We start from the raw sequence: 133,682 nt of genomic DNA, 5'->3' as shown, positions 1-133,682 counted from the left end.
TGCGAGTGAATCACGTGCTCAAACTTTTGGAAATTTCATGTGGGCCTAGAATGATGATATTGATATAGATATCATTTACCCAGGGAAGCCACTTCAGTTCTGAAAACTATTCTCCCAGCTATTATTATTTTTTTTTTACAAGAATGCTATAGAATGTCCAGTTTTCAGGTTGGAAAATCGGAAAAATTTGGCTCACGTTTCTCGCTCGCATCAAGTATTGTTTATTGAGGAACTCATTCTATTCCTGGTTACAAAAAAGAAGTATGAAATGTCCAGTTTTCAGGTTGGAATATCACAAATTTTAAGCTTGCGGTTCGCGCTCTCATTATATAGTTCGTGAGATATATATTCTATTCATGAGTCACTAAATGCAGTCCTTAAAAGATTACTTTCTGAAGCCTGTTGCATAAAACTTTTTACCTGAGAAAACTCTGGTAAAAACTGAAAACTAAGGTTAGTCTGATTTCCGCCAATTACTTTAGCACAGGGCAAAAACTCCTGTAAAAACAACCTGAGTTTTCTCAGGTAAAAAGTTTCATGCAACGGGCCCCAGGTCAGTATATAAACAAATTACAACTCGCCCTCGCATTAATTCTTTAGAAAGATACACATCTTTCTCTCACGATTACAAAAAATGCTCCGAATGCTCACTTCACGTCTTGTTACATGAAATGTCTACTAGTTTCAGCTTGCGATTCGCGCTTTCAACATCTCACAAGGATCATTTCTCGTATTATTTTTATTTTTATTACCAGCAGAATTAAGCTGTTATTAAAAATGACATCCCCTCCAATACAAATCCTATTATCTAGAGGTTGCTCGCACGCTTCCAACATACTTGATCCCCTGCATCTTTAATTAAACCATTTGCTTATAGGCAGCAATTGCTCAGATGAAATCGAAATTAGCCTATCAGGGCGCCATTCTTAATGAAATACATGCTTTGGCCCCAACACACATCATCGATCGTTATTACTATCATTGCATAATATCGTGTAATCTTGTAATGACAACATCGTTTTTGTTACCAAAATGAATTATTTTCATTTTCGGAAATACGAACCTTATTTAATTTTCGGATTAACGAACCTTATTTCGTTTTCGGATTAACGAACCTTCGGAATTACGAACCTTATTTCGTTTTCGGATTAACGAACCTTCGGAATTACGAACCTTATTTTGTTTTCGGATTAACGAACCTTCGGAATTACGAACCTTATTTTGTTTTCGGATTAACGAACCTTCGGAATTACGAACCTTATTTCGTTTTCGGATTAACGAACCTTCGGAATTACGAACCTTATTTCGTTTTCGGATTGACGAACCTTCGGAATTACGAACCTTCGGAAATACGAACCTTCGGAATAACCGAACCTTCGGAATTACGAAGCTTCGGAATTACGAATGTATGCGATTAGGAATACCCTTTCAAAGAAACAGACAAACAAAAAAAATCAACTTTAAAGCTGCCGATCCGGGAAATTATGGGTGAAAAAAAATCGCCCCCCCCCCCATTGGCGAAATTTTGATCCGCCTGGGGGGGGGGGTAGCCGTGGGCACTTGTACCCCCAAAAAGAAATAACAGGGAAATGCTATTTTTCCAAAATGGGAAATTCCTTTTTTTTCAAAATAAATACTCTATTTAAAGTATACATTTTAGATCAATTTTCAGGAGAAGCTCTTATTAAAAAGGACATCCACTCCAATACAAATCATATTATCTGGAGGTTACTCGCAAACGACCAACACACTTAATCCCCTAGCTGCACCTTTAAACCATTTGCTTGGGCAGCATTTGCTCAGATAAAATCGAAATTAAGCGTATTAAGCCTATTCTTAAATCAATACATGCTTTGGCCACAACACACACATATATCATCGTTCGTTAGTTTATTATCCTGTTATCTTGCAAGAACAGCACCAAAATGAATTAATATCATTTTCGGAAATACGAACCTTATTCAATTTTCGGATTAACGAACCTTATTTCGCTTTCGGACTAACGAACCTTCGGAATTACGAACCTCATTTCGTTTTCGGACAAACGAACCTTCGGAATTACGAACCTCATTTCGTTTACGGATTAACGAACCTTCGTTAATTCGTTTTCGGATTAACGAACCTTCGGAACAACCATACAGAAGCAGGGGCTTGATTTAAATGGATTTTCATCTCGGCTCTATTGACTCAGACAAAAGAATCATGTTTTGTATTGACCCTTCATGACCATTTCTGCTCGTTTTGCAGCGTTCCGATTCAGACCTCACCCAACACTTTTGAATTCTGCTCTTTTCGTGATGGCATGATCCCCAGCATATTATCCTTTTAAATTATATCTTTTGAATGATATAAAATATGCATTGAGTAATCTAGGGAGTTGGGAGAAATTAATGGCTAAACACAGATTTCCAAACTTTATTTGAGGGGTTTATATATATGAATATGTATATAGGCCTATGTATGTGTGTGTGTGTGGGTAAATTTGTTTGTTTTGTGTGATCGAGCGCCTTTGGAATGTTGATTCATAATTTTGCCCCCCCCCATCTGAAAAATGGATCGACGCCCCCGCCCTACACTTAAGTCTTCAAATTTCCATTTAATCAACCCCAATTTGCTTATTGCACAGAGATCCATAAGACACCATGGTCCCGATTTATGGAGCTCTCTACCAGAGTCTATTAAAAAAATGTTCATTTCTGTATCTAGGCTCTCATTAAGGCAAATAGTAAATCCATGTTTTTATCAGAATATCAAGTAATTTTTTTCGTGTCAGTATTTCAGTCAATCATTAAATCACTATTTCTGTGATTTAATCATCACCAAAATACTATCCCGTGACCGTCGTCATCATCGTCATCATCGTCATCATCATCATCATCATCTCTATCTCCATCATGGCCTTCATTTTCACCATTATCACAATCCTCTATCTTCGTCGTTATAACATTATGATCAAAATGACATTTCCATTCTGCTTTATAAATGTATTTATTACTTTAATGAGTTTTATTCCGGGGTTGTCATTTTTTCAAGCAATCTGCTTGTAAGGACAATCCTTTGCCTGCAAACTGTAAATGTTATATTTTTTTGTTGGTAGTAGATCATATTTGTTTAGAATGACTATTTTATCTAGCTTTATTTCCCTCATGATTCATACCAAAATCAATTACCGATATATTGTGTTTGTTATGTAATAAAAATTCAAATTGTATTGTACGAATGTTATGAATGCAGAATCAAACAATAAATCAAATATAGAAAATCAAAATAAGAAAAGGAAAAAGGTGAAAGACTGAAAATTGAGAGAAATATGAAAATTATGGATGCTTAAAGAGCGAGTCCATCCCCTGTTAAAGTAGATTTAGATAAAGAGAGAGGGGGGGCTGGGGAGAGAAACCAAGCATAACCCTGAAAATTTCATAAAAATTTGATATCTTAAAGTTTTGACATAAGATTATTTTCACAAACCCGCACGTGTATCCTCGTCAGTATAATATGCAAATGACAGTATAATATGATACGAAACTAATGACTTCATCCATGCCCGCTGGGCAGGTTTTGAGGGGGGGGGGGGGGGAGGTGGGGGTTACCGTACTCCAAAAAATCACAATTGGGTACATTTTTGTATATACATTTATTGAAAAGGGTTAGGGAAGGCCTTACGTCCTAGTCCCCAAGGTTTCACAACCACTGCTTGAAATGAAATATCTTTTTTGTGAGTGAAGGCCTAATTGTTAATTTTATTCGTACTGTAGCATGGTTGCAAACTTGCAACCTACTGTGATTCAATGAAGATGCTCCCTTAGAGTCAAATCTGCAAAAAATGAAATATTCTTTATAATTATAATACTGTTGTATTATTGATAACAATAAATTGAGGGCAGTATTGCATAAATTTATTTTACAGGCGTTAAAGAATATTACAATGTTTCAACTTACCCCGACGCGTTCCAACTAACCCCGATCTCCCCTATATGTCATTGTGAAGTATGAAATATTATATTTTCTCTTCGTAATGTGAAATAACATTCGATTCATCCCTGAACATGTTGCATTGTGATTTGAATAAGAGTCTTATCATTGCCAAACCTGCCAAAGTGACAAACATGGTATAATTCTTACTATGAAATACTAAAAAGATACGGGAGTGACATCATAATGTGTTACGCATGAATTACTTTATTTTTTTTTACATAAGAGAGATTCAAAAATATCATAATTTTCTTATATTACATCTAATTCAATGACATTTTGAGAATTATGCTTGTTGATTGCTCCTTTTCCAATTTCAATCATTTTTTTTGGGGGGGGGGGTAGGATTTCTCGTATAACGGGAGTTTTTCTTCAATTGTTGGTGACTTTGGAAAAAAAGGCAGAGAACATTGAAATAAATTTATTTTCAAGAAGTAATTGCTTATTTGCCAATTATTAATTGAAAAACCCTTCTTCTTGACCGAATCCCTGACATTTTAATGTGGCAATCTCTTATTTCGTGTAGGCCTACTTCGAGTAAGATGTCTAACAAAGCTCTCATCTAGAAACATTACACACTATCTATTCTAAATTGTACATAAAACAATTGAACATAATCATACTGTCAGTGCTTTAATTCAGACTTTGCTTGAACCATGGACCTACCACGTCAATAGGTAATTTAGTTCCGCGACGTACATATGATTCGAGAACATGGTAAATGTATTGAAAATGATCATTAAAAAGGACAAAGAACAGTTGGGAGGGTGAACCTGAACAGTAGTTTCGTTCTAAGTTTCGGAGCTGACGAAAAATGGCACGTTTGTCAAGAGTCAAGGACTAAAATGCAGTTTTGATATAAAGCTTTTTGGTTGTTGTTTGGTTGTGCCATTTTCTCTGTTGTCTTGTATCGTCCGTGTGCATACAAATACTTCCTATCATCTTTCATTTTAACAACTAACTTTTTACACCATGAACAAAAAAGGTGTTTGGTCATGCATAAATAAGCATTTGCATTTTTCTGTAATCTGATAATAAAATAAAAACTTTTAAGGTTTTATTAATGTCGAAATGCCTCCTTCATTTTCATAAACAATAGTTCGACAGTTAAGCAAGGGAAGTGGGAGTTAGAGAAGCAGTTAACCTAGAAAGGTATTATGACTAAGAGCTCACAATGAAAATTTTCGAAGTCATTGAAGTTGCTTTCGATGGCCAAATTTCCATAACAAAGAATAAAGGTATAAAAACCTGTAGCTGCATTTCAAAGTTAAATTATTATTTTTTTGTTACTCTAGCAAAAGAAGGTGAATAAAGTAATTTCAAACTGTGTATGTGAAAACTGTTGACAACTTGCACTTGTTGAATAAAGTTTCATCGCATATAACACAAACCAGTTTGGGGGGGGGGGTTGTAAGACAATTTGATGTCGACAAATCTATGACGATCGAGTAGAGTTTTCTGAATGCGACTCTTGGTTTTTGTTTTTCGATTCTTCCAATGAGACATGTACTGTTCCCGCTAATGCGGCTCGATCTGGATTGCGATGTTGGAGACAAAGTCGTTTGAGGCAAGGAATTGCTAAGAAAAACGCACGACGGTATCGCTTGTTGGATAAAGTATAAATAAAAGGATTCACAGCGGGGTTGATGTAAGATAAAATACGAAATGCCCACACGAGTTGACGCGTGCGTATTGCGATATTGGAGGTGGTATCGGTGACTAATCCCTCAATCATTCTGTATAAAGAAAATATTTGAAACGGAGACAGGAGGCAGAAAAATACGACGCCATTGATGACAAGCATACGGACAACCTGATTTCGGGTCCGCTGGTTTCGCGCGTTTATGATCCCATGCAGACGCTCATTGGCTGCGATGGAACCAGGGTGTGCGCGCATGCGCTCCGTGAGCGCTCTCACGATGCGCACATTCATGTAAAAATTGACGACCATGACGGTGAAAAAGGGTATTGTTTGAATCCCATTGGCGATGTAATTTGCAGCCATAGAACGTACTGGTTCGCATTTCCCTACATCAAGAGGGAAAACCGAATAAACATCTTCATCTGGCCAAATGATCTGGTAGTCATTGTACACAGCGTGTGATGGGATGAGAAGAAAGGCAAAAAGTAATGCCACTATCCAAACTATTACCAGAGTTCTGACGGTCCTTCTTATCCCGCTGGCCACCCGATGGTGCAAAGGCTTGCAAACTGCATAAAACTTTTCCGCCATGACCGCAGTAATGAGAAACATAGATGCAAGGAAACAAATATTGGTCGTATAGTATAGAAGAGTACATCCCCATGGTCCCAAAACACGTTGGTCGTCAACCATCGGCGATTCAAGATACAAAGCGAGCTTATCCCCCACTGCCAAGCTCAGGAAAGACACATCAGAAATGGCCAGGTTCAGTAAATAATAATTTGTGACGGTGTGCATGTGTCTTAAACGCAGTACCACAAAAATAAATGTCATGTTCGCACATACTCCGATCACAAGAATGATGGGAATGATGATGACGATGAGAATCCGCTCGCTGTCGGTATATCTGAGAAATGTTGCTATGTCGGTATGATTTGTTAGATCGCACTGGGTCGGATCCTTCCCTGAGCAAATGGGCTCTGGATCCCCCATCGTGACGGCAGCTTTAGCGTAATTGTCGCCAGGATGCACTTTCGTCCTCGTTTTATACTCAAAGTCAAAGCGGAATACCAACATCGTGGGGGGGGGGGTGGAAGTGCGTAAAGAGAACATGGGTTCAGAGGGTGTATATACACGACTGCGGAGAATTTTTTTTTATAAGGATCACACCAAGTGTTTCTCCCCAGTGTTGATTCTTAATTCGATACCAAGTAGTGATATTATAACATATTTTAATGCATTAATTTTTTTTAATAGTGATGAGAAACATTAAAAAAAAGTTCTTATAGTCATCGTAGCTGAAAATAAGCTGCTCTATACATTTTATGTTTATCGTTATTCATTATTCTCTCCCCCCTGATGTGCGAAGGGGGTGAGATTACCCAAGTATACTCCCACGAAACAACACTATTATAGTATTATAATGCAGCTAGGTAGTTCAATATTTACCAACACTGATATTCATCCACTATCTCTGAAAATAATTAATCTTATCATAATTTGTCATGCTTACAAAACGTGGAGGCAATATAGACATCTCCCAGCTAAACGACATCCAAAGTACAACGGTTGCCAGGTTAAGAATTTCTCACCCATTGCGCCAGGGAGCCGAATTGCTGATACAAATTCATTTATGGAAAATGAAGGATAATTATTAATCAATATTTAAATGCAAGATTATTCACAGTGGATAAAGACGTATGAAAAGACAACATCTCCTTTGCGCAGATATCTCCATAACCAATTCTTCCCTCTTTTTATACCGTTATACTCAAAAGGATATAAAATAAATGGGGCACACCCACCACCATTAGTTTGGGGAGGTTAAATCTGAATTATTCTTTAAAACAATAAAATAGAATTTTGTATGAAACCACACTGACACAAAAACAAATATTTTGTTTGTTTCCTTGAAACTGTAGTGAAATGAAATTCACTGTCGAACCATATGATTAAAAATAAGTAACCTTTTTTTACTCTGTTTTGTCAATCGGAGACACTAACCCCCCCAAAACATTTTTTAGATGTACTACCTATCAACATATTAACTGATTTAGCAGTATATTCTGCCAAACCAGCCTCCCCCTTCTCCTCTCTATCTCTCTGCCCATTCCTCTGCCTTGCCTCTTGTGTTTAAGTTTACCAAATCTTTTCAGAATATCATTAAGACTTAAAACATTCTTGTTGGTCAAAGATAATACAAGGAAAATCCTAATGGAATAGGAATCAACCTTGTTATCATTCTTTAGAGTTACATGTAGCTATTCTTAAAGTATGAATACTGTTGTCAAAATTGCAGTCAGATCTGTCAGAATTATTCCTGTCATAAAATCACTATAATCTTCATCATTATCATTATTATTGATTTTGCCATTATCATCATTTTTAAACAACATAATTATTACCAATTAATAATGTTATTTTTCATCACTTCTGTTTTCTTTGTTACTTAATTATGTAGTGATAATTCTTGATAATTAAAATTGATGGCACTGCTAAGTCCACTTACTACTGCTGCTGCTACTGCTGACTGGTAGTATTGACCATTAGTGTCATTAGATATACAGAACAATTTAAACATTTGTAACTAATTATATAAAAACAAGTGAAAGTACAAAATATAAAACGCCTTGAAAAAGCCTTGAAAATGCCTTGAAATTTCAAGGCTCAAAATCATCGAGGCCAAGGCTTTGAAAAAGTAGACCTTATAAGGCCAAGGCCGAGCATCAAGGCACTATAACACTGTTTCCAGAACAATAAATCGCCAGGACAGTCTGGCGAATTTGAAAGTGATTGAGTACACTGGAAAGCTATAGTTCGAATTAGTCTATAGGTTGAAAATAATATCTTTCCAGTCTAGTACTCAATCACTTTCAAATTTGCTAGACTACTATCCTGGCGGAACTTGTATTTGATTTGCAAATGATAGTTTATCTAATATCTAATCTTGTAGCAAAACTGTTTTATCTCATCCTGCTAATGTGTGCTTGACATTTTTCGACTTACTGCCCTCAGATATTTCATTCGCGTCAAAAAGCATTTTATGATTATTTCCTGATCCTGGTTTTTAAAAAGCGATATGAATACTGCGTATGCATTTTGTGCGAGGTGTGTATCACTGACGACTACGAGACTATATTCCTGGTCACTACAGCTTGGAACAAATAACGTCGTTTCCAAAGCAATAAGATTGATCATGATTTTACATAGTTAATTCATTGATTATTATGATTATATTGATTTATTTTATTCAACAAGTTTGTACATGTATAACAAATTTTATGGTAACTCAAGAAAGCAGAAACTCATTCAGTAATTAAACAGTATAAACTATAATAGATTATTTATAGGTATACCACATACAATTGTAAAATATATAAAAGACACAAATAATGTATATATATATATATATATATATATATATATATATATATATATATATATATATATATATATATATATATATATATATATATATATAGTTATATGTATGTATGTATATGTATGTATGTACGGATGTATGTATAGGTGTATATATGTATGTATGTATTTCTATTCCAAGATTGACTTATATAAATTTATATATCACCGCTGTCAATGATATTCCTCATTTTTGCATCATTCATGTAATATCCTAAACTAATGTCTGTTCTCTACATTAAGATTTAAATTGTCCGAGAAAAACACTTCTCCAAAACATGTTTTTACTGTCGAAAACGTAGAATTAATATAGGCATATATTAAGACAATATTTACCAAATCTCAGTGGATTTCAGGAGATCGAACTTCTGTTGTTTTGCCATTTTTACATTTAAGAAAAAAAAATGGAAAGTGTACCCTTATTCGAATTATTCTTAACCCCTTACTCGGGACCTGGACATGTCTGCCAATTCAGTTTCAATTTAAATTTAAAATCGGGCGTTTCGTTATTATGAATTTCAATACCATGTGTCCGGAGAAAAGGAAGAAATCCGTTATGTAATAATTACTTTATAATGTTTATGAATAGGGCGGCGCAGGTGCAATAAGGGCAAGACGATCTACGGCAATGTATTTTACTCAGTTAGATAAATCGGTATTTCACGACATTTCCTTTTCTAATTTCATTCTCTCCTTAGTTCTTTCACTACTTGGAAAATCATAAGGGATCGTTGTCTTATCTGCCCGCCATCCGCTTGTGTGTTATGCCTCTAGATGTATAGGTTTTGTACTCCAGCGTCTCTAACATTAAATGGGTCCATGAGAGAGTTTTGTTTTTACTTATTTTAAAGAGAGTTGGTCCACTTCCATATGACCTAAGACTGAGGTTCTGCTTTTGTAGGCACATACGTCGTTCTTAAAGGGGAATGAAACCTTTGGAACAAAAAAAAGGCTTGTGTCGAAACAGAAAAATCAAAGAATAAGAACAAAGAAAGTTTGAGAAACATCGAACAAAATAATGAGAAAGTTATGAGCATTTGAATATTGCAATCATTATAATGCTATGGAGATCCTCCCATTTGGCAATGCGACAAGGATGTGTGATGTCACATGTGAACTACTTTCCCTTAATAGATGGACTCTAAAATACCCCAAAAATGTATCTTTTTGTTTTTTCTTAAGGTGATACAAACTCTTCATCCATTATGTATTTTTTTTATCTGTATTACATGCCCTCCTATAGAAAGAACAAATGATCTACTGATAAATGTGATAAAAGAGGCAGTTTAAGTGAAATATATACTAAAGTAATGGGGATAGTTGTTCACAAGTGACATCACACATCTTTGTTGCATTGCCAATATGAGGATCTTCATAGCATTAGTGATCGATTGCAATATTCAAATGCTCATAACTTTCTCGTTATTTGTCCGATTTTTCTCAAACTTTCGTAATCCGTTTCTTTGATTTTGTTCCAAAAGTTTCATTCTCCTTTAAATAACCATATTATAAGGAGGTGGGCTTCCATTGCTAGCGTTATCGATCCCGTGTCCCTGATCTGACGTCACAGTATACTTCCCGCAATCGATGGACACGCCTTTCGAAGGGGTGTATATCGCCGTGCCGTCAGATTCCATAGCGTATTCTCCAGAATAGTCATCGGGGATAGGTCCGCCTCGACCGGGAGGGAATGGCTTGTATCCGTGGGCGATACGGTCTACATTCAGCGCTGGACCCCAGTCCCATCTCGGTTTTACCAAGAATGAAAGACGCTGGGAAAGTTCAGAGAAAAAAAATGACCAGGTTATTAACATGATAATTAATAGGACTGCGGCGTACAGAGAGCTAACATTTAAGTATAATTTCTCTTCCATTTAACGATATAAGCATGATCAACTTTTTGTGATTTATTTGTGGCAATGATGACATCGATGTTTAAACTGCCCATAACAGCTCTTTTTCCTCTCTTAATTCCCTATAGGCATGATTTTTTGTTACTTCTTTGACCCATACTTTAATGTCATTGAAGTATTGTAAAATCGAAATAAATATGTACCTCGGAAAGTGATCCCTTAGCGTGGAAGATTATGGCGTAGATGGCGTACGCAGGTATGGCAGCGATTGACAGACATGCAAGTAGCCAGCCGACCCCCTGGGCCCAAGGTTCGAAGATGTAGTCTCCAACTGATGCTGGGGTATAGAATATTACTCCTAATACCACAATGAGCTGGTGAGTTAAATGAGAGTATTAGGTAGTTTAATCGTATTTGATTAAGTATAGATAGATATATTATGTAATATTTTAAAACTAGAATAGCGACTCATAAAATAACTGGAGGACTATAGAGCCATAGGTCATACGTCGTATATCCATACGTTGCACGATACAAGAGATCCCAATCAATATACTCGTATTTTTAAAAGCAATTATATTACAAAGATTTGCAATATCAATCTCTAAACATAAATGAGGAAAACAACTCTTTAATATAATAATCCGTATATATTTTAAAGATCTTTAGAACTTTGTTTTTATTGTTTCCATGATGTATTATCTTATGTATATGAAAGAGCCGTGGTGTAGTGGTTCGGATTCTCGCCTTGTAAACAGAGGGTCGTGTGTTCGAATCCCGCCGCGGTCTAGCGTCCTTTGGTAAGGCGTTAATCCACACTTTGCCACTCTCGACCCAGGTGCTAAATGGGCACCCGGTAGGATGCGAAAGATATTGTATGTTTGATTTTGCCAGCACCATAATGAGGCTGCAATGAATGGAAGGAATGCTCCCGAGGGAGTGGAAATTGTGCACTTTTCGTGCAGGATTGAAATGAATCCAATGACCGGGGTAATAATATGCTGTAACGCTCTTTGACTCGCCATTCTGGGAAAAGCGGCTTATAAAAATTGGTTATTATTATTATCATTATTATTATTATATGTATATAGTATATTTATTTTATTACCTTATTTATCTTGCCTTCTTAACTATTTTCTACAGATGTTGCTGCCTTTAATGTTCGAAATATAATGAGTCTAGTAATTATACATACGACAACACAGCCATTTGGCTGCAACTCATGTTTTTGATAAACCTTGATTTGAATCAAATACAGCACGTCGCTTAGATAATAATTTCTTGTTGAAATAAACTAATGAGATTCGAACACGCGATAAAAAGGCAAAGTTAGGGCAATTTTGAGATTTCTGGGAAGTTATAAAATAAAAAGAAAATAATTAGAGTGCTCACTATCATGACAAGAGGTGAAATGACTGCCCAGCAGATCTGCCAATAAATGAAGACGTCGAAACCAATCATAGCCCGGATGTCACCCACATAACGCTTCCGTCCTATGAATAGCAGATTTTGGGAATAATTTTTTTATTTAGTTACATTATAAGAACAAAGTAGTTAAAATGACAATAGATTGGCAGTCAATCTGGCTTCCGTACACAAAGGTTAGCGATTAAACGTACGCTTTATTTTTTAAGCAGTAAATATTTTACGAAAAACTAAGCTTTCTTCGTGATACGGGCCCCAGGACAACCATTATGGCTATATTCAGCCATGTAGGCCCTATATCTTGTATAAGTAATGTACTGCAATAGGCTTACTTCCAATTCGTCTCATGCTAATTCGTCCAATGGCCATCTCGTCTACTATCATTTGGTCTAGCGTCGGTTCGTCCACTATCCACATGGTCTAATTGCCTATTCGTCCACTCACTATTTCATGGTTATGTTGTCAAAATTGATGTTGATGGACGGAATGGCATTAGACTAAATGAAAGTAGAAAATGTGGTGAGTGGACGAGATGCTAGTATATGAATTGGCAATTTACCCTACAATATAGTCTCCTGTTACGGAAATAATAACTCCACTCAACTCTCAATTTTCATCTGATTATTTGTAACTAGGTTGTTTTATATATTATTTCTTTGTTTCATTCATTCATTCGTTAATCATCTATTTCTTTCATCATTAATTTTTCATTTATTTATTTATTCATTCATTCATTTATTTATTTATTCATTAATACATTCATTCATTATCCTCAAAGAGGCTAACTATCACACATTTCACAAGATAACCATGAAAGCTAGAAAAGAGCCATTACAATACTTAAAAGACATTGAAATTTATAAATATGAATACAAATAATCAATTAGATATCAATATTTTACTCCAGACACTAATTTGAAATATTTGGTTTTGCTGGACCTAAAACAGTAATTTAGTTTTGACTTGTATTTTTAATTCACGATTCATGTGTTTTATTAAGTTAGCCAATCATAGTCATGATATTTAGAGACATAATGTACCTGTCATTAATGTTTACGGCCTAATGGCTAATAATGGCATAAATACTTTGAAAAAAATCCAGTATTCAATGATTGAATTGCTGGAAATTTTCTTCACAGTGGACATATACATTTACATGTCTTTGACAGGCTAATTACAATTACATGATAGGTTAATTAATAGGTGCACCTTTCATTCACAATAAAGAATTTGTATTACTTTCCAACTTAAATTTCAGACCGTTAAAGGTGATTTCATCTATGAAAATTGCATGATTTATGTAATATATTTGTTCCTTTTTGCATAACTTCTATGAAATATTGTTTCGAAGGGTTCACAGTTACCAACAAACACGCACGTTCCATTTTTTTTATCTGTGTAATCAAATTTAAAATGTATAACGGGAATGCTGAATTTTATTATTTTAAATAAAAAAATATTTAAAAAAAAATCCGAGTATGTAAGTGTTGAACTATATACCCAGTCCTTTCCCCCCTTCCATTTTGATTAATATTTAGAGTCAAATTCTCTTCTTGTCTTATATTTCAAAATGGTGTCGAAGGCATTTTATCTATTTATTCATGAAAGTTTGGAGCACTTACCGTAAAGAAAGCAAATGACCAGTAAGTAGCAAGTAGCCATGATGAAAACGGAAATATAAGCCGCGTACCAGTCAATCAACGTCAATACGTATAACCCTCCCTGAAAATCATATCAATAAACATTGACAACAATTATTATTACCATTGAAATTATGCCATGAATCAAATCTGTCGGATGTTTTTTTTCTCTCGCTCAGATGATGGATCTATCTCTTGCTCAAGACATGTAGGCCTGTGTGGCGTGGCATGAAGATATATGGGAGTTTGAGGACATGAAAACACGCACAGATATACAAACACACACATCCGTTACATAGAAATATCATACTTTCTCACAGTCAAACTCTTACACACATGCACACGCACCCATCCTCGTATTGCTCTTTCACACGCACTTCGCACTCTTTATAAACGCAAACGCGCTACTTCATCCTTCATTTTACACACACACCCACACACTCTCTTCCGCACACAAACCCTTAACAAAAAAGGGTAACACATTCACACACTCTCCCACATACACCCGCACTCTACTAGTATCACACCATCATCATTCTGTTACACACACAAACCTACCCCTACACTGACCCACTCACACAAACACACACACTCTCTCTCTCGCACACAAACCCTTTACAAAAAGGGTAACACATTCACACACTCTCCCACATACACCCGCACACTACTAGTATCACACCATCATCATTCTGTTACACACACAAACCTACCCCTACACTGACCCACTCACCCCAACACTCACACTCTCTCTCTCTTTCGCACACAAACCCTTTACAAAAAGGGTTACACATTCACACACTGTCCCACATACACCCGCACACTATTACACCATCATCATTATATGACACACACACACCTCAACACACACTGACTGTCACCCCTTACAAATAGGTACCACCCACACCCTCCCACATGCAAGCATACGAAAATGCTCGCAATTCATCCTATGATACCCACTCACACACACAGACCATGTACATGCAACCTCCCACACCCTCCATACACATCCTCACACACATAGATAAACTATCTACATGGTACATCAAAGAAATTTGATTATATATCTATACACATGTACATAGATACCCATCTGGCAATCAACCACCTGCTAAACAATATTCTCACCTGCATGCATAAGGGTAACCCGAACAGGAATCCAGCAGCACAGACTAACACGGTGACAAGCCACTTCCATTTCTTCCTCATTTCAGGAGTGAATTCATCGCATATTGCCGTGACTAGTGATTCAATTCCAGCAAACTATTTTATATTAAAATGAAAGGTATTAGATGAAACTGTAAATACTCATGATTTATTCATGTGTTTCTGATGAATCCTAAGGGTTGTTATCGTTAAGCATGGTAGTCCCGGTGGATATAAATGAGCTTAAAAAGATCATGATCATTACTACGATTATCATAAAAATGATGATGATTATTATTATTGTTATTATCATTATTATCATCATCACCATCATCATTATTATTGTTATTTTTATTATTCCTACTACAAATATAATTATTGTTCATTATTAGTCAAAACTTGTAGCCAAAACATTCTCCGACCGAAATGTCATCCACTAAATCTCCCGTCGTATACTCTTAGAAATAATGATTCTTAGAGGGTAAATTACATTAAACAGCCACTTTGGAATCATTTTAGTTTTTTTTTTGTAATATAAAAGGTAAAGAACCTTTCTCGGAATCCCTTTTTAAGAGGGTTCTTAATATGGGACAAAAGGGTACCAATACGCACTTTTTTTTATTCTAAAAGTGTGAACAAAAATAAAGATGTGACTTAAATATTGTAGAGGTCAAATGATCAAAGTGATGGGAATGGTACAGGAAAATTTCGGGCATTGGCGGGTCGGTCCAGGGGGGGGGGGAATTAAAATTTGTAATGTAAAAATGCCGTTAAAACAGAAGTATGCCCCTCCCCCTTGAAAGTAAAGACCTTCTTTTTTTTTTGCTTATTTTTTTCGGGAGGCAATATCATTTTTTGGGTTAAAAAAACTATTTTTCTTTGCTTGTCAAATTTTTCCTCGGAAAAATGTGCCCCTCTTTTGGAAAATTCTGGATCCGCCCCTGATTTCGGGCAAAATCATTCAAAGATATTCTTGACGACTTACTGCTTTTCCATTAAAAAAATCATGATATAAATTTTGAACAAAGTATTAATGTATTCCGTGAAAACGATTCCAGTGGAATATCTGAAATATATTATTGTTAAAAGTGTACCTGACTATCCAGACCAAGGGTAATCAACATGAAGAAGAACAATATAGACCAGAGTTGAGGGGCAGGTAGACGGGACAGGGCCTCAGGGTACACCTTGAAGGCTAGTCCAGGACCTGATGATGGAACAGTTGGGGGTGGTGACGAGAGAGTTAGACAGAAATCGATCGAGTGAGAAAAAGCGAGGGAATTATGAAGAAAGGGGAGGGAGGGACAACAAGAGTAAGAAATGTGAAGAGAGATAGAGAGGGGAAGAGAGAGAGAGGGGGGGTGTGGGGTACTTAAATAGACAAAACTGACAATTTGAAGAGCCATATTAACAAAAACCTATAAAATGATAGTAGGCCTATTGGTGACCATGATCTCTTATGGATTTTTGGAAGTGAAGCAATTACCAGAGTACCAAATTGCATGTGTCTCGAGTATTAAAATAAATCTGACACTCCTGTTCCTTTCATACGGGGTATTCTCTTTCTCAAATTTCTTGATATTTCTAAAGATTTACTCCAATCCCTCCAATATGGAACTTATTGTCTCGCTCCCATTCTTTTTATGGAAGTCACATAAACAAACAACTTAATCAGGAATAAGGGAAATTAATTGGGACACTTTGAATGTCTTACCGTCGTCCACGACGTCTTCGACATCTAGCCCGCTGTCGTGAGCCATGAAACCCAAGACGGAGAAGATGACGAAGCCAGCGAATATACTTGTCCCGCAGTTAATGACTGAGACAGTAAGGGCATCCCTTCAAGCGCCATACAATAAAAAAAATGTTGAAAATTAATGTTTGTTATATCTTTCAGATTGAAAAAAGGAAAGTTCAAATGCATCAAATCCGATGGAGAGTTCTAAGGAATGGTAATTGTTCAGTGACACAATGGTCATAGTATAACGTCGAAGCCGGGACGTTCTAGGACAAGACCGTAACAAGTAGCCGATCGTCCTTCTGACATAGCAGTAGAATGCGGTATACAAACTTGACTTCATGAAAGGGACAGTACTAACTTTCCATCAAGTTTTCCTGGGTAATTGATACACCAGGTCCTGCTTTGAATATCACTTGGGTTTTCGTGCCAGCATGGAATATGATGAACAATTTAAACCTTTCTATCTAGCATGAACTAGACTGTTTCATCCAGCTTAAAAAAATACCTTAAGATGATTCTTCTTCTCACTTTAATACCAACCTGTAAACATTGTTCTTGAATTTGTTGTAGCTTGAAAGTGTGATGTTAGTTCCAAAAGACAGTCCTAATGAGTAGAATATCTGGTTTGCGGCATCCTTCCATGGCTGTATAGTGGAAAGTGAAACGTAATTTTACAACATGTATTGATTCTTATTGCGTCCTGCACAAAATTTTGTCATAGATATCATATTTTAAAAGCAAAAGAATTATAAGATGCTCTCTTCCTGGATCATTTGGGATATGTTAGCTATTATTGCAAAACAGTCATTATTTTGCAATATTGACCACCGAAGTGACGTCATTTTCACAATCCAATAATTAGGACATATAGCCTTACGAGCCTAGGCAATTGAATTTTTAACGCATTTTGGAAAATACCGAAGGCAGGCAGTTACCCCTATCCCCTCCCCCTCCGTGAAGCTACATTTTTTTTTTTTTTTACATTGACTTGTGGCATCTTTCATTATAACGTATACTATATTATGTCTTGTGTAATTCATGCTCGGGCGGTCAATAATGAGCGCGCATTTTCTAAGATTCAGTTTCAACAGATCAAACCGCATAATAATTATTTTGGGTTACATAATCCATTACTATTGCTTTTGTTTTCCTCTTATCATGCTTTAATGAGGTATTATTTAAAAGTTTAATTTCAATCACATATTAATATGCAATTTCATTTTAGGGATGCACCAGCCAATGTGGAAAGCCTCTATTTTAGTTGATCCTCTGGCGGTGCTCAATTTCATAAATATTTTTTATCAACCATCTGATGCTTCCAGTCTTCAAATGAAATGATTTGCCAGAACTTTTGAATAGAGAGTGTGACTAACAAACCTCTACTTTCAGAAGCCTTTGGAAATCTGGTCGGATATAGAAGAGGATGCCTTTGCCTGCGCCAGGGAGAGTGACACCACGGAAGAAAAGAATAAGGAGAACCACGTAAGGGAAGGTAGCCGTGAAGTACACCACCTGACGTATGGAAAAAAATATTAAATGAAATGATAGAGGTTGCGATTTTTCGAAGCCAAGATTCTAAGGTTTATGTTTTGAATCGCACCATCCCTAATATCACAAAAGAAGGTGGATGGAACAAAACAGGAGATTACTTCGGCAATCAGCGAAGATACACAGGTGACTAACTAAATGTTGTAGGCGGAGTCCGGTCTGCGGTCCCGTTTCATAACGATTTACAACTATGGTAACTTTTCCATTATACATGCACTGTGAAAGAAACCGTGATTTTTACAGAAATGAAACAAAGGATTTGCAGAAAGCAATTTGCAGAATCATTCGGTAAATTCATAAAACAGAAATATCTGTAATTTAACAGAACAGGGCTGTTTAAAAAGTGGAAAAGGGTGTTTTATTTAAGGAAATTTGTAAGATTCCATACACCAAATACCAATTTCCTGTACGATTACGCAATCTGGTAAGATTACAGGTGTTCTCGAGACTCTACTTAACTGCAGGAACTTCTATTATTTTAAGGATAAATTTTCTAACAGTGTGGTACCCACCCTGTAAACTTGACCTTGATTGTGATTAGCTGTTGAAATATTTGATAATGATGTCCTGGCAAATTATCAGTTGTGACTCTTTAGGAAACGTCACGGAGTCAATAGTCAACAACAGGAGGCTGCACCCTGTATACAAGCTCTGCTTTTTTCAGCAGCCTCCTCCATTCCCAAACCGGCTTATATGATAATTTTGATTATAATTATTGAACATAGAAATTTGCTGTTTTAATTTGTATATCAAAATGTACGAAACATATTGTAAATGTTAGAAATGGATATAAACGAAATGAAATGAAACAAGATGCGATTCATCATTAACTACTTGAATAAAATTTACTCCTAGAATGTGGACGAACAATAATGAGTTCGTTGGTTTCTTTTTTTCCTACACGAGTCGTAAAAATATTACTTGAATTGCTATCAACAAACATGTAGTGTTAGTGTTCTCTTCGTTAAACATGGTCCAATGTTCTACTGTTGGATAAAATCTTTACTTACCTTTCCGACTGATTTGACTCCTTTGAAGATGCAGAAATAGACGATAAGCCACGATCCGACAAAAGCCCCAAACATTTCCCAGTTCATAGATCCCATGACACCAATGTCTCCCGAGAGATGATGAACCCGGTGTCTGATTTTATACAGAAATATTAAAATGAACTTTGTTTATCAATGTGTCATATACATGTAGATCACATGAATTTTTGGACATGCTTACATCATCCTTTTTACCATTGATAACCTACTCGGGTTACTAACCAATCTGCAACTCTTATCGACAATATTTTTAGTAATGTCTCTCCTTTACCCCGAGTCTGGAATAATTTTATCTGATATCTCTGACCATTTCCCGATATTTTCAAGAACTCCGTTTAGGTTAGCAAAAAAAGATACACAGCAACATAATTTCCGACGACTCACACCAAATAATTTACAGAGCTTGAAGGATGGTCTTGAAGACGAAGATTGGTCTGAGGCGTTCAGTTCTCAAGATACAAATGCAGCATATAATATATTTATGAAAATGTTTACTTCACATTTAGATAGACATGTACCATTGGTCAGTAAATGTAATAATTATAAAAAGAGTCCAAGACTTCCTTGGATATCGAAATCAATATTACGATCAATAAATCGCAAAAATAACGATACTATGCCGATAAAATTAGTCGCTCAGAAAAGTCACATCGTAAATATACTACATATAAAAATACCCTCACTAAATTATTGCGGAGTGAAAAACGAAAATATTTCACAAATCAATTTATTCGTTTCAAACACGACATCAATAAAACATGGAAAACAATAAACACTGCCATAAATAAACAAAGCACAAAAGCACGCATGAAAACAATAAAGCACAATAATGTTGAAATTCACGATTCTTTTCGTATAGCTGATATATTCAATCAATACTTCACACAAATTGGAAAAAGTCTTGCAGATAGTATACCATTAACACAAAAGAAATATCCGGATTTCATTCACCAACCAAATCCAAATTCTTTATTTTTAGTACCTGTACATAGAAATGAAATAATAGATATCAACTTAAAAAACAAGCTGTGGTCACGATGGTATTGACAATATTTTATAAAAAAAAATGTTATAGAATATATTGTTGACCCATTAGTATACAAATTCAACCTTTCTTTAAGTAATGGCGTCGTGCCCGACAATATGAAAATATCAAAGATAATACCAGTGCACAAAAAAGGAGAAAAGATTATTGTTCGTAACTATAGACCTATTTCAGAGGAGTTCTGGATGTCATTTATATAAATAAAAGAGGGCCCAGGCTAACAAATTGTCAATTAATGTTCAAAAAACGAATGCATGCTTTTTAGCAATTCTTTAAAACAATTGCCATTTAATATTAAATTAGACAATATAGACATTGAAGTTGTTACTACAACAATTTTTTTAGGCCTCATAATAGACAACAAATTATCTTGGAAATCGCATATTGACTCTATATGTCGTACAATTTCACGCAATATTGGTGTTATCAACAAAGTTAAGTTTTTTCTTCCAACTTCCTCCCTAAAAATGCTTTATTCAACATTAATTTTACCATATTTAAATTATGGAGCAATTGTTTGGGGAAACACACACTCAACCTACCTAGTAGATAGAATATTGCTTTTACAAAAGAAGGCATTGCGTGTTATTTTCAACTTGTCCTGGAGATCTCACACAGATGAGTTGTTTTTAAACAATAACATTCTAAAAATAAAAACACTACCAATATAATTTAGGTCAATTCATGTATCAGTTAAACAATAATATGTTACCACCCATATTTAATTCTTCATTTAACAAAAACAAAACCCTTCACAAATATCCCACACGTCAATCCGATGAATTCCATTTACCACTACCCCGGACCATCCTTGCAAAATTAATTTTTACTTTTGAAGGCCCTAGACTCTGGGGAACTATTAATAGTAACATCAAAGAATCTCCAAGCCTTAATTCTTTCAAATATAAGTTCAAAAAAAATTTCCAAGATAACCATTGAATTTAACTCTTCATCACTCAAACTCTTGTATTTTCTCGAACTCTTGTATTTTTTTAATCAAACATGTTTATCATGTCACGTACACTTTTACATCTCTTTCGTTTCCCTGTTGATCGGCGAGGTCCGTCTGTGAGTGCTTGGGCTGGATTCTGGAGACCTTTAATCTCTTTTTTTCTTATTTCTTTTTTTATTTTAATTTCCCCTTTTTCCTTTTCATTTAACTGGTTCATGCTCAAGTTTTTATTTTAATTTTTATATGCTAAACAACTGCAAGAATATTTATTAGGAGGCTGCACTCTACAAGCTCCGCTTTTTAGCAGCCTCCTCCATTTCCAACCTGATATGTAATAATCTTGGATATATTTTTTTGTACAGGAATATTTGAAATATGTTTTGTTATTTATATATATATGTCAACATGTACAAAAGAAACTGTAATTGTTGAAAATGGAAATAAAAGAATGAAATGAAACATTTGGGATTGGTTAGCTTATGCATGAAATTCAGATATGCTATTAGTTATTCATAAACTTTAATATTTGGGAGTAAAAAGTCATACTCTAAACTTCAAGGATTTAACATTAATTCAGATAAGCTGTGAATAGTGACCAGCCGAATATTGGATACTATATTAAGCCTAAAACAGCCGGGTTATTTGGACCCATCTCACAGCCTGTTTTTTTAGCCGGGCCTTTTAGGGTTAAGGATCATGAACTTTTCAATCTCAAACGATTTAAATTCAAGTCTTTTAGCTTTACATTAAAATCCAAAGGGTTTATATTTAATTTGAGTATTCTACTGGTCACTATTCACAGCTAATCTTAAGAATTCAATCTGTATTGATATCTCATAACTGCGCTATTAATAAATGATCGCATATAAAATAGTCTAGGAAAATCGTACGTGTGTCACAGTAGCAGGAAATATAGTTCTTTGTTTCTTAAGACATCGTGTATATAGGATATGTTCCTGGATTGAAGAATTTGATAGAGTTTGTGAGACAGAAGCCTCTCCTGCCTAGATAAAAGATAGTGTGTCATTTCCATATTACATCATCTATCGAAGAGACGGGGTATTTTTTTGAAATTAATTTTGTGAAATTATACATGTAGGCCCTACATTCGGGCAATTCCATAAAATGTGTACGTCCGACCCTATAGGTGCATGGGACCTTCATGAAATTTTCTGTCTCTGATTTCATGTTCTGTTGACAGTAATGTTCTCAAAGGACCCAGACTTGGTCAGTTTATGAAATGAAGTAAAACTTGAGAAAAATGAGGGTCGGACGTACAAAAGGTTGAATATTTCATGGAATTGTCCATTCATTAAACTGCACTGCACGAAGTAATACTTCACACTCTTCCCGCCTTGATTCCATGAGAGTTCTTGCCCCGTAACACAAAGGTTAGCGATTAATCGCTAATTTTACTTCCAATTGGTTCCCAGTCAGTCTATACAAAGTAAAACGCGCGTGCACCGATGATCTTGAATTCTTGATAGGCCATTAATTCATTTAGCAATTAATCGCTACACTTTGTGTTACGGAACCCTGAATATTATTGAAAGGAAGTGGGGGCAGGGGCGGGGTTATAAAGGCCTATACTACTCACTGCCAGTATTCTTCGCTAGGTCGAACCGACTGTGTGAGGTTGAATGTATTGTTTAAGCTGGATTCGAAGCAATTTTCTGTGTTCCAGTAGTTGTTACAGTTGGACCAAGGCAATGTGGACTGACAGGAAGCTCCCAAGAAATAGAGCGCCCAAGCTACGAGGACGTTGTAGTAGATGGCGACCACTGCGTTCAAAATCATCATGCCGATCCCCAATCCTATAGATAGATTGAAAACCGAATTTTTTACACAGTAATAAAAACGCTCTTTAAAAATTTCAGCTTGTTGTCAAGTTAAGTCGTCACTCTAACAACAAGTTTTTCAAACTTTTTACAAGTACATGTTTAAAAGTTTTAGCGAATTGTTAAAAATGTTAAACCATAGTTCGACAGGCTTAAAAATCGTGCTTATATTTTTAACATTGCTTTTACATCCAGTGTGTAATATGTAGGTGCATTATTTTGGCCCCCCCCTGGCCCCCCTCAATATCGATCTAACAGTATAAAAGTATATGTCCCGTCACTAGTTTGAATACCTTAGGCAGTAGATGTAGTAATATAATTTCATACTATTATCATTTAGGAAAAAGTATTCAAGTTGGATGTATAACAGGGACAATGGATGAGAGCAGTGGCGTACCCAAGATTTTCCAAAAGGGGGCAAATATTTTGGAGGATATTTCGTCCGGCCAAAAATTTGACAAGCAAAAAATAGAAAATAAAAGGTCTTCAAGTTCAAACAAGTTCAAAAGAGGGGGCCATTTGTGGCTCGTCAGGGGGGGGGGCAGGGGTACGTCCCCTACATGAGTTGTGACTCGTCAGGGGGCAGTCTGCCCCTTCCCCCCTTAGGTACGCTAGTGGGTGGGGGTCGGGGAGGGACTCCCCGCTTTTACGGCAGTGGTAAATATGGATAAATTATATTACAAATCTAATCAGATCATTGCATTCGCATGTTTACCCAATGGTGTCAAAGAAACTCGATGAATTCAACCCAAATAGCTATATAGTCCGGGAGCAAGGATCTGTGAAAAATGAGTTCGTACAACCCACACCACATAAAAGGTTTGAAACCATAGGTAATTAGTATGGACCCTCTAGGTAGGTAGTAGTCTCAATTTGTGGGATCTTTTTACTACCGTTAAATTAAAAAAAGCAATGTAAAATGAAAAAATAATCAATAACTTTTAAGGGGAAGGTGAACATAACTTGCCAGATCTCCGCTTGTATGTGTCATAAATACGTCATTCATGTATCAAAATGTTGAAAGTTCTAACGTTACAGCAACATTCAAAAGTGAAATTGAGATATCGAACCTTCAAAATACACTGATGGCCAGTGTCCATTTCCATCTCAAGTAGATATGAAAAAATTGAGACGATATATTGATTTTTGTATTTAAATATGAGGCACTCTGTAAAACTATACTATGCGTTATTAATAACAAAGTGAAGGTTTTTAAACATTTTCAGATATGTTCTTACTAGCCTGCGGGCTACTATTTACAGTCTTGTAGTGCCGTTAGTTTGGTATCCAACGCTGCATAAATCAATCAGAATTACTTTTCACTGGCGATATAATCTGATCCAAACCAAAGTCATTAACACTGACGTAGAACCCCACCCTCAAAAATCTAAATGATGGAGCCAGACATGTGGAGTATCAGGAAAATGCCTAAGGAACTGTGCGCAACCGAAGCGATTGAGTCAAAATTACGTTTTCAATACACCAATGTTTTTATTACATAATCTAGAAAATATGATATTTCCTTTCCTTTTCTTTCTTCTAACTTCATTTTTTTATCTTGAAAATTTTTTAGGCGTCAACCGCATTGTAAATATTTAAAAGTCGTTTCCCCATCATAGTTTTTTTGCTTATATCAGCCCCCATAATGATGATCTCCGCCACCTAAATAACGAGTATCAATATGATACAGGATGATATATAGGCCCAGTATACGACAAACATTTCGAAGTTAAAATATCTGTATTTCATGACAATTTTCAAACGAAGTTTACATTGCAAATTCTGATGACCAAGTTCAATTCTCAGAGGAACGTTACTATACTCAGTCTTCCCATTCATTTGAAATGAATAAAGTAATTGAAGGAAAGTCACAGGTTTTTGGTGTATTACCTTACTTCATTTCAATTAAATTAAACATCTATTTTATTCCAATTGACATTTAATCAATTTTAACAATGAATGTAAAATACAGTATCGTATATGGAAGAATGCGTTAAAACCCCGAAAGCAGGTGCCTAAGTCGAAAATCGGGATACCTTTAAAACCATGAGTAAAAAACAATTAAAAAAAAAAGCAAAGGGTGAAGAGAAGGGAAATGGAGGGAAGAGAGGAGAAGACAAGAAGCATACAGAGGCGAGCAAGCAAGTAGAATATAAAAAAACGGCTTGAACTTATGATGCAAATGACCTATAGGAGTATCTAACGCATATTTTAGTGAAGCGGCTTTTTATTTTTATTGATCTCCTGCAAATTAATGAGGAGATATTAACTTAAAATATTATTCTGGTATATCAAAGCTTATTTTTACAGGGACCCGTTAAAAGTTACCTCCCACCCTTTTTCGTACTTGACATGTATTTGGAAATATCGTCTTTTGGCATTCTCATTGGAGCAAAATGGCATTTTTTTCTGTATCAGAAACAACATGCAGAAGCAGCATTTTGCCTCAATGGGGGCTCCAAATGGCAGATTTTCCCGTAAATTGGCAAATTACCAAAAGGGGGTGGGTAACTTTGGCTAGCCCTCGAGGAAATAGACCTCGATTTCCTATAGCACTTCTTTATATGTAGCTAATAGAGAAATAACTACTCTTTTATCTCCAAGTAGTCTTAAGCCGATTTAGGTGGTTTTCTTTGTAGCGGAACCAGTTTTTCCCTCAATGGGGGCTCCAAAATGGCAGATTTTTCCATAAATAGGCAAAATTCAGTAAAGGGGTGAGTAATTTCGGAAGCCCCTGAGGAAGTATGCTCCGATTTCCCAGCACTTATTCATATGCAGCTGACAGAAAAAGAAATACTCTTTTGTCTCCAAGAAGTTTTGAGGCTATTTAATTGGCTTGCTTTACAGTGGAAACAGCTTTTTGCCTCAATGGGGCTCCAAAATGGCAGATTTTCCCATAAATAGGCAAAATACGGAAAAGGGGTGTGTAACTTCAACGGCCCCTCTGTGTGGTAGAGGTTTTGATGACACAGCGCATCTTTATATGCAGCTGATAGGAAAAGCCTATTATTCTATCCCAAAGTGATTTCATGACAGTAAAAATGGCTAATACTAGCAGAAATGTTCTTTTTGCATCAATGGGGCCTCAAAATTACAGATTTTTACATGAATAGACAATATACTGAAAATGGCTTGGTGACTTTGGCAGCCCCCCCCCCCCCCCCTGAGTGAGAAGGTTATCAGCACCTCCTTATTCAGAACAGATAGATAAAAGGTTACTCCTTTGTCTTAAAGTGGTTTCAAATGAATAAAAGTGGGTGTACTGCATAGAAGAAATGATATCTGCCTCAATAGGAATGGCAAATTTTCCAAGAAATAGACAAACTTCGGAAGAAGGATGGGATGACTTTGGCAGCCCCCCCCCCCGCGAGGCCTTTCGGCAAATGAATCCCACAAAATAATTTACCATTCAAAGAAATTAGAAAAAAAGAGTTTGAAGAAAGAAAATAGAATACGGTTGGGATCAGATTACATCCCAAGTGAACAAGAAATGCTTATTTGATTGATGCAGCGTTTGATCTCAATCTAACGGCACTGCACGATTGTGAAAAGTACCCCATATATTTAAAACATATCTGAAATGTTTAAAAATATTGCCAAAATCTTCATTTTGTTATGCACTGTAAAAACTGCGGTGTTAAAACTGACATCAATTGGTGTTAATAAAGGACCACACCCTGAGGTGTTAAAATTACACCCGAGAGATTGAACATAACACCAAAGAGTGTAAATGTAACAACAAAAGGTGTTGTAATAACACCTATAGGTGTAAAACTAACACCACCAATTTAACACCGGTGTAAAATAACTGGTGTGGTCCTCTAAACACAGGTTAGCACCACATTTTTTTCTGTGTGGAAAATGCATATTTAGTCCCACTATAGAGCATCTCGTGTTTAATAACACAAAATCACTTTATCGTATCAATATTTCATATCTACTTGAGATGGAAGTGGATATTGGCCATCAGTGTACCTATTTTCCGATGTTACTGTAACGTTAGAATTGTCACCCAGCAACATTTTGATACATGAATGACGTATTCATGGCATATGCAAGCGGAGATATGGCAACTTACATTTCACCTTACCCTTAAAGGTTGTTGATTTTTTTCAATGTTTTGCTATTTTACATCGCTCTTGAAATTCGACTGTAGAATAAAAGTAATACCACAATTTGAGACTACTACCTACCTAGCAGTAATATAGAGGGTCCATACTACCCCTATGTGTCAAACCTTTTCTGTGGTGTGGGTTACTTCTTAAAAGAGATTTTGCTCCCGGACTAATATAACTATAACTGGGATCCGGTATGCCATATAGGAGCAGTCTCTATCATTGTCTATCATGCCTTCTCCCTCCCTGGTTCAAAACTTTCTTTGTAAGCTCTATATGTGGCCTGTTTCCCCATTTCTAGTGTATACGACGTCGGCCATTTAGCAAAAGATACTTTCCTCTCAGAATTTTCTCAAAACATACATATCTAAAACATTTTCAAAAACTATTATGCGTAATAAATGTCCAATATACCATATAATTCTAATAAATTTTTCATAGGGGGCAAAATAGCAGCTTGCTAATTTTCAACGATCGATTCTAGTATTTTTTTGTTGTTGATCTTTTTATATTTATGGTTGTGTTCTCACCTCTAAACATAGGAGCAATATTCCAGCAGCCGATGCAACCAAGACTTGAGAATTGTCCTATGGATAGCTCGATGGTGTAGAGTGGGGCACCAGCAATGGCCAAGAAGATGATGTACGGGATGAGAAACGCACCTGTATTTGATTCCAAAGAATAATTTATGGAGTTAAGTTAAACATACTGGATATACAGGACTGCAAGTCCAAATGGACGGTACACTCTTAAAATGGTGGGCAACATACTGTCCACAAAAAGATTCATTCAACTCTGGGTGGTTTTCAACCAATACTGTGTATTTTTGACGGTATTGGTTTAAAACTACCCAGAATTGGATAAAGTTGTAACCAGTTGTTGTGTGGACAGTATGTTGCCCAACATTTTTAAGAGCGTACCTGTTTGTCTAGTATAACAACTTAGCCTTGAATGATGATGATGAGGAGGAGGAGGAGAAGAAGGAGGATGGTGATGAGGAGAGCAGGATGATGATGATGATGATGGTGGTGGTGGTGGTGATGATGATAATTATGATATGATGATGAGGGTGACGACGATGGCGATAATGATGATATTATGACAATAATGATGACGACAACGATGATGATGATGTTGATAATAATGATATGACAATAATGCCAACGACAATGATGATGATAATAATGATGATGATGATGAGATGATGATGATGGCGACGACGATGAGGATGAAGATAATGATGATGGTGATGAATATGAGGATGAAGAAGAAGATGATGATGATGACGACGATGAGGATGAAGATGACGAGGATGATGATGATCAGTGGCGTAACAACGGGGGGCATGGGGGCACGTGCCCCCCTTCCCAATCGGCTGGCAAAAAACGGGGAAAGGAGAAAAAGAGGGAGAAAGTGAAAGAAACGTAATTGGAAAGTAGAAATTGTTGTTTATTATAATGTTTTATCTTTTTATAATTATGTTATGTTATATCACATACAAATAAAAGAAATATCATAACATTATGAAACACAATTTGCTCGGGGCCGGTGTCTTAATTGTTCCTGGTGCTCGCATTGTCTGTTTAACGAGATATATAACCTTGTTGTACTAAAACCTCCCGTTTTCAGGTCAATATACACCAAATATATTTCCACGCAATTCGAATTATCATTGTTTTAAGTAGTGACATATCATTTTAAGGTCTTAATATCAAACATTTCCTGCCCGTGCTTACGTTCGCATTAGTGGATTAGTGAGATATGTCTGCTCTTCATGAATTCCTAAAATCAGTCCTTATAATGTACCTTTTTCTGATCTGAATATCAAAAATTTTCAGCTTGCGCTCGCATCATTTTGGTCGGTGAAATGCGCATGGCCTATGTGAATTCCTACAAACAAGCCTTAGAATGCCCCTCTTCAGTTCAGAATTTCCTAAATTTTCAGTGAGATGCATATTTCAGTCAAGATTACAATGACTACAAGTGCTTTATGTGTTTAGATGTATATAATTCTAAATTCTAACAAAATCAGCAAGCGCTTGGCACTCGCATTAGATGATTATGGTGAGATATGTATACTCTTAATGATTCCTTAAATACAGTTCTTTAAATTGTCCCTGTTTTGGTCAATATATACAAAAATTTCAGCTCGCGCTTCGCATTGTTTGTTTAGCGAGACAGTTACGTACCATGATTACGAAAATTTGCTTATAATGTCCCTTTTAGGTCTTAATATAAAAAAAATTCAGCTCGCGCTTCGCGCTCGCATTATGTGACCAGTGAGATACATATCCGTTTAATGGCACTGTCCTTAAAGTGTCTTTACAAGGTCAGTATACCTAGCTGGCAACTTCGCGCGCTCACTAAGTGACTCAAAATTTTTGCTGGTGCCCCCCCCCCATGCCGCGGCCCACAGTACGCCACTGACGATGGTGATGATGATATCGGGGGAGTTGCGGTGGTGGTAGTGATGGTAACAATGATATTTATAATGGTGGTGATGATGATGATGCTGATAGCGACTGTGAAAAAGTCAGTCTTCGGCCGGGAAATACAAGTAACAAGTTTTGAGAAAGGCCTACATTATGATCGACAATGATGTAATTGGAGGTTCGTCATCATGGTCATGGGATTGTTTGTTCGTCAGATATTTATTGATGAATTTGGACATTCTTGCCAACTAAATTTACTCATTTGACCATAGTGATGGGTCGAACTACAATTATCATTGATTTTAGTTGTATATTTGCCGATTATCTCTATATTTGTATGTATAATTATTTTTTGAAATGGTGTGCACTGTAGGTTTCTTTGCTGTTTTACTGAGATATCTTGTACTTATATTATTTTTTGTATTCTTTCTTAGCGCTTTGAAACTTCCGTATAAAGCGCTTTATAAATTTTATATCATTATTATTATCATTACACGCAATAAAAAAAAGTCCAGCATAAAATGTGACCTTAGCTTATCCAGGCTGTGATAAGGATTTTTATTTTCCGACGCTCAATTGTAAATCACGGTAAGAGAGGAAGGTTTATAGGGTTTAAACTTAAAGTCGTTCGCATATAGCCCCAATTTTTCAGAAGTTCACTGAAACATAAGCATTTGTTATGTTTATTCAAGGTAAATATTATTACTGATATAATAAAATGAGATATTATCTTTATAAAGTAAATAAAAAAATGCACCCCTGTTTGTGTCTCATAAGCAAATGTAATGGAAAACTATAAAAGAGGAACCCGCTCCCACAACGATTTGAATAAAAATAGGAAATCAAATTGGCCTAACACTGACAACTCCATGAAAATCGAATGTAAAAAGGAGTGATATATCATTTTAGAGCTTCGCTTTCTTGCTTTAAAAGAAAAAAAATCGCCATGTGCTCATTATACCGACTGTATTATATTGCAACTACGTAGTTTCTTTTGTACATTCATTTTTATTTTCTTTCCTTATAATGTACTGAACATAATTATCATAATTCACCCCTTTTCTTCCCTCTTTTGTATGTTGCTTCTTCTTCCCTTTCCCTAATGACATGGAACCTTATTTTTTTTTTTTGGGGGGGGGAATGCCCTAAGCCCCATCTATACACATGTGACTACATCCACACAATAAAATCCTTATCCTTTCATTTTGACCATTAATTTTTCCCAACTCTCAATTTTACGTAATGCATTAATATGTGTTATGATTTAAAAGATAATTTAAAAGTCTTTTAATGATACCCTACATGATATGATTATGGTTTTTTTTACACTGTTGTTTCTGCATTTATTGAAAATTCAATATATCAAACACAGTAATCATAATGAATATAAAGAAATACAAAAATAAATAACAATAATTACAAATTGTAACGATTACATAATAGAAGAATAATTTACATAGATATACATGAACATGTATATACAGTGGCCAGCTGTCATAAGCAAAATGCTTGAGAGAATAACAGCCAGAGGAAGGCAGCTACATGATAACCATTGTAGAGAAAAATTCACGGGTGTATATAATAATGATGTCACATAATTATTTGAAATGTTAAGGGAAAAAAAGGGGGAGAGGGTAAAGACGTCATGTGAAGTGGTGCAGATGTGGGTGCACGTGCAGGTGAGATTTTTACACGTACTTTGATACAAGAAACTTCTTTAATAAAGCTTTAAAGGAAACAAGAGAGCTTGTTTGATGTTATTCGACAAAGTGTTCCAAACTTCAGGACCGTGATGACGTATTGTTTTGTGAGCAATTATTATTAGTGGATTTGTTAGGTGAAAGTCAGATGAATTTCGTGTAGGGTATGAATGTATGTCTCCGTTGTAAACAAAAATATTACGGGAGGATGCTGGAATAGTGTTGTTGGAAAATTTATACATGAAATGGCAGTTTGATAAGTGTGAATATTCAAATTTTCAATGTCTTAAAATAATGAAATATTGGATCAGTATGGGCGAGATAATGAGAGTGATAACAAATACGAAGAGCTTTCTTTTGAAGACGTAATATTGAGTCTATTTTTATTTTGTTACTATTTCCCCATGCCACGTTACAGTAAGAAATGTGTGACAAAATAAAGGAGTTGTAAAGCATTAGTAATGATCTTTGAGATATATAATATTTCAATTTGTACAAGATGCCTATGGCCCTTGCAATCATCATGCTTATATTACGAATATGACTACTCCGTGTTACGTTAGAATCGATCAATACACCTAAAAATGTTGTTTCCTGTTTTTCGTTAATGGGCATATCATTGATATAAATGATATCGCGAAATACTTGTTTCGAATTAATATGTTTAAAGTACATGAAGTTTGTTTTATTTATGTTAAGGGAGAGTCTATTTTATTTAAACCATAATGATAATTTTTTTAATTCTTGATTTAGAGTTGCGACTAGAATGTTTAAGTTCTGATGTGAATAAAATATGTTAGTGTCGTCTGCGAATAAAACGTATGTAAGTAAAGGTGATGCATTAACAATATCATTCATATAAATTAAAAATAATAAGGGGCCTAGAATTGAACCCTGAGGTACTTCACATTTAACGGGACATGTATGGGATGATTTGAATTTAAAATTAACAAATTGATTCACATGGAGATGCAGGGCCTTGAAATGTGGGGCAAGGTCAAAATTCAAAAGATGCAAAATGACACTATATTTAACGTCACCATGGTCACTGTTCTTTTTTTTCCGTGGTGAAGAGCGAGTTTCTCAGCGGTTTCTTTTGTTTTGGAATCAAGTACATGCACCTCTGTATAAGCAAATGCATATTAAACAAACAAACAAACATGAATGAATATTTCAAACCACGACTCAAATCATGTTATCTCACAGATCTCCATGTTAATGTTGATGTTAAGGTGCATGAAAACAAAAGAAACTCACTTATCAACACACAAAAAAGTCATTTTGCAACTTTTGAATTTTAACCCGTTGCCCCACATTTCAAGGCACTGCACCTCCATGTGAAATAAAATCATATTATGTAGGGTATCATTTTAAAGAAATATATAATAATATAATTCATTGGTATCAATCACACATTAATTTTATCCACATTGTGCTGCACTCGACCCAGGTGAGGTGAATGGGTACCCGGTAGGATTTATTCCTTGAATGCTTTAGCGCCATTATGGCCGCTCAGCTACAGCCGGGGTAATAATAATATACCAAGTATATTTCAGCGCCTTGAGCACATAATCAATGTGGATTTGGCGCTTTAGAAATAATCTATATGATTATTATTATTATTATTAATATTCACTAAAACCAAGGAGGGAATATCGATCAAAGTCAGATTAATTTCCAAACTTTTTTCAGGGGTTTATATGTCTTACCACCACCGTTCTTGAAGCACAGATAAGGGAATCTCCAAACGTTTCCAAACCCAACAGCATAACCAACGGCTGAGAGGAAGAAGTCCATTTTATGGCTCCAATTTTCCCTAAGGTTTTCATTCTCCTTTTCCGCTTCCACACCACCCCTTTCTCCATTCTCCTGCTCGACCTGCAGACATAAAGCTCATTATTCGTCAATTATTAGTATTTATCATGGACCTGGCCACAGAGGATTATCTGTTCTTACTGGGGTGCTGTGACAATGCTCTGCACCCCTAGACTAATCCTCCGTGGATATAGGTCCCCGATAGGTCCCTGGTATTTATTAAAATTCATTCAGTTCAAATCAAACAATTCATATAAATAAATTAGGATTCATAAAAGCAGATAATTATTCATTTTACAGAAAATCGTACACAAATCGTATTGATATATTTACTTAAAAATGAATCAATTTTAAAATGCTGTTTTTGTTAAGTAGTAATACTAGCAGTTTAAATTGTATAGTTATGTAAAGTTAAATTGATAATGTAACAATTAAAATTCATCTGACAAACTCATACATGTGGATAATTATCCATAAAAAAGAAAAATTGCACAATAGCCATTAATATCAAATTATAATTTTCAAAGGGTATATTTCTCATATACAGAAAATCAATATCCCATAGCTCAATGATTAATCACACTGAACAAATGATGGTTGAGATAATTGCTTCAAGCATATCGATCTTGCCTTCTCAAATGAAATCAGTATTGAAAATGATATTTTTTATGTTTGAAAATGTCATGAAATTTTGTATGCCTGTATAATGATCATAGGCTGCGACCCCTATGTTTATTAAATATCGGATGGACTTGCTGATCCACGGGGGGTGGGGGGGCGGGGGGGGGGGGCACAGCCGGCTCATGCTCCCCTTGAGAGGCACAATTAAAATTTGTAAATAAAAATGTCGTTAAAACACAACTGTGCCCCCTTTTGATAGTGAGGACCCCCTTTTTTTTGGGGGGGGGCTTGTAATTTTTTTCTTCGGGGACGAAAAATGTGCCGTCTCTTTTGGAAAATCCTGGATCCGCCCCTGATCGGATGTGTCTCCAAATAAATTCATTTTTTTCTGAATAAACACAAAACGGAGATGGGGTATCTGGACTTGTGGGGGGGGGGCATATGATAAAAGATGGCATGGAGGCATGGACAAGACATAGATGTGACATTTTCAGTAATATATGCGGAATGAATGTGGAATGAATACTCATGACACATCTTTCATTAACAACTAATCTAAAACACAATTTGTTATGAGAGATATTGAAAAAAATAGTGAAAATCAATAAAATTGATTTCAATTCTAATCAATTTTTGTTTTCTTTTAATTCAAGTTGTTGAAGTTTCGATATGAACTAAAAAAATCACCATTAATCTATAGAATGTAAATATATATACATTTTGCAAATCGTACCACATGATGATACATTCTGGCCAATAAAAACAAACAAACTTATAGAAAATATGTCATGTACTTACTATTTTGTGTTTATCTCCCATGGTTCAGAAAATAGGTATCTAGTAGGCCTATACTGGTAGCTTGCTGCAAGAACACTAAACAACGCATCACAATTTTAAGAGTAATATACCGAATACTCCCCTTGAGATACTTAGTAATTGTGACTTTTTGTGTCACATATAATTCTCGTATACTTCAGTTTAATATCAATAAACCAAATCGTGACCGTCATATATGCATAATTTTATACCCTTTTTACAAAGCTAATTCTATTCATTGACACAGGAGAAAAAAAGTGCGATAGCACAGTCATTTGGAGGCCAGGATATATAACAAAATAAATAGGAAGATAGATCACAAATACGGGTGAAGAGGAGAAAGATCGAGATCAAAATGTGTGTGAGAGAGGGAACAGACGAAGAGGACGGAGGAAGATAGGGAAGGAGAGAGTGAGAGAATGAGAGGGAGAGAGAGAAAGAAAGCATAGAGGGGGGGGGTCGAGGTGCAGAGCACGGAAGAAATGAAGATAGATAGATAGATAGATAGATAGATAGAGATAGATAGATGGATAGATAGATAGGCGATAGGGGAGGGCGGTCAAGATGAGAACTATATTGACCAGAAGGAAAACACTTGTATGAACTTTAAACTCCATAAAGGATGGTAGCACTATGGTCTTAAAATCTTTTCATTGCTTCGTCAGATATTGTTTGATTGTATACATTACTAGTTTACTAGCTACTGTTAAAGTTTATCAGTCCCCATAACACAATATTTATTCCCTCTTTCGGAACTAAATATAATTTGACAATACAAAGGCTTTGCATGATTCCGGTGAGGGATATCGGGAATGACAAAGGCACGATTTCAATAAGCCCTTCATTTATGCATGTGATTTCATTTTCCTGCTCTTCGTCATAAACCTTGATCCTGATTAATACATTGGAAATTAGTGTGAGAATAGCCCGGGATATAACCCACAAATAATGAGTTAATGTACTTGGTGTACATTATTTTGCGTCATGAGTTTCCGTGCATGTATCCATGTACATTGCATTTGACATTCCTGTTCAGAGTGCGTCTCAATTAAGGCAACTAATATTCCCAGTCATCTGATTCCTATAGCATAACAATGATACCCCCATCATTTACATTCAAGTTAGGTTATATCAGGCGCGTACGCAAGGGGGGGGGGGGGTTTCGGGGGTTCAAACCCCCCCCCCCTTTCCTTTCCTTGGTCTGGTTACAGACAGTTTCCCTACCCAATAATGTATATGACAGCAATAATGAACAGAATCTCATGTTTCCGACGAAAAAAACAGAAAAAATTTCCGCTCGCTTCGCTCGCTCCATTTTATTATATCTTTTATTTCCGCATGTCGCCGACATGATCACGGTATCGCCATTAACAAGGCCATACATGATTATCATGATGTATACTTATGAATACAAGTGAACCAAGGCAAAGACATACGTTTTCTTACAAAATATGTTTTACCAATATGAAAACCAAAATGACGGAAAACGCTAAAATGTCGGTTAGCTCGCTCCGCTCGCTCGTAATAATTTATGAAATTCCATAAGTATCTAGTCTCCTGTTCAAGGCCGTATTATGAGTGTTACGAATAGAAGGACATGTAGCATCGACTAATACTTGATTTACTAACAAACTATTGACAAGAAATGTATGTTTTGACGGGAAAACGCAAAAATTTCGGCTCGCTCACTCCGCTCGCTCGTAATCATTTATGAAATTTCTTAAGTTTCTAGTCTCTTGATCAAGGCCATATCATGAGACTTACGAGCAGAAGGACATGTATCATCAACTAATATGTAATCATTACCAACAAGCTATTGAGAAGAATTGTATGTTTTGACGGAAAAACGCAAACATTTCGGCTCGCTTGCTCCGCTCGCTCGTAATTATTCATGACATTTCTCAAGTTTCTAGTGTTCTGATCAAGGCCATATCCAGGCGCATAGCCAGGGGGGCGGTCGCCCCCCCAAAACGTCCCCAAAAAGAAAAAAAAAGAAGGGAAAAAAGGAGAGGAGAAAAGGAAAAGGGAAGGAAGGAAAGGGAAGAAAGGTAGCTTTGTGTTTTTTCTATTTATTCTTTATTTTTTTCTCAAAAGAGAAACTCCTTTACTCTTCTTGCTTTAAATTCATATATGAATTTTGCTTCCGCGCTGCGCGTGGTTAACTGACAATATTGAAGTTCTCCATTGTTCCCCCACCTTTTCTCTAACCCTGTTTTTCCACCTCAGCTATGTGCTTCTTGTCAGTTAACATGGATAAACATGTTAAAGGTAAAATTGTATACATTAGGGCATAAATTTGAGTAAGGTTAGGCCGAAGTAAATGTATGAAGTTATCTTTTTTTTTCAATTGATCGCGCAACTTCTGGTCTGGTCGGCTCCGAGCGGGTAAAATCTTTATATCAGTTTCTGCCGTCACCTCCATAAAGTCAGCTTCTCCCGCTTTTCAGCTCATTACTATAAACAACCATAATTTGGGGGCAAACAGGTTCCTAATTAAAAAGAGGAAGGTATGGAATTCGTGTCGTATTAAATAAAAAAGTACAATATTTTTTTTTATCAAATTGTATTAAACTTCATGTCATTTCCCTGTATACATTCATCTCCTGTCCTGTTTTGCGCCCTCAGTTTGAAATTTTGAATGACACTTAAGTTTCTTTATATTCAAAATGAAGCGCTTCAGGATAAGTCAAAAAAATTAATCATCCTTTATTATATAGATGGATAATTTCAATAAATCACAAAAGTTTCAACTTTATGCGCACTATTTTCCTTGTAATGAAGTTCAATAATCTTAGAAAATCAATTGAATTAGAGACGATTGGGTATTAGAGATATCTACATTTGATGAAACGTCCGCCCTTTGAAATTTCAGAGTTTCATTGCTCATCGCAGGGAGGAATATCTTCCTCTACCAATCTTCTCCTCTGTTTTGCGAGTTAAAAATATGCACTGATGCTAAATTGTTTGTAATCAAATCTGATCTTTCCAAAGAAAGTTTCAATATATCTTTGAGAATACCCTTTCTCGGGACCCTTTTTATGGCAAGAAAAATTGATAAATCACTTTAGCTTCCGCGCTTCGCGCGGAGTTATTATCATTTTAATTTCCTCCATTGTATACCTCTTTTGTGCGTTTACAATCACTTTTGAAAACAAGGTTCAAAATCGCAATATAGTTAACCGAATTGGAGGTACCAGAGACAAGAGAAACGGATCCTTTTCATTATAATTTATGAAACACTAAAAGCTTCGCGCTTCGCAAGGGAGGGGGAAACTCCCCCTCCCTGCACCCACCGCCTAGGGAGCGCGCTTCGCGAGCTCTGTAATTTACCGCCCCCTCCAAAATGATATCCTGGCTACGCGGTTGGCCATATCATGAGTGCTACGATCCGAAGGGCATCGACTATGATACCAACACTCTATTGACAAAAAGGTTATGTTTTCAACGCAAAAACGAGAACATTTCTGCTCGCTCGCGGGTCATGACCGCACTGTTACATACCCATCCCCACTCAAATGTTATTGTCTTATTTGCAGCGCTGAAAAAAAAGAAAAAAAAATCATCACCTCCCCCCCCCCCCGCTCATCACTTTTTAGAGACTGGGCGGGAGATTTTAAAAAAAATCAGCTCGAAACCCCCCCCCCCTTTCAAAAATCCTGCGTACGCGCCTGGGTTACATTATTCTTTAATGTTACACGATCATGATCATACCCAGAAGGAAAAACCAGTTCCACTGGACCAGTTAGACCAGTATAATTTTAACTGGTAACTCTGGAAATTGAAACATCGGTTTACTGGTCTAACTGGTCATACTGGTCCAGTTAAAATTTTACTGGTCCAGTTAAAAATTAAACTGGTCTTGAAGTACTGGAATTTTATACTGGTCTTGTTTCTGGTGGTTGTTACTGGTCTTACTGGATCAGTTTATTACATGCGTTTTGTTTGTATATACCATGGCCAGTGAAATGTGATGGAAAAAATGGTTAGTAAATTAATCTTTCTGCTGTTATTTTGAATGTGATGTATGAAATTACACACTTCATTGTGAATTAGTTCACACACTTATTTTGAAGGTTTTCAAACAACAATGAGTGCTATTGCAAGGATATTCCATTATAAATCCTGATTTTTCTTTAAAAAAACAGGAAATATGCAAATGAGGTAAACCACGTGATCAGCATCATCAGAATTACTGGTATTACTGGTCTTGACCAGTTTAATTTCAAACATTTAATTATTTCAGACCAGTTGACTATATATCAGAGGAATACATCTTGCTTTGATCTTAATCATAATTATAGGAAATAATTATTTTAATGATAATATCAATACTTGATAATTATGATAACATTAATAATAATATTACAATATTAATAACAATAATAACAGTAATACGAATGATTACAACAATGATCATAATAATCATGATAATGATTGTGATTATCCTAAGAGCAATGATGATAACAATGATAAATGATATCGATAATAACTTTCTCTGAATTTCAATAATTCATTTTTCATAATTTGTTAAATGATCTGACTTGAAAGTCATTATTTATTGGACCAGTAACCAGAATGCAATTGTTTGAACTGGTCTCCAGTTCATTTTTACTGGTCCAGTAAACATACACTGGAAACCATTAAAAATCTACTGGAAACCATTAATTGGACCAGTAACACCAGTTTAATGAAAAACAATTTAACTGGTATTACTAATTGCTTCAACTGAAATGCAATTGTTGGAACTGGTCTCCAGTTGATTTTTACTGGTCCAGTTAAAAATCAACTGGCCCAGTAAAAATATATTGGAAACCAGTAAAAAAAATTACTGGTCTTACTGGTTTTTCCTTCTGGGTAGTCAATCACAATCATCATCATCTTTATTATGCGGCGAGTATCTTGTGCGCCCGGGGGGGGGGGCGGGGGGGGGGGGCTTGTGCGTATCACCATTGAATTACGGAGTTTGAAATACCACAACATCCCTCGTCCCTCCCAAACACAAAAAAGTAATAAGCATATGGTAAAAAAATTAAGATCTTAATGATAGTTTGATCTTTCTCTTAACTTCACAAAAAGTACATCCTGGTCAGAAGAGGCCTAATTGAGGTAACCGATGACGTCCGCTACTTACTTCGTATTTTATCATGCGAAATGGGTTTTTCCCCATAATATTAATATAAAACAAAATGTTGATTCCTAACTGGACATGTGGTATTACAGATGTTTCAATTAAGAGGATCCTCAGTCAAAATCTGCACCATTGATATTTTATTGATTCATCTAATTTGGAAAAATATTCAATGTGACGTCATCGTCTCTCTCATTTGCATCTAACAGTTTTGTGAAAAAAAGCAAAATGAAAACCTAAACTAACATTACTATATAAAAATTTTGTGCTGTAATTTCCCATTGAAGGGGAATGAAGTACTAATTGTCCGTATATGTAAAAGAGGCCGTGTATACTCCTTGCTTACAACAAACAGATAATATTTATTTCTTTTCCCCCTTTCTTACCCCTTTATTTTTATTATCATTATTTTTTTTTTTTTGGGGGGGATATGGTCGGGGCGGCCGGCGCGGGCTTCCTCCTTCTGCACTCCCAGAATATGTACGCCCCTGGTGGAGCAACAAAAATACCCCAAAATTCTGTAAATTGGGAGTGATGACCTTTTTCCTTTTTTTGAGAGGGTGTGGTAAATGCACCCTCTTGAAAACATCCGCAGCTGCAAATAACCTCAAATAAACTCATCTTCAAAGATTATGTCGAACCTTTGTCATCGTCATAATGTTGACAAATAATGCCGTAGAGGGCATAATCATCTTTCCTTGATGAACTTGATTGAATTTGTAAGTAGCAAAAACTCTTCTAATAAATCTTTTAACACTAATAAAGAAGACAATATGGAATATTTGAGAATGTCAAAATGAAGAAATATATTTAATCAGTAGACTATACTGGTGAAATAATTGTACAAATTATTAGACGAAGGCCTCGACGGAGATCATTCGCGGCTAATTTCAGTCCCGCGTGCCCGTTTTCGCGTTGCGTCTAATTAGAGTAGACCTTGTTCACTGAGCTGAATGGGTGCTAACCCAGGGAACTCCCGCCCGCGTAGCGGGCGGGAGCCCAGGACCTTACGTGCAATTTGGCATACTCACCTGACAAGCGTGAAGTATGGTCAAAATAATTCTCCGAATAAATAGTTAAAACAGAAATCAACTTCAAGCAAGAAGCAGTTACCACGATATTATAGTATATGGATGATGGTCTAATGAGTGGCAGTTTTTCTGACATCTGGGCACAGACTGGAACCTCAAAAAATGAAATGTTCTCTCCTACCCCATTTCCATCGGCCATTTTGTTACAATTCATAACAAAAATGGCCGATCGAGACGGGGGTAGAAGGAGAGAACTTTTCGTTTTTTGAGGTTCCAGTCTGTGCCCAGATGTCAGAAAAACTGCCACTCGTTAGACCTTCATCCATATAATCGTGGTAAGTGCTTGATTTCTGTTTTAACTATTTATTCGGAGAATTATTTTGACCATACTTCACGCTACGCGGGCGGGAGTTCCCTTGGTTAAATGGGTGCTAACCCATATGGCGGGCCGTTAATCATTAATGCCATTATAGTACTAGTATGTATCTCTAAAGTTGTTTTTACCAATGGGGTATCATGCGATATATAGGGGCCGGGGGGGGGTGGGGTGGGAGGTGGTATAGAAATAGATAACGCCCGGTATACCTAAAGCCGTTGGGGTGTCACGTGACCCGGGACTAGATCTAGTCATGGGCGGGCCGGGAGGGGGGTGTGCAATGAAGAAATATTATGCCATGCAGCACGCCTTGGTTTTAGGGGGTTTTATCATTTGGGGCATAATAGGGGTATATCTGAGCACTTATGGGTGAAGGATGAAGAGTATAATGGTATATATCAAACCAACGGTAACCAGCGTTACTTGTCATGGCGGGAGGGGGGGTTATAGAATGAAGAAATAATAATGCCAACTGCCAAGCACCTCCCTGGTTTAATGGGTTTTTATTATTAAGGGCTCATTGGGGGTTAGCTATAATGATGATGAGGAGGGTATCCAGCCAATTGGTTGTCACGTGAGTTGACAAGGGGCTGGGGGGCGGAAATATGTAATACCATGATATAAGACCTCTTCGGAATGGCATTAACGGCCCGCCATACCCGGCACGTACGTACGCACTACTGAACTACCGTTAACAACGGTCGTGGAGCTGTTGCCTGAAGTTAGTTAGCAACCTAAAATAATTTAGACCCCTAAAATACAGGATTGCCGATACCCGGGAGGCCATTTCCATTTCCAGCTTATATAATTTCTTACACCCACAAGGGAATTTCTCGTTTCTGTAATACATGTGTTAAAATTGGGCGAGCGAAATCACTGGATACATAACGTATATTGTTGTGATGCTACTGATACATTAGTTATTAGAACAATTTGTCATTTTACTACTAAATACTAGATCAATCATTTTTTGTGAGTACCCGTATGGCTTGGTCGACGCCTTGGAACTATCTCCCACCTGACACAGTGAGCAGCACATCACAAGAGATGTTCAAGTCGAAGATCGAAAAGAGCCACCCATGATACGACTAGATATCACCGTGCCCTCTCTCACCTGCTGCATTCAATTCAATTCTTTTATTTCATTTCCATTCAAACATAATACAAAGTAATACAAAATAATACAAATCAAGTACAATTTTATAGAAGGGAATTCTTACTTCGTAAAAAAAACATACCAATTGGTCCAGCAGTTTACACATCCAGATCCATCATCTAGATCTCTTACTTTTTAATTATCAATTCAATCATATTGATGGCTGGGCAGGGGGGGGGGGAAGGCACTCGACCACAAAGGGGGTAGGTATGTGTATGAGACAAAAAACGTGGCTTTGTTTGTGGAACGGTCTTGTTATTGTAAAAAGGAGCAGTGTTGAAATTACTTTTTATTTGTAAGGAGCCATTTTGAAAAAATAAGAGGCCATTTTTCATTTTACCAGAGCCATTTTTGGTTTTCGAGAGCCATTTTTTCATGATTTAGTGCATGGTTTTGCACCATACTTCATCCTGATTGTTTGATGTGGTCAATTGCATTTTTAGCAGCCGGGGGGGGGGGGGGGTTGTGCAGTTTTGCCCCTTAGTACTTAATCTAAAAGACATAGCAAGTCTCTCAATCATATTTCAAGGTCAATAATAAAAATTATGCCTACCACTTTTCCGAATATAGCGATGGGGAACAACTGTATTTTGTATATTTCAGATTTTAAGCCAGACATCACTTCGCTTAGATTTGCCATAATTTTGATATTGACTTAGCAACCAAAATCCCGCCGCATGCTACAAAAGAATGGGACAGCTCCCATAGGTTGCTAACTTCAGTCCATGTAAAAATTACGGCAAATCCAAGTGAAGCGATGTCTGGCTGAAAATTTGAATTATGACTAGAGTGAAATACAGCCGTTCCCAATCGCAATATTAAAAAAAGTTGAGGGCATATTGACCGTGAAATGTGATCGAGAGACTTTGACATTTGCAAACAATTACTGGTGGGGACATACTTGCGAAGTCAGCCAATGCAAAACTGCGTTAGCGCCATCGTTCTTATCACCGTTTTTGTAAAGCTATAAGCTATCTAAAAAATAGCTAACATTGATTAGACAATGATTTTGCAATGCTAGACTTAGGGAGTGTTGTAAGAAAATATTTGCAATCAATTGCAAATTTCAGGTGCAAATTTACATGAGATACATGTATATATCAATTTTAGCTAAAGCGAATCAATCTATATTTGTTGATACAAGAAGCATACCGTCAAGCAATTGCAAATTTGCAATGAAATACATGAATGTCAATTGATTTGGGGACTTGAAAGTGACAATTGCGATTTTCTTGCAACACCCCATTAGAGTCTTAGTCTTTGACTCACTCATATGGCAGTCACTTATTATCACTCTATGGGGCATAAGGACCTCAGTAACGTTTAAAAAAAGCTGCCTGAGTAGTCAGATTTACAAGCACTATTGTACAAAATCCACAAATATTAAATCAAACATTTTACCATAGATATAATTTGTGATATTTAAACTGCAATTAACAATAGCTAATTTCAAAAATTTCATAACTGAAAGAGAGAAAAAATAGAATCACTAGACAGTTCACCCCGCCGACAAGCCTTTTCTGCCATCATTGTGTGCATTTGTATGTTACAGCGGATGCCGACTTTCTACAAATTATGCACCACTCCGAGGGCCGTGGGGTATATGCACTATTGTCGCCTACAAGGTCAATACTGTTATGTTTTGACCTCATTGGTACTCACTTATTATATGCCAAGTGTATAAATTCTGTGTATTTTCTAAACCATTTATTTATTTCAATTTGTCAGAAAAATGAAGAGCAAAAAGCATAAGAAAGAGAAAAAGAAGAAACACAAGAAAGAGAAACACAAAAAGAGAAATGAGACTTCTTCCGAGGTGAGTATATCATTTATAAAGCAGAAATATTGGTGTAGGGTCATCCTCAGAAAAATTCACAATTCATGAAAATGATGTTTGAAGCCCAAGTGGGGGGGGGGGGGGGTCCTCGAATCTTGAATTATAACATGTTACCTATGTATCATACATATCATTCATTTATACTAAGTACCCCCCCCCCCCAAGGTTTGAAAGACCTCTTTTGGGCCCAGAACTCAATCTACACCCACACACATCTTCAATGATATTCCATTAAATAAAAACATACATGCTGCATTCGCTCTTGATGGACGGTAACTCCTTGATCAGAATATGAAAACAGAATACAAATGAATGTGTTGTGGATATGAGAAACTCATTTGCACATTCAACTCAAAGCATCATTGGCTACCAAGGACAGGTCAGTTACACATCCCCTCCGTGTTATTGTACTGACCAAATACATTGATTGACAGTATGTCTAAGAAGCCTTGCAAGGGTGTGGAACTTCAGGCAAAAAGGTGGTTGGGAAAATTAATTTATTCAATTTTTAGTATGATGTATGCCAATTTAAAGATTTCATTGTCTCGCCCACCAGAGGTGAAGGCGAGACTTAGGGATCCAAATGTCGTCCGGTGTCCGTCCGTCACAAACCTGTAATGACACATAACTCCACAACCGTAAGTCGCTTTTCAACCAAACTTGGATGGTAGATGGACGTGGGGGACGTGCATTTTATGCTGCAGTCGGAGGTCACATGGTAAGGTCAAAGGCCATTTTCAGGTCAACGTTAAAGTTTATATGCAAGACTCTCTTATGACACCTAACTCTGCAACCATATGTCGCTTTTCAACCAAACTTGGATGGTAGATGGACTTGGGGGACCTGCATGTCATGCTGCAGTCAGAGGTCACATGGTAAGGTCAAAGGTCATTTTCAGGTCAATGTTAAATTTTACATGCAAGAATCTCTTATGACACCTAACTCCGCAACAGTAAGTCGCATTTCCACCAAACTTGGATGGTAGATGGACTTAGGGACCTGCATGTTATGCTGCAGTCGGAGGTCACATGGTAAGGTCAAAGGTCGTTTTCAGGTCAACGATAAAGTTAACATGCAAGACTCTCTTATGACACCTAACTCCGCAACCGTAAGTCACTTTTCAACCAAACTTGGATGTTAGATAGACTTGGGGGACGTGCATGTTATGCTGCAGTCAGAGGTCACATGGTAAGGTCAAAGGTAATTTCAGGTCAACATTAAAGTTTACATGCAAGACTCTCTTACGACACCCAACTCCACAACCATAAGTCACTTTTCAACCAAACTTGCATGGTAGATGGACTTGGGGTACCTGCATGTAATGCTGCAGTTGGAGGTCACATGGTTAGGTCAAAGGTCATTTTGAGGTCATGTAAAGCAGGGCTCGACACTAGCGGCGGTCCGACGGTCCCAGACCGGTAAAAATCGCTGTCGGGCCAGTAGATTTTCAGAAATTGGAAGATTTACTGGTCCGACATGACCAGTAAAAAATATCATTGTCGGGCCAGTAATTTTTCCAAAAATAGCAAGATTTAAGGGTCCGACATGACCAGTAATAAAAACCATTGTTGGGCCAATAACTTTTCCAGAAATGGTCAAATTCACAGCAAACCATTTCCCCCCGTTAAATTCTGCCATTCACACACAGAATGAATCGCACGTAAGTGTATACAGCATGCATACAGTGTACATGTAGTCAGCCACACAACTCACATGGTAAATTCTCCACTGGCCGCACGAACGAAGCCTGGCTAAACTCTGGCAGAAATCTCTCACAGAACTGTCAAAATTCAAGGTTCATACTCATGAAAGGCTTCTTATGTCCATATTTCCTAAAAATTGGAGCAACTCTGTCATTTGTAAGCAGTAAAAGGAGAAATTTTCACTTCTGTTTTGGTTCAAACAGATCGGGTTTCGGGTGATATCGTCTGAATACATAATAGCCCCACATATGCATTTATGTGTGTGTTGATACACTTGGTATCTGACTTTCTTTCGTAGCTATTTTAATTGAGCCAAAAAGAAACTGATGAATTATTTATCATAATATTTTTAGTTTCTTCCTATCTTTCTTTCCTTCTTAATCTTTCTTTGTTTCTTCCCTCGATTTTTTTGTTACTGTCTTTTTTTTAAATACCTTTTTTCTTTAATTCATTTTTTCTTTCTATCCTTTTATATAATATTTTCTCTATTTCCTTTTTCTCTCTCTTTCTTTCTGATATTTTCTTTCTTTAGTTTTTGAGTCCATTCATCCTATATTCATCTCTTCTCTTCTTCCTTTCTTTCCTTCCTTCGTTTTACCCCTTTCTTCATTTGTTTCTTTCTTCCATCCATCATTTATTTACCCTTTTTTTATTTCTTTTCTCAGCCCTTTCTTTATTACAGTCATTCCTTCCTTTCTTCTATCTGTCTTGTTCTTTCCTTTTTCCCTTTGTTAATTATATCCTTTTACCTTCCTTTCTTTTTTTTGACTGCTTGCTTCCTTTATTCTTTCATTCCTTCCTTTCTTTGTCTCTCGGTCTTTCTTTTTTTTCTTCCTTTCATCTATTCTTTTACCTTTTCTTTTTTTTATAATTGCTTGCTTCTTTCTTTCTTTCCTTCCCTTCCTTCATTTATTTCTTTCCTTCTATCATTTTACCTTTCCTTCATTTCTTCCTTAATTCCTTCCTTCTTTTAATCCTTTCTTTCTTTTGTCCGTCTTTCCATCTCTTCATCTCTCCTTTTACCCTTTCTTTTTTATTGCTTCTTCTTTCTTTCCTTTACTACTTTCTGGATTTGTTCTTTCTTTCTGTATTGCTTGCTTCATTTCCTTCCTTCATTTCTTTCTTTCTTTTCTTTCTTTCTTATATTTGTTCCTTCTTTATTCCTTCCTTTCCTTCTTTAGTTCTTTCTTTTTTTTCTTCCTTCACATCTATCCTTTCTTTACCTTTTTTTCTTCCTTCCTTTCTTTTATTCTTTCTTTTTTCCTTTCTTTTATTCTTTCTTTTCCTTCCTTTCTTTGTTTCTGTCTTTCTTTGTTTCGGTCTTGCTTTCTTTTTGTCCTTCATTTTCTTCATTTTTTTTTTTTGGGGGGGTAACAAAAGGCTAGAAAAATAAACTTGCGCCTTTTCATGTTTTCTTTATTTTTTGGGACCAGTAGATTTTAGGTTCGGACCAGTAAAAATTTGAAAAACTGGGTATCTACTGGTCCGACATGAATAGGTTGGACCAGTAGAAAAAATGGGTTAGTGTGGAGCCCTGTGTAAAGTTTCCATGCAAGACTCTCTTATGACAAGTGTTATTCCATCCCAGTCATTTCACAATGAAGTTTCGATATCATTCTCTTGTGTGCCCTTGCAAATCATGATATTTCTGCTTATTTTCATAAGTGGGCGAGACACAAAATTGCTTTTGCCTTGTTGATGAAAGTGCTGTATAATTTTTATCATTCATTTATTGTAACACAATAAAATTAAGTTTGATGGGGGTATACAGGAAAAAAAACGTACAGTTGAATGATGAATGGGTTTGCCTGTGTGTTGCAAATCTTTTGGGTGGAAATTTTTCCTCATTTTATTTGCCCATTGATCATGAGATTGGTACACAATTACACATTGCTCTTTTAACACATGTCACATGATAACAGCCATATAATTGAATTAAAGTTAATTAAATTAATACTTACTTACATAATTAGTGATAAATTCATACTTGATATGATACCGTCAGTCATATTTATGTTGCATAATACTTCTTTCAGGAGAGTTCTGAGCCTGAGATGGAATGGGTCGAGTCGACTTCCTCCTCCCACCAACCCCCCAAAGCCCCATCTCCCGATCCTGTCTCTATCACTCCAAGCGAGAAAGAGAGAGATGATCCTTTATCACAGGTGAGTCATGTAAATGTTACAAGCTACTGAAAATCCTTGTATCTGATTGGCTGAAGTCAAATTAGTCAGTGAAAATCACTGACAAAGTTCTTCATTAAACGCTTCCCTGGTGTTATGCACAAAATTGTGGATATGAAAATAAGATTCGATGGAACAAGGTTGCTTACTCTCTTTTAGTCTAGTAAAATATCCTGATAAATCAATGGGCCTTTCACACGTGATTGCTATTGTAATCATGACCGTGATTAGCCTTAGTTTTCACTAGAATCATTCAAATTACAATTTTTTTTACTGTGTGAAAGGGCAGTAAATTCTGCTACTTTCTATCCAGGTGAGGTGAATGGGTACTAGGCAGAATTTAATGCACCGATTATTGGAAAGAGAAGCTTGAGCTACAATCAATTGTACTGGCACTTTGAAATAGATTGTAGATAAAGGGCATTTTATAAATGTGTACTTTTATCAGCATTATTAGTTTCAGCTCTCTGTTACTCTCATATTTCACTAGAATTTAGTTTTCTCTCTCCATGTTTTCCCTTCTCTTTTCTCCTTGATTTAAGCTGTCCGTCTCCCTTTCTCTTTCTCTTTTTTTCTCTTGATTTATTTGTCAAATGTATACTCTTTCTCATGATATTTTGTGTCTTCAGTCAGTCAGTTTTATGTTATAAATAATTAAATAAATGAAATGTTCCCTTACTGATAGAATTGATAAGATTTTGCTTTGTACATTTTTTTTCACAGCTCAGTTTTGCTTCTTAATTCTTTTTGTTCATTTGTACAGTAGTTTTACTCTTTATTTTTTTTTCAATTTCACTTTTAATGGGTTTCTCCATTCCCTTTAACCTTTGTAAAAATTACCGCATTCAGTCATGTAGACAATTGCTGCCAGCCTTAGTCTTGGATTTCAGCCTTAATTTACATTTTTAGCGCAAATCGTGCAAGAAGTTTTGTATTGCACACACAACATTACATATTTATGACCTCCGTGAAAGATGAATGGCCCAATGTGATTTTTATAACAGGATGTCAGTGTAAATGGTCATATATTCATCTTTTGTTTTGGATGAATAAATTATAATTTGTTGCAGCTGAGAGCAATATGAGTCATTGACAGTTTATAATACAAAATTCATTAATTTGTATTTTTCCTTTTGTAGTCATTTGTACCTGTACCCATAACAGTCAGTTTGCAAGCCCCTCTGTTAATGAGCAAATGAGCAAGATTTATCCAAGTCCTTGCGTGGCTGAATTCATGTCCCTGCAAAATCTTGTGAATTGTGAGACTTTGTTTCTCAAAGAATTTAACCACTTTCTCCTTTAGTAAAATTGATTATTTTTGTACCTTATGAAAGAGAAAACATTACTCTTTTATACTGATCATTTCTTTTGAATAAAACATTTTGATAAATAAGTGAATTTTAGGCATGAAAAGATGCCTCAAAACGGAATTTTCTTCCTCTTTTTTCTCTCGCAAATTGTGCAAAATTTTGTGTTTTAGGAACAAACATTATTTATATCATCAGAAAGCTAAAACTCTACACTTTCTTACAAAGTCACTCTTGATATGTGGCACCTTTTAGATGGGTCAGCAGCCAGCTTTTTCCACCAAAATAGAAGACGAGATTTCTGAAATTTCGGAGTAGCATTTATCTAGAGTTCTGATTGGTTGAATAGTGTTTTCAAAACTACAGGCGCGGGTAATTTGAAGAGATTACCACATGGTGAGTGACCTTGCAGAGGCCCAGTATGGGAACAATGGAACTTGCATGGGTGTGCGGTCTCTATGACCTATCAGAGTGCAGTATTCTTATTTTGAAATGGCTTATGAAAAGCTAGCTGCTGACCCATCTAATACCCTTTCATAAACCGAATTATGCGATTAATAGCAGCATAATATGGTCGTAAAATCGGAGGAGGACCAGAGTTATCCGCATTATTTTGATGCTGCAATTATCTGCATAATAGCAGCATCGGGACCAGATTTTGACTTTATGAACGCATTTCGAAAGTAATGCGGATAATTGCCATGGAGCGGTCACAAGGTCACCCTTTTCCAACGCAACCGCATCGGAGGGGGTGTGTGCAGTTGCCATGATGATTATCCTCCTTTTTCAGGATGGGTGCTCGTAAGAATAGTGCAGATTATTTTCGGAGTTTATGTAAGAAATTTTTATTGAATTATCTGCATTACTCTTAGGCGGCTAATTGGAGGATAGGTTTATGAAAGGGGTATTAGATACCCCTTCTTCTAAAAATTATATATTAAAGCTTAGATCTTCAGCTTTATCATAATCTAAAAATTAAGTGTAAAAACAACAAGTTTTGTTGCATGAAAATAATTATTTTGTTTCATGTTTTAGATAAAAAGTTTCACCTATGTTACAAAATCTTTTTAAAAATCCAGACACATGACATGAAAGAATTATTTTTCTTTATAAAGATACCAAAAACATGAAATTTGGTCAATATTTAGAGCAGCAATGGCTAAATAGAAAGAGGTGTTCTTGTCCACACCAAGCTCATTAACAATGCAAAAACCCTCTAGTCATGAATATCACTTGGATAAAAGAAGCTACTTTTTGAGGGATTGCCGACTGACTGATAATTATTTACCCCTGTTAAATGAAGTTTGAATGCGTTATATTTGAACGAGTGTATAGTCCGTTGGTCCGATGCAAATCTAATATTGCCATGGTAACAACATACATTTGGAAATAAACCAATCAGAGATAACTACTTATTGCCCAGTGCTAATGAGACCAGGGGAGCGTTTCATCAATATTTTCATCTGACAAATTGTCAGATCTAACATCTTTCCATGATTCTGATTGGCTGAGAGGTACTGTTACTATGGTAATTGTCGGATAAAACAGAACTTGTCGGATAAAATCCTTTCATGAAATACTTCCCTGGGCTCGTTTAAAAACCAAACTAGTTATGACAATTTTGCAATAACAGAATGTAAAAGCTGCTGAAATCCTGAATCTGATTTCATTGGCTGATACTGACAGAAAAATCATGCATTTTATAAAAATAAGTCTTTATGAAATGGTATTGATATTTCAGGGTAACATTGAGGAAGGATAAATGTATATTAAGTTTTATAGAGTCGATTCAACTTTGCTTCAATTTTATGGGTTTTTTTAATTCCAAATGTTATTAAGTTGAGCAAGTTTAATTTCAATTTTAGATAGAGGATTGGTTTAAGCATCATCTTATAGTAAAGGTTATGAATGAATTCAGAAACATCTCATATATGCTACTTTAGATAAATTGTAATTTTCTTTTAAAACAGGTAATTTAAGAGAAGAAGAATGCCATTTGAATGCATTCTCCTTTAAATTCGAGTTCAGTTTGGGTTCTTTTCTTTTCTTATAAAGCCCCGAACCAAAGCAGTGGGGCAGCAAATTATTTGACCTATTGAATGATCTGTAGTTTTGTTGCCCCAGCATGTCTAATAGTGGGCCTTAAATGTTAATATTTTCAGGCAAGGCCTTTTTAGGACAAATGGGTAAAAATAAGAAAGATCACTTAATTGTCCCAAGGTCAATATTGTGGCCAGCCGAAAGGGATTTCATGGGCATGGCCTTCTTTGGCCTTTAAATAACAGTGATTTGAAACTGAACAAGTAGGTAGATTATGACCTGAATCTCAGAAAGTGTCTGGAGAATGGATGAATTTGAATATTCACAATACAAATTCCATCAAAAGTATTTAAAAACTTCACTGATGTAAATCTGAAAAATGATAATCAAGCAAGTGTTCAAATTTCTAAACTTTATTAAATTCAAAATTCAACTCAATTTTAAAACTGTTAACAATTCATCAAACAGTTTACACAAATCAATGCAACAGTTCACATAACATTTTCAGTAAACATCCAGTTTACACTCAAACTTTACAGACAAATTATAATGCCTTATATTTGCAAGTTTCAAACCAAACATAAAATTTATGTTCATTGGGAGCAGAAGGGAGAGAGAAAGAATTTTTAAAAAACATAAAAGACTGTAGGGAGAAGAGTGAGAGAGCAGGGGAAAAGAGAGTGGGAGAGGGAGAATAGTAAGTGGGGGATAAAGAGGAGGAGAGGAGGGCAGGGGAGGGAGTAAGAGAGAGATGGGGGGTGGGGTACAAGGGGGACCAGAGGGACTTGATTGGAGAGCAAAATATTTCCTCTGAATTACCTGTCAGGTAACTACATGTAAATAGTAATTGCATGAATTATTGTGAAAATAAATATGAATGTTCTGCATACATGTAATATAGGTAACAATAAGAACACATTAAGGTCAAGTCCAACACAACATTTAACTGATTTGAATATCATTTGAATAAATAGAGAATGAAATTCTTTTGAGATATGAAACATTGACATTCTAAAATTGTTCTCATTGGCACAAACAACAAATTTGTGTGATTGGTGATACACAAATGAGAGAGCCTACATGTATAATGCCACACTGCCCACACAATAATGAAGAACTTGGTTTTACAACTTACATGTATTCTCATGGAAAATGTAAAACCATTATGATTTTTGTGATTTGGTAGAGATCCTTTTAAAGGTAAAGTCCACCCCAGGAAAATTCTGACTTGAATAAATAGAGAAAAATCAAACTAGCATAGTGCTGAAAATTTCATCAAAATTGGATGTAAAATAAGAAAGTTATGACATTTTAAAGTTTTCGCTTACTTTTCACAAAACAGTGATATGAACAACTAGGTGAGTCAGTCAATGATGTCCATCACTCACTATTTCTTTTGTTTTTTTATTGTTTGAATTATACAATATTTCATTTTTTTATAGATTTGACAATAAGGACCAACTTGACTGAACCATTTAGTATTTAACATTGCTAATTCCACATGGTCAGAGAGGAATTAAACATTGTATCACTTGACAATGAGAAAAAAGAATATTTCATATTTCAAATAATAAAATACAAAAGAAATAGTGAGTGGACGATGTCATAGTCTCCTCATTTGCATACCAACCAGGGTGTGCATATAACTGTTTTGTGAAATTAAGCGAAACTTTAAAATGTCATATATCTTTCTTATTTTACATCTGATTTTGATGAAATTTTCAGTGTTTTGCTTGTTGGATTTTCTCTTTTTATTCAAATCAACTTTTTGTTGGGGTGGACTTGTCCTTTAATCATCAAAATTTAAAAAATGAAATTGTTTTCATTTCATGAAATAGTAATGATAATATGGCACATTTACATCATGCTTAACTTTCTTAAGCGCTGAATATTTTTATCTGAGCTTCAAATAATGAAATACAAAAGAAATTGTATGAGTGTGTGACTTCATTGGCTTTCTGATGAGAAGGGTATGCATTTAACTGCTTTTTTTAATAAATGAAACCTGGAAATGCAATAACCTTTTTACATCCTATTTTGGCAGCATTCTTCATTCATAAAAACAGCTTGTTTGAGTGGACCTGGCCTCTATTTTCAAGCATCCAAGTGGTTAAGTTTAGACTTAACAGTAAAATGCATCTTGATCATCTCTATTATAAACCTTCCGAAAATTGATAATCATATTCAGACTCTGAATAAATTAAGTTCACAGGTCGCAAGAGAACTATGCAGTAAAATACCTGTAGAAAATTCAATGTCAAGATGAACAGCATAACACAGCAAAATGGCAAAACATATACCTGTATGTACATTTCAACAATGCAAAAGTGTTTTCTTTCATTGAATGAACTCCAATAAATAGGGTAGCTCAAAAGGTCTTTTTCCCATTTATATACTGAGGTAGTTTATTTGGCAAGTGCTATCACATCGGGTTATTGAGTCCGGTCAGGAAATCGCGTAACCTGACTATTCAAGAAAATGGACCCTAAATTCATGAAACATCAGGTCCAGTTTACCCAACCTTTTGTATATTTTGCTGTAATTTTCACAAAACATCAGGTAAATTGCACCCAGCCTTTCAGGAACTTAGGGGGGTAAATTGCACCCAACCTTTCTGGAATATAGGAGTCACTTCTGTCAAAAGGTTGGGTAAACTGGAAAGACGTTACAGTATGTTAGGGGGCCCTTTTCTACAATGGTCAGGTTATGTGGTTGCCTGTGACCGAACGCTTTAAAACCTGTTGTGATGGTACAAGCCATTTATTGTGTGTCATCCAACAACAAGGTGCTACATAACTTTTTAGAAGCACTTTCCTGGTTGGGCAAGTAAATTTTTAAATAGTTTGAATATAATTGCCCAAATATTTATTTCACTTGCCCCCCAAAAAATCCTTGATAAAATAGTTTTACCTCTTCAAAAGAATTGTGGTTTTATAAACCATTGAACTTCTTTTCTTCTCTTCATTTTCTCCTTTTTGTCATGAACTGATATATCTTGTTATTGCATGTCCATTTTCCAAAGCGATTTTATATTGCCCACCATGACCAAAATTAAGGTTGATATATAAATAATATCGACCCTAATTTTGGTCATTCTACTGTGAGAATTTTGCTTGCCCTTTTCGGGCAGGTAGTTTTGGTCTTTACTTCAAAACACTTGCCTGACTATAACTTTTACTTGCCTTGGGCAATCGGGCAAGTGCTTATGTAGCACCCTGAACAAGATCATGATATATAGGTATATACATGTAGGACCCTGTAACACCAAGACATACAATTAATATCAATAAACAATTTAACATTTTTGTACATGGTTTACCATAGACCTTACATTTATGTTTAACTGTACAATTGATTTGTTGTGCCATATCTTTTATATTCCATAGGCATATGTCCTAGAATTAAGCCAGTTTATAGTAGTTTGGGGTGTATTGGTCTTGTCAACACCATTGCTAAAAATACATGACAAATGTATATGACCATATTTCAAAGGTAGATCATAATGTCAAAGCTTGAGAAGATCTTTAATGCACAGAGGCATACAATGAATGCCAACATCTGACAAAATGCAAAAAAAAAGTTTAAAAATGAACAAGCGAATTAGAAGGGAAAGACATTGGCCCACATTCACAAAGGTGGTTTTTAAACCCATCGGTTGAACCTGTGGATTATTTAGATTTCCTGTATGAATTATGCTTATTTACTGCGCATATTACAAAATGTCCAATGCTGATGCGCTTTTGTCACAGTGCGCCAAATTGACGCCTGTTGCCATGGTTCAGTACACTAATTGAGTCACGAGTCCACTGTTTTGAATTAATGAGTCCACTCTTCAATGTGTGCCCAATACAGTCAGTGGCCCCTTTGAGAGAAACAATAGAATCTCAATACATTTTCACTGTGGGGGTGGGGGGTGCTTTTTTACATTAAGAAGTATGCATGCTTCTCACATTTCCTGGAACATTGGAAAAAGCAATTTATTAATTTTTGTCCCACATTTAGCATTTTCAATTGAACACAAAGTTACCCATTCATAAAGCAATCACCCCTGCTTTTAATACATGGTGAAATGTGAAACAACAAAAATATTTGAAAAAGATGAAAATTTTGAAATTTACAGAGGTTTGAAGTATTTGCGCTGGGGTCACAGTGATAAAGGTTTGCAGATACCCGGTATTTGGTTGAATGTATGCAGATGAATGAGTTGGTAACGTCATAAGCTCAAGTTTCAGGTAAAAATTGCATGTAGTCGACCTCACACAAGTCAAATATTCGCCTAGCAATTTAACTTGTTATAATAACAAATTTACAATACATGTAATAGTAAAAAGCTACTGAAATCCTTCAATCTGATTGGCTGATAGTATTTTTGTTTGCATTTGTTATTATAACAAGTCTTTATGATTCGGGACCCAGACTATGCAAAACATGTATTATTATTATGAGTCACATTGCTTATTTCCGGAGTCCCAATGAATCTGACTTCGCTATTTTTTTACAGAAAATTAATGGAAAATGCATGAAATGTGATCTTTTACATCCATAAAAAGTCAAGTCATGTTTCAACACTCTTGAAACAGAAAGAGTATAAAAAAGTAAGCTTATTATTGACTCTCCTGTTTGCATGCTGACTTAACAATTTTTGAGTTAAACGATGAAAAAAAATAATGGAAATCATTTTTAATAAGATTAAAGGGGAAGTTCACCCTAAAGGAAAGTTTGTTGTATAATTACCAGAATAAATAGTAAAAAACACTTTGGTGAATATTTGAGGAAAATCCATTAAAGATTAAGAAAGTTCTTTGAATTTTAGGTTTTTGATTTGTGACGTCATGAACAAGCAGCTGCCCCATATATGTTATGTAATATCAAAAGCATAAATTGCAATTTTATATTGATTAGTGACAACTAGAAATTTTCTTCTTTCAGGAGATGTGAAATGATTTTTTACTGTACAGAAGGTTAAAAAAAAATCAATTTTGAGAACATTATATTTCATTGATATTTTTTTAGATTCACGATAAATGCATATGATGTCACAATAAGTCTAATAATTTTTTAATCTTTAATGGATTTTCCTCAACCTTCGCCTATATTTTCATTATTTTTTCCTGCTATTTTTACAATAAACTGTTTTTTTAAGGGTGAAATTCCCCTTTACATTTCTATCACAGTTTTTTTCAAAACTTTAAAGATTGCCATATTCAGTGTAGATTTTCAGGGGAGACTTTTGCTTGTTTGCGTGAACTCTGATAGTCCTCTCTCTTTCTTTTGCCATCAATTTCTCTTTCGTTCCCTGGAACAGTTTTGTTTTGTTGAGGCACAGGTGTGATTCCTAATCTTGCTCCCACAATCTTCACAAAATCCTCCATATCAGTTCTAATGTTGTGGATATCTGAAGCAACTTTGGTCTTTATGAGGTGAATCTCTGATCTCAAGAGGCTTATCTCATTCCACACCAAGCCCAGATCAACTTTGGTTGCAGGATGGTGTACTTCTTTCAGATCAGCTCTTGAAGGTTGAAACAATGGTTTAGAATTGAGTTTGTTCTTGTAGTGCTCTTTGGCAGACTTTGGCAGGATTACTGTCAGGAGAGATCCAGGGTGGTTTCCAAGCCCTTCTTTTGTCGCCTTTGATGGTGTGACCCCAGGATCTACAGACTCTTTCAATGATGGTGATGCATTGTCGCTAGGGTCCTCCTCACTTTTGCAGGAACGAACGCTTGCTATTTTGATACCGGGTGATTCTGCTCTCCCGTCGTTGGCAGGAGACAGTGAAGGCGATTCATTCCTTGTATCAGATGTCCCACTTTGGTGATTCATTGTGGGAGAATTAACACCCACTGTATTAATTTTTTTCATGTCTTCTGGTTGGAGATGTAAGAGAGAGTGTACAGGGGGTCCGGGTGGCCTGGTACCGGGTGGACATGTACATTTGATATGAGGCCCAGGGACTGGATAGTGCAGAGCATTTGGTGGTAGTGCAATTGGAACCATACCAGGAGGAATAGAACCTGGAGGAAACATGTCAGATGGAAAGACTCCGGATGGCCTTGCGCTTGCCGGTGCCAATCCCACAGGAACCATCCCCGGGGGTATGATGCGTGAGGGATTTGGGGGTATCCCAGGGGCAGCTGAAACTCTTAACTGTGGATTTGGAGAACTGGATTGTCCTGGGAGGGAAGGGTCCTTTGATCTTCTACTGGGAGTATCTTTACCAGTTGCTTCATTCGTATCGGTCCCTTCGTCCTCAGAATCTGAATTGAAGAGAATTTTACAGGAGTCCAGAGGGATTCCCATGAAAGGTTCTTTCATTTGTCCAGTTGCATCGACAGGAACCAGGACATCTAGTGAGCCAGTAGGACTAGGATGTAACTCTGGGATATTCACAATTCGTTTCTCTGGCATATAAACTGCACGAGTTTTGGGACTGGATTCATCCTTGAAACATATGGTTTCCTGTGTCTTTTCAGTGTTTTTCGGTACATTGCTTTCTGGATTGATAGGAGAGGAAGAGGAGGTGGAAGTGACAGCTGCAGAAGGTAAGGTAGGTAATACTGGTACTGCAGTGGTTCTTGAAGGAAGAGAACTTGAAGGTGCAGTCACTTTAGGTTGTGCAGGTAAATCTGGAGCCTTTTTCATGACTGTATTTTGTTGTGGGGTACGCGGAGCTAACAGAGGTGGCTTTGGGGCTATAGGACGATACACAGTTTGTGGCATTTGTAGAATTTGTGGCATTTTTAGCATTTGTGGTAGTCCAGGTTGTATGCGAGGCAGCTGTATCTGAGAAAAAGGAATAGCATGAGCAGGGACAAGACCAGGACCAGGAACATGTACAGGAACAGGAGCTGGAGCAGTACGAGGTAAAATATTAACAGGAGCCCGAGGAGGATTCGGTAAAATATTACTTACAGGAACCATAGCAGGATTGGGTACACGATAAATAGCAGGAGCCGAAGCAGGATAAGGTAAAGTATTATTTTCACCTTTACCCTGCTGAGCTGCAAGATGAGCTGTAGCTCTTGCCAGTGTAAGTGGTTGATGTGGGGTCCATTGGGGCACAGTACTCTCAACGCTCTCGGGGACTGGGCTTGGTGTTTGAATATACTGTTTTTTCACCACATGTATCCTTTGTTGATCACTTCTGTGTCTCTTTTTGAATATGGAATGCCCTCGCTGCAGGTCTTTCAATAACTTCAACTTCAGTTTTGGCCTCTCATCCATCTGTTCTTTCAACAAAACCAGTGTATCAAGGTTTGGTTTTGGAACACCATAAACTACCTCCATGATCTTTTTTAAGATTTCATTCGTTAATGGTTCATCAGGATTTACTTCAATAGGCTCTATGTTTCCTGCTTCCCTACCCTCGCCTCCATTGTCCTCATCGTCAACTCCCTCAAAATCAGAATCGCTACCGGGATCTGGAACCCAGTCATCGTCATCTGCATCGTTCTCATCGATATCAAAATCTGATTCCGCACCACTCATCTCATCGCTTGACTGCTGATTGTCTGTTCCAGATTTTCCACTTTCGGGAGGCTGCGCTTTTCCTTCCGGAGAAGAGGGCTCCCTCTCGATCCAGCCATCCTCATTGACGACTAGCATGGTACCTTCTGATGGTTCTCCATCCTTGGTGTCTGTGGTGTTGGAAGGTTCCTGATTAGGAACAATCAGCACTGTACATGCTCCTTGAGGCGGAGTCTCCCTGGAGCTGCTTGGAATGGATTCCTCGAGGGCCCCACGCAAATGATCTTCTTGATTCTTCATTTCTGTCGAAAATTAAATGGAAGAGAAAGAATGGAAAATATTTAATAATAATGGTATATTTACGATGACATGCTATCATTTGCCATTTGTGAGCAGCAAGAATTATTTCAATGTACCTTAAAGAGGAAGTACACCCAAAAAAATTGTTTCGAAGAAAAAGACTACCAGTACAGCAAAAGAAAAAGTGTTGAAAATTTCATCAAAACTGGATGTGAAATAAGAAATTTATGACATGTATTTCTATGAATCAATGTCATAAATGACTTCAATAAACATTTGATTAGCTGATGTTATTATGATTGGATATATTGTTTGTCATCAAAATTATTGTTTTCCTGTTATACCTTGTACTTTTATTTGTATTTTTTAGTGAGCATCACTTTCTTTTATTGGAAAATAAGTGAATTAAATCGATCAAATTATGAAATTTTGCTGAATTTTACTAATCAGTTATATGCACATTCTGGTTGTTATGTGAATGAGGTTACCAGTAACATTACAATTACTACTTCCTTTGTACCATGTAAAATACAAAGTATTTATATTGTTTCATGGAAAAAATATGAAACATTATTTCTTTACTCCCTGAAATGTGGTATTGTTGTAAACTATTAAGATTCAATGAAGAGTTTCTTATCAATTATCTCATCTTGAATAATGGAAATTTGTATACATGTAATTCATACAACGAAAGAAAGAGATTGTATGATGTTGAATTATGGTGTTGTGCATATTAATGTATTATGAAAATTAGTGAAACTCCAATATGTCATAAGTAATAACATGTATTTTACATCTTATTTTGATGAAAATTTCCTCATCATATCTATTTTATTTTTCTGTACTTGACCTTTATTGGAGAATGAAACTGATGGAAAGGGTTTGGTTTGGGTGAAAAAGAATGACAGAAAAAGAAAAACAAAAGTTTGTGTTGAATTGGGTAAACAATACAAAAGTTATGAGCCTTGAATGTTGAGATCAGTAATGCTAGATGGAGATCCTCCCATTAGCAATGCGACAGAGATGTATGATGTCACATGATCAACTATATCCCCGTTATAGGAGCCTGAAAATGTAACCAAAACTTTTCTTTTTACTCATTCATACGAATACGATAGACAATTCTTCAATCATATAGTGCAATACTAAAAATAATAAAATAGAATATGGCATTCTAAATAGTTTCACCAAGTTGTATATTCAAATAGCCATTTCAAAGAGGCTATTGTCTGAATCTGTTTATACGCTTGGTCTACAGCCGTGGTGTAGTGTTTCTGACAATCCGACTCTCGCCTTGTAAACAGATAGTCGTGTGTTCGAATCCCATCGCCGTCTAGTGTCCTTTGGCAAGGCAATAATCCACACTTTGCCGCTCTCGACCAAAGTGCTAAATGGGTACCCAGTAGGATGAGAAGATATTGTATGTTTGAATTTGCCAGTGCCATAATGAGGCTGTGATGAAAGCAAAGAATGGTCCCTAGGGAGTGGAAATTGTGCACTGTTCATGCAGGATTGAAATGAATCCAATGACCAGGGTAATAGTATGCTTTAAAGCACTTTGAGCAGTTCTGGGAAGAGTGCTTTATAAAAATTGGCTATTATTATTAAAGCCAATTTGTCTAATACCTGGGCCCCGTCTTACAAAGAGTTACGATTGATATGATCAATCCCAACTATGGAAAGCCAGGGCCCGTTGCAGACAGAGTTGCAATCAACAGTAACTCTAAAAAACATGCGCAACTCAACAACTTGATTTTCAACTAATCAATAATCAACAGCGTGCATTTCTGACTTGCGATTGATTTATTTGCTTGCATTTAATTGCAACTCTTTCTGCAACAGGCCCTAGCAACGTCAGCATCTTATAAATGCATGTTTGTTCAAAATATTTTCAAGATATAATGTACATTCATTAATTGATTGTTTTCCTGACAATTTGGTGTTTTCCCTTTGTTTACAATGGACATTTTGCAAATTTCCTGTGGAAAAATTATGACACTGATGGATTTCCAAAGAGTTACGATTGATTGGATCAATCGTAACTCTTTGTAAGATGGGGCCCTGGTCAGTTTGGATAATACCAGTTGGTCTAATCATGATTTCGTTTGATGCCATTTTGTCTAAACCCAGCTGGTCTAACTCCAAAATCATCTACAGCTGTAATCACTTTGTCTCATTAGGCCTGGGAGTAAACATCGATTGATCAAATGGCTTGCCGCCAATCGCTAATCGATTAGCAAAATTTACATTGTTCGAATGTTCGGCAGACCTCGATTAGACACTTGGGATAACTCGAATACTCAATAGTAACAAAATGACGAGATAAAAATGACAATTGCTTTTAACTACTTAATACAGGTTTAATGATCAATGGTTGTATCACTTTCACTGTTAACTCATTGAGTGCTTCGTGCATGCTACGTATCCTACTATAACATGCCACACTCGTGCTCGCACGCCTACTATTGATTGCTTTGTGCTTGCATTGTTTCCTACCCTCGCCTGCTTCGTGCATGACTGCGCACATTCGGAATAACAATCATTGTTACGCCGTTTTGCATTGTATTGCGCATCGCATGCACGCCGTAATTAGCACTATTGTGTGCAGTGTGAACTCTGCTTTCTGACAGATAAACTTACTCATGCGGTTTACTTTCGACTTTTTCGAGTATTTCTACATTTTTTACAAGATATGGCTCCGCCTCTGAGAGAGAAGAGACCTAGGTTTTTGATCCATACAAAACACTCCACAAAATGGAACTACTTGATACAACTCATATTTTAGCGGTAAAGATAATAACCAATCCACATAATGAGGACATCATTATAAGCGGTATGAAATTTCCTACAACTTTACTACACAATATTTTGTGGATAAACTAATCGTTAGAGAGTTACAAGCAATTGTAATCATGACTATTGGAAGGAGTGAATACGACTCGCGATCCCAAAATCAATGTGGCACAGGGGGGTTTTGTGGCTGGCACAGGGGATTAGCATCGGATTAGCACTGTGGCATTGGCTTAGTAGTGTGCGTGGCATGTTAAGAGTTAAACACCAACCTAAAAGAGGTCCGAAAATTTTAATCCCACTGGCCTTGCATGCCCTCGGTATGCTACATGTAGGTGTATTTAACTTTGGTTGCATGTCTGTGTGCTCATGTGATAGGTCCATGGTGTGCTTAAACAGAAAGTACACACACACACAATACCATGTCCCTGACTTGAGCCGATATGTGATTGGACATTCGATGGCCAATGAAACTTTTGAGAGACAAAAAAGAAGCCACGTAAGGTTGTGAGTGACTTCAGAAACAAATTGACTCCTCCCCATCTCTGGGTATGTGTGTATGATTTTTTTCATGTTTCAAAACAATGCAATCTCTTTTGGCCCCTCCCCTCACCCACAGTCACAATCAAAACAACATTCCAACGCAGGCAACACCTAATTATAGATATCGCTAGTCTCCCAGAATAGACACAGTTATAGGTTCAAATGATAAAAAATTGTAATTTTGAGAGGTACTTTAAATGGAAAATATTTTTGCAAAATATGATTAACATCGTGGGTAGTGCCACAGGTGGGGGTTGGGGCATGGAGCTATAATAGCTTCATGGTTGGGGCATGGTGTGGGCAATGGATGAAATTTTTTGATAAGTAAAAAGTACCACATGCGTGTCTGTCTCAAAGAATACTTCATGAATGAGTTGTTTACAGAGACATAAATCGGACCTAAGACTGTAGGCTGATTCATTCATATGCAAGGGTGTTGCACTTGGAGAGATATTTTCGGCGGTCATCCGAATTGTGGTATCAGTCAGTTTTGGTTAAAACATTGATTTTTTAGGTTTTTTCAGTAAATGAAAGTACAAGTCCTACTCTATTCATAACTTAACTTATAAGCAGCAATTTATTTTATTTTCTGAGATAGAGGATTTTCACGGCGATGCCATACAAATTGTTGATAAAATGCGCAAAATCCCATTGGAAATGTGTACTTTAACAGAGCAATGAGACGTTTTGACTGATCGCGCGCATTGAAATCGCAGTCAGTCAAAATGTATCGCTTTTTCCCTATGCCTTTTCTGTGCAGGGAAAATCTAAGTCGCTCAAACGGAAATTTCAAGCATGCCATATTTTCTCGGATCCTTACTATTGTGTAAAAATAAAGATTGATGTCAAGCAATTTTCTTGGTCTTTCCAACCATGTATTTTCAAGCAATGAATATGTTGTAAGGCTAGGGAACTAAGTGTGAAAATTAAAGTAAACTTTCAAGTCGATTTTCTCTGAAATGGGTTTGCACCATTGTATGTGTGATACGACGGTTCGGATGACCACTGACGATGTACATGTATATGGACAAAACCTGGATCATGTGGATAATCAGGCTAATCTATAGCCCAGCTGGGTGGGGGGGGGGGGCTGCAGCACAATGGGGTAGGGGAGAGAGACCTTACGTTTTACCCTAATCCTGTATTTATGAACATTTGTTTTCTCCCCCCCCCCCCCCCCGATGCAGTGGTCAGAGGGTAGCCTAGTCATAGAAAAATTAGCCCAGTAGGTATTGAAAAAATGAAAGACCAAATGGTAGTAAGACCAGGAACTCATCAAATAAAGAATATACAATCAATCTTAAATCTATAGCAAACCATGTATGAAGGGGGGGGCTACAAACAAGGGCTGTTGGGCTTGTGCTACCATGCTCCCACTGCCTACATGTTCAGTTAAGTCCTTGTCTTGTTTTCTTATGGTCGACGAATGACTAGTGGCAGTTTTTTTCAATGTCCAAAATATCTGTGCTGAAGTGCTGAATCATAGTCGATATCTAATATACACTACCAGTCATAATTCTTTGACTCACTAGTCACTATTCCCCCGTTTCATCCAGAGAACAATAGATTGAGTGGACCAAATCTATTGTTCTCTGGTTGTAAAGAAAACTTGTTGTACCGTACTACCATATATATGTAATGACATAGAGTAAAAAATGCCCTGTTTTGTGGTAAAGAAGTGAGCAACTGTGTGCTACAGTATGTAGCCTCAACAATAGACTCTTCCTCATGGATGGTAATTTGTTCTTTTTTTGCATGGAATAACAAAGTTTTGTATTGCTAATATCTTCATAAATTGATCTTAATCAAACACTGAATTGATCTTATTTATTCCATTTGTGTTTGTTTTGACTACAGGCCTATAATTTTTTATAAATGTGTAATGCGTTAAAACAAAATTAAATTATCGAGTTTCCTTGATAAGGGCTCAAGTACATTTTTTTTCTATTTGTCACACTTGGTCACCTTATATTTAAAAGGAACAAGTGGAATGCCTCTGGCCGTCTCACCTGCATCACGCGGTTCAATATAGCAGTAGTGCTGACTTTGAAAACTACTCTAACTCGCACAAGATGTTCAGTGATACGTATGGTTACTCTTATGTCCACTTTTTATGAACTAGACCAATAAACTTACAGAGATATGATGGTTATTCAACAAAATAACCCAACATGGCCAAAGTTCGTTGACCTTCCATGACCTTTGACCTTGATCATGTGACTTGAAACTCGCACAGGATGTTCAGTGATACTTGATTACTAATGCTCTTATGTCCAAGATTCATGAATCAGATCCATAAACTTTCAAAGTTATGACGGTAATTCAACAGATACACCCAATTCGGCCAAAGTTCATGGACCTTTGACCTTGGTCATGTGACCTGAAATGCGCACAGGATGTTCAGTGATACTTGATTACTCTAATGTCCAAGTTTAACAAACTAGACCAATAAACTTTCAAAGTTATGATGGTAATTCAACAGATACCCCCAATTCGGCCAAAGTTCATTGACCCTAAATGACCTTTGACCTTAATCATGAGAGCTGAAACTTGCACAAAATGTTCAGTGATGCTTGATTACTATTATGTCCATGTTTCATGAATCAGATCCATAAACTGTCAAAGTTATGATGGGAATTCAACAGATACCCCCAATTCGGCCAAAGTTCATTGACCCTAAATGACCTTTGACCTTGGTCATGTGACATAAAACTCACGCAGGATGTTCAGTGATAATTTATTAACCTTATGTCCAAGTTTTATGAACTAGGTCCGTATACTTTCAAAGTTATGATGTCATTTCAAAAACTTAACCTCAGGTTAAGATTTTGATGTTGATTCCTCCAACATGGTCCAAGTTCATTGACCCTAAATGACCTTTGACCTTGGTCATGTGACATGAAACTCTAATAGGATGTTCAGTAATACTTGATTAACCTTATGGCCAAGTTTCATGAACTAGGTCCATATACTTTCTAAGTTATGATGTCATTTCAAAAACTTAACCTCAGGTTAAGATTTGATGTTGACGCCGCCGCCGTCGGAAAAGCGGCGCCTATAGTCTCACTCTGCTATGCAGGTGAGACAAAAATCAGCAAGGTTTTATACCAGAACAACTTTCTCCAGAATTAATTTTTAGATGGATATAATAATTACTGTTAGATCTAGATAAAAAAAATTAAATGTGAGATATTTATTTGGAGAAACAAGGCCATCCGGCCAATTCTTGTTGAAATGTGAAATGTATGGTTCAACTCCTTGTTCAGACTTAGGGGGGGGGTGTACTCAAATTATAAAATGATACCTCTGTGCTGCACCAAAATGGGGGTCTTCCAAACTGCTCAACAATGACTAAAAATGCAATGCTTTGGAAAAGCATAATAAATCTATGTTTCGGAGCGTTACATAAAATTGGTCATGACGTTTCTGCATTATGAACCAATCAGCAGCCTCCGAATCGCTATGAAGAGCTTTCGCTGTCTTTGAATGCAGTTTGCAAATGTGCTTCCCCGAGTATTAGTAGGCACTGTCCCTAGAAATCACAAATTTGAGGGTCTCCGGAACAGGGAAAAATAGGAATTTCTATAGCTTTCTAAACTGGTGATGCTCTGGAATGGAAATTTAGGCTGAAAATGGGGGTCTCAACTGCAGCACATACGTAAGTCTGATTAACCAGCGTGAACTAGCTCATAGAAGTAGAAACTTTGATCGATACCATCAACTAAGGAATAAAGTTCAACGTGAAATTAGCAGAGCTAAATCAACCTACTTCCGTAACAAGGTCCAGCATCTGAAACAATCAGAACCAGGGAAGTGGCACAGACAGATACGGTCTCTTACTGGAATGACCAAGAAGCCGTCATTTTCCCTGGGTCCTGAGGATGAATCCCCTCGTCAGATAGCAGAGAATCTTAATGTTCATTTTTCCCAAGTCTGCAACTTGTTGCCTCCATTAGACTTGTCAGCCCTCCCAGCGTATCTCCCAGCCCCTTCATCCCCGCCGGTAATCCAGGAACATGAGGTCTATAAGCGTCTTAAACGCCTCAACTCATCGAAGGCACCTCATCCCAATGATGTTCCTACTCGTCTATTCAAGGAATTCGCATTGGAAATTTCAGGACCGTTGACCAAGATATTCAATGAATGCCTGAAAGTCGGTTATTTCCCTGCGAAATGGAAGTGTGCATCGGTTTGCGCTGTTCCTAAAACTCAACGAGTCACCTGCCTTGACCAGCTTCGTCCAATCTCGATCACCTCTGTCCTGTCGAGATTATTTGAGAGCTTTCTGGCAGACTGGTTGATGACTGATCTCAGGCCTCACATTGATCCTTCTCAATATGGCAATATGAAAGGAAGCTCAATCAATCATTAACTTGTAGATATGCTGGATCTCATCTACAGGAGTTTGGAACGCAGTGGATGTTACGCCAACATTTGTACAATTGATTTCACAAAGGCCTTTGACCTTGTCAATCACACCAAGGTTATTGAAAAGCTGATCAATCTGGGAGTAGATGCTTCTGTTTTACCTACCGTCTGTAGTTTTTTGTCGGAGCGTTATCAAATGGTTCGACATCTGGGATACTCATCTAGTCATCTGCGTCTCTCTTGCGGAGTGCCCCAGGGTACGAAACTTGGGCCTATCCTCTTCCTTGTACTCGTCAATGATGCTGCTATAAGTACAAGGTATCGTTGGAAGTATGTAGACGACTTAAGCGTTGTGGAGGTTTTACCAAAGAACCAGCAAAGCTCCATGCAGGACCATGTTAATTTGCTGAGTCAATGGTGCATCTCAAATGACGTTACGCCGAAACCCGAAAAGTGCAAAGTCATGCAAGTGTCCTTCCTGAAGGTCCCTCCACCCCAGCTAGACATCACAATCAAGGATGTTCACTTGGAACGTGTCAACTCGTTAACCCTTCTTGGTGTGATGATTCGTTCGGATCTCAAGTGGGATGATCAAGTCCAACACATGATTTCACGCTCTTCAAGAAGACTGTATATCCTCTGCATTCTAAAGAAATTTGGAGTTGATAAGCATGATCTCGTAAATATCTACAAAGTGTATATTCGTCCACTGTTGGAGTTTGGTGTTCCGGTTTGGGGATCTGCAATCACTAAAACACAAAGTGACGAAATTGAAAGACTCCAAAAACGAGCTCTTCGTATGATTTTGTATCCGTCATCTCTTTCATACTCTCAACAACTCACTCTTTTTGGCCTCTCTTCATTATGTGAACGCAGAAAGGATCTCATCTTGAGTTTTGGACTTGGTCTTCTCAAATCTCACCGCCATCGAGACATGTTACCCCCCACACGTCAATCTGTTTCGCGACACAGTTCGGCCCTGCGTAATGCACATCTTCTGGACTTACCGCGATGCAGAACTCAGAGATACAAGAACTCAACTATCCCTCATGTCACAGCATTACTGAATGCTGCTCTGTGATATGTGCCTCTTTTATATGCCATTGAACTCAATGTCTATATGTAATTTGTGTGTAAAAGTATGACATTGTCTTCTTCCCTTCACCTCCTTTTTCATAATTGACAAGTCCCCCCCCCCCTCAGTTTACATTGAAATTGATCAACATAATACATATCCCAATATTTTTGTGTGTTTTTACCGATTATTCTATTTTCTCCTTACATAGCATTATCCCCTTAATTATATTTCTGAACCTCGAGTGCAATATTTAATCTTACTATTACGTTCTTATTATATTTTGTTAATTCGTAGGTATATAATTCAATGTATTTTTCCTTTTTTCTGTTAACTTTGTATGTGTCAGTCTTCGGACTGTTTTACAATGTCTTTCATAATAAACCGAATTGAATTGAATTGATAATGATATACTACTACATGTAGGTGACCCGACCCGGGGGGGGGGGGCACTTCCATTGATGAGTGGATGCGCGACCAACAAAAAACATGTAAAAAGGATGTCTTTTTCAAGATAGGGTACGTTACGTATTTAACGTGATAAGGGTTTCAAAAACACAAAAATAATGAAAAAAGGGTATCTATTTCGCTAGGAAAGTTACGTATTTAGGGTCAAATTTGCGGGGAAGATAAAACAAAATTAAAATGTTTTATAAAGGATGTCCTTTTTGCCCAAACACTATGTGTTAAGAGTCCGATTTGCGCGAGGTGTGGAAGCTGAGGCCATACTAAACCAACTGGTGTGTAAACTGTAAGGGTGAAACCGACGAATGTTGACGGACCTGTGATCGACATAACAATAAAATATTGTTGCACTTGTTTCGGGGTTCATTTCAGGGAATACTTGCCAAGAGTATCGTTTTGTTTGCAATATTTGTTAAGGTTAGGGTTTCAGACGCCAATACGTGTTTAGGGTGCTTTTCGAGACCCCTTGGTCGCGCATGGTATCCACTCGTCAATGGAAGTTGTCCCCTGGGGACCCGACCCCCCCTCGGGACTTATGTAGTAGGATAATTGAGGGCCCCCATGACAAGCAACAGCTTTATGGGCTCATTATGTTATGATGTATGGGGCCTAAAAAAATTACAGTTTTAAAGTGCATACAGTTCAAGCCAGAAGTTTAAATATAAAATAAAAACTTGACATTTCATATTTATGCTAGTTACTTCTCAACACAAACATTTCAGATTAAACTTTTTGTTCAGTGGTGACATATCATCATTATCATGATAGATCATAGATTTGACATATATATTTCAATGAAACGATATTTGAAAATATAATATAAAAAATTAGAATACATTTGGCACTGATATTCTTTTTCGTCAAAGAAAATTCCACCTAATACATACTTTAATCCTAAGCACTCATTCAATGAACAAGGTTACATGTATGATATAACCTTGTTCTCAGTTACATCTCCATGTGTGGCAAAATAAGGTTTACAATGTTTGGCTTATTTTCTCTTTTTCTTTTGGACAAATGGTTGATTTTTTTACACTGTCAGTTTCCATTTAATAGACCATTACAGCTTTTCATTATATAACTTTGCTCTTAAAGGGATGGTCCGGGGCTGAAAATATATCTTCATACATATAGAATTCACTGAGCAAAATGCAGAAATTTCATCGAAATCGGATAACAAATAATAAAGTTATTGAAGTTTAAAGTTTAGCAACTGAAAACAGTCATCATGAATATTCATTAGGTGGGCTGATGATGTCACTTCCCCACTTTCGGTTTTCTTATGTTATTATATATATCATATTTTTTTCATTATTTCATACTTGTGTGAATAATATGTCTCCCTTATAATGAAATAATACCCTTTTCATAAACCTATCCTCCAATTAGCCGCCTAAGAGTAATGCGGATAATTCAATAAAAATTGCGTTCATAAACTCCGAAAATAAGCCGCATTATTTTTACGAGCGCCAGTCCTGAAAAAGGCGGATAATCGCCATGACAACTGGACACGCCCCCTCCGATGCGGTTGTGTTGGAAAAGGGTGACCTTGTGACCGCACCATGGCATGGCAATTATCCGCATTATTTGGAAATGCGTTCATAAACTCAAAATCTTATCCCGATGCCGCTATTATGCGGATAATAGCAGCATCAGAGTAATGCGGATAACTCTTGTCCTCCTCCAATTTTATGACCAAATTATGCTGCTATTAGCCGCCTAATTCATTTTAATTGGGTTTATGAAAGGGGTATAAGTTGCAGTGCTCAATAAATATCTAATGCACTAAGTCAGTTGTCAATCCAATTTTGAATAAATTTGAATAAACCTAATTTCATATAATAAAATACAAAAGAACAACTGGGGATGTGGCATCCTTAGCCCACCTAATGAATATTCATGACGATTGTTTTCACAAAATATTGCTTAACTTTAAAATTCAATAACTTTGTTATCCGATTTTGATGAAATTTTTGGCATTTTGCTCAGTGAATTCTGCTCTATGTATTAAAAGCTATAAATACTTTAAGCCCAGACCATGTAAATTTGATTCTTTGAATTATTTTTTTCTTTATTAAACATAGTAATTTTTCTTGCCATATTACTTTCCACCAATAGAGGGTGTACACCAAAATATGCCCAAAATTCAAGTGTATGAGTGCTCTGGTCAATACAAAAATTATTCTAAGTTACTAATGAAAATTGAATTGCAACTGAATAGAAATTAATAATTTTGGCCACAAAAATGATATTTTAATGATTTTTTAAAGTGTGTGCTCTATACAGCATTGGCATACCAAGGTCTGTAGATTCCCCACAGGCAGGGTGGTACATGTAGCAGTGAACCAGTGATCCTAACGGCATCCCAATCATGAGAAAGAACTTAATACGCTCTTTCATTTGATACCAAATTCGTCATCTAAGTATTTACAGTGTATATTTCTGAAGATATAGTAAATTTAATGAGCAAACAAATTTCACTGAATCCATGGGTGTATGTAAACTTTCGGCCTCAACTGTGATGTACAAAGGCTCTATTTCTGAAAAAATAACAGCTTAACATTATCAAGCTCCGGCGTCTACTAGTCATAAGGGATGCTCATAAATACAGCTTCTCCGGGGGGGGGGGGGGTGTACTCGACCCAAAAAAGTTGTATGTATGTGCCGCTGGCGAGACAAAAAACGGGGGCCTTGGAGCGGGTTTATTTTAAAAAGGAGGTCCTCAGAACAGGCTTCAGAACTACAAATGTTTGTGAAAATGGGGGTCCTTGGAACGGGTCGCCTGCATGTGTATGCATCCCTAGTATGGAACTTGCATGCAGCTAGCCCGGCGGCACGGGCGCCGGGTGCGCTAGTGCAGAGGCTAAGCAGAGGCGATGGTCGGACAGCGCTCTGCGCGTGGCCGCTTTTCACCAAATTTGCGGCTCATTGTAGCAGTTCAATGCGACCGGAACGGCGTAACAGAAAATATGCAAAGCTTTGGAGCGGATTCTTCTTTTTTCTCAATTAGAAGAAAATGCTATGCTTTGGAGCAGCTTTCTTTGTTCTTTTCTCAATAAGACAAAAGTGCTATTGCCTTGGAACGGAAATTCGAGTGTAAAAAAAAAAACATACCCACTAGCATTATATACTGAGTGCCCCCCCCCCCCCCCCCCCCCCGGGTGTCTTCGATCTATTAAAGACTGGAACGAGTCAAACATGGACACAACTTTGATAAACTCATTGGACTCTTTAGTCTTAGACTCTTTCAAATCTATAATCAACTTAGTAAGTGACCTGCTTACTTGATGATCTCACACTTGCACTTATCAATAAAGTTGGCGGAGTACAGCAAGACAAGACAAGACATGATATATCGACATGCACCTTTGCCATTTGCAGAATACGTATACCCTATGCTTCACGCAGTACGTTGCAGTGCATTCACTTTGTATCGTTAATGAATAATGATTCATATAGATGTATCTGTAGCCCAAACTTACTTCTCAAATCTGTAATCTGTACCCTGCATGGCTTGATCAGTTGTGATGATGAAGTCAAATCCATGTTCAAGTTCAGATCATCAAACAAAGCAACAAAATAAACATGATAAGATGCAGACAATTACGCTCAAGGCAAAGGTTTACGTTGCCAGGCCCTCCATTGTATAGAAACAATAAAGATGACAGTTAATTAATGCAGCCCAGGCTATGTTCAACAAGAGAATATATCATGGGATATGGAAATAGCAGACAACACAAATGTGCATGTATATCATGTATACGTACTGCATACATGTTGAAGCATGGATTTGTACAGCACCTGTGTTCGCGCACACACTGGTGTATTGTTCTAGTACACCACACAGAGCTGAGCTTAGGTTGCTCTGCTGACTATTCTGTATTTTCAGACCCTTATTGACTCTGATTTGCTATCACAGCTGAGCCAGAAAAATAAAGTAGTATTGTCATGATTGTGGGGGTTACAATTGTAGGTATTATACCCCCAGGTATCACCTGCACTGGGGTTAATTTATTCATACTATGTATATTGAAGAGGAACAACAAATTTATTTTAACTGTTGGTTGTATTTATTCGGCCAAGTTTATTTTTACAAGTGTCTTTATATAGTTTGACCATAATCAGATTTTAATACCGGTACCTCTCTCACTATGTATCAAGAAGAAAACAGGGACTATCACATTCACCTTCATTCATCGACACTTTGAAATACCTTCAAGGTTTTGATTGGTCTATAATATTTGTTACTATGGGAACTGTAAATGATTTATCTTAATATGTACGTCTTTTAACCCTCATGGAATGTTTCACATATTAATTTTCACCATTATCATATTGTCATCATTATTATTACATTGTCATTTTGATGATCATATTATCATCATCTCCGTCATCTTCATCATCATATTATCTTATTGTTAATGGTCTTATTGTTATTTATTATTAGTATAATTTAACCATGTTGTTTTCTGTAATAAGCCCCTGTTTCAATTGCAACTGAGTTGATGTAATTCTTTTCTGTCTCGCTTGGAATATTTTATGATATGATTATAAAGTACATGTAGTCTGAAGTGTGCATAGGTTTTTCCACACAATAATAGTCTGATTAGTTAGACTAACTACAGATTTTTCATCTCTGAATACCCATTCTCTTTTTCCTCTCCTTTCTTTATTTTCATGAGAATAGAGAATTGAAAGGAGCATCAGACCTCAATGGCTGAGGGCCACTGGTAGCTAACAAAAGACTTCCTGACTTGGTTGGGCAGGATTAGAGAAAAGGGATTTAATCATATGAAAGGTCAGAGGAGGGGGGGGGGAGATTTTCACTACTAAATCAATAGTTCCATTGATATGCAAATTAGTTTGTGCTGCTTGGAGAATAATAGGCAGGAAGCTTGGGTGAAGTTGGGCGCAGATTCTGAGCAGCCAATAGGGCGGCCAGGCTGTGGTGGCTCTTTGACTATAGAGTGAATTATTGATCGGGCCTTTTGTCGTCGTCTCTTTTGTAAGCTTCAGTGCTGGAGTGGTTTATTAAGAAAATGCACAAACCGCATCACCCTTTCTACCATAATACATATAGCATTTGAAAACTACTGCATGTTTAATACCTGAAAGCATATCCTGGAAAACCTTAGTAATTCATCTCTGTGATAGAATCCCTGTGCATACTAAGGGATCAATTGCTGTACATGTATGCTGTGTTGTTTTGTATACAATTACAGGAATATAGACATAAAAAAGGGTTTTGCTTCATTGTGTCACATAAATACATGTATGTGTACACTCAGTAACCTGTGAAATTATATTTTTATGAAATTTGTGGGGGTTTTTTAAATATAAAGCTTGAAATTAAAAGATCTATACCTTCTCCCTCGATCCCCACACAAGAAAGCTAGAATTACAATGCAATTATGGAGAAGTGGTAATTTTCTTAAGAATTTTAATGGACTATAACAAGAGCATATATATATATAATTATGTGTTTAACTATGGTCTCAAAACAAAAATACATCTACTCATAATGACATGCTTTTTGATAAATTAGAGTGTATTAGGCTAGAACAAATACATGTAAAACCCACAGCTCCCCCCCAAATAAAACATACATGTACGAGGCAATGCTGATATTTCCAAGTAAACAATAAATGTTTATTTCATTTTCATTGTGACATTTTTTTTTGTAATATTGAAAATTTCTCTTGATGATTACTCTTGAAACTAAAGAGAGAGAAGAAAAATCCAAGATCTGCTTTATATAGTTTATCTTTTCTTCAGTGTATATTGACTGTGCTGGCTTTCAAGTTACTGAATATGACATTATGCTCCAGTTGCCAAGGATAGTAAATAATGCCAGTGGCATACATTGATCACCTTAGCAACAGCATGAATGCCCTTTGTTTTTTTGAAACAAGTGTTTTCAATGTCTTTTGTACCCATATTGTAAACTCTTTTGTCTTTTTGTTTTACATCATTCATCAAGTGGGGAAAATCTTAATGCATTATTTTTTATTGTAGTTGATTCAATTGGCTTAATTTACTTGGTGGATGTGTCTTATTCATTGTATGTATTGATTGTTTTTTGTTTTAACTGATTTCCATTTATTTGATATTTGTACATTGATTCAATTATTTCTTTAATTATTGATCATTGTATTTAGTGGTTGAATGATAAAGTCTTTGAATTGATTGAATAAATAGGACTGTGAGATTTGGGTAAATTAGTATATATATCTGAATTACACAAATATTTTGTCATTAAGTAATGAAAACTCTTTAAGATATTATCTCAGCTCATCTTTATATCATTGGTCTCCTTCCACTATAACATCTTGTTTTATAATAATGTTTTTTAATATTATGACATTTTTTAATATTATGACGTAGCAGCATGACTCTGCAGAACCTAAAGTATTGTCCAGTATCACCTGTTGGGGAATACAATTATAGAATAATCTGGATATATTTTTCAAACCTAACCGTAAGACCCTCCACCAAAAATGATAGTCATCTTCGCTTCACGTTCTAATATTGCTTCTGTGTGCCAACTGTTATGACAAACTGGAAAAAAGTAGAAGTTACAGGTTTTACCAAAGATATGGTTTCCATGGCAACCATGTCTTCACCCACTCCAAAATCATTAGGCGGCTTTGCTTTACCATAATGGACCTTCATGACAAATTTGAAGATAATTGGAGAAGAAATGCAGCCAGTAGAGCACTCACAAGGAAATCTCTGCTATTTCCACAAAAAACTCTTGTTACCATGGCAACAATGTCTCCGCCCACATCAAAATCAATAAGCGATTTTGGACCTTCATGCTACATTTGAAAATGATCGGAAAAGAAATGCAGCTGGTAGAGTGTCACAAGGGTATCTTTGCTATTATTTCATAAACTCTTGTTACCATGGCAACGATGTCTCTGCCCACAACAAACTCAATAGGCTGCTTTGCTTTACCATAATGGACCTTCATGCCACATTTGAAGATGATCGGAAAAGAAATGCATCTAGTAGAACACTCACAAGGACATCTGTGCTATTCCACAAAAACTTGTTACCAGGGCAACGATATCTCTGCCCGCACTAAAATCAATAGGCGGCTTTGCCTTACCATTATGGACCTTTATTTCTACATTTGAAGATGATTGTAGAAGAAATGCAGCTAGTAGAGCACTCACAAGGAAATCTCTGCGGCGGACCCGGCGCTGTATCCTCAATTCCGTTCGGGGGATATTATTAACTATTTAAATTGCAGGGAACCCATACTAACAAGCTTTGCTTTCCAGTGGGTTCCCTTTTTTTCATTTTTCTGTATATTATATTTTTGTGTTTTGTCTTGCATTGTAACTTTTGTTGAATTTTGGAATGAAAAAGAATAAATGCAATCAATCAATCGATAGTCACATATAATAAAGTGAATGTGAAGAAGATTAATTAATCTTCTTTTCCCTCTTCCCTACAGGGGGAAGGAAATTGGTTAGAGAGTCCGTTCCTGACTGCTGCAACGTCTTTGGCTGATATCCGCAAGAAGAAAAATGCAGAGAAAGAGAAGGAAAGAGAAAAGGCACAGAACCTTGCTGATGCTGATTATGTGAGTATACAAGGGAGCATTACATGAAACAAGAAGTGGTAACTATTGGTAACTATTGTTATAAGCTACTGAAATCCCTGCATCTGATTGGCCCAGAACACATTTTTTTTTCTTTATGATTCATACCAAATTCGATTACCGATATATTATGTTTGTTACATAATAAAAATTGTATTGTATACAAATGTTATGAATGCAGAAGAAAACAATAAGTCAAATCAAATTATTAGAAGTTAAATCATGGAAATTGTTCATTGTTGAGATGTTTCAAGTTCATTGTAAGAGACTTGGGTTAAGAATGTAAATGTATTTTCAGGCAAATGCTGACTTCGCTTACGCTCAAGGTGCCTATGAAAATAAAGTTGGCTTACACTTTAAATAAGGTGCCACAAAATAGAAATTGGCTTTCACTTTTAATAAGGTGCCTAAGAAAATAGAATCAGCTTGCACTTTGAATAAGATGCCCTGAAAAATAGAATTTGTTTACACTTTAAATAAGATTCCTAAGAAAATAATTTTGACTTACACTTTTAAATAAGGTGCCCCCCCAAAAAAAAAAAAATTGGCTTACACTTGAAATTAATTGCCTCAGAAAACAGAGTTGGCTTACACTTTTAATAAGATACCTAAGAAAATAGATGGCTTACACTTTGAATATAGTGCCTGAGAAAATGGAATTGGTTTACACTTAAAATAAGGTGCCTACGAAAAAATAAGATTGGCTTACACTTTTAATAAGATGCCTAAGAAAATAAAATCAATTTTCGCTTTAAACAAGTAAGTCCAGAGGAATAGATTTATTTTTTCCATCGATATAGATTTAACTTGATTACAATATCTGCTGTAATATTTTGATTGTGCAGTCTGCCAGAGAGCTGAATCCATACTGGAAGGATGGGGGTACAGGTTTACCAGAGGAGCGGGACACCTCTCGGCATCAAGCACCTCAGCCAGCCAGGAAGGTGGGACACGGGGTTGACGGAGGTGTCAGCTGGCTTAAGAAGTCTTACCAGAGGGCAGTCGAGCAGGCCAGGGAGAGTGGTAGACCAGTAGATGAGGTGGTGGCTGAAAGGTGGGGGGTAAGTTCTTTATCAATTTTTATTTTAGATTAAATAAATGTTTTGTAATGCATGCACCACTATTAGTTGATTATCGTGAGAGGCTCTTGGGTCAACGACCTTTTTCCTAAGACATTCGTGATAGCACATGCCATAAGTGAGAATTGACAAAAAGAAAGAATAATTAGTGTATATCATAGAATGTATGTATATAAGGAATATGTAACTGAGTGATGATTCTCAAGTGCAGGGAAGAATAAGAAAAAAAATATATAATTAAAAAATCAAAAATAAATGTAGGGAATATTGTAGTGTGTAAATGAGGATTTTAATCACTTTGAAGGAAAAACGCTGTGAAAAAAAAACTGTTAAACGTTTGGTTTTCAACAGCAATGTACATTTCCTGATATACTAGTTTTTGTCAAATATGTGATGGTAAAGATAGTGAGTATATTTGAGATTTCAAAGGTCTTCTCCTTTTATCTATCATGCTGCTGTGACAAATATAGAAAATGAAATGCCGATGAAAAGGAACCAAGACAAGTGCAATGATAACAATTGACAATTACATAATTATGTTGAGTTGAATAGCAATGTTACCAATGTATTTAATTTGTTATGTTGACAGTCTGTTGCAGAATATGAGAGACTCCTTGCCGAGGCAGTGGAAGCAAGCGGTGGACATTCTAGAGGACCACCACCAGGATGGAGAAAGAGAAGGGATGATGATGGGGATGGCAGACGAAGAGAAGGAGGAAGGAGAGATGATGAGAGGGATCGAAGGAAAGATGACAGAGGAGGGAGGAATAGAGAGGACAGATATGAATCTAGGGATAAATTCCAGAGGTATGACTCTGATTCCAGGAGAGACATATCCAGTAGAGCCTTCAAGAAGCCTGGAGATGACGGTGATAGTTTGCGATCAAAATTCCAAAGGCCCGGGGATGAAGGTGGTAGGAGAGACGATAGGCATGGATCACGTTCATCGTATGATAAAGGATCATCGTCAAGGGAACGTAGCAGGAATGATGATTTACCAAGTTGGAGAAAGACTGGGTTTAAGAAACCAGGAGAGGATGAAGATGATTCTTCAACTCATTCAAGATCCTCCTCCTCCAGAATGAAACCTCCACCAGCATCAAGTTCCTCCAGTGGGGGTTGGAGGAAGCAGGGATTTAAGAGACCTGATGATGAAAGGGAAGGTGCTAGATCAAGCCCCTCCTCATCCGGAGGATGGCGGAAGTCAAGCAGCTACGGACCTGAGAAGGATGATAGGCACTTATCATCCAAAGACCACTCCTCCTCATCCGCTGCATCACAGCTACCTTCGTTATTATCTGCATCTTCTAAGAGGTCTCGGAGAAGAAGTGATAGTGATGAAGAGAAGAGTGATGATGTAGGTTCATCTGGATCCTCATCTCCTGATTCTAGTGAAGGAGATGCTGGAGGAGGGGACAAGGATAAAGAGAGGAGTCCGAGCCCAGTCAAGATTTTATCAGATATTGAGATGAACCAGCTTGGAGCTAAACTCGTTAAAGCAGAGATCATGGGCAATGAGGTATGATGAAAGATGATGGTGATGATGACGGTGATGGTGATGATGATGATGATGAAAAGGATGATGATGATGATGAAAAGGATGATAATGATGATGATGGTGGTGGTTGTGATGATGATGATGATGAAAATGATGATGATGGTGATGATGAAGATGATGATAATGGTGATGGTAATGATGATAAGTATGATGATGGTGGTGGTTGTGATGATGATGATGATAATGATGGTGGTGGTGATGATGGTGGTTGTGATGATGATGACGATGATAATGATGGTGGTGGCGGTAATGATGATGGGGATGGTGATGAAAGTGGTTGTGATGATGATTTGGATGATGATGATGATGATGATGAGGATGATGATGATAATGGTGATGGTAATGATGATGATAATGATGATGGTGGTGATGATGATGAGGATGATGATGATGATGACAATGGTGATAATAATCTTGATGATTGATATGATTATGATACTGAAGAAAGGGGGCATCATAGCAATGTTGATGGCAAAAGCATTGATCAGGATTATAGAGTACCTTAATCTAATAATCATGTCAACAAATTACATTGTTTTGTTTTGTCATCACTATTCTAATATTCCATTACTGCCTGGTATTGGAAAACCATGGCAAAAGCGAATTAAAAAAATAGATTTGCACATAAATAACATTCTCACATTATCTGTAAACATATATTATATTATTTTGATTCCAGTTACTAAATTCATTATGTTATGCATGAAACTATACTTCAATGTATTTTGTAAAAATGACTGTATAAATATCTGCAATCAGTGTTAAAAAGAAATTAATAAAAACATTGCTTTCAACAGGCCCTTGCTCAGAAACTGAAAGCAGAAATTGAGAATGCTCGTCAGGCCAGGGTTGCCCATAAGACAAAACAATTGGAGAGTAAGGAAAAAGAGAAACCTCCTTCAAAGAAGACTGGTAAGAGGTCACATGAAGAAAGAGAAGAAGTCATCTTGACCAGAACTGACCATAGTGGACAGAGCTGGCCGCTGGCCGAGCAAACAGCTCCCCCTACAGGTGGAAAGAAGATGAAGAAAAAGAATGTAAGTTTGTATCAAATTTCAAGATATAGCCCAGTTTGTTGATTGTTTGTCAACTGTTAGTTCAACATATAACAAGGATAATCATGGTCTTTTAATGAGCATGATACAGCAGCAAATTTGCATTCTAGTATTGGTTCTTCTTTATGTATTATGTTAAATTTGTATAGCATTTTGTAAAGTATAATGCAAAGCCATTTTTTATTCTTATTTTGTTTAAGTATCTTTTCTGAAACATGAATACAGACATGTCATTTTGCAAGATGTTATTTTGTGTGTGTTATCGATGAATAATGATGTAAAAATTGCTTTTGAAATTATGTATAGAGACATTGCTATCTTACAAAGATTTTGAATTTTGAATCGTCCATGTAAGTACATAACTATTGTCAACTGGTTTTTAGAATTCAGGTACAACGGTTTCATGTCTGATCCTTAGCCCGTCATTATGGAATTATTGAGGTGTCAAGGTATTACAGAGGGGAGAGACGCCATACTGTCTCTAATTGGAGCAGCATGATTATGAATGCTGTTTACTAGCCTTTCATTTTTTTATCTTTTGCACAGATTGTAACCCATGACAAGGGAGGGGAGAGGGAGAGATACTTTGCAGATGATGATGATGTTGACTTGGAGACAATGGTGAGAAGAGAAAAGATGGGATCTTCTGATGATCATAACAGACTTCTCAACAAAGTAGCTAGCAAGGTAATCAATCTAGAATATTTCTTCCTATGATATCTGGTCTGGACCACATGGTATACACATTACTATTTTGGTAAATTAAAATCCAGTGGTAGTTACCATGGCAACAGTGATCAACAGCATATAAAAATTAAGGATTTCATAGAAGATACAATTGAATGACAAAAGTTAACAGTATGCACTGTTCTGTTCTCAATGATTTTCTATATCATATGTGCATTTCCTTGGATTTGTGATCATTTATTTCCCATATGTTTTACAGTTTTACAGACCGAAGCCCAAGAATTTATGTGAAAAATTATCCCATATTGTAAATTTTACAATTACCGGTACCTTTCCAAAGTGTTAAATTTTAATTCATATGCACTGTATAGTAAAATAAAATTTGTCAAGCATTGGTTGGGAGTCAGCTTAGCATGTGTATTCCAAATAAGGGGTGTTTTTTTTTACAAAGTGCCAAGATTAACTAAAAGTCATGCTTGAGTGCATATGATATTTGATGAGTTATCTCAAAGATCAGTATGCATCAGGGGATGTCGCATGAGTGTGATATGACCAAAGTGGTGATGCAATATAAACCACCCGCTACTGTGCAAAATTTAGTCAGATTTAAACTTTTGTGAAACCACCCCCCATCTCTTTTACAAACGTAACCAGCCCTTGTGAAGATTACATGTAATAAAAGCGTTAACATCCTCAAACAACCATAACCATTGTTTTTATCAAACAGAAACTAGCGCTGCTGGATTCGGAGTTTAACACCCTGGATGAGATGTTTGTCTCATCAGCAGCAAAGGCCGAGTCCAAGTCAAAGGTGGAGGAACGTGAAAGGTCAAAGGCCATCGCTGACCATCAGCATACCATGTCCAGACTGTCCAAGTGTCCTTTCTGTCTTGAAAGTGAAGAGATGAAGAAGCATTTGATTGTAGCACTCGGGTTAAAGGTAATTTATCAAAGGGTGTGTTCAATATCCCACATTCACGGTCATAGAAGCAAACAGCTCTCAGGTTTCTATTCGGAGGGAAATTTAAAGGCTGAAAAATATGCCTTTTGAAACTTGAACTGTCAACCAGATGAGATGAGTTGAATATGGCTTGAGTAGCGATGGTTTGAGTAGTAGCAGGATGAAGTGAAGAGAGATTACTCGACTCCTGAAGACAGACAGTGAACCTGCCCGAAACGCATCGCTACTCAAGCCATATTCAGCTCATCTCATCTGGTTTATAGTCCTTTTCAAGACTTCACTCACTTACAAGAAAAGAATACTTCAACTTTCCCCTTTTCATCCTTTCTCGTCTTTCCATTTCAATCTTTCTGCCTGTATTTTCTTCCCTTCTTCATATTACACATGGTGAACCATAAACCTTCTCCACATTATAAACTACACCATGCAAACTTACAAAGATCATCAGGAAGATACTTGTTGAGCTACTTGGAAACATAATTACTGCATATTTAATATCATGGTGATGCAACAGTTGGAATGCAGGTGAAGTGAAAGAGGAATCCAACCCAAATAAAAACTTGTCTTAAGCGGAAAAAGGAAAATCAGACAAGTTGATAGGTGAAAATTTAAACACTATTAGGCAAACAATAAGAAAGTTATGCATTGTTAAAAGTTGTATTGTTAATCACTATACCCATGGAGACTTCAAAGTGTCCACACATGTGATGCCATAGTGATGTAAGGCAAGGACTACTCTTCCATGTACTCTAATACATGAAATGGCTAAAATGTAATTTTTTCAAAAATTTTACTTCAAATTATATTTTTCTTTCATGAGGACATAAAACAATATACTACCTGGGTTATATTTAGATTACTTCCCTAGCGAAGTACAAGGCCTATGGGATAGTTGTCCTTGCCCCTTGTCATAATTTACTTACACAGTTGGCAATTTGAAATCTACAGTCTTAGGGATTTCAATTTTTAATCAGCCATAACTTTTTTATTGCTTGTCTGATTTCTTTTAAATTTTTGCCATTCTGTTAAATTTATTTTTCTCCTTTCCAACACAACATTTTATGACCAAGGCTGGATTCCCCTGTAATCAAATATTGTTCTTTTCAGGTGTATCTGTGTGTGCCACAGACAAGGTGTATTTCCGAAGGACAGTGCTATATTGTTCCAATGCAACATACGGTAGCTAGTACAGCATTGGATGAGGATGTCTGGGCTGAAATACAGGTTAGTTTCACTCTTATCTGACAAATTTGCATAAAAGAGATTTTTTAAAAATCTGTAAATGTGCATTGAATTACACCCATGTCAGACATTATTTGGTATTCAACTCACATTATCTGGAGACTTCTTAGAAAAATAATTAATGTATCAACATTCACAGTATATGCCACACTGGTGATTACTGTTGGCAGTTCCTTGCGTATAGTTTTAGTATGGATCCCACACATATTTGCATGAAAGGAAATCCCATTGGTTCCAAACACGTATTAGTGGCTCTTTGTACAATACTCCCGCACAAGAATATATTTTCTGTACAACCGTTACTGAATCTATTTTGATCAATTGAATGTTACATACGTTTAAAATATAAGATCTAACATCAGTATGTCATCATTTTTTATTTTAGCTGACAAAGCAGTTGAATATCTAAAGTGCCAACTCTTTTGGAAAATAAAATTACACAGAGGATCGGTCAATATCATCCTTGAAGTGCTCAAAGAGCCCTGGATAGTAATAAAAGAGCCTCCAAAATTCCCTCTTAACTGCAATGTTTAAGTCTACCCAATGTTGCAGATTTAGGCAATTGGTTGTGAAGTAGCATCAAAAATAAAATAAAAAAACAATTTTGCTTTCAGCTCTCCCTCTATACAGTAATATCAAGGAGATATCTCCTTGGTAATATCAACAGTATGGTGGCTAAACTCATTGGTCTACTGTCAGTAGGTCTCATTTTTTTATTCTGGCCAGTAATTGAAGGTTAAGCCCTCTTGAAGAACAGTTGATTGGAATCGATTTTCAAAAAAAAATAAATAAACAAGCATATCCCTGAAGATTTCATCAAAAATTGAATTTACAAAGTTATAGTAGTGTTTGATCAGGGGACTGGTTTCTATGATTGATTGCATCGACTAATGTGTATGATCAGTCATAAAAATCAACCCCAAGATCAACATGTCGTGAAAGGACTTATTAGAAGTTTTATCTAACAAGACCGGTTTTGTCAGACAGTTACCATGTTAACAGTGCTTCTCGGCCAGTCAAAAGAAGGGAAAGTTGACAGCTATGACAACTTGTCAGACAAAAATATTGATAAAACCTTCCCCAGGTCTTTGAAAAATATTCTGAGACTTTGGCAAAAATTAGACTTATAGAATGTTGATTTATGCAAGTTTATTTGTATTTTCTTCCTTCTCAGGTGTTCCGGAAGGGTTTAACAAGGATGTTTGAGGACCATGAGATGGATGTGGTGTTTCTTGAGACCTGTATGAATCCTAAGAAGCAGAGGCATATGTGTATTGAATGTCTTACCATCCCTAGAGAGCTCGGAGAAATGGCACCTATCTACTTCAAGGTAAGCATGATCGTAGCATTGAATTTCACAATGGATTGTAAACATTGTGGTCAATGTAATCAATCATAAAGATTTGTTCCTTCATCAATTACTTAGCTTTGTGTAACTGACCCCTTGGGAGCATTTCACAAAAGGTCTTGTAGGACATTTTATCCGACAGTTACCATAGCATAGTAACAGTGCTCAACCACCAGAAATCAAGGAAACGTGTCAGATCCATACCCATGTTTATACACTTGTTTGTTTTATTTTCTTTTGCATTCATAAATGACACAAAGTAATTCAACATAATTTTGCAAGAAGTATACATCTCGATAATAGATAGGAGTGAAACAAATATAAGTAAATTTCAAACATGCAGCACTAAGTGGTCAAATCAAATATATTTATGCAGATTGGCATCTGTTCATTCACCATTGTCTATTGGGAAAAAAAACCCATTACTATTAAAATTAAATATGCTCGAAAGCATGACGACAGACCCACAACAAAGGTACCTTTGGATATGATTAATAGACTATATTAAGCAGAATGGAGGTACATGTACGTTAGGAAATCTTTGTGAAGAAAAGGGATGATGGGGATGGCTATGGAGGTAACGATTTTGATGATGATAATGATGGTGGTGGTGATGATAGTGGTGATGATGATGATGATGGTGGTAAAGATGATGATATTGATTATTGTTATTATTATAACGATGATGAGGATTGGGAGGAGGATGGTGTTGATGATGATGATGATGGGGGTTATGATGATGCTGATTTTGACAATGATAGTGATGATGATATTGATGATTATGATGATGGTGTTGATGAAGTAGAATGGTATGAGGTTTTTTTTTGATAAAGAGAAATCATTTCATAATCCAAAACAGTTGTTCCGTTATCAATTGATAAGCTTCATGTGACTAAACCCTGGTTATTAGTTTGAATTATGCACGATAAAAATCTTAAAGTGATTGGGAAAGGTTGATGGCTAGTAAATTATTGATAGAAATGTTATGAGACTGGACACAAATCGTTCAGTGTTATGTATTTTTCAGCAGCGGTATGTGATATTTATGTACTGATATATATCAATGATTGTTTGTTCACAGAAAGCTATACAGGAATCTGAGTCAGAGTGGACACAGAACAAGAAGCTGATCGACACCAGACAGAAAGACATTCGTAGATCTGTCCCTAGGGGGTTTCCCTTCTTCAGTGTTGATTTTGGTCTCGATGGCGGATTTGCCCATGTCATTGAAGATGAACTAGTCTTCCCTCATTACTTTGGAAAGGTGAGAGCCTTCTGTAAAATGTGTAACTATCACTCTTGGGCAGGTAGACACTGTCAGTCGTATGTTGCATGCGATCCAACAGTGATTTGTACACTGTTTGAGCAGAAGGGACTGTAGTGGTGTATATGAGTATTATACAACTGGGATGAGTATTTTGGCCAAAGAGAATCGGTGTTATTTAGTCTAGTTTGTCTCAAATTATCTATATTGAGAAAAGATTTACAGTATCTTTAGTTTTACCTTTGTTCTGCTACTAACTGGCTCAAAACAAGAGACTGTAAGAGGAAATCATTTTTGAGCTCCTACCGAACTGTAATTAGGTTTAAGTTGCTCTTAAGTTACAGTGCTTCTCTGTAGTTGAATATGACATAAGAAATTTTATTGGGTTTTGGTAAGCATATTACAATGTGATAGTCCTGAAAAGGACTGTTCGTGATCATCTGTATTTAATGGGTAGCTGCAGGTTCAAGGAAAGGAACTTGTTATGAAGCCTTTGTGGAAATGGTAAAGTTTGAACAATAAATTGAAATATCAAATTGCCAGAAAGAAGACTAAGTTATATTTCCTTTAAAAAAAATCAAAATGTCATGTATTTTTAATGTTTACATATGATGAAAAATATATATATATTTTCTCTTATTATTCAAATAAACTTTATTTACATGGAATTCCCCTTTATAACATGTGTGGTGGTACTTGAATGGTATATGCATTAAATGTACATAGTAATCAGCTTGCGATATTCTTGCTACCAACTAGCTTAAAACAAGAGACTTTAAAAACATATTTATTTCTGAAAACCTACAGAAGACATTAATTAAGGTTGAAGCTGTTCTAAGTTAGTTCTCTGTTTCTCATGTCCTTTCTGTTTTATCGCTTTGCTTATTTTGTCTCTTCGTTAATTATTGTACATAAGATTCTTCATGTCAAACTTCAGTCACAGGTGTTTGCCTCTTAATGCAAGCATTGCTTGTTAGGCAAGCTTCCTACTTACTGTTACTTCCTTCTTGGATTAGCTTAGTCAGATTTGTTCTTGTTAAATTGCAACTTTTTGAAATTCAGTTACTGATTTTCTCACGGAATATGGTGTTTATTTAATATTGAACTTTTATGTTTGACTGAAAGGAAATTTTTTCTTGATGGAAAGGTATATTATATATAAATCTATATATATCAGATACATTTTTGTTGCAATCAGCTTTCAATGTCCATGCAACTGAATACAGTATACTTGATACACCACAAAACAAGAAATCGGTGCTACTTTGTGTTATAATCCAGAATATCCTTTCATTTTTTTTTTCTTGTAGGAAGTGATTGGAGGCCTTCTTGATGTTGAACCTCGTCTCTGGAGACACCCGCCCAAGGAGAACTTTCAGGACCAGAGTAAACGAGTCCTGGAACTTAGTCAATGGTGGAAACCATTTGATTGGACTAAGAAAATTGATAGGGAGAAGAGTTGAAGACCAGCAGGTTAAAGCCTAGGAACCCTGCCATTGGACTAGGAAAATTGATGGGGAGAAGAGTTGAATCATGGAGGCGAGCCGGGTCTCAATTTTAGGCCAAACCTGAAGGTTAAAGATAAAGCCCAGGAATTTGGTTAGGGTTGGAACCCTTCAGTTGGACTAAGAAACTTGTTCGGGAGAAGAATTGATGATTGTTGAACCGTTGAGGTGTGCCAGGTCTCAGTTTTATGCCAAACCAGAAGATGTTAGCCCTTGAATTTAGTCAGTGGCTGAAACCCTTCGATTAGATCAAGAAAATTGATTGGGAGAAGAGTTGATGAACATTCAATCGTGGAGGCGTGAAGGGTTTCAATTTTATGCAAAACCAAAAGGTTAAAGTCCTTGGGTTCAGTCTGTGATGGAAACAATTCATTTGGACCAAGAAAATCCTCGGGGAGAATAGTTGATAAACATTGAATCTTGGAGACATGCTGGGTATCAATTTTATGCCAAACTAGAAGAGAAAACTTGATGAACTCTGTTAGGATTTGAACTCTTTTATTGGGCTAAGAAAGTTGATCAGGAAAAGAGTCTAATGTTGATCGTGAAGAGCTGAGTCTCTATGCTAAACCAGGGGACTGTTTCATCAACATTTTTGTCTGACAAGTTGTCAGATAGGACATCTTTCCTTGATTCTGATTGGCTGAGAGGCACTGTTACTATGGTAACTGTCGGATAAAATGGGACTTGTTGGATAAAACGTCCGACAAGTCCTTTCATGAAATGCTCCCCAGGAGAAGATAAAATATCTAGAGTTCAATAGGGGATAGAAACCCTTCGATTGGACTAAAAAAAAATGTTTGTGAGAAGAATTGAATCTCGGAGGCATGGCGGGTCTCGGTTTTATGCCTAAGCGGAAGATAAACTTCTTGGATTTAGTCAGTGATGGAACCCTTCTACTGGACTAAAAAAATTGACAAGGAAAAAGTGTTGATGAACAGTGAATCTTAGATCTAAATCACTTAAATCTTTGTGAAATGGCCTCCTGTATCCAGCTTGATATGCCTCTGGATGGGACAACAAAATATCCCTGATAGATGAGACAGTTAATTGTGCTATGATGAAGTTTTCTACTCTTTACTGCCCTGGGTCCTGTTGCATAAAAGTTACTATTATTGTAACTTTGCCCTCCTGTGATAACTACCATGGTAACACTGATCAACAGCCAATCAAAATCAAGGATTCCATGCAAGTTACCATAATGGTAACTTTTATGCAACGGGGCCCTGTTAACATAACACTTGACGATTGATCAAGGGGCTGGTTTCAATGATACATTGCATTGACCATTGTGTGTGATCAATTCAGTGGATTCACAAAATACTGGGCCATCTATAAGTTGCAGCAAATAGGCCAAATTTCTAACTTCGGGGTCAACATCGCATGCATGTGCAGGCAACACACAGTGCTAGTGTACTGTATTGTAACTATGATGCTTCAAAAATGAAAACCATGGCAAAAGCAGAGGAGCAATTCACTTAAAACAGTTTTAATTTCGCAAAGAAACATGCAGGCAAATGTTTTTCTCCATTTCCTGGACACTTTTAACAGCCTATGCAAACTGGTTGAGCCGTGTCAGCCAGCGCTGAATAACTGCATGCATTTATGCAATTTAGGACTAGCACACACAACAGATTTTGATTTTTTCCCATGAGGCATTGCGAATTTCTGCCTGTCTGCTGGAACTGATAGATGAAGCACCATATTGTGAATCCACCGAATTGTAGAACTCTGTCCAATGATCAATCACCATTCTTTCTTTGCCCATCCCTGAAATATACTGGATCTGTTGCATAGTAAAAGTGAATAGGCCTAATTCAAAATAGTACGGGCCACACAATTCTGTTAGACTTTTCAAAGTGGTAAACAACAGAATATCAAAGACACCATCAAGGACGGTTTGAGAAAAATTGATTAAACATTAATAAAGTTATGAGCATTTGAGAATTGACCACTAATTCTATAGACATCCTAGGACCCTTTGGCAATGCGACAAAGATGTTAGGTGTCAAATGAACAACTTCCCAATTATTTACGTACATATTTCACTCTCATTGTCAGTTTCAATATGTCTATTTGTATGTGTTTTAGAATTATCAAAAAATTGTTCTTGGGAAATTTTTTTTTCAGGTTCCAAAGAAGAGTTCTTCATGGGTGACGTCACACATCGTGGTCATATTTCCAAAAGGAAGATCTCAACATTCAAATGCTCATGACATTATTTTTACTTGTCCAATTTGTTCTCAAACTTTCATAGACCTGCTTTCTTTCTCCTTAAATCTGGGGCCCGTTTCATAAAGAGTTACAACTGTTGTAACTTTGCCATTATGGCAACAGGGTTCAGCAGCCAATCAGAATAAAGGTTTCCATGGTAGTTGCCATAATGGCTAAGTTACAATAGTTGCAATTCCTTCATGAAACAGGCCCCTGGTCTGAAAAACTTGGGAGATTATGCAGACTCAATTCTATGACAGAAGTGTAGTTCAATGATCAGTGGAATTTTGAAAATATATATGTAATACCATTTGCAAACAGATATTTCCTATTTTTAACCTTTTTTGCTATTTGTGAATAAATTAATTAAGATGAATATTTTGTTACTGATTCTCTTTATTTAAATTGATATTTTCAAATACCCTGTTGTAATCTCTCTCCCATTGTTATCTCTTTATCTCTCTCCTTTCTCTTCTGCCCCCCCCCCCCTCCCCCACTCTCTAGAAGATGATACAAAATCAGACTACAAATATCATATACATGTATTGACTTTTTATTACAGAATCCACATTGTAAGGATATTTTTTCCAACATAAATGAAAATATATTTTTTTACATTCCTGAGAACAAATAATTGTCATCAATAAATAAAATGTCTTTTTTCTTTTTACAAATGTATATTACTTGCATTTTATGCAACTTTGAGTAAACAATGTACTTAGACACACATATATGTAGATTAATCAAAACCCTTTATAATATTTCTAGGTTTATAGCTTAATTGTATACAGACAAATAAAAAAAAATTCTTCAGAATAGAAACATGTCAGCAGAGTCCATGAATACAGAGATATCTTTGATTAATTCTTAACTAAACATTTACTATCATAAGGAAAATCTTACCATATTACAAAACAAGAACATTATTTTAGGGGAATAAGATACCTAAAATACATATTTACAGAATCGCGATTCGCATTCAAGAATAAAGGATATTCAAACAATAAATACATAATCTCGCATGTCCTCTGATCAGCTTAAGGTTAATAGAAGTACGTAACTCACTTCAGCCAGTTTGAGATTTTGGTACCCAAACAATAACATCTACATATTGTAAAAGCAACAGACCCCAAATCGCAAAGGTAGTTTTGAATCCCTGGTTCCACACCATAATTCATGAAAATTTCTTGCATTCATCACATATATTGAGAATGTGTCTAACGATTGTACGCTTTTCTCACAGCTTGCCAATGTGTTACTAAGGTTACAGATTTAATGAGCCTACCATTTTTTACAAGTCCATTGATTGTGTTAATATGCAACAACAGAATGAATAGAAGTGTCTCGTAGTAAAAGCACCCATTAATTACTGGATGCTCTTAAGATATTGATTGCCATCTATAATTTGATTCTGACAGCACTGAACCGAGTGTAAATGATTCATTTGAGTTTATTTTTTTTATTCAGATATCAAACTTCTCACTATCTTCACTATTCAAGAAAGTTTTTTTTACAATATTGCATGATGAACAATGATGGGACACAAATTTGAACTCTGCACAGACAAGACGAGTCAGTCCTAAACTCAAAGTAAAATGACACTTTGCAATTGAAAAAAAAGTGCAATAAACATTTCACATTTAAAGCATCTCGGCAAGCTAGCTGAGGATTACACTGTATAGAAATGTGATACCTGCTACTTCTAATCTCCAAAATATTAACCTGTTGTCTCCCTTAAGGGTGGCTTTACTTCAAAGTACAATACATGGCCAAAGCAATGTAGAGGCTTCACTGTATGAATTGGTCCAAACTTGATGTTTCCGCACGTACGTGTACGTTCACGTTGCTTCATTCTGAGCCATGGATACCTTCAGGATTAAGTTCGCCAATTTATTGACCAAAATAGAGAATTTACAAAAGTAATCTAGTGACTGGTATGAATCCTACGTAAAATACTTATTTCTTATAGAGGCTAAAGAGTTGCACAAATACATCTGTGATTTGATGCTATCACTTAATCCTTCAAACTCAGAGACAGTGTCCAGTCTATATTCCCATCAGACCCTCAATGAAAATCAGAAAGATTTTCTAAAAACAATTCCACCCCAACAAAAAGTTGATTTGAATAAACAAACAACCAATACAGCAGTCCTATAGTATAACCTGATAGCTTCAATTAATTTCAATTTATTCTCAAGAAGTACTATTTTTTTAATTGCCTACCCTCCTACTTCCCCCTATAGCTATATCATTCATCCAGAACTGACACCAATACAGCAGTCCTTAACCTGACATCTTGTGGGAGTTTCATTTTATTCTTAAGAAATACTGCCTCTTTCTGGTTGCCTGCCTATCAAACCACCCCCTGTACCGTTCAACCAGAACTAGCATCCAAACAGCAGTCGCTAACCTGTCAGCTTCTATGCATTTTCTTTTCAAGAAGGATCACACAGATACTTTCCGTCCTCTTTGTCTTTCAAGACACCCTTCCTCCTGTTTTTGATATATCAAAAATAAAACTCCCATACAACATACCTGCACTTCTATCTTGTAGTATTCCAGTTGGCCCTATAAACCACCTAGTCTACTTGCACCATATCCTCAAAGTCTTCTACTGTGTACTCAGAGTTTTGTACCCTGGGTAGCTCATTCTCCAAGTTTTGTACCCTGGGTAGCTCATTCTCCAAACTTTGTTCCCTGGGTAGCTCATTCTCCAAGTTTTGTACCTCCACGTTCAGTTCGCTGAGAAGCCTTTCCTCCAAGTTTCGTACCCTTTCCTCCAACTTTTGGACCCTAGTCTCAAGATCAGTCTGAGCATTCTGTCAATATTAAATGAGATTCGTGAAGTGATAGTTTTCCCTTGGTATGGGAATAACACAGCAGACATTTAATACCCTTTTCATAAACCTATCCTCCAATTAGCTGCCTAAGAGTAATGCGGATAATTCAATAAAAATTGCGTTCATAAACTCCGAAAATAAGCCGCATTTTTACGAGCGCCCGTCCTGAAAAAGGCGGATAATCGCCATGACAACTGGACATGCCCCCTCCGATGGGGTTGTGTTGGAAAAGGGTGACCTTGTGACCGCACCATGGCAATTATCCGCATTATTTGGAAATGCGTTCATAAACTCAAAATCTTATCCCGATGCCGCTATTATGCGGATAATAGCAGCATCAGAGTAATATCTCTTGTCCTCCTCCAATTTTACAACCAAATTATGCTGCTATTAGCCGCCTAATTCATAGTAACTGGGTTTATGAAAGGGGTTTAAGTGAATTACAGTCAACCTGCCCAAGTTGAATCAGCATACTAAAAAGTCAAATAATCGTCTAAGTATAATGACTGCCTTTCACGTCATCTTATCATTTATATTCTAGAGTTTACATATGTTCATTTTAAAAAAAATGAAATATATTTCTTCAGTCCCATCAGATTCGACTTATGCAAGGATGAGTAATATCAATAAATGCCTCAGCATTATTGACTGGAAGACTTATGAGGATTTGTAGGTAATGTTGAGCTTCATATAATGGAACCGTACAATAACAAGAAAATTAAATGTAAAGAGATTTTTAAAATATTACAGTATTTTATATAGTATTAAATAGCACAATAATAGTCCAGGTTGCGTACAATTGATTGATCCTGTATTACTAGCTCACTTTCCCTCATTTATGGTGGCATGTATTCCCATGCAAAACAAATTAAAAAATAAATCATGTTATGACATCTTCAAGATTTTACAGTTAAAAGTAAAAACAAGAATATAAGCTGTGGATATATGTTTTTAAGGGGATGTTTTTGTCAGAATTCGACAAGCTTTTATTTATTTTTTTAATTTTTGTTGGGGGTGAAATTTTTATGAGGTGCACCCCCCCCCATCCCTGATATTCATCACAGGCTGCATGCAAACAAGGAATTTTATGTTACTAGCTTACTCTTCATCATGCAGGCTTATTGATTGTGAAAAAATCAAATACTAGTACCTATACTTTTGTTGATGTAATTAAGTTACAACAATGATTTCAGGTGTTTCATGTGTCATACTATTTTTACATATTCGGAATGAAATCTTTAACTAAGTGGCCAAATTGTTATAAAATTGTACATATTAAAAATCATATCTATGTCAATAAGCTCACATTATTCAAAAGGAGGTCATTGTCAGGCGAATACTCTTGGGTGCTGTATCCTCTGAGGGGAACTGGGGTCTTGCCTGTAAAAGAGAAGTTTTGGTAAAAAATCTGATAATATACAAATATACCAGGCTTTGAGTAAGTATAGCGGGAATTATTCATCCGAGGTTGGACTGGCATTACTATTTTTCGGAAAATAGTGATTATGCCGGTTCAACGAGGATGAATAATTCCCTCTGTACTTTCGAAATAAAGGCCTGGTATATTTGTTTTATATCCTACTTTTAAGTTAGAGGAATAAAAATCTTTATAATCTAGTTCTTGTACTAGTTATTAAATCATCCTTTTTAAAATCTGAAACAAACCAGCTGGGCTGACTGACCTACTTCTCATGAAGCCTTAGCTACGGGCTCAGTTCGCGCAACGCGTATTAGGGCTTGCGCCATCATGATCTGTGACGTCAATGATTTAGTAGACTATTCCATCATTGACGTCACGGAATAGCACAATTTCTTCGATGGGCGTTTCATTTTCGACATCATCGGAAAATAGTGAGAATATGTTTGGTCATATGATGCTATTTAAACCAATCAGCATACAGGATTTAATTTATGTAGGATATAATCTGAAATATACTGGACCATTCGAATTATAAATATTCGTTTGAAACAATAGGCATGTTAACTAAGCGATTCATGTTGCTCATGTTTTTTTTTCCCTCGAAACTAGAAATGAGTATTCATTTAAACTAAAAATGAATGGTTTACAATCATTTACAGTTTAAATACAGTGGCCGTATTCTTAAGTCGGGTTGCCTTAAACTCGGTTTAAAGTTGTGGTTTAAGTATGGATAGCCAATTGTTACATATTTTAGCTCATTTTGCTCTCAAATCATTCATGTCTAGGAAGTATAAATAGATTTTTATCTGCATCATCGATGAATCAGAAAAGAGCACAGTAAACATAAGAAGCATACAACTTAATAAAGATTTTGACACTTTAGGCTTCCCATAATTTTAGCACAGAGTTAGACCATGGTCTAAGTTAAACGTGACTTTCAGAATACGGGCCAGTATGTCTGGCAAGTCAATGGAAAGCTTTCACGTTGTCCATTACAACATTTGTTTAAAACTTATATTTACATATATGCTGGACAAGAGTAAAGAAAGCAGAGAGGAAGAAAAAAAGATGCATTTAAAAAAATGTTGCTGGCCTTGGATGCTGAGGATTTCACTGACTGACAAGAGAATAAACTAGTCAATGCTTGAAGAGATAAAACCAAGCTACTCCCTTGAGGCTATGATTTAAAACAGAGATTAAGATATTTTGGACACATCAGATAAAAAGGTAGGAGGACACCATGCTTTGGAAGGTACAAGGCAGATGGAGAAGAGGAAGCGAAAGGAATAGATGGAAGGAATTACTAAAGAAACTGATCTTTGAGAGAACTGAGCATGCTTTCAAAGAATAGAACAGCATAGCGAAAGTTTGTCCGTGGGGTCACTGGGAGTCAAGGACGACTCAATGGCACTGAACAACATGAAATGTGTGTAAATAGGAGCCTGTCGCAAAAACAGCAGTAATCGAGCATATGTGGAATGATCAAACATATTCTATTGCCGGTCATTACGTCAAAGCCTCGTTGGGAAGACAACCGCTGCTCAGACCCTGAACTGCAGTCTTATACCCCAACTACAAAAACTTTGTTAGAGGATCCAAGTTCTTTCATTTCAAACCATTTTCAACCCTGCATGACCAATTTAATCCCTCTTATCTAACTTTTCACCTCCGCAGGCAAGCCTGAGCGCAAGCCAGGGTTAAACGATAAACAGCAGCTGTGATATTATGTAATAGCAGCTCTGCATGCAGTAGGTCCTTTGGAATGAAAACAGTGAATTTGATATTTAATCAAGTTTTCAAAGGCTTATTGTATTTAGAAATCCCGTGTTAATTTATTTTCAATTTTGAAGGAAGAAAATCAACCCAGAAATTAAAAAAAAATATTAAAGAGAATAAAAATGACAGAGAGAAGAGTTTGCTGGGATCATCAGGCTGCGGTTAATCCCTCTTATGTAACTTTTTGCCTGAGCCAGGGTTAAAGGATCAACATCAGCTTCAAAACTGGGGTATATCTCCTCTAACAATGATTTTTCCTCATCGAAACTAAATGTAAAATTTGTTCTATTTTGTTAAAAAAACATGGTGAAACTTAAGCATAAAGGAAACCAGAGTAACATACCTACAATGATGCTCACTGATTGCTTGTGTTCAGCACTCTCACTTATTTCTGTGCTGTTCAAGAAATCCTCGCGATGGGCAGTAAAGATAACGTCTGGATCTAGAACCCTTACCTTCCTGCTGGTAGGTCTAGAACCGATGCTTTCTGATGAACCTGTGTACAAAAAAATCATCATCATTCTTTCTAGAAACCAAGAAGAATTTCAGGTTTACTCATTTAAAACACAAATCATACTGGACTGGCTATAGACATGTTCACATGGGCCCCATTCCACAAAATGGTAACTTTGCTATCCATGAGTATGTTTAATGGAATCCTTGATTCTGATTGGCTGTTGAGCATAGTTACCATGGTAGTTACCACTTGATGGCAAAGTTACTATAATGATAACTTTTATGCAGCAGGACCCTGAGCCCCATTTAATAAACAGTTGGTATGATAGCAACTCTTGCTGGAGTGTCAACTATCATAACAATAGTGAAAATTCTGCTTCCTGAGACCCGTTACATAAAACTTTTTGCCATAAAAAAACTCTGGCAAACTAAATTATGCCATTGAAAATTACACATAATAGTACTAGCACATCAATGATGTGGAGCTCATCCGGCATCTCGCAACAAAATCTAACACAATTTTAATTTCATTTCAGTTGACACTGTAGTGAATTTTATTGGTGACATAAATTGAGGATATAGAATTGAAATTGATGAAGAAATGACATAGAAGAATTTTCTTGTGATCTATGAATAAATTTCATATGAATTAGGTATTAATAATTATCTAGTCAAGCTTCTTAACTCTGTGTAGAACTTTGGTGAACCTAATGTAGCTCTCAGATAGAACAAAAATAACCAAAGTCATCAACAAATAAATAAGTAATTTTTTTGAGTTTTGAAAATATATGAATAAATTAGCATATTTAATGAGTTTCAAAATTCTATGTTTAAATTTTGTATCACCACCTCGAGCTATTATATAAAGCAAACAAAATTGAAATTGATCAACAAATAAAGAAGAAAAAACTTTTTTTTGTAATTCTGTGTAGAAGTTTGGTGAACCTCATAAAGTTCTACAAGATGGTAGAAGAAAAAAAGTAAAAATCGGTCAACAATTAAAGAAGAAAAAGCATTTTATGTGAATTTTTAAAAATATGAATGAATTAATTTCCCATAAATTAGCATCAAAATTGTTCTAGTCAAAATTTCAAAATTCTGTGAAGAAGATTGGTGAACCTCATGAAGCTCTACCAGATGGAAGCAAAAAATTCAAAATCAGTCAAAAAATAAAGAAGCATTTTATGTTAATTTTTAATAATATGCATTAAAATTAATTTCGCATAAAATAAGCATAAGAATTGTTCTATTCAAAATTTCAAAATTCTGTGTAGAAGTTTGGTGAACCTCATGAGGCTCTACAGGTGGAAGAAAAAAAATCAAAATTGAACCACGAATAAAGAAAAAGAAGCATTTTAATGTGAATTTTTAAAAATATGTATAAATTAGCATAAAAATTGTTCTGGTCAAAATTTCAAAATTCTGTGTAGAAGTTTGGTGGACCTAATGAAGCTCTACCAGATGGAAGCAAAAAAATTCAAAAATCGGTCAAAAAATAGAGGAGAAGCATTTTATGTGAATTTTTAATAAGCATAAATTAGCATAAAAATTGTTCTATTCAAAATTTCAAAATTCTGTCTAGAAATTTGGTGAACCTCATGAGGTTCTACAGGTGGAAGGAAAAAAATTCAAAATCTGTCCACAAATAAAGAAAATGAAGCATTTTATGTGAATTTTTAAAAATATGCATAAATTGATTTCGCATAAATTAGCATAAAAATTGTTCTATTCAAAATTTCAAAATTCTGTCTAGAAATTTGGTGAACCTCATGAGGCTCTACAGGTGGAAGGAAAAAAAATCAAAATCTGTCCACAAATAAAGAAAAAGAAGCATTTTATGTGAATTTTTAAAAATATGCATAAATTGATTTCGCATAAATTAGCATAAAAATTGTTCTATTCAAAATTTCAAAATTCTGTCTAGAAATTTGGTGAACCTCATGAGGCTCTACAGGTGGAAGGAAAAAAATTCAAAATCTGTCCACAAATAAAGAAAATGAAGCATTTTATGTGAATTTTTAAAAATATGCATAAATTGATTTCGCATAAATTAGCATAAAAATTGTTCTAGTCAAAATTTCAAAATTCTGTGTAGATGATTGGTGAACCTCATGAAGCTCTACCAGATGGAAGAAAAACAATCAAAATCGGTCAACAAATAAAGAAGAAGCATTTTATGTGAATTTTTCAAAATTTGCATAAATTAGCATAAAAATTGTTCTGGTCAAAATTTCAAAATTCTGTGTAGAAGTTTGGTGAACCTCATGAAGCTCTACCAGATGGAAGCAAAAAATTCAAAATCAGTCCAAAAATAAAGAAGCATATTTTGTGAATTTTGAAAAATGTGCATAAATTAGCATATTCCATAAATTTCAAAATTCTGTGTAGAAGTTTTGAATCCCCCACCTAGTGCTATCATATAAAGCAAACAGAATTGAAATCCGACTTAAAATGGCGAAGTAGTAGCATTTTGAAATTGTGGACGGACGACAGACGACCGACGCCACGGCATAAGCTCATCTTGCCCTTTGGGCCAGATGAGCTAAAAACTCTGGCCAAAAATTTGCCAGACTTTTTTTATGGCAAAAGTTTTATGCAACGGTATGGTTGGTTCATCCAGTGAAGTTGACATTCCATCAAGAGCTGCTGTCAGAGCAACTTTTTGTGAAAGAGGGCCCTGACATAAGTTGTATTTCACTGCCTATTCACAGTCATAATAGTCTCAAAGTGTCACATACATGTATAACTCATAATCGGATAGCATTTGACCCACATTTTTTTATGACTGATACTATGTTTAGATAAAAAGTAAATTTCAACATTAACATAACATAATTACATGATTTAAAAAAACATACATGCAGGTATATTAAATAAACAGTTGAAGTACATGTAAATAAAAAGATATTGACAGAAAAATCATTAAAAAAATATTTGTTAACTTTTTTAGCTATTAAGAAAATTGTTCATAGAGAGTACATAATGTATTTTTTTTAAATGAAATTTCCACTTATTCCGTCCAACATGAATAGAGTGACCATGAATCTGACCTTGTTCAGCAAGGGTGCGCAAAGGAGTTTTGCCTCTCGTCAGATCCTTGTGTTTATTTCTCACCATGGAAACTACTTCTCTTGTCAAGAGGATCTTGTGCTCCGCAAATCCACGGCTGAAAAATTGAGGCCCGGTGATCCGCGGGACATAGTGGAACAGATCCCTCAATACCTGTTAAATTAAAGGAATAAGAATATATATACATTTCAATTCATTTTCATTTATATCCACAAAAGCAACTAAATGCACTTTGTATAAACATATATCAAAATCATCATGACATATTGTAAAAGTACATGTAGTTGAAAAATCATAAATCATGTTGTAATTTTTAATCTGTCGAAATTTAGGGAACGAGAATATATGTCATATATTTCAAAGAGTATATATATATATTTCTTTTTCTTTTCATTTCCATTTATATCCATAATAACAGCAAAACACACTTTACACATATCAAAATTGTAATAAAATTCAAATTAAGTTGAATAATTACTAATCATCATGTAAACTAATTTTTAATAGCTATCAAAATTATGGAGGAAACATTGAGAAAGAGCAGTTTTGGTATACAATATAGGCACATATTATGATTAATAACATAACATAATATATAATTTATACTATACAGCAAATACAACAATAAGGCAAAACCAGTTTGTTTTTGTAGAATATTCATGTATGGATCTAAATACAAACAATACAATCAATAGTACATGTATATTAGTATACTGTACACAAACATACATGTATCCCTTCAGAATAACATCTTTTTTTGACAATCTTAATCTCATATCTTCATAATATTCTCTTCAAGCTGGAGCAAGAATTGGTGTAATAGATATAAATATTCCTATTTTTAAATACATAAATTCTTGTCAATGTAAGTGACTGTAAACTAGTTTGCTTTATTTCATTTTTCCTTGCTCGAAAATTTCCACCATAGAGCAATGTACATATGCTGCCTATGCATCCGGCCTGCATCCATGGTAAAGCACTAGCTAGGTAATGATCAGTTGATCAGTAAGTGTCAAGCTAAGAGCTTAGGGAATAATTTTCCTGAAATCGCATCACAATTTGCTCAAATTTTTTAAAGCTACTTGGCTGATCAAGAGCTTTTCTCTCATGACCTAAAATGATATTCAAATTTGTCAAGCAAAATTATTCCATGGAGCTGCATAAACAAATCACTTTACTACCCCCCCCCCCCACCCTCATCGAGGTATGGGAATATCAGGGCACAACGAGATTACCAAGTCATCTACTCAACTCCACAATGGGGAGGTTATAGTATACCAATAAACCTTCCTGCACATTGCATAATGTAGGCCTATACACATTCTACATTATATGCAAAGCATATGTCATGATAATGGGATATACCCAGTGCATTTTGTGTGTACCCATACAAGTGTGCCAGTACAAAACACTGTGCTTTGTTATTGCTTTCAGCTAGCCCATGTCCTATACACACAAGAACAACACAACAAAGCCATGCATGCACACACAGTGCAAACACACAACCCGTACCCCAAGATATTGTTAAGGTGCTCTTGTAATGGAACTCAGATTGAGGATTATTACACAGTGATGCTGCCAAACCAGTTCACTTTCTCTGCACTTTCTTCAACAACAGAAACAAAGCATTGTGAATTAATGCAGTAATTGTATCTGGGAACCTACATACAGCTCAGGAACTTAAAACGAATGTGACTGTCACCCTTCTTTAGTAATTTGCCCACAGGTAAAGTATCTGGATAGTGTCATATATGCACATGCATTGGTTCATGCAGTGGTACAGGCCCGTACCTGCATAAGGTTGCTGCATGTGTGTGTGTTGTACATGTACATGTAAGCCTAATGTACTGACTCAGTAAATGTGTGACTGTGAGGTGTGTGTATATACAGTTTGCAATCAAAACTTTGTCAAGTATTAATATGATCTGATATGTTGTTGGAAGAAGCATAATTTATACAGTAAATTCTTCAAAGAACATCGGTTGTTTGAAAGCTGATTGCATTTTGGAATAGGATAGGAATGTGTGCAATTGGTTAATAAAACCAACTAAGTATAGGCCTAAATGTACCCTATAATTACTTAATTTCCCTCATATCCTTCTAGTTGAAATTAGTTTCTACCGGGTGTTTCTCTGTCTCTTTCTTGTAATGCAAACTACTATAGCCTTGACTGCTGGGTTTAGCAAGCCATGAATTTAGAAGTATTAATTAACATTGTATAATTTTGTAGTGCTTCACTTAAACCTGTATCTATAAATCGTCCTCTGCTTTTAGCAGATCTGGGGAATTAAGTTAAGCCGAGTGAGGAAGAAATTATAGCATTAAAGTAGTTGTTTCATGGAACATATAATGGTCTTCAACGCATACATGTATCTTCAATAATAGAAAAATCACATTATTAATTAAACTTTCAGCTTCATTCTTGGAATGTCAACTGACCTTTTTTTCTTTTACTTTTACAATTTACGGTTTGTTTAATTTACATATGACTTTACTAAGTATTTGCTATATTCATCAGATGTATATTATATTGCAGTATTATGAAATGTGCTATACTTTGAGATATCCATGATCATTAATTAGCCTACCACATGTAAATTAAGCGAATCAACATTTTGCTCATTTATTTCCCTTTTGAAAATAGATATACATGAAATCAAAAGGCAATTTCTATTTGTTTTGTTTCATAAATTAAAACGAATGATTTGTGCCTACTTTCATTGCTGATCAAATACATTACCCCATATGCTTGAATTCAAAGCTGAAACTTAAAGGACAACTCCATGCACTCCAACAAAAGTTTATTGCATTATGAAAAGAGAGTAATCCAACAAGCTTAATACTGAAAATTTCATCAAACTTGTATGGTAAATAAGTTATGACATTTTTAAATTTCACTTAATTTTACAAAACAGTTACAGTCCTTGTCGGTATGCAAATGAGGAGACTGATGACATCATCCCCTCACTATTTATTTTGTATTTTATTATATCAAATATAAAATACATTTTCTCCTCATTGTACATCAAATGTGAAATGTGTTGAATTACCATTGTTTTGATATTTTGTTTCATTCAAGTAATTTGTCAAAACTGTACAAAAGAAGAAATAATGGGTCAGGGACATTGCATGTCACCGAGTTTTGAAAAACAAGCAGAACTTTAAAAATGTCATAACTTTCTTATTTTAGATCCGATTGGGATGAAATTTTCGGTGTTATGCTGACTTGATTTCTCTCTACTGATTCAAATCAACATTCTTCTGGAGCGGACTTTCCCTTTAAAGACGAAACCATGACACTTTTAAAGGTTCATGTTTTAATGGCTGAGGATACTGGTTATTCCACATTAAAGTATAAACTGTACCTAACAAATTAAAGGGCACACATGCGATTTTGATATAGCACAAGTTAGTCACACAGATGTAAAAATGCAATTTGATTTTTATTATTTCATTCCAATACACTTGCATATCTTGCTTATTACTTTACCTTAATAGTAAATACCTGTTCCACAAACATCAGAATTGACCAAATTTTAATGTCCATGTTTTCACAACTACACCTCGACCTAATACCTTCTTTGTTTTCTTTGATCTCCAAAAATTGAAGCTAGTATTGGACCTAGACCAATTCCTCCACTATGTCCTCTGGATTCTACCTGGTCCAGTGGATGCCAGGACCGTGTACAGAACCAGGAACCAGTAAAGAATTCAGTATAATTGGACTAGAAGATATCAAAGATGACTATCGATATGCCTTGGAGACTGGACGTATCACCATGGCAACGTATCGCTTTCGGAGTGGTTCTAACGTCGGCAGCATGCATCGCTTGTGCAAGGTGCTTGGATCCGCAGGTAATCCACACAGCCGATAGCCAGCCCCCCCCCCCATCAGTCAGATCTGGCTTTGTACAATAAAAAAAATGGATGTACCAAACAAACCCAAAAGGCTGTTTTGACAGTTTTAATTTGAACCCTATTTTGTCTTTTTATATTTATTACAAGGTGATCATTGCCTTTTTTCTGAAAACTAAGGTACAGGTACATGTACTGTACATAGGTACAGGTATTCCAAATATTTTGACTAAGATAAAAATAACTATATGATAAACTCTTGCATTAATAATTCTCTGTAATTATGAACAGGACTTGTCTAATTGATGTGAATTTTTTTAGCTAATTTGATGGCTCCTAGAAAAATTAAAGGAGGCCTAATGCTCGTCCTTCTGTCTTATTTGTACAATAGTGTGAAAGCACTCACTTGTCTTTTAATAGGCTAGTCAAAAGTTACTTTGATAGAAAATGTTTTTCTCTTTGTAATGAGTGCTAGGATCATTCAATAGTGGATTATATACCATTTTAAATCAGAGAATCCTCTTTCAGTGGGGATATTAAATTGAATATTCATTACTAACAACTTTTTTGTGAGTTTTGCCATGCCTGGTCACATACATGTATGCTGTATGAATCTATTGAAATGACAGGGGATAAATCTCTTTTGGAGGTCGACTTGATGGCCTTTATGAACGGAGGCGAGGATGGGTCTGGAGTCTATACTATAGAAGATGAAAAGGTGAGATCCTGTTATTTCTTCATATTTCACACCCATTAGTACAGCTCTACACTGTGGTAACATGGATACAGAGTATATGCAGTCTAGTGCCATATATGGTCAAGTATTCAACTCATTGAATGCAGTCAGTGAACAATGGATAATCAAAGTCCTGCATGATCTGGCAACATAATGGGTAGAATGGGGTCGAATGAGTGGAGTTCATTCTTAAATGCATGTGTATAGTTTTGGTAAATCAACCAAAATGCACCTATCACTATTCCAATTCATTGCTAGCTAATATGAATGGATATGCCCTATAACAGTTATGATGTGGAGGATATGAAATGAAAATGTGTTTTACAGGATAAATTTTGCGATTTTACATGGAAATTTAACTTGATCGGGTCACCCGATCAAATTAAAATATCTGTGTGTTTTTGTCTTTCAATTAAATCCTATTCCAAATCATGGAATGGGCTGAAACTTTCAAGATATGTTCTTTGTAACTTTTGGATATCTAATCACTAAATTTATCAGATAAGTGCTTGAATGCCCATTTTTAAAATTTAAAACAAGCATCGCCGAGAGAGGGCGCTATATATCCAAGATTTGAATATTTGAAATTTTCTCAGAGAAGTGCAGTTGGAAAAATATCTAACGGTCTCTACGCTTCAGTAAGACTGTCATATTAGATGATATTCCATTATCAATCACATTATTGACCCTTTACCAAAGCTATACACAGGCTTTTAATACATGTACATATACTGTAACAGGATAATGGACCTTCTGAGAAATTCAAGATCCTTGGGCATGAAGTAACTATGTAAGATACTCTTATAATATATGCCTCTTTAAAGGGTTAAAAAATGTTGATTTGAATAGAGAAAAATCAAACTAGCATAATGCTGAAAATTTCCTTAAAATCGGTTGTAAAATAAGAAAGTTATGGCATTTTAAAGTTTATTTTCTTCTAAACAGTCAGACTCAGATATGCACAAATTAGTGTCATGCAAATGAGTCAGTCTATGATGTCCATCACTCACTATTTCTTTCAACTTTTTTATTTTTTGAATTCTACAATATTTCATTTTTTACAGATTTGACAATAAGGACTAAGTTGACTAAATCATACATTATTAAACAATGCTAATTCCACATGTTCAGGGAGGAATTAATTGATGTTTCACTTGACAATGAGGAGAAAATTAGAATATTTCATATTTCATGTAATAAAATAAAAAAGAAATAGTGAGTGGATGATGTCATCAGTCTCTTCATTTGCATGCCGACCAGGATGTGCATAGAACTGTTTTGTGAAATTAAGCGAAACTTTAAAATGTCATAACTTTCTATATATTTTACATCTGATTTTGATGAAATTTTAAGTGATATGTTTGTTGGATTTTTCTCTTTTTATTCAAAATAACATTTTGTTGGGGTGGACTTGTCCTTCAAAAATGTTTTTGAAAAGCATTTGGAAATGCTATTAAAAATGACTGATTCATCTCAATCTGACTAATCAAATATTACTTATATGTTGTATGAACCATACAATCACATTGTTTTGTGGGCCAATCAAAGCTCATTAGGGAAGGTAATTTGAATCACATTATGCCAACATTTCTAATCAGACTAATTGTCAACAAGATGGGATGAAAAGTAAGAACTATTTCGATTTTTATTTAAGTAAAAGAGAATACTACAGTAGGGCAAACTTTATAAGAGAGATCATAAGAAGCTGTGTCAAGGAATGAATTTTAAGTTTCATCAAATACGAATTTAAGTTCAAACAAGTGGAACGCCTCTGGCAGTCTTGCCTGCATTACCCGATTCAATATAGCAGCAGTGCTGACTTTGAAAACAGCTATTGAATATTTATTCACAAAAGAAAACACTCATATCGTCGCACGCACCACGAACCGTCCTCTCCGCCCACTTCGATGCGAAAGTTACTTCTGCAGAAAACGCATTTAAAGAAAAGTTTTTTTTTAAACAAGCAGTAAGTGCACCTACAAGGAGAGCAAATTATTTACCAGTGTCTTCGTTAAAAAGTTCAGGTTCCAAAGTTTCACCCCGTATCTTTATATTTTCTTGAAGTTAATTATTTACGCCACAGTGGGCAACGGAACAGAGAGGACGGTTCGTGGAACAGATACAATGCACTTAACTTTCGCATCGAAGTGCGCAGAGAGGACGGTTCGTGGTGCGTGCGATGATATGATAATGAAATTCTATGTTCTTTGACCCAACAGGACCTTTGACCCTTATTATGTGACCTAAGACATGTGCAAAACATAGTTGATTACACTTATGTCTATGTTTTATGATCTACATGCCAATTCAACAAATACCCCCAAAGTGCATTGACCTTAAATGACCTTTGATCTTGGTCATGTGACCTGAAATGCGCCCAGGATATTCAGGGATACATGGTTACTCTTATGTCCAAGTTTCATGAACTAGATCCATAAACTTTGAAAGTTATGATGACAATTCCACAAATACCCCCAACATTATCAAAGTTTGTTGACCCTAACTGACCTTTGAACTTGATCATGTGACCTGAAACTTGCTTAGGATCTTCAGTAATACTTGATTACCCTTATGTCTAAGTTTCATGAACTAGGTCCATATACTTTCTAAGTTATGATGACATTTCAAAAACTTAACCTTGGTTAAGATTTCAATGTTGACAACGCCAGTCCGAAAAGCGGCATCTATAGTCTTGCTCTGCTATGCACGCAAGACAAAAATGGGCATATATCTGTGTTACTCCATTCTCATATCAGGGGCCAAGAATCTTAATCAGCTGGTAAATGTTTATGTTTTGCTAAAGCCCACCAGCCATGCTCGTAAGGCCCCTGCATATTATTACCCAGTTTGGGGGATCTAAAACATGGAGAAAAAATAATAATGTAGCATATACTAAATTCTACCTAACAGCCAAATCAGCTGACCTTTAGGAAGCAGTCTGGCTCTAGGCCTCCACCTTGGGAGGTTGAGAAAGAGATGCTCACACTGCTGGAGGAGAACCATAAAGTCAAAAGAGAGAACGAAGCACTGAGAACAAAGCTTGCCAAAGCAGTTGGTAAGAAGGAATAGCATTAAGAATTCTAAGGGGCAAAGCCAAGGTGGTGCTCACTTTTGAGTCTTTCAAATCCATTCATAAAGGACATTAATGATAATAGTAAATGTATTTTTCGATGGGATATGCACAGGATTACCACAGGACATCAAGGCCTTGGATTAATTCGAGCCCTGTCTTCAATGTTTCATGATGGCATGTATTACTACTTACCTTTGCTAGGAATACTGAAATATAATCCACTTTATATTGTCATCAAGATTTTTGCCAACAATATTTTTTTTTGCCAGGGATCACAGGAGCCTACTTTATTTTGCAATGCAAATTTTAAAAGAAATGTGAGGAGGATCATAGATCATAATAATTTGAAGACGGTATTCGATGAAACAAAAAAATTGTGGGGACTCCGGAAGTACTTTCCCAAGCATTACATGAGGAGTTTTGTTGTATCCTTTAGTATAAAACCTTCACAAGATTAACAAATTTATCATTCACAATTTTGCTATAGTTTCCTTTAAAGATGCAAGTCAAATTCAAAAAGTGTTATTATTCCATAATAAGTTTTTAATGAATCCTGTATTTTCAGATGTGAGTGACTTGAAGAACATTTTGGAGACTACCATACTCAACATCCAGAAAAAACAAATTGTCCAACCATCTCTCAATGAACAGACTCCCTCCAGCCGCGTGTCCCAGCCAATCATCGAAACCCTGCCCATGACTCAAGACATGGACTTGATCTCACAACCTCAGCTCTCCAGTATGGTTGATCACAACATGTCGTCAATGCAAGGGTTTCCCTTATCTACACCGGTCACACAGAGACAACCTCCTAGGCGAGCCCCAATAGTAAACTCTGTGAGCCACCAGTTAACAAGAACATCCTCGTCCACTACTACTCCTGCCCAAAGTCAGTCTAGAGCACCAGAGTCAGAAATGGATAACCCTTACATCGTCAGAGTTCAGTCACTAGCCGAGTCAACGCCCGTTCCACCAGCACCGCCACACCCTGTCGAAATCCGACCAGCTGGGACTGCTCCACGTGAGAAACAAGGGGGAAATTCCATCAACCAATTAAACAGAGGGTACACTAGGCCTTCGGCGCAGATCAACCAGCGAAAGAACAATGTGAGACAGAGGCAGATAAAGACCCCTCAGTGGCAGGCTAGCTATGTTTCAGATGGTATCACTGAACGTCTCAGGATTGGACGGAGTGGGGTGAGCCAAAGCCCTTCCATGAGTACCAATAGTACTCTAGCAAATATTTCGGCACCATCAATACAACGCATGAAACCTATTACGATGAAGGGTGCGGCTCAAGATGATCATGATGGGGATAAGGTGAGAGACAAGAACATGTAGCTTAGAAGTGCCCTCTTGATGTACAAATAATCATCTCTTCATGTCTACATCCTTCAGAAGAGATTGCTTTGTATTAAATTGCTTTATTAAAAAAATCAGCTCGTATGGTCACATTACAAGCTCCTAACACCATGATTCATGATTCAAGATTTGATCGCAGTTTAAAAGCTGAATTGACAGATGTTTTACTATCTAAAAAAACAAAACAATGAAATTAACAAATAAGGAATATAACAAAACAATCAAGAAATTTACAGAAATTACACCATGTGAGCTTACAGGACACTACCATTGGGAATCTTGTCATCTTATCATCTCTCCTAAAGGATGAAGACATGATGGGATCAGAGATATTGTCATCTGGTCATTTCTTTTCTACTGGATGATCACATGACAAGATGATTATCTGTACATCTGGATGGCACTTCTATGCTTCCATAAATTCGTGGTGAATGCTTACTTAAAACTATAAACTCAGAATCAGAATAAGACAAGATGTCTTACCATAAGCAACAATGAACTAGTGCTCCCCTTCCAGCATCCCCCATCCTAAAAACACACCCCTAGATAAAAATCATAATACAGATTTGGAAGTCTGCTACCCCCCTCCCACCACCCTGTAAACTCCCTCTTCCCATATCTTGGGGCTAAAGCAAAATATTGTGAATTCATGACCATACCATCAAGATCATCTCCTAATTTTCATCATATTTTCAATCTTCAGCTGGTTGAGCTTGTTGCAGGCTCAGGCATCTGGTTACCAAGGAAACAGCTAAAACTGTCGCAGAGAACCAAAGGACTCAGCCAGTACACCAGGAAATTAGTCATGCTCCTGTTCAACATGAAAGAACTCAGTACCAGCTCTGTTACTGGCTTCAAGGCAACAGGCAAAGGCAGTGAGAATGCCATCAAGCGTCCGGCCCTGGACCCCAAGAGAGTTCATGCCATAATCAGTAAGTTTGTTGAAACACAACATTTGTCCTAAGGGGGACACTCAACGAACTATCACTATACACATATTCAAATTCGAATCCAGCAGCGAACAGATTAATAGGGGGAAATGTTTTGGGGTCTTTCCATGAAGTTTGGGCATGAATTGGGTCATTTTAGCATAACTCAAGACTAAGATATTTTATTTTTGTAGGCTTTATTAAATGGCATACATTTCACTGACCAGTGTCCATGTAGCATTGGGATATTTACATCTGGGGCCCCTTTCATAAAGAGTTGCAACTGTTGTAACTTTGCCATTATGGCAAATATCATGGTAACCTTGATTTTGATTGGCTGCTGAGCCCTGTTGACATGGTACTTGCCATGATGGCAGATTACAACAGCTGTAACTCTTTATGAAACTGGGCCCCCAGGTCCTAAAAAAAAAGGGCAATTTGGTTGACCAACACTTGTTACAATATGCACATTCTCTATATGTAAATACTTCAGACTTCCTTTTACATGTAGTTCAATTTATTTTTCAAAAGGAAATTAAAAAATTGTCACTATGCTAAATGTACTCGGTGTCCACCAAATGTGACATTTCCCAATGTTACATGGACACTGTGACAATTTTTTAATTTACTTTTGTAACTATGCATAAAGAAATCTGACGTATTTAGCTACCTGACAAGTAAATGTACATATTGATTCAAGTTTTGGTCAGTCTAATTGGAATAATTCGACTTTTAAGACCAGATGTAAATATCCCAATACATGGAAACCATGTCCATTAAACAACATTATACGTACACTGTTTTACTAAATAACTTAATGAAGAATTAAGCTAAACACATGTAGCCCCAAATTTACAGTCTTAATACAAAAATTTATGTCAAGACTATACAAATGAAAAATGTTTAATTAGTATTGAGTTATGCTGAAATGTCACAATATGTGCCCCAACTTCATGGGAAGACCCTTTTACATATTTGTCTCAAGTGCATAATATATAGAATAGAGCATTTCCAGAAGCAGACAAGGTGGAGTATAAACCAAAGAAACCAGTGCATCAACCTGTGCTAAATCATTGTTTATAGGGTCTGATGCACAGATCTCCCATTGTTATTCCCTCCCTCTAATGCCACCTGAAACTACTCTAAGTTTATTCTTCTGGGTCACTGGTGGACTAGGTTTGACTTAAGAACAAATTGTCTTGCGCTTCAATTAAAAAGGTTTTGTGAGTGCATTCATTTCATTTGCTCCAATGATTATGATTTGTATTCTCACTAAGGCAAAAATCTGCATCACAACCTGAAGCCTGTTGCATAAAACTTTTTACCTGAGAAAACTCTGGTAAAAACTGAAAACTAAGGTTAGTCTGATTTCCGCCATTGACTTTAGCACAGGGCAAAAACTCCGGTAAAAACAACCTGAGTTTTCTCAGGTAAAAAGTTTTATGCAACGGGCCCCTGAAATGTAGACAGGAACAATTATCAAGCCACCCTTGTAAATTATACAGCTTTGCCTTCCATGTTGTTTTTATGAGTTTTAGTGACCTCAATTGTGATATTACAGGCAGAACACGGTAAGCTTCCCAGAGAATGCTACATGTACTTGTAGATTTCCAATCCAGAGATCACTCAAGGTAATTTGGGGTCAATCTACATGTACATTGATCTTGTGATGAAGAATGATCGGACTCTCTAGTTAAATATTTTGGATGTCACAGTCTTAAATATGTAGGTAGAGTGAACTTAAACTATAACCTTGCCAAGACCAACAAAGCTACAAAAAACGTTTGATCAGGCTTGATCAAGTTGACAGATCAAAAGGGAAATCTAGCAGAAGCAACTTCTCCTATTTCAATACTTGACAGTTAACACCAATATTGTGTCCTATTTTTCTGAATTGCATTATTATAATTTCTCTTCTTCCAGCCGCTGTTCAGAAGCGTTTCCCTGCAGCTTCACCTTTCAAAGTCAAGCAAGTCATGAGTCAGAAGCTGATGGATATCCGAAAGACAGTCCGGAATAAACAACTCAAGAATGCCACATGGAAACAAAGAGGATTACACCATGGCATAATCTAAGATGGACTAGTTTCCTGCATGTAAGAGACATTGACATTTGTTTATTCACTCTAGTTGAGTTCTTGTTGAAATTTTTATCAATTAAAAGTTAATGCCACTGCCAAAAACCATCTGAAAGCAACAATAATTAGACTATGTTCATTAGGTCACCAGGAGATTAAAGGGTTTTTCCTCAAAAGGACCCTGTTTGGAATTTTCATTGTTGCCTTGGTATAGAGTATAAATCTCTCTTTGGTCTACATGCTAGCCAAAGCAGAAAACAAAAATAGTATATGAACTTGTGAAAATTATCACCAGGGAGGTGTGTCACAAAGATTTAAGTGAGACTTTTTGAGTCGCACTTTAATTCCCAATTGCTTCCTGTATAAAAGTCATCACAGAATTAGTTAATTTGAGCCCAGGTGACGCGTGCTACGGAGTATTAATCAATTACGATTCATCTGCAAGTATGCATTTAATCATGACTCTGAGTCACACTTAACTCTTTGTGAAACCAACCCCTGGTCCTGGTTGTGATAATCTCATTGTGATACAGGTAATCAATTACCTACATGTATTATATAAAATGCAGCTATACAGAAACCATAGTGATTTTGTACAGTGTACATAATGTAAAGAAAATCACCCTAAGGAACACGTTGTTTTTGGGGTGCTTGCTAGGTTTTTTTTTGTTCAATCAAAGCTGTATAGTTATGCAGGTTAATATTTTTTCTTTACTTTACTATATCTGTTCATCCGTCCAGAAGTTGAGATTCAGTAAAAAAAACTTTGCTATTGGTACGTGTACACTGTCGACAAAATGTTTGTCGATAAACAGCATTAGTATTTTGTCGAAGACTTATACAAAGACTAAGAAGCCATTTATAAAGTTGATGAACATTTTTTGCAAGGGATAAAGAGAAAAAGAGTTTCAGTTATCTTTATATTTGCCTAGTTTGTGAAACTGTTTTAGGACTGGTGACAGCATGGCTTGTGTCTATAAAGGGATCATGATCCATTTTACTTGTACCAGGGATTTGTCGCTTGCAAAAACCATTCATGATAATGATGATTTCATTACTTGGTAGCAAAAAAAAATCTGCTAATTTGCTAAACAAGCAAGCAAAAAAAGTATTATGGTATGATCATTGTTCAACTTCAAATAAAGCAGCCAGCATTACCTATTTGTTCTATGTTTCGAATCAATGACTTATGAATGTAATGGTGTAATCAAAAAAGTGTTTGAATAAAAGAAAAACAGGTTTGAACATTTCATTTGATGATATGAATATGAATCATATTTGATTAATTATAAAAATCTTAATTCACATTGGTTTCAATGCAGAAACCTTTGTAGGATACAGAAACATTGTTTTCGTGAAAATCATTGTTTGTTACCTACTAATAACTTTAGAAAATTTGGTAAAACTATGTAACACATTTTCTTTGACGTTTGGTTTTCCTTAAAGTTATGAATCTACTGCCGTAAACATGGAAAATGTCTTATAAAGCATGTCTTCTTGCCCATTTGCGATGTGTTTTATTGAAATTATTGACATTCCATTGCAAAGGTTGAATTTGACCGACACTCAATTTGAAGGTTTTTGGAACAAATCCAGTGATAGCAAAATTGATAATTTCATAAATTTCATAACAATAACAGTGCCAAACATTTGACCAAACAGCACCGTTTCTCTGTTCCTGTTTTTTGGTTTATTGTTGCTTTTATTAATTTGATTCAATCACTCATCATTAAAGCAAACATACTACCACACTTTGTCAAATTCTTGAATTCCAGTTTATCCTCTTTCTCCCATTCCTATTTATCTCTCTCTCTTCCCATCCCTTTTCTGTCTCTCTCTTTCCATTCTCCCCTCTCTTGACACTCTAAAAAGTATTATTAACCGTATCAGACATCTGAGCAGGGCAACTTTGAAACATTGTTGCCTGCTTAAGACTGGGATCAAATGGCCGGTCAATAACATTCCAATTGTTTATCCACGGGCCCAATTTATTGCCCGCACAGGAGAGTCAATGAGAAAATGCGTGGAAATGTAGCGGGCAATAAAAGGAGTGCTAACATCCGGGTACTCTACGCGTTTTTGTACACGTCGATTAACCGCGCAGTGCTATACACATGTACGTCATAATGGTAATCAAGTTGAGATAAAGCTGGATACTGCGTCCCTGGCCAGGAACGCGTCATTTCAATTACGTCACAATGGTAAAGTTCAGAGGCCTAGTCTGCTCAACATGAAAAACAAGATTCTCATTCTAAAAATTTGAAATATCTAAATTTTAACAATTTTTGCTCTAGATGTCTGATTTGGTTAAAAATAGCAATATTGACTGGCCTGTGGGCGAAAGGACATATCGCCCTGACTAAATTGATATCACCCTCGTCTACGACTCGGGCGATATAAATCTAGTTTGGGCGATATATGTCGTATCGCCCCGAGGCCAGTCAATATTGCTTTATTATTTCCTGTCAATATTTGTCAGACAAAGCACACATAGGTAAAGGGGTATTTAGAGAGCTGAGCACTGCATAGTATTCAGGGGTTATCAAATAATAGGCATACTGGAACTTAAAAAACAGAAAATGAAAGAGCATATATATATATATACATATGCTCAGCTTTTCATTGATACTTCACTTGTCATACTTTAGTTGACACTATCAATGAATCAAATATTTACATGCAATACTTAACACAATTTAAGAATTTCAAATTGTCCATATTTTGGCAAGTTATATGCAAAGGTGATTCATGGATACTGCCTGCCAAATGAATGGATCTCTAACCATCTTGCAGGTATGCATGCTCTCAGAAAAGTTGAGGTTTTGCTCTGCTATATTTGGAACATTCGAATTGTAAAATTTAATTTTCTTTTAACATCAGCCCTCCAAATCAATTACCTTTTAACCTGGTATTTGATAAGAAGTGTAATTAACCCCAAGATATACTTGAAAAGTCAATGCAATAGGTGAACTGGGCCAGTTGCACAAAGGTTACCATTATGGTAACTTCACCATTTAATGGTAACTTCCCTGTAATCATTGACTTTGATTGGCTGTTGAGCCTTGTTAGTTGCTACCATGGTAGTTAGTTAGTTACCATAGGATGACTATTGCTATTATAGTAAGTTTTATGCAATGGGCCCTAGAACTGAAAAACCACTATTTCAGTATCAAACCTCAAAATGCAACCATAAAAAAATTGAAGCAAACTTATGTTCAGTGATGCTATTCAAAGATAAACAAAAATTCAGGGTGTATTAAACCATTGATTAATGGTTTTTATTATAACTATAGTTTCACTTCATTGGACTGAATTTTGTAAATGAAACATAAAATGCTGTTTTCAATAGTTTTCATCATGCACTTTATATATCAATTCTTGTTTTATTGCATCAAACAAAATAGAAATGTAACAAAAAATAAGAATGTTACAATTAAAGATGTTTTCTTTAATTACATCCCATAACTCATGCAAAATATTAGCATATTTCATATCATTCATTTTGTTAATAATAACCTTGGAGGGAGCATTAAGGATGGAAACATAAGATACTTGACTTGTTTTAACAAATGCACAATTTTATAATGAGTTTACTGCCAGGTATCAAATCAATGTCAGTAGTTTTAGATTTTAATTGCAAATTTGTTATTATAACAAATTTCAGGAACAGGCACCAAATCCTTATTTAAAAAAAAAATATCTAAAAATATCTTATTTCAGATGTTATCAAATTGACTGAGACTTGCACCAAAGAAAGAAGAGTCCCCAACTATGTCTTAAAGTTGTGTGTACATTGTAACTTACATGATGCTTGAAACACAAACCAGATTGGATGATAGTTGAATTGGTTTTCTACAGTTGTTATCCTGGCTATAGCATATGCCTCTGCCAAATAGACACTCTACCAAACCCAGACCTTAAATTTCAATAGTTTTAGGCCTCCTTTCCATCGGGCACATTTCTATATTACAGCAATACAGCACAATTAAAGCGGGAAATTAAAAAAAAAGGGTACCACAGATCTCCAAGGTCAGAGAGGTATTGAGGCCAATCAAGAGGGGTATCTAACAACATGACCTTTGATGGGCTTGGATTGATTCAAGCCCTGTATCTACATGTACATGAGGAGTGGTACCAAGTATAGGTTCATACATGTACCACGTTCCCACTGTAAAAATTAAAAAGGGAAAAAAATGAAGAGTGACTGCCCCCTCCTTCCCCTGTTTGCATACAGTACCTTGTACACTGCTTCCATGAACTTCTGATCATTCTTAGCAGCAAGGTCGATCTTCCTATCCAGAATCAACTGACTGACTGGCCTGGAGTAATCGCAGAGCATGAAATGCATGATGGGAAGGAATTCCTTTGGAGATCCTTTGGCAAGGCTGCAACAATAAACGCAAAATATTCAGAAATGAATAATACATACCATATATTTTGCACTGTATGTTTTTCTACATTGTAAAATCACCCATTCCTACTTAAATGTTAATTACACAATCCTTAATCGCACTTCAAGAAATTGTGTATTAACCACTCTATTAATACGTGTTAAAATTTTTATTTATGAATTTTATGGACAAACCGCTTTGTTACACGTTCAAATATTGCAAATACAATACTTTCAGAGAAATATCTGCAAACTATATTCCAAATATTGCAGTGTACTCAACTAAAACGGGTTTAAGGGATACCCAATTCCTAGGTTCCTGAGGAAGAGACATCCATAACTCTGAATAACTTTATGGCAAACAGGCTTATTAAAACAAAAAACGACAATGTTATAGCAAAGCATATCAACTGTAATACATTCACAACACAAAAAGGAAACATCAATGACCACATTTTTTTCTATGCAGTTCTCTGCTTAAACTGACATGATAAGCACTAAATTTCCAATTAATCAAATTCCTTTGCCAGACATATGATCATTATCTTAAAGGATTTTTGTTTCTTTCATCCATTATATGGCTTTGTATTTGAAATTCTAAAATAAGTTCAGAATTCAGATCATGAATAACAATATCCATTTAAGAAATGAATGATTTTTCTCAAAAATTAAACAGCATTAAAACAAATACATGTATATCATTTTTATTATTTTGAGGTTCGTGGCAGGAAAGGAACAATGGCAAAATGTTTGGGGGATTAAATAGGAAACACAGACATTGCAATTTCATTGTAAACAATACTTATGCATGAAAAAATACTATAACAAAAAAATATTTTGGTTTTAATTCTGCATAGCAGAAGCAGAAGGGGAGAATGGGGGGGGGGGTGGTCACCTGTAGCCCACCCTTCATGAGTTTCATGTTTTGCCCCCCCCCTTCTATTATAGTCCACAACACAAACAGTGAAAGTTCACCCCTTATCCTGGTTATTGCTTCTTAACATCCAAGTCTGAGTCAAATCAACAAATACCATTAGTACTCATTAAGAACTCAACATTTCATTGAATACAGTAGGCTGATACTAATAAAAGTTTCATATAGAAAAGATAATACAGCACCTGATGTAGTCTAATTCCTTCGGGTATTTTGCACGCTTCAGCTCAGTCTGTAAGCTCTTAATGTTTCCTTTCACATCACCGGTTGCCATGGTTTCCTGTATGTAGACAATGAATGAGTAAAAAAATTGTCAAGCCTATACGCACAATTGGATACTCGCCAAGAGTGCAGATTTTTGTGTGTGTGTCTGGGAACAAATGTGATGAAGCTTTGCAAACGATACATTGCCGGTAAAAGAAACATCCAATAAAATTTTTTGTCACGTTTGAGCAAAAAAATAAAAATTTTGTGTGCAGATGATATCTGAAAAACTTTATTTCATTTTATTTCATTTCCAGGTGCACATACTCATAACAATAGTCGAATTCATTACATTGAAAGTAATCATCATACAACATCCAATACACAATACATCAAATTATCAACAAAAGTGGCAAAATCAAAATTTTGGGGAACCACTTGTGGATACACATGTATGCATGCACAGTCGCATACACACCAATGGAGATGGAAAACTGGATCATGAACAAAAGTCTCTTCTATTAAAGCAGACATCAGTTAAAAAGAATTCCAGATGAAAATTGTTAACTTTTATTAAATGTACACCTTACCTTTGATTTTACAATTTGAAGATCAGAAAATATTTTCCATTTTGAAAAAAAATGAGAAAATTCCATGCAAGACTATATACACTACCGTAGCAGAGTGCTTCTAATGTAGTCTAACCTACTCTCTAGTTGTATTAGTATTGCTGACTCTAAAAATATCAAAATGTTTATCAATAAAACACCATACATTAACCTCTGCTCTATAAAAAGAAACATACAATTCATAAAATGTACAACAAAGACAATGTGTAGGCCTACACTACAGTAATACTACCTGAAGTTGGCAGCAGAAAATAATTTTTGACAGATAGTAAAAGCTGCCAATCAATTGCACTGATTCAGGTCAACTAACAAGTATGACACAGTACTGAAGGCTGTAATGGGCTTGTTATTTGTATTCTTCAATTTCAAATATGGCTGCCAAAATGTCTGATATCCAATTCTGACCAATCAGTAGTCTACCTAGGGTATCCAATGAAATGCATTAAAGAGAAGGACTTGAAGCTGAATAGCAAATGAAAAGACAAAAAGAGAGAGAAAGGGAGGCAGGGAGAGAGAAATTCCTATGGTAGGCAAAGTATAAGGTAAGAAAACCATGAAAAGGTACACAACAATGGATGTCCATAGAGCATGAAATACAAAAAGGATCAAAGGTTTGGGTCATTTGGGGGTGCCACTCTGCAACTCAGACAAATAAATCAGAAAAATAATTATTAGCTTTTACTCTTGAAGTTTTCCGGGGGGGGGGGGGGGGGCAGTCAAATATATTGCTGTACACACACATGACGAAAAACGCATTTAAAAGGGTGTTTTTTCAGTATTGGACGCGGTCTGCGCGTGGACTCATTAACCCTGGGTTATCAAAAACACCAATTTTCAAGAAAAAGGGCGGTTTTGAAAGACTGGTCAATGGTCAATCGCAGGGTCAAACGTAAAGGGTATGTTTTTTCCTCAAAGCTTTTTTTTAAGACTAGCAAAACGTGTTTAGGGTATTTTTTTTCCCAAGCTTTTTCTCTGAGGTCATATTTTGGCGACAACTTGTTTGAGGGCAAAAATGTGTAAATAAAAGCCAGTGAAAAACTTTTTAGGGGGTAAACTCATTTAGGGGTTGTTTGGAAATTCCTCGGTCACACATGTGTACAGCAATATATTTGACTCCCCCCCCGGAAGTTTATCATACATTGCTGGTTTCATCTGTTATTCAGTTGATATAAATGTGTAGGACAAGGTACTATTCAGTTCAGATCAGGACTTTGGTACATTCTTCAGTTTAGTTCTCAATTATATTGTTATTCAATCAATCAATCACTTCCCTGATTCTAAATTTCTAATGGTAATCTTCATTCCTTTCCTATTCGGACTTGCTCATTTATTCCAACCTCGCATCTTTTATTGGACATTCTTCATACATTATCACACATCCTTTACCAATCCCCTCATTCTAGCACCCTAAACAAGTATTTTCCATATTGTGAAAATGCACCCCTTAACAAGTAGGCCTATTGGTCACGCATGGTATCCACTTGTCATTGCAAGTTCCCCCCCCCCCCCCCCGCATGCTCATTCACCTCATTGGTCATTTTTAATGAATTAGCTTAAGGCATGGTCACACCGCCTGAGCGTTGTTGGAGCGGTCGTTGAGCGGAGAGAAAAAAATCATCACCGCTCGCTACCGTTTACCATTTTCGATTTCGATCGTTCTTTTTTTGTTTTCCATTTTTCCCCAATTTTGAGAGCGAAATTCGACCCTCTTTCCCTTCCACTCCATGACCGCTCCAACGCTCAGGCGGTGTGACCAGGCCTTTAGCTACATTTTAGTTGGATTGTTAGACATCATAACATGGATTACTGTATGGTAGGAAATCCTTAATCTACAGAGTCCTGCTACGCACCACTCATCGCGCATGCAGTTTCAATGACAAATGCGTACTCTGTGTGTGGAACTGCAGAGTGCCGAACGATTCCTATTCAATTTTTTTTCCAAAGAGGCTGCGCTAAATCACTAAATGCAGAGAAATCCAGCAACTGTTTGGAATTTTACTTTAATTTCATATTTTTCTATTTAATTTAGAAATTGAGACACAGGAAATACTTACATGTAATACTATTTCTTTGCATGATAAATCAAGTGCACATAGATTCTAAAATCTATGTCCTCTTCTACATGAGGCAGCGAAATCAAGAGGTGATCTGAAAAAATAGCTGGATTTTTGTATCACTACGGTTTGTGATATTTTCTTCTTGGTTAACTTAAGGATCTTTAGAATATTCATTACAAATTAGTGAAAGATAATTTGTTCAAATATCAAAATTGGCATAGTTTTTAACGTTTGAAAATAAAGTGCGTAGCTTTAGCCTATTTAGGCCCCCCATCATTATATTTACATGCACATGTTCATTCACATTCATTATTTATTGACCATTTAAAAAAAAAGCTAGTAGATCTCCTATTTATTAGGGTCGATATCACTATCTATTATTTTTATTAACACTCTGAAATTATTATCTTAATGTGGACCAAACACACCAAGAGTATGGTGATTACTGATCATGATCAGGGTGATGACATTAATCTTTATGATAAACACAACATGCAGCCACTCATTCAATGAACAAGGTTATGATATAACATGCAGCCATGATTGATAGAGACTAGATGACAGATCTACATAGGATCTAAACCAACCAGATTCTCTAACTATAACTGTAGCGTTTCTAGACTTAGGCTATGGCTATACAGGCCTAACGTTAGGTAAGCACAGTGCAGCAGATATTTTTATTTTACTTTAGCCTAGGCCTAGATCTATTCTAGGTTTTAAATTTATATCTAGATCTATCTAGACTTGCATCATATATTATCTGATGCCCAACATGGCTTCCGGAAAAGGAGATCCTGTGTAACACAGATAGTTAAAGTAGTTGATGATATAGCTTCAACAATCGGCAGGAAAGGGCAAACTGATGCAGTCTTGTTAGATTTTTCCAAGGCGTTTGACAAAGTCCCACATCAAAGACTGTCTGTGTGTATTTGAGTTTTGTCAGACGTGTATCAATCAGATATGATTATTTACGTCTGGGACCGACCTTTAACGTCACCATCGGAAAGACGTGACCAGGGCTCGAACCTCGAACCTCTGCATCAATTTGTAACTTCCCCACAGCTTGGATTACAGGCGCGCGCCACAACGCCCAGTTGTGGCGTTGTACAAGGTACTGTTGTACAAGGTTGGATACTATGGTATAGGAATGAGGTACATCTTTGGCTTGCTGACTTTTTGTCTCAACGTAGTCAACGAGTTGTTATGGTGATGGAGCAACATCAGAACCAGCACCTGTCCTCTCAGCAGTACCGCAGGGGAGTGTCGTCGGTCCTTTGCTCTTTCTTCTGTACATAAATGACTTGCCAGAGTATGTGACCAATGGCTCTTCAGTTCGTCTTTTTGCTGACGACTGTGCCCTATACCATCCCATCAGTTCGCGAGAAGACGCCGAAGATCTGCAGCGTGATCTTGATGCCCTGCAGCAATGGGAGAGGGACTGGGGTATGACATTCCATCCCGGAAAGTGCCAGGTTTTACACATTACAAGGAAGAAAATCTTTCCACACAACATGTACTTCATCCACGGCCAAGCTCTGGAAGAAAAAGGTAATGCCAAATACCTCGGCATAACCTTTAGTAACAATCTCAGTTGGAACGCCCATGTAGACTCAATTACCAAGAATTTTAAGAAAGCAAATAATACCAAATGTTTTCTGCAAAGAAATCTCACAAGCTGTCCAAGAAACAATAAGGTCATTTGTTACAAGATGCTCCTGAGGCCAATAATGGAGTATGCATCTGAGATCTGGGACCCATTCACACAGTCAAAAATCAGAAATCTTGAAATGATTCAACACAGGTACGCTCGCTACGTTTGTCACGACTATCGAACTACAAGCAGGATTTCTGCTATGCTTCGACAACTACAGTGGCAAACCCTTCAAGAGCGTAGGGCCCAAGCCAAGACTCTACTAATGTATCGCATCATTAATAATCTTGTAGACGTCCAGCTCCAGCAACAACTGAAACACTCATCATTCAAATCTCGAGGTCATTCTCAAAAACTCATGATTCCATTTGCAAATACGGAATGTTACAAAAATTCCTTCTTTCCATCCACTGCCAAAAGTGCCAGGTTATGGAATTCCCTACCTCACGTCGTAGACAGCACCTCAGCAAATATATTCAAGAGGTGCAACATGTCAGACTATGTTAGTCTGCATTTGTATGTAAATATTATATACCGTAAGGGCACTAGTATTCAACCCGGCATAATTCAAAGATTTTGACATATTTCCAAAAATATTTAGAAATATGGAAACTATCTTAATTTCATACCTTTGTTATTTCCAGGGTAATCTGTTGTCGGTATTTTCTTTATCAATATGTCGACTGTATGCGCGTAGGATCGAATTATGCGCCGATGGCCTTTTGCACTGAATTGCACTAGTATTCAACCTAGTGAGGATAGATAGCAAATCTCAAAAGGGTTTATAAATTAGATTTAGATCTATGTAAGTATCTGGCTTTGATTAATTCCCTGTTTGGTCTCATCTCAAATGGTCTAGTCCATAGTCGGATGGGACAAGGGCAGATTGAGAGACAGGACCATCTTTCATCGCTAGGTTGAATACTAGTGCAGACGGGTTGAATACTAGTGCAAAAAACCATCGCTGTACAATTCGATCGCCCGCACACACAGTTGACTGGTTGAAGAAAAAAATAACGGAAAAATAACCAGCATTTGCTCTTAGAAATAAGACGGGTCTGAAATTCAGGTAAATTCTATGTTTCTATATATTGAGGAAACTCTCCAAACGGGTTGAATACTAGTGCCCTTACGGTATATGTTTGCTTTTTTTTACCAAAACTTCAACGGTGGATTCTCAGCACTCAGCATTCAAATCCACAATACAGTACGACAATACACCACAGGTGGTACCATATAGGAAGAAGAAGATCTAACATCGTATTCGTAACAAGTTAACTTTGAAAGACTTACCTCAGATCAACCAAAGCACTGGGGTAAAGGTAAAACAGGATCTCCAAAACCAAGGCAAGAAAATAAGGTCAAGTTTAAATAAAGTTAATATATGGGCCTAGCCCTAGTATGGAATATGGTGTGCTTGGTTCATTCGTTCCGATCCGCCGGCCCGGTCTATCTTCCAGCTTTAATAAAATTACGGAAGTTTAAATAGCGCGCGCGCGCTACCATCGCCTCAAGCCGGTTAGGGAGATCCCCCGAAGCTTCAAATACAAGAGAAAGGACAACTCCCATTGGTGCAATTCTACCTTCTGTTTATCTAGCGCCCAATTATATTTCTCGTACATGCGAGGAAAATAATTATATGAATATTCATATGTTTGCACTTCATGTTTACCTTGACGAGACTCTTGCTGACGACTACCGATCTGTGTGACAGCCTCCACGTCAATTATGAGTTGTCATCGCCAGCTAATTGTAACGCTGAGTAGGCCATCCGAAGGCTAAAATGTCATTTTAATATACTGGTTGAAGTTAACATTGATTTCATGATTGTTCCAATCCCGACTACGATACATGTAACTCGTGTAGAATTCGAACGAAGCTGGACCTGCTGTGCGAGGGAGGCAACTGCAGACACTGGACAGCGTTCACCATCGAGACCATAATAACGTTTGCTCCATCTGACCTGGGCCTCCGGATTGGCAGCACTGCTCCTGCCGTCTCAAACCCCGCGGCTTGTCCGATCGACGTGCTCTGGCACCCGAACTGCAGCTCGGGGGACGTTTCTGCTCTGTGCACTCTTCTCATCTCAGACTCAGCGGATGTTTTTGAGATTCCGAAAAAGATAGGCTCTAAGAAAATCAACGTTTACTTGAGTTCGACGGTAAGCACCGTACGGTAATACCGGTACTATGTTCAATTTTTACAGGCTGAAATATGACATTTTTTTTTCAAGTCGTGGATCGATTTAATGAATTGAAATTTTTGAATTGATGTCTGGAATTGCAATCTTTATTTAATTAAAATTGAAAAATCTGTTTCTTGTATTATGTAAGTAACTCAGCAAGATAAATTAGAATCAATCTCAAATCAGTACGGTATTCTTGAATATTCTCTTATTAGTTATCTCTCTGGTGATGCCCATTAAAATTAGAATCAATGCTCTTTTTAGTTTTAGGGCCTTACCTGGCTTAATTTAACTTAGTTTGGCTTTGAGTTTGATAGCCAGGATGTCAGGTCAAGTACCAAAACACAATGACTAGACAGGAATAACGGTCGTTTCTGGGGATTTATTCAACAATTTCTGACATTTTACCATCCAACGCAGTTCAGCAGAACAACCAAAATACAGAGACTGAAGCTTTTGATCTATACTATATTGTATCTTTTACTAGAATTGTGCAGATGCGCGTAGACGCAGACGAGGGGGACTAAGCTGACTCGGGGAACTTGCCATAAAGCTTAGCATTAGCCTATTGACTCGACAGGAATAACCATTGTTTCTGGAGACTTATTCAACAATTTCTGACATTCTACTGACATCGTAGGTCTGCGGAACAGCAAATGTATGATGTGGGTGTCCAATAATATAAAAAATACTCATCAGGCTAAATTTCATTTACAAAATATTCACATTTTATACATAAACAATTCAAATATAGCTACCAAATCGATGGCAAGATCGTAAACTATACAATTATTGACGAAAAATGTGAAGTAGGTCAAGGGGATTGACCGGTATCGGATCTCAAAATTCTATTCCGATCAACGAATTTGCGCTGTGCCGGAGATCCATTCTGAAAAAATGTGATCTAATTTCGCAGACCAAAGTTTTGTGGAGATTTAAACATCGGATTGGCAGCAACATGCTATAGAATCGGTCAGTACCACGTTTTACTGACATTTTTCATTATATCTGCTTGCAAAGTGATGATATCGTGATGCTTGTTGAGAAGTTCAGATTTTTTGAAAAGGGGCACTAACAGTGACAAATCTGAATCAGAATACGTTAAAGGGTAATTTTAGGTCGCTTTTCATCTTGATGATTTCAGATTTTGAACAGTTTTAGATAATGACCGTCTGCAAAGTATGGACACACACAAAGTTAAGACTCACTGCCATAAAGAGACTAAAGCTTTTAGTCTGATTATTGACATGAGACAGACTTAATTACCCTTGCACCCCTGATGCTTATGCACCATCTAGACTTCTAGTGAGTTCCTGAATTATTCAAAGCTCTACGGCTTGCTGCCGATTTCCGAAACCTGGAGAAAGGAAATACTACAAGTAAAATCTTGTGCGCTACTGTGCTAAAACTCCATGTGGCTGTTCTCCCAGTCACATTTTCTTTGAAGAGATCGCCTCGAATGAAACCTTTAAATTGCAAAAAAGTCTGCCAATCCATCTTTGTAATGTCTTCTGAATGTCTCCTTTTCTAAAAACCAGACATTCTTGCAGGATCCAGCAAGAAATATTGTTGACAAATAAATATCACATGCAATATGAAGTTATATATCCCCCTACCTCTTGTAAATTTTATGGTATTTTCCAGATAAATTAAACACAAAAAAAGATAAGAGAATTTTCAGAATACATTTCATCTCAATATGTTTCAGCTATGCATGATTTTTCTTGCATAAAAAAAGATCATACTTAAAAGGAAGAAAATTCTAGAGCTACACAACCACACAGATATTATATAGACCCTAGTTAAACCTGTCAGTGTTTTTGTTTAAATTTGACCAAGTGCTGATCAACCCTAATTTTCATACAATTTTCTTAATTCCATTTGGATATATACATGTACATGTATGCAAATGTTCCTCATTGTCCTTGTTGCAAAAGACACTTGTGTCAGTACATCCTGTAATCTCCATATGAAATATGTGTAGATTCAGGAACTGTAAGTCTACAGAAAAAAGACAGACCTGCGTACATTATTTTATTTTAGCTTATTCATGCTTTGTATTGCATCTTGGGTTCAATGCTTGGAAGTCACTCGTGTAAGGTACATGTACTTGAAATGAATGCAATATCTAATCATCTCAATGCAGTGAGCAATATAGGTAGTTCTATGTCTTGCCCCCCTGCCGCTGCCTTACTTTCTCCAGGGTAATCTCCCCTTTGTGTTCTCTCTCCTTTCTCTGCACTTCTTGTCTCTCTTTCTCTCTTCACACAGACACACAAGCGTGGGGGGAAGAGATGGTGCCTCGTAGAAGTTTTCCTTGTAGAAATTATGTTTGTATATATAAGTTGTAATTGTGCACTATTTTGCCGTTTATACTTTTGCATATCTTTCACTCGGATATTTTTAGATGTTGTCGTATATGAAAATCCCAAAACAAATTTCCTTTATGGACTTGAATAAGTTGACTTGAATTGACTAGAATAAGCATTTTTGGACTAGTACTTGTACAAGGCCACAGGAGACTTAAATGGTGTATCCGTTCCTTAACAGCTCCTTGAGGAGTACAGCAAAGCACAAGAGGTGTCTAAAGACAAAGTGTAGAAAAGCATGGGGCAAGCAGTGAGGAGGATTCGTCGGGAGTCGAGTCTGACATCATGGAACATGGTCAGGGGAAGGAGTGGCTTGAGAAGGTTTCCCAGCTTCTTGGACCCCCATCAGAAGTTCCCGGACATCGTCAGCCTTCCTCCGGAGATTGCCCTGATGGTGCTGTCAAACCTGAATGCCACTGACCTCTGCCTCGCGATGACAGTCAACGACTTCTGGAGGGAACTTGCCAGTGATGAAATGCTGTGGCAAGGGTAGGTTCCTATTCCAAGTTGAAGATGAAACTTGCAAATTCACATGAAATAATTACATGTAACATATTGTTAGGTTTTAAACACTGTCTGCAATGCTGCATACTGTCTTCTTGACAAATATTGATTTCCAAAGCAATGATGATCATCAATGATCTGTACTAATACAAAGAGAAATATTGATCAGAGTGGCAATGATGCATGAGCATGATTCAAATCATAGCTCTTTCATGACGTTTCAGATGTGTTTTGAATGCAACTTTAATAGTACATTTCATGAAGAGTATCACTTCTAGGAGGACTTATCCACACTCAACCTTAAATTTTGATTCATGAATGGGATTCTCAAATAACCCTGCATGTAATACTTCCGGGGGAGGGAGCATTATGGGACTCCCCTGTCAAATTTTTGTCAGTACTTCCTAACGCCTTAATATTTTGAAACAAAATTTCATGACTTCTTTCTCTGATCCTTCCCGCACATTTTGATACTAAATTTATGGGGATCGGACCTACCGTGAGGGTGTCAGATTACGCTTATCGAACACATATCACTGAAATTTCGCTATTTATCTATGACTGTGTAACCCCATTGACAAAATCGCTTATTTTACTCTGTTTTTATTCTACAACAGAGTTATTGCATGTGTGGCAGATCCAAGGAAAAAAAGATCAAGAATTAATACAAGGAGGTGCCATGGCCGAGTGGTCTAAGGTGCCTGGCTATACATAGAAAGACTGAGGTTCGATCCCCAGCCGCGGCACCTATGCCCGTGAGCAAGGCATTTAATGTACAATGCTCTTTTATCCTGCTTTCAAATAAATGGAAATGCTATGCATTATTGGTAACTTGGTGTGCACTTATTTTTTTTTTTATTTTTGGTGATAGTGCTACACAATGGTGCTACACAAAAGCAATATCTTTAATAAAATCATGGAGGTAGAATTTATTTTCTCAATCTTTCATTTTTTACCTTAGTTTATGCAGGGCTACGTGGGGATGCGTCACTGCGTATGAAGGAGGAAACAGTGAGAACTTTTCTTGGAAAGCACTCTACATGACCTTAGATGAAGCCACACTAACATTCAATTCTAGTGCAGATATGGTAAGAAATTCAAAGAATATAGACAATTTGATTTTAAAAATAAAATTGTAAAAAAAATGTTTTTGGAGAATTAGCTACCAATATTTCAATTGATTTTTGTCTCGCCTGCATAGCAGAGCAAGACAACAGGTGCTGTTTTTCTGATGGTAGCGTTGTCAACATTGTTATCTAAACCAAGGTTTAATTATCTGAAATGTCATAACTTATAAAAGTATATGGATCTAGTTCATGAAACTTTGACATAATAAGGGTAATCAAAGATCATTGATTGTCTCGCACAAGTTTTGGTTACATGATTAAAGGCAAACTTCATTTAGAGTCAATGAACTGACCATGGGTATTTTTAATCATTTTGTTTTGAAAGTATATGGATATATTGCATTGAACTTGTACATAAGGGTCAATGAACTTTTTTTCCCATATGAATGGTGTTTTTGTGAATAATTATTCATCTTAGTTGTTTTCAAAGTCAGCACTGCTGTTGTATTTGATTTTGATTGATTGATTGATAGGGGAAGGCGGGGTAAGTTGAGCATAGGGGCAAGTTGAGCCACCAGCCCCAGGCCAATAATCAATGAGTCAGACATTGTGGTGGTGTCATGTATTGATGACCCATAGCATAACCCCTAACCCCACCACATTGTTTTCAACTTTGAAACAAAAAGTAGTTTTTTAGAGGGAAAAATGTGAATTTCATCCAAAAAAGTAAAAAAGAGTGTGAAATAGATAAGTGCTTTATAAATACACGTCTTTAAATATAATAAAGACATGATAACAACATTATTAGTCCAGGTATGGATCTTCATTCTTGTCATAGTCTTTTATATGATGGATGCATAATAAATGTGTGGATACAAAATTATCGCACTAAGTTCGGACTGGGGTAAGTTGAGCCAAACAGCATGGGGCAAGTTGAGCCATGGTAATTCCTATGGTAATGTATCTTAAAAAACAAACAAACCATAAAAATTGATTGAAATCCTTGCTGAAAGGAGCAAATTTACATGACTGCTCTTTTCCTTTTAAAGGATGTTAGTATTTATATAGAATTAGCAAGTGAAAAAACATTAAACAAAAAATTGACATGCTGGTTCTCCCCTCATACATTTTGTACTTAGTTTTTGTGGCTCAACTTACCCCAGAAGGTGGCTCAAACTTACCCCATATATGGGGCAAGTTGAGCCATTTGACATCGTTTTTTTCAAAGGTCACGGTGACTTTCAGTGTGGGGATAGAAAGTTATATATAGGTGGAAAATATTTCAGAAGAATTAAATTTCAAGGCAAGGTATTTATTTCGACAAGATTATTAAACATATCAATTCTAACATGCAAAAAGCAAAAACTGTCACAACTTACCCCGCCTTCCCCTATACATATTACATGAATGATTATACTCATGAATATTATGTAATGTTTAAAATGATGCATATATATATATATAAATAAAATCAAATCAAATCAAATATTGAATCTTATCATTTGTGATGAGCCTATGACTTGTGGGTGAGACTAATTGGAATCTAGTCTACCAATTTTATTTCTTAATTGTTTATTCATACAGGGGCTTGAGTACTTATTTAACCATCAGCTGATCAATAATGATGTTCAAGAAATAGCCAAGTTTATTCACACCACCAACAGACTTCATCGGAAACGTGTTCGGGACCTTCTTTCAAGGAGGTAGGTTTATTTGTAGTTACACTCGGATCTCTCAATCATTGGCTTGCATTGTGCCCAATGAAGCCTGAATGCAGAAATAGATGATCATCAGTAAATAATTAGAATGATTTTCCTGGTATCGTATCGCAATTCGATCCATATTTTTAAAGACTGTTACACAGAATATCTTTTGTAAAACAGATTTTGTAAGACAGATTTTGTAAGACAGATTTTTGTAAGACAGATTTAGTAAGACAGATTTTAGTCAGACAGATTTTGTAAGACAGATTTTGTAAGACAGATTTTTGTAAGACAGATTTTGTAAAACAGATTTTGTAAGACTCTACAGAACAAGGTTGAGAGCTTATTTCTAATGACTGAGATTCTAATCAAATTTGGTAAGCAAAATTATCCCCTGAAGTACAATGGGCGATGGCTCGTGTACCCCCCACTACACGAACCATTAGGGCTGACACTTTGATTCACAAAAGTGGTGATTTTTTGTGCTTTGTGTAACACAATAAATGATCAAAAAATTGACCTTACCAAGAATTTAAGACATGTAATCTAGCATTTCACTCATTGTACATGTATCTATCAGTCCCAAAATCGGTGACTTAAAGCCAGTATCTATTTCTTCCATGTATAATGCACTGCCGATTCCAAAACATTGCAATCGCAAATTGTGGGGGTCGTGGGTCAAGCTTCATGAATATTCATGAATATTCCTACCTCAGGTGATGGTTCGTGTACTCTCGCGTACACTGACCATCACCGGAGGTACCCGTAAAGGTGCATTGGAATGTAGTCAGAGCATTATGATACTTCAGCACCTAAGCCTGTGCTAGTGGTACATGTAGATTGCTGATTGGTCAACACCCACTATCTCTTACTTCTGGTTGGACTCATCCCATATGGTTATTATGATGATGCTGAAATGATGATAGGGAACGTAATGGTTGATAAAGATGATGACGATCATGGTCAATTGATAGTCTTTATTATTTGGTGTTGATGATATTAGTGACCAAACTGATAAAGAGGATGATGATGATGATGATGGTGGTGATGATTATGATGATGATGATGATGATGATGATGACGGTGATGATGATGAGGAGGAGGATAAGGGTGATGAAGATGAGGAGGATGATGTTGATAATGATGATTTTGATGATGGCGATGATGATTATGGTGATGGTGATGATGATGATGATGATGATGATGATGATGGTGATGATGATGATGATGTTGGTGATGATAATGATGGTGATGATGATGGTGGTGATGGTGATGATGATGATGATGATGAAGATGATGATGGTGATGATGATGATGATGATGTTGATGATGATGCTGGTGATGATGATGATGGTGATGATGGTAGTGATGATGATGATGATGATGATGGTGATGTGCCTATTTACATACATGTAATCATATTATTCTTACAACTTTATACATATATTTAATCCTGACAGGCAAGACATCTTAGAAGCAATCATCAAGCTTGATGACTACGCCAATAAATTCCTTCCCAACGCTCTCAGGACATTCTTCTCTAATGTTGATTCACCCAGTGTAAGTGGTAGAGATCTCCATGGACTCCTTCAAAAGTTTGCTGAGAGGTTCATCAACTGCAACCCAGACTGTGGCATGACAAAAGGTATTGATTGGGTGCTGGCTCCATGACATTTGCTCTGGATACAGTTTGCTCTGCTATAAACTTGTGACACTAATCGAATGACTAACTTCCACCCTGGATCGAGCACTATACCCTATCCTAAAAACCCAGCCCTAACCCCTAAACCTAACATATAAACCCTATTGCAACCTTAACTCTAACCCTATATCTAGACGAAATAAAGCCCAAAGCAATTGCAACAGGAGCAAATGTCGTGTCACCGTAGTGCTATTCTCATACTAAACTGAACCCTGTTTTAACTCCAAACCCAACAAGAAGTTTAGTCCACTACTGTGGAATACCAGGTTTCACCTTCCTCAATATTTATGAAAAAGTAGTATACCGTGAATGATAAATGTGGGTTGAGTTATCCTTGGGTTAACTAAATCATTCCTACGAGAATAAAACATTAAGGCCCGTATTCTGAAGTCGGGTTTAACTTAAAATCAGGTTTAAAGTTGTGGTTTAAGTATGGGAAGCCAAAAGTATCAAAAATTTTATTAACTTGTATGTTTCTTATGTTTACTGTGCTCTTTCCTGATTCATCGATGGTGAAGACAATCATCTATTTATACTTCCTACACAATTATGAATTATTTGAGAGCCGAATGAACTGAAGTATGATATATCTATTGTTAGTGATATGTAGCAATTAGCTGTCCATACTTAAACCACAACTTTAAACCTGACTTCAAAATACAGGCCTACATGTATGAGTTCTGTTAGTGATATGTAGCAATTAGCTGTCCATACTTAAACCACAACTTTAAACCTGACTTCAAAATACAGGCCTACATGTATGAGTTCTGTGATTTGATTTTTAGGTGTTTCACAAAGAGCTGACTTAATGTTTTTCTATACTCGATAGATACTTGGGGTTTACATTTACATTACAATTTTCAGTCTGGCAATGACAATGAAGATCGGAATGCAAATCACTCATTATGCTATTAATGTCCATTGTTTGCATAATTAAATCCCATTGAAATTTTTCATTTCATTCAATTGAATTAAATCCGGTGAATTATGCATTTTTTATTTATTTTATTTCTCTTTTATACTCTGAGCATTCATTAGCTACCTCTATCATCAACTAAAGTGCGAAATATAAACATACGAGTAATGAGAATTGAGACTTTCAGTCAATCATTTTAAATTGTTGCTAAGATATTGTTTATTTTTCTCTCGATATAGATGCCATCTGTATTCTCTCCTACTCACTCATCATCCTCTCCGTTGACCTAACAAGTCCGCACGTCAAAAATAAGATGTCCAAACGGGAGTTCATCAGGAACGTTCGGCAAGCAACGACGGAGCCGGGCGATGAGCTTGCGGGCCATCTCTATGACAACATCTACCTTGTGGGTCACATTGCGCCACAGAAGTGGGTCGAGTAGGCACTCCTCAAAAAAGCCTTGCACTGACTTTTTTTTTTCAATCCCGTTTTATACTTTGTAAATTAGATTGATCATATTTCTATATGTGTGTGGTGACGTATCATTGCAATAGATGGGAGCACTGCTTGTGGCGCAGTCCTGTGATTTGTAAGTATTTGTTTCTTCAGCTTATTTGCTGTTTCGGTGACTTTGAAATCACATTATGGTTTGGTGAGTAAGTGAGCAGCCATGCCACACATTTTTTCAGGAAAACTCCCTGAAGTTGAATGATTTTAGAGGAGAAAACTACCTAATTTCATTACTAATTATCAGGTTTGTCCAATTACCAACTTGTCTACTATCAATTTGGTCTACCATCAATTCTTTCACTATCCATTTGGTCTAATTGCCATTTCGTCCACTCACTGTTTCGTTTAATAAGCAGTTGGTCCAGAAGCCATTTAGTCCACAAACCATTTGGTCTAATTGGAATAAGTGTTCATTGGACAAAATGAAAGAAAATTAAATGGTTATGAGACGAAATGGTCATAGACGAACTGGTGATTAAATGAAGTGATGATTGGACCAAATGGTTGTTAGACAAAATGTTGATGAACGGAAAGGCATTCAACTAAATGAAGTTAGACCATGTGATGAGTGGACAAGTTGGCAAGAGACGAATCAGCAATTTACCCTCACAATTATGGTAACATTGTCTTTATTGCAACTACCATGGAAGCCTTGATTCTGATGAGCCCTGTTTCCACAGTGTTTAATAATATTGCAAAGTTGATATATAAAGCAGGACTCAGGTTAAGAATTTAGAATTACCTCATACCAATCTCAACATTCTACTTATTAAGATAGGGAGGCCCCATTACATGAAGATTTGTGATCAATTGCTAATTTTGAATAAAGGTTCTGATTGGTTCATAGCAGGCATGGTGAACAACATTTACTTGCAACAGTGATTTTGATTGGTCATTTGCCATTAGAAATTGATTGCAAACCTTTGTGCAACTGGGCCTCAAAGATAAGATCAGTTTGTGTTAAAATTGATTTCAAAAGATCACAACTCTTTGCTTGTACATGTATATGGCAAGACTCAGAGGCCCAAATTCACAAAGGTGGTTTTGAAAACCCACGGTTGAGTCCATGGTTTATGCAGATTTACTTATAAATTACGCTTATTTTACTGCGTATGTTAAAAATTTCCATGCTGATGTGCACTTTTGTCTCAGTGCGCAAAATTGACGCCTGTTGCCGTGGCTATCCACGCCATTTTATCCATGAGTCTACTCTTCAAACATTGGACTCATGAACAAAATAGCATATCTAACCATGGTAACAGGAGTCAATTTGGCGCACTGACAACAACGCGCATCAGCATTGGAATTTTTATACGCATGCCCAATACATGCTAAATTAAGTGTAATTTATACAGGAAATCTGCATAAACCATGGATTCAACCATGAGTTTTCAAAACCACCTTTGTGAATTTGGGCCAATATGTTTTAAAGCTTATTAAAGCTTAGCACACTTAACCCAGCAATATTGAGATCAAGGAAACTTTGCTCCCAGCAATATGTATTTGCCATGGGAGAGCTACACATTTTCACTGCCAACAACTATCAACAACTAATTTTATTGTGAATGTTCATAAGCTATTTCCTTGGCATAATACATTATTTCATCTCTGCCTGACGCTTGGCATTCATGAAAGGAACGATGTCTCTACCTCCAGGGAATGTTTCATAAAACACGTTATTAGTGTCGTATCACTGTTTTGATACAAATTGATTGGAATATACCATGCAAAGAGTGATTCTATAACAGACACCACTGAAGTTCAGTTACAATATCGACTCAAATTCTTTGTGTTCACAACTTCACATACATTGCAAGCTTGTCAAACATACCATAAAGTGGCAAGAGATGACAATGATTTTATTTGAAAATTGGACAGACTTGATTGGAAAGATACTCTGAAAAAAAAACAAAAACGGGAAGCTTTAAAAAGAATTATTATAGACATAAGAAATGCAACATTTTAGCTGAGTTTGTTTATCGCTTGATTATTTGCGTGAACTCATTTATAGGCCAAATATGTGATAGAATCATTTGTTTTATTGTTAAAAAATAAAACATCAGATCACTTGCTTGGTGTGCTATCTCAATGTATCTCAATGAGTGAGACACTTTTTTTTGGGGGGGGAGGGGTTCCTCCCCTCTATTATGGTATGATTCAAATCATGCCACTGTGTATGGACCATTAGCAAAGTGAATAGTAATATTTGTT

At 36.3% G+C, this 133,682-nt stretch overlaps 7 protein-coding genes across 13 annotated transcripts; 3 read left to right on the top strand and 4 right to left on the bottom strand.

Moving 5' to 3' along the window:
* Positions 1–4,319: 4,319 nt before the first annotated feature.
* Positions 4,320–7,943, bottom strand: LOC121405992 (neuropeptides capa receptor-like). The gene has a single exon (XM_041596990.1). The coding sequence runs from the start codon at positions 6,725–6,727 to the stop codon at positions 5,408–5,410; it is 1,320 nt and encodes a 439-aa protein (XP_041452924.1). The 5' UTR covers positions 6,728–7,943; the 3' UTR covers positions 4,320–5,407.
* Positions 7,944–10,467: 2,524 nt separating this feature from the next.
* Positions 10,468–34,882, bottom strand: LOC121405982 (sodium- and chloride-dependent glycine transporter 1-like). Its single transcript, XM_041596979.1, has 14 exons — positions 34,750–34,882; positions 33,225–33,393; positions 27,914–28,045; positions 23,028–23,244; positions 19,395–19,527; positions 18,214–18,348; positions 17,377–17,480; positions 16,810–16,934; positions 16,190–16,302; positions 15,078–15,212; positions 13,935–14,034; positions 12,280–12,380; positions 11,091–11,261; positions 10,468–10,806 (listed from the first exon to the last, which is right to left on the bottom strand). The coding sequence occupies exons 1-14, from the start codon at positions 34,768–34,770 to the stop codon at positions 10,528–10,530; spliced, it is 1,935 nt and encodes a 644-aa protein (XP_041452913.1). The 5' UTR covers positions 34,771–34,882; the 3' UTR covers positions 10,468–10,527.
* A 5,631-nt stretch (positions 34,883–40,513) lies between these two features.
* On the top strand, positions 40,514–86,864 carry LOC121422548 (CWF19-like protein 2). Its single transcript, XM_041617725.1, has 13 exons — positions 40,514–40,614; positions 44,187–44,274; positions 48,035–48,163; positions 75,998–76,126; positions 76,990–77,205; positions 77,813–78,742; positions 79,579–79,818; positions 80,383–80,523; positions 81,251–81,463; positions 82,592–82,708; positions 83,901–84,056; positions 85,156–85,338; positions 86,649–86,864. The coding sequence occupies exons 2-13, from the start codon at positions 44,191–44,193 to the stop codon at positions 86,799–86,801; spliced, it is 2,691 nt and encodes an 896-aa protein (XP_041473659.1). The 5' UTR covers positions 40,514–40,614; positions 44,187–44,190; the 3' UTR covers positions 86,802–86,864.
* Positions 56,645–72,406, bottom strand: LOC121422639 (proteoglycan 4-like). Its single transcript, XM_041617833.1, has 2 exons — positions 72,018–72,406; positions 56,645–59,296 (listed from the first exon to the last, which is right to left on the bottom strand). The coding sequence occupies exons 1-2, from the start codon at positions 72,079–72,081 to the stop codon at positions 56,733–56,735; spliced, it is 2,628 nt and encodes an 875-aa protein (XP_041473767.1). The 5' UTR covers positions 72,082–72,406; the 3' UTR covers positions 56,645–56,732.
* A 3,449-nt stretch (positions 86,865–90,313) lies between the features above and the next one.
* On the bottom strand, positions 90,314–122,240 carry LOC121422240 (centrosomal protein of 44 kDa-like). Of its 6 annotated transcripts, none has more exons than XM_041617520.1 (8): positions 121,809–121,988; positions 116,160–116,254; positions 114,888–115,035; positions 98,600–98,771; positions 95,437–95,589; positions 93,204–93,277; positions 91,593–91,876; positions 90,314–90,955 (listed from the first exon to the last, which is right to left on the bottom strand). In XM_041617520.1, exons 2-7 carry the CDS (start codon positions 116,246–116,248, stop codon positions 91,637–91,639), a joined length of 876 nt encoding a protein of 291 aa, XP_041473454.1. In that variant the 5' UTR covers positions 116,249–116,254; positions 121,809–121,988; the 3' UTR covers positions 90,314–90,955; positions 91,593–91,636. The 6 variants fall into 6 exon arrangements, with proteins under 6 accessions (XP_041473454.1, XP_041473539.1, XP_041473287.1 ...); XM_041617605.1 differs by having other exon boundaries at positions 90,314–90,925; XM_041617353.1 differs by lacking the exon at positions 121,809–121,988 and adding an exon at positions 122,188–122,240 and having other exon boundaries at positions 90,314–91,876.
* On the top strand, positions 100,100–112,401 carry LOC121422050. Of its 2 annotated transcripts, none has more exons than XM_041616881.1 (7): positions 100,100–100,344; positions 102,233–102,473; positions 103,103–103,191; positions 106,120–106,264; positions 106,848–107,602; positions 108,348–108,576; positions 110,497–112,401. In XM_041616881.1, the coding sequence occupies exons 2-7, from the start codon at positions 102,260–102,262 to the stop codon at positions 110,646–110,648; spliced, it is 1,584 nt and encodes a 527-aa protein (XP_041472815.1). In that variant the 5' UTR covers positions 100,100–100,344; positions 102,233–102,259; the 3' UTR covers positions 110,649–112,401. The 2 variants fall into 2 exon arrangements, with proteins under 2 accessions (XP_041472815.1, XP_041472886.1); XM_041616952.1 differs by having other exon boundaries at positions 102,229–102,473.
* Positions 122,241–122,582: 342 nt separating the features above from the next.
* LOC121422147 (F-box only protein 8-like) lies at positions 122,583–132,509 on the top strand. Its single transcript, XM_041617069.1, has 6 exons — positions 122,583–122,676; positions 125,251–125,558; positions 126,535–126,661; positions 128,225–128,343; positions 129,804–129,988; positions 131,201–132,509. The coding sequence occupies exons 2-6, from the start codon at positions 125,308–125,310 to the stop codon at positions 131,401–131,403; spliced, it is 885 nt and encodes a 294-aa protein (XP_041473003.1). The 5' UTR covers positions 122,583–122,676; positions 125,251–125,307; the 3' UTR covers positions 131,404–132,509.
* Positions 132,510–133,682: the final 1,173 nt, after the last annotated feature.

The sequence above is a fragment of the Lytechinus variegatus genome, chromosome 1 (assembly GCF_018143015.1).
Source record: "Lytechinus variegatus isolate NC3 chromosome 1, Lvar_3.0, whole genome shotgun sequence".
Lineage (NCBI taxonomy): Eukaryota > Metazoa > Echinodermata > Echinoidea > Temnopleuroida > Toxopneustidae > Lytechinus > Lytechinus variegatus.
This window is presented reverse-complemented; position numbering and strand designations above follow the sequence as displayed.

Bases quoted from the DNA above. Each gene is read 5' to 3' on its own strand.
- LOC121422240 (XM_041617353.1), bottom strand. From the start codon at position 116,248: ATGGCAACCGGTGATGTGAAAGGAAACATTAAGAGCTTACAGACTGAG. The intron at 115,036-116,159 runs GTGCTGTATTAT...TTATTGTTGCAG, and splicing joins AAGGAATTAGACTACATCAG to CCTTGCCAAAGGATCTCCAA. The intron at 93,278-95,436 runs GTATGTTACTCT...TCTCTTTTACAG, and splicing joins ATCAGTGAGCATCATTGTAG to GCAAGACCCCAGTTCCCCTC.
- LOC121422147 (XM_041617069.1), top strand. From the start codon at position 125,308: ATGGGGCAAGCAGTGAGGAGGATTCGTCGGGAGTCGAGTCTGACATCA. The intron at 126,662-128,224 runs GTAAGAAATTCA...TTATTCATACAG, and splicing joins TCAATTCTAGTGCAGATATG to GGGCTTGAGTACTTATTTAA. The intron at 128,344-129,803 runs GTAGGTTTATTT...TAATCCTGACAG, and splicing joins CGGGACCTTCTTTCAAGGAG to GCAAGACATCTTAGAAGCAA.
- LOC121405992 (XM_041596990.1), bottom strand. From the start codon at position 6,727: ATGTTCTCTTTACGCACTTCCACCCCCCCCCCCACGATGTTGGTATTC.
- LOC121422639 (XM_041617833.1), bottom strand. From the start codon at position 72,081: ATGGATTTGACTTCATCATCACAACTGATCAAGCCATGCAGGGTACAG. The intron at 59,297-72,017 runs GTAAGTTTGGGC...AATTTTCGACAG, and splicing joins ACAGATTACAGATTTGAGAA to AAATGAAGAATCAAGAAGAT.
- LOC121422548 (XM_041617725.1), top strand. From the start codon at position 44,191: ATGAAGAGCAAAAAGCATAAGAAAGAGAAAAAGAAGAAACACAAGAAA. The intron at 80,524-81,250 runs GTAATCAATCTA...TTTATCAAACAG, and splicing joins TCAACAAAGTAGCTAGCAAG to AAACTAGCGCTGCTGGATTC. The intron at 85,339-86,648 runs GTGAGAGCCTTC...TTTTTCTTGTAG, and splicing joins TCCCTCATTACTTTGGAAAG to GAAGTGATTGGAGGCCTTCT.
- LOC121405982 (XM_041596979.1), bottom strand. From the start codon at position 34,770: ATGGGAGATAAACACAAAATA. The intron at 28,046-33,224 runs GTAAGACATATA...AATCAAATACAG, and splicing joins GTGCTTCAAGAACGGTGGTG to GTGCGTTTCTCATCCCGTAC. The intron at 14,035-15,077 runs GTGAGAATATTG...TATGATTTTCAG, and splicing joins GGTTACCCTTATGCATGCAG to GGAGGGTTATACGTATTGAC.
- LOC121422050 (XM_041616881.1), top strand. From the start codon at position 102,260: ATGTCCTCTGGATTCTACCTGGTCCAGTGGATGCCAGGACCGTGTACA. The intron at 106,265-106,847 runs GTAAGAAGGAAT...CTGTATTTTCAG, and splicing joins AAAGCTTGCCAAAGCAGTTG to ATGTGAGTGACTTGAAGAAC. The intron at 108,577-110,496 runs GTAAGTTTGTTG...CTCTTCTTCCAG, and splicing joins GAGAGTTCATGCCATAATCA to CCGCTGTTCAGAAGCGTTTC.